We start from the raw sequence: 125361 nt of genomic DNA, 5'->3' as shown, positions 1-125361 counted from the left end.
GAAAATGGTCAAATTCCCGACGGACAAGCACGCAAAACCAAATTTCTTACGTGATTTATGCGATTACGCAACTTTTGGGCAGTGTGACCGAGCCCGCATGGAATCGCGTAAAGCGCCGATCTGGTGCACATCGGCGGAAAATACGATCGAAGGTTCCACGTCAGAAAAATTCATGAAATGCGCAAGTCGCGCATGTTTCACGCAAGGCTCGATTTTCTTACGTGATTCATGCGTTTACGTGACTTTTGGGCAATACCGAGTCCTCAATAGCGGGGAATTGCTAGTCAAGCGAAATAATTTATGGTCACATTACCGTACTGGAAATGGTACAAGTCATGGTCAACTCTCAAGCAAAATCTGGCTCAATGCCGGCCAAAATTCCCGCCCCAAATCCCTGCCATTTGGTTGGAGCGAATTTCCCCCGACAAGCCCCGGTTTATTCCCCACCCACCGGGGCAAAATAAGTGAATCTCCCTCGACAAAGCCCGGTCCATTCCCGACCCACCGGGGCAAAATAATTGAATTTCCCCCGACAACACCCCGGTACATCCCCAGCCCACCGGGGCAAATTAAGTGAATTTCCCCTTACAAAGCCCGGTCTATTCCCGACCCACCCGGGCGAAAAAAATGCTGAAATCCCCGGGTACCCATGGGCCGGGACTACAATTGACAAGTGCATTATTTTGTTGACTTTCTCCAGTCCTGGAGCTGGAGAACTGCGTTAGATTCGCAGTTGCAGGTAAAAGTGAACAGCGCTAACAGTTAGACCTTTGAACTTTGATATCTATATCACTGAATCAGGGTCATTATCCCCCGAGTGCAATTACCCCCAGGGGTTAAGGGCCAGGGGAAGGGTCTGGGGTAGTTTCTAAGGCAATTGTGCCCTTTACGGCCCCATATTATTGGTACCTCATTTGCCGTGTGCAAAGGTAATAGGGAGCTTTAGATTTTAGACGCGCGGACGTTCAAAGGAAAAAAACATGTTCTGAGCGTGCGCAGTAGCGCGCGTAAAGTCAATCTATTTTTAGCTTGCGTCTCCTGAGTTGTTTACTACGCGTACTGAGCTATTTTCACGTCCACACAGTTTGCAACGTAGAGAGCTTCTTCATGCACTGATCATATGGGGACGCGATTTTATTTTTTTATACGTTGCGTCCCAGCGTAATCTAAAGCTACTTTTCCACACGACGCAGGGAGAGGAGAACGTCCAGTGCAAGCGTCGGCTCAAACGTCCGCGCATCAAAATCTAAAGCTCCCTAATATCCCATAAACCATCCCGCACTGAGCAGCTGGCGAGCTTCTCTTGCTGTATGGAACGCCGTTTCACAAGTGATGAGGTCACTAAAAGCCCGTCTCACTCACGGCGCTTCTGCGGAGTGCTAGCTGACACATCGAACAATGTGCGATCGCGATTTCACGTGCCTTTGCTCTCCGCTGCAGGATTATCGAGCTTTACATATACAATGTTGCATTGCAGAAAATTGCCATGATCATGGCGCAAAGTGTGAGAAAGTTTGCAGTAGTCTGTGATACAATAGATTCCATTTTTGAACTTCCTAGCTTGTGCCAGCTCGCCACAACAGTTACGTGAATACATGTATTTTCATGCCTCTTCATCCATCCTGATCTGAACCCATCACAAATCGCGCAAACCAACCACGCGGGCGAGGCTTGTGTGTGTGTGTGTGTGTGTGTGTGTCCATATAGTGGCTGCCCGTAAATCGGTAGCTATACACACTTCACACAGCGTCTGGTCGGGCTCGTTAAATGGTAATGGTGCAGACGAAATAAACACTAACGGACTGACGAATCGAGATAAGATTTTGGGTTTTTTTTTTATTATTTTACAGAATAATTCCGCCAAGGCCGCGAGCGGACATATGCCCTCCGCGAAAGGTCAATTAGTGAATCCCTGCTTGATATATAACACAAAATTCATTCATTTAAAATCATGATTGAACCACGGAAGTTTACCACTCATTTCGTTCCAATTGAGTGCCAATGCACAGCTCGCGCTCAATCACGCGCCGCACAGGCAGGGAAGGGCGTTAGAGCAAGGAGGTTCGAGAAATGGAGTCACAACAGTCTTATTCGCTTTGATCCCATGCTGCCACTCAAAAATATTTGAAGTATGTGTCAAACTGGATTACCCCCCCCCCCCCCGATAGGAAGAAAATGAATTCATGTCTCATTGCATAATGACCAGCCACTAGCTGTCCAAGGAAGATAAGATATTTCTTTATGATGTTACTTTTCGCTATCCCTACTTATAACCGATGGGCGGTAGACAATAGTAAAGGCACGGGGGTGTGCGAATAGAAATTGCTCAAATATTGCTGAAATAGATATCAAAATTACTTGACTGTACGTGTCTGTAGGCTAATCTGACATATTAATTTATAAAGAACTATACTTGAACAGGCCTCGAAATAGGATTTTGGAGGGGCAAGGCCATTTAGAAAAGGGCACTTTCTCCAAGAGGCCAGGGCATCTATCGGTCAGTCAGAGGGGCACCAAGGCCACATTGGAAAGGGCATGTTGGGTGTTAATATGTGATGTGAATGCCCCATAGAGCTGTATGCTTTCGACCGTGCTGCTACACTCCACAGCAGCGCACGCACGCATAAGATCTCTCCCCAGCAGTCGACGTTAGGCAGTAGGCCATACGCAATACGATGTAGATTCTGTAATACAGTACGTTCTCAACGCGTACGCCGCACTCGATTTGGAGCACTTCCGGCGCCATTTTGCTTTGAGCATGCGGGCATGAATGCAGAGCGATAGAGATGGCAATGCTCGCAGCCGTCCAACAGGCCTGGCATTTTTTAGCATGGCTTGCGACCACTTGCTCCGGCCCGCCGCTGCCTAGCTAGTAACTCTATGGCCGCTGCGCTGCGGAGGCAGTCGGGACGGTAAAAGTTGGTCGGGCGTACATGTACGTAGACTTCAACAAATCGTCTCGTACTCGGAAAGATACTTTGAGTTTGAATCAGATATTGGGACACGAGTGAACTGAAGGTATGATATTTGAGATCAGGAAAGTTGTTTAAGCTTATTAAAGTGTAGACTTTGAGAAAGGGCATATTATACGTCATAAATAATAACTTTCATTCTAAAAGGGCACCACAGCCACAAGAAAAAGGGCACATTTTTTTTGGCCGTAACTTTGATCAAGGAAAAAAAGGCATTGCGGCCAACGAGAGGGGCACCGACGGCCATGGCCGTCGATGACCGTCGGTTAATTTGAGGCCTGCTTGAAGATCATACCATATTAGTTTCATTTGTCGGAAATAAACAGAAAAGTGATAAAACCGGCTTTCCATGAGGGTAAAATTTAAAACACTTTCATAAAATACAGCTCAGATTTACACTTTTTGCACATATTTTTGAATGGAATTGACTTTTGTTTTATATGCTTTATCATTAGGTGAAATTTCATTGCATTTGATATAAACGAGCAGCATGTAATACATTGTACCCGATATTATGTTACGTTAAAAATGAATCTTCAGATTGCTCAGAAAGAAGGCGGCTTCAAGCATCGAACATCAAAGGCACAAATGCACCTGTGGAATTCCCTTATCCATCCATAGAAAACTGACAGCTGATTGAATAATTATAGTCAGTTGTAACTCAATCTCTCGAACCTCCTTGGCTAGAGCAACCATGTGGCGTACCGTACGAGCTTTCATCACGCACACGCACGTTGACACATTCACACACACTGCATGCATCCCAACACAAAATCTCACACACATGTACACAGTACAGTGCTGGAAGACCCGCTGTCGACCTGCGATGCCTGATAGGAACTCGAATTCGCACGCACGCATGCGATTTGGGTAAAATCTCGCACTGATAATATAGGGCCGTAAAGTGCACAATTGCCGATTCTAACTGCCTAGGGCATGGGGTAATTGCCCTAGACCCACCTGCTCATCAGTGCTTGTGTTTGTGTGTGTGTGTGTGTGTGTGTGTGTGTGTGTTGGGGGGGGGGGGGGGGGGGGCTCGGCTCCTGCTCATGTGATTCCCCTCATGAGCACCCCAGCCCAGGGCAGGGGTACTCATGAGGCCCTCACCCAGGGTGCTCACGAGGCTGAGGCCTCCTCTTCATTTCTCATCCATGTCACATCTGACAAAAGTGACATAGAAAGTCGGTACATGTAAATTATCTTAAATTTTGTTACACACAGTACACACAGGTCCACTCTCCGCGATGAGAAGAAGAAAAAAATTATGTCAGTTTGTTTTGACAGATATCAAGTTTTTTAATCGACCAATGTGCAGTGACCCACCAAAGAATGGGCAGCAGTGGGTTCGCTCAATGCAGGGCTGCCACACCTATCGGCCTGATCCAACTCAAAATTTTCTGTGCTTTTTTTGCGGCTCTCACCACCTCTCTACACCTGAATCAGCCCCATGAAACTGAAGTCTGACATCATTTTACCAATACTACATGTATTTGCAAAGAGAAAAAATAACTTCAGAACTTACTTGATCTTGTGCATACAGTTCGAACTCTCCTATCCGCCCTCCTTTACTTGTTACTGGATACTTGTTACTTGTTGAAATAATCCCAAACTGCAGCTCCGTTGAAGCTATGCCAGGATGAACAATCCTTTGTGTGTTAACAAGGGTGCAGAGGTGCCATAATCGTAACCCACATACAGCTGTATTTACAATAAAAGTGGTTGAACCTGTGCAAGTAAAAATAAGGTTGGCTTCTTACAGAACATTGGAACCAGAAGAAGACTGCATTGTGTTGATATGTCGGAGTGCAGCCTCTCTGAATTCTGTTGGGTTGGTGAGTTGAACAGCTGCACCTGGCAGGCTGTTCCACAGTCTTGTTGCTTTGGGAATACCAGTAGTGATAACTTGTAGGAGTCAATGGTTGCTTTGGGTCCTGTGTACTTGAGTTGGTGGTCGTGTCTTCCAATGTACAGTTGCAGGTGTGATGATTTGTGGGTATGGGATGCAAACCAGTTGATGATGAATTTCATGGAATAAGACACACTGCGCTAGAAGTCGACAGTTGTGAAGGATGTGCCAGCCTCTAGCAGAAACTAGAACCGAGGAAGGTGTTGTTTTACTATAGTCCCCATGCACGAACGTGGCTGCTGGTTTCTGGACTAGTTCAAGGGAATTTATGGCCATAACAGTGTGTGGGTTCCATTTATTCAGATCTCTTTAATATCCGGATACGATTTTGGCATTTCTTTTCCCCCCAATTTAATAATTACGGGGAAAAGGAGATGTCAAACACAAACAAAATTCCTACACAAACTCACATGAATTACATATTATTCCCAACAGGATGAACATACATTCACATCTAATTTTCATCTAAATAACATGCATTTCAGACATTTGCTTCTCTCAAGTCACTGCAAGAACATTGACAGAAAACTTTTCATTAAATCAGGGCACAGTACAGGTGATCATTTTTGGCAGTCTGCATTTATTAAACATTGACCCCGTTTACAGTGCGGGGCTGGCCCGCACCCAACCTCAATTGCAAGGCCGAGCCCCGCAATTTTGTCCGTTTACACTGCCGGGCTCGGCCGCGCTTTTGATGCAAACCTTTCAATATTTTGTCATAGTGGCGCTCTGCTTGTAAACAAAACGCAATTTGGTATTGTCTAGTTTTCAGACCCTTTGCCATCTGAATTCCGTGGCGATGAAGTCGCCGTTCAGGCAAAGGCCTTTGCCGAAGAAAAAAATCCTTTGCAGGACAAAACCACTTTAAATTATACTAGTTTTCGACGTTGAATGGGTTAATTCCTGAATGGTGAAATAGTACAGGCAGAGGGTTTGGAAGCCAGACTAAAACTGGTTGTGCATTTGGCCCAGTTTGCGTTTACACTGAGAAAAGGCCGGGCTCGGCCGAGACTACCTCCAGAGCGAGGCCAAATGCGCGGCCAATTTTGACCTTGCATTTGGCCTGTTTACACTGAAATGAAGGCAGCCTCGGCCGCGGCCGAACCTTGCACTGTAAACGGGGTCCTAGAGTCTCCCACATCCGGCCAAATCCCTTGTCCGGATGAGCACCAGTCACGACATGTCCAGATAAGAAAGGTCGGACTGTATATATAGTTGGACCTTCTACTCATCGACCACTTTTTGATTGTATACCTTGTATTATAGAAAATACCCCTCAGTTCCACCTTCACTTCATTTCACTCGAGGCAAAAAATACTGCAAATAATTCATATCCCGGGCTCAGATTGTTTACTCGTACCATAATGGCATAATATGCACAGAATTCTCGGTGACAAATGCAAGTGACACTTTTTTGTAAACAGGTGCATGCTTGTCATTTTAATCAACTGCCCATTCTCCCATTGATAAAGCACATAAACTTAGGGAATGGCAGAGACGTCCTAACGATAATTATGTGTTTTTTTACAAATTGGGATTTTCTTCAGTTCCTTTTCCTCCTGTTTCCTTGGGTTGTTTACCCGTATCCCCCTAATTTCTCTTGATTTGTATTCATATTCAAATGTTCTAGCAAATTGCGCCCTATCCCACCTGTACTTTTGATTTTACATGCGAGATAGCCATTTTGCGAGGTTGGTGAATGTAAAAATAGGTGGTCGATGAGTGCGTAGTAGACTTACTATACAGTGCTACAGTATTCCAGATTACTATTCCTCACTTATAGAGTAGATGGGTACTCAAATTTGTAAGCGAACTAATAATTTTATAGGTATGTACAGTTTCACAATACGGAAATATGAAAAAAAAAACTGCACATTTTATAACATAAGAATATCATCAAAATATCAGTCGGAGATCAATGATAATAATAATAATAATAATAATAATAATAATAATAATGATAGATGAATAAATAAGTAACACTTGTATAGCGCTTAATTAGTACTGACATTTCTAAAGCACATTGATATGGAAAAAATATTCACATTGATCTGATCATGTTTCACATAGGATATGATTAGACACCTTGTACTTTGTCCACAATACAGATAGTAAAAGATTTCTGTTTGCGCAGTTTCTCACCAGACACATCCCATGGCTTGGATTTATTGTCAAAATATATCTCAATCACACATTTTTAGTAATTTGCTTTCATAAGGATTCATATCGGGTATGACTACATTGTCCACAACGCAAATGTGAAAGACTTTTGTCAGTGCATTTTCTTAGCCAGACACATTTCATGATTATGATGTCTTATTGAGTGTATGTATACATACATGTCAACTGAACATTTCTAGCATATTGTTGGATAAGATCTTACATGGGGTACATGAATACATTGTCCACAGCGCAAAATGTGAAAGATGTCCATCTGCGCATTTTGTTGCAAACCTCTCTTTCTTTTCCTCATATAATATTAGCATCAATGTCGGAACTGTATGACATTCCATCATGAACGTACTAAGGGGAAATTTTCACAAGGTCTATACTAAGGCTGCACGTAAGTAATGTACAGTTTTTGTGATTTCTTGCCAGCGTTATTGAGTTTTATTTACAGTTCGTCATGTATTTGTGGATGCTACAGGTTTTCATGTTGTATTCTCTATTGCCATGTATTCATAATACTCTTGAAGAGAAAGTGTTATGTTTTCAATCAATGGAATAATTTTTAAATGATTTCTGTAGTTCTCTACAGGTCTGGCTATCAAGTGAGACTTCATGAATGAACCATGAGTTCCAGATGAAAAATGCCTCCGAAGTTTAAGAAATACCTGAGAAATAGTGACCTTGCTGGGTCCAAAGAAAATGAAAGAGTAAGTGTATAATTTGATGTTGAAACATTTTGCTATTAATACTCAAGATTACATTGCATGCTTGTGTGTTGCGTATTCTCACCAGCAATAGAATGGGATGGAAGTATACTGTAAAACCAGAAATGTTTATGTGCATTTTAATTTTGCAAATTTGTAAGAGCCTACATTCACAAAAATTAAAATGCACACATGCATTCTTGTCTACACTATGTGCATTGAATGCAAGTGGCAATTTGCAAAGTTTTCATGCAGAGAAGAGACCATTAGCTCCAATTCATAAAAAGTTCATGCTGTGAGAATATTTTGCGTTACAGTAGGTGGTTCAAGAACTTGAATTCCAACTGGCAATGATCATTCAAATAGCTGCCAATTTTCTGTGGATGGGGAAAAAAAAAGTCCACTGGTGCATTTTTACCTTTGATGATCCAGGTTTCAAGCCACCATCTTTGTCAGTAATCAGAAGAGTCATTTTAAACCTGAATATAATGTCAAGGGTATATTTTGCTTATTTATTCATTGAATTGAATGAAATGTCACTTAATGATAACACAATATCAAACAAAAATCAGTCCCATCCAGAAATATTTACATGCCAAAGTGTATCAGAGCTGTATGTTGTGAAAATGTTTGAAATTGTACCCTCCTTGAAAACCGATTTTATTTGTTTTCTGTTTATAGTAGACGGCGAGTTGTAATGTTCTTAAAATTTTCTGTAGATTTTGATTTTTTGTGCTATTTCCCCTATTTTGGGGGTGCTGAACACGAATCCACTTGTTGCCATTTTTCTAACCGACGTCTTCACCCGTTGCCATGGCAACGCATTATTTTCCTTAAAAGAACATGCATTCTTCATTAAAAGTCATAAAAACATGATGTAAACATCAAAATATGTCATTATAAATCCTTTTTAATTACACTTGAGAAAGAATACAATTTTCAGAATGTCATGGTTACCTTATAGCAATGACGGTTACCATGGCAACAACTATTTATAGAGAAAAATCATATTTTTCATGAAAGAGCAAGGAAACATGACAAGATTGAGTGGAATGTTTATCATAAATTACTATCTAGATTATCAGCTTTTTTTCCACTGTTAATTTCACATCTTTTTCGTTGCTATAGCAACAGCATGACAAAAGCTGCCTTTTAAAGAAAAATAAGCATTGCGATTGAAAGAAAAGCAAGAATACGTCCATAGATGATAAATTTCTGTATAGTGAGATATTTGAGCTATTTCCTTTATTTTGTCGGTGCCAAACACGAATCGACCTATTGCCACATTTCTAAATGACATCTTTAGCCGTTGCCATGGCAACAAATTATTTTCTTAGAAATAACATGTGTTCTTCATTAAACATCACAAACGCATGCTAAAAACACCAAAATAAGTCAATATAAACGTATCACGCTTCAATCAAATTAAAAGTCACAATTTCCGACTGTCACAGCAACCTCATAGCAATAACGGTTGCCATGGTAACAGCTAATTTTTAAAAGAAAATGATTTTTTTTCATCAAAAAGCATGAAAAGATGAAAAGTTTGAGTAGCATACTCATTACAAATTGCTATGATAATTATCAGCTTTTTTTCACTATGTTCATGCCACATTATTATCGTTGCTATGGCAACAACTTTTTTTTCCCTAGAAAGGAGAAGTACTCCAGTAACAGAAAAACTAGATAAATAAAAATAATCAATTTTTGTAGAGTTTAATTTTTCGGCCCTTTTTTTTTACTCTTTTGGGAATGCTGAAAAGGAATCCACCTATGGCAACTTTTCTAAATGATATGTTCAGCCGTTGCCATGGCAACAAATTATTTTCTTTAAAAGAACATGTGTTTTTCATTAACATAAAACATGTTGTTAAGGCGAAAATATGTCATTATATACATTTTCCTCAATTAATAAAAACAATCCTTTTTTACAATTACATTGATACCTCATAGCAATGACAGTTGCCATAGTAACAATTCTTAAAAAGAAAATACTGAAATTTTAATGAAAAACAATTGAAAAAATGACGAGATTGAGTACCATATTCATTACAAATTACTATCAGCTTTTGTTTTCACAACGTTCATTCCACATCATTTCTGTTTCCATAGCAATAATATGAGAAAAATGTTTTTTTAAGGATTAAAGTTCTATAGCAATCTGTTGGAAATTACTATAGAGGAGGTATCATAGTCATTTAAGGTTATCAAATGTCTTGGAGACATTAATGATGAAACAGAGTACATCATGACGAGAAAATTGGAACTTTTGGGGAGGTTTTTAGACATTTGTATTGCTTATTATTTGAATTTTATGTTTCCTGGGTATATCTATAGTTTTAAAAAAATCTATTCCTCATGTTGTTGTGATATAGGAACAGAAATGATGTGAACAGATGGCTTATAGTCTTGCTCATTCGTAATACTTCAAAGGTTAGGCCATAATTTCACATTTTTTTCTTGAAGTTTTTTTTTCTACAAAAATTGATGCATTTCCATGGTAACCATGTTAAATATTAACTTTTGTCACGGATATTTTAAGGTTTTAAAGGTGCAATGTGATCAGAAATTCAGGAAGCTGACTAAGCTTTTGTGTTTTTACTCATTTGTTTTTTGTTTAGTGTATTCTTTCCTTCCTTATCTAATGACTAACGTTAATTTTTTTTATTTAAAAGGCAGTTTTCTCATGTTAGTTCTATAGCAACAAGAACGAAGTGGGATGACTACAGTGAAAAAAAAAGAACTGACAGTAATTTGTTATATGTTACTCAATCTTGTCATTTTTATGTTTTTCATAATAAATTGTTATTACAATGACAACTGTCATTGCTATGAGGTAACCATGAAATTGAAAAATCGTGATGTTTCACTAAACTAAAGAGACATGTTTATCTTCAGTTCAGTTCAGTTCAGTTCAGTTTTTATTTCTGCATTTCAAAATCAATACAAATCAACAAATCAACAAAATACTTACATAGTCATTTACACAGCTAATATTCGTAACGTTTGGATCTTACATACATTTTCTTTTTTTTTTCAAGAACGAATATCATATATGAAAGGAAGCAATAGGAAATGATAAAAATGAAATGCAGGGGACCATCATCATAAGCTAAGCTTGACGAGGATGATGGCCCCAGGTAAAGAGATACATAAAGAAAATCTTGCCACTCACTGAGTGGGGGGTAATTGTGCAATGGGCTCAACGAAGAGATACATAAAGAAAATCTTGCCACTCACTGAGTGGGAAGTAATTGTGCGAAGGGCGTGCGGTGCAGTGCGGTGTGCATTGTGTTGGGATGAATCTTGGTTTGTACGTTGAGTGTTATTTTGTGTATCAGTGTGATGAGGTGAATGTTACTTCAGTTATGGCCGTGAACTCATTGTTTAGGGTGTTTGTTGACCAGGTGGTATGAATATTTATGTGTCAGAAGTATACTGGATTATGAGGGTGTTTTTTAGTTCTCGTTTGAAAATGTTCAACGACGTACGTTGTTTTAAATTAGGGGGTAAAGAATTCCAAATATCTGGTCCATTGTGCTTTAATGATTTTTGAGCTAAAATGATTCTGGGGTTTTCGAGATGGTAATCGGACGACTGACGTGTTGGACGACTTGACACATTTTGGTGTTAACAGCACGTTTTCATAATGTTTAAAGAAGAACACATGTTCTTTTAAAGAAAATAATTTGTTGCCATGGCAATGTCTGAAGACATCATTTTAAAAAATGACCACGCACAGGTGCATTCCTGTTCACCATCCCCAAAAGAGATGAAAAGCACAAAAGATTTAAACTTTTCAGAAATTGATCACTTGTTTATTTTATTCGTTCTTTCCTTTTTAATGAAACAGTTCTTCTTTCTATGAAAGAAAGTTTTCCTCATGTTTTTGCTATAGCAACGATAATAATGTGAGATTAGCACAGTAAAAAAAAAAGCTGACAATCATAGTTAGACCCTAACTGGTAATGGAATAACTTTTTCAATCAATCTTTTCATGATTTCATGCTTTTTGATTTAAAAAAAATCATTATTTTCTTTTAAAAATAGCTGTTACCATGGTGACCGTCATCACTAAGAGGTAGCTGTGATATTTGGAAATTGTGATATTTAATTTAATCAGAGAAATATGTTCATATTGACATCTGTTGGAAATTACAGTAAGTTTTTATAATGTTTAATGAGGAATACATGTTCTTTTTAAAAAAATTTGTTGCCATGGCAACGGCTAGAGATGTCAATTAGAAATATGGCAACAGGTGGATTCGTGTACGGCACTCCCAAAATAAGGGAGAGAACACAAAAAATCTAACTCTTACAGAAATGTATTATGGATTTACTTCATTCTTACTTTCCTGTTAATTGAAATACCTATTTTTTTCTTTAAAAGGCAGTTTTTGTTATGTTGTTGCTATAGCAACGAAAAAGGAAGTGAAATGAACATAATGGGAAAGAGGTGATAGTCATGATAGTAGTTAGTAATCAATATTCCACCCGATCTTGTCACATTTTCTTGCTTTTTCATGAAAGTATCAATACTTTCTTTAAAATAGTTGTTACCATGGCAACCATCTTTGCTATGAGGTTACCATGGCGTTATAAGAATTGTGATTTTTAATTTGATTAAAGAGATGTTTAGATTGACTTATTTCGTTGTTTACTGCATGTTTTTATGATTGTTTTAATAAAGAATACACATTCTTTTAAAGGTAATAATAAAGAATTGTAATATAATTATAATAAACAAAAGTTGATCATTTATCTATCTAGTTTTTCTTTCAATGGGATACTTCTCCTTTCTAGGGAAAAAATGTTGTTGCCATAGCAACGATAATAATGTGGCATGAACGTGAAAAAAGCTGATGATTATTATAGCAATTTGTAATGAGTATGCTACTCAAACTTTCCATCTTTTCATGCTTTTTGACGAAAAAAATCATTTCTTTTAAAAAATAGCTGTTACCATGGCAACCGTTATTGCTATGAGGTTGCTGTGGCAGTCGGATATTGTGATTTTTAATTTAATTGAAGCGTGATACATTTATATTGACTTATTTTGGTGTTTTTAGCATCCGTTTGTGATGTTTAATGAAGAATACATGTTATTTCAAAGAAAATAATTTGTTGCCATGGCAACGGCTAAAGATGTCATTTAGAAATATGGCAATAGATTGATTCGTGTTTGACACCGGCAAAATAAAGGAAATAGCTCAAAAAATCTCACTAAAAATCTCACAGAAATTTATCATCTATGGACGTATTCTTGATTTTCTTTCAATCACAATGCTTATTTTTCTTTAAAAGGCAGCTTTAGTCATGTTGTTGCTATAGCAACGAAAATGATGTGAAATTAACATAGTGGAAAAATAAGCTTATAATGTAGATAGTAATTTATGATAAATATTCCACTCAATCTTGTCATGTTTTCTTGCTTTTTCATAAAAAATATGGTTTTTCTTTATAAATAGTTGTTGCCATGGTAACCGTCAGTGCTATAAGGTAGCCATGACATTCTGAAAATTGTAGTCTTTCTCAAGTCTAGTTAAAAATGATGTATAATGACATATTTTGGTGTTTACATCATGTTTTTATGATTTTTAATGAAGAATGCATGTTCTTTTAAGGAAAATAATGCGTATGGCAACGGGTGAAGACGTCGGTTAGAAAAATGGCAACAAGTGGATTCGTGTTCAGCACCCTCAAAATAGGGGAAATAGCACAAAAAATCAAAATCTACAGAAAATTTTAAGAACACCCCAATATTGTGACAACTCGCCGTCTACTATTAGGCCTGATTCGGAGACGTGAAACTTACACCTTGTATAATCTAGATATAAAAGTACCCGGTACATGTATAGTTTTTTATAAATCAGCAGATTAGTGTGTGACATGCCCAGTCAAGTAATTTTCATTTTAACATCCTCAATCTTTGCATGATTTCTATTTGCGCATCTCTGTGTCTTTATCATTGTGTATTGTTCATCTTTTATTAGTAGGGATGGCAGAAAGTAAAATGCATTATAAAGACCTTTCTTCCTCAGAGAGTGGCTGGTCATTATCTAGTGAGACATGAATCCCCATTCTCTTCCTACGTGTTGTATCTGTGTGGCAGATCCAGTTTGGCACATAATTCATATATTTTTGAGTGGCGACCTCAAACATGGGTCCAAAGGGAATAAAACCTTGACTTTCTTGATAAATGGCATCTAGGTATTTGTAATGAGGTGTAGATTTGCAGAGTAGATTTGTAGGGCATATACCTGGCGGTCAAAGGTCATTGAACCTATTTTTTAAAAAAAAGAATGATACTTTAGCTGTAATTTAGCCAGGAATGTTGATAAAGAAGTAGAATGGAATGAATTAAGCTTGGTGTAATGGGCAAAGCTCTGTATCTCTTTATCTCTCGATAAACTGGAAAATATTTCCCATATGAAGGGATGGTCTGAAGACATTCCTTGAGATTAGTGGTCTAGGTCAATTAACCTTACAGTATAAATGAAGTGTTAAAGTGCTTATATTCATGAGGAAGCACAAACATCTGAGGGTGCGTTTGAGGGCTCTGTAAAGCAAACCAAAGCAAATTGAACTAAAGTGTGCCAGATTTGGAGCATTTGAGCACTGTTGAGAAAACGTACCTCAGAGTTATTTTTGGAGGGGATCACGCATTTTGGAGCAAAAGGGTCATTCACCTTGTTACAGATGTCCCGAACAAACTCTTTGCATTATGATGAATATCTGTGTATGTGCATGATACATGGATTCTTCACATTCAAAATTTTGGTATGCTTTTGTTACCCTTTTGGAGCACATCAGAAAGTGGTCCACTTTTGGCTTGGTTCAGTACAGTACGATACACGTTAGGAGCGTACGAGCACTCCTCTGGTGTGGACACAATACGGTACATTTCGCTTTAGGAATGGGATGGAAGTATACTGTAAAACCAGAAATGTTTTTGTGCATTTTAATTTTGCAAATTTGTGAGAGCCTACATTCACAAAAATTGAAATGCACACATGCATTCTTGTCTACACTATGTGCATTGAATGCAAGTGGCAATTTGCAAAGTTTTCATGCAGAGAAGAGACCATTAGCTCCAATTCATGAAAATTTCATGCTGTGAGAATATTTTGCGTTACAGTAGGTGGTTCAAGAGCTTGAATTCCAACTGGCAATTATTATTCAAATAGCTGCCAGTTTTCTGTGGACGGAAAAAAAAACAAAGTCCACTGGTGCATTTTTACCTACATCAGAAAGTGGTCCACTTTTGGCTTGGTTCAGTACAGTACGATACACGTTAGGAGCGTTCGAGCACTCCTCTGGTATGGACACAATATGGTACATTTCGCTTTAGGAGAGCGCTCGAACACACTCATGTACTGTCTGTACCTTGTAGCAGTCACATTGCTCTGGTCTGAATATGAATCTGCTATATTTTGTGTTCAACCTACAGTATATGAAATCTGTGCTCCTTTACATGTTTCATGTCAGATAAATCTCCTTGGTGAATACCATGATGATGAGGAAGATGATGACTTCTTTTACAACCGCAGTCCAGCTCCCAGAGGAGGTGAGAGGGGTCAGCAGAGGAGCACAGATCCTAAGATTCAGAGGTTGGTTGTAATTCATTTGAGACCTGTGTGGATGTATCGTGATTTACAGTACATGTATACACAGAACCTGCCCATTGCCTGATTTTCAGTGTCCATCAAGTTAGATTCAGTATGTAGTGGGATCCCCGTTGCAACTAGATACAACCGCAGGTAGTGTTACACTGTATGTACTAGAGTTGATGAAGCATATACTGTACATATTAAACTTTTAAAAAAATACAATATTAGAATTCAATCACACTGTAGACAATACATTAGTTGCTGATATTTCCATAAACCCACATTTTGTATGAATGATGTATGTAATAGGCTTGTTTGTGACCGGGCAAAGATGGTGTCATGAAATATTAAGCAAATTTACAGAAAAAGGAATTTATGTCCATTATGTTATAAATATTTTTAGTCTTATGCCTTTATACAATTAGCAGTGCTACTTGCCCAGTCAAAACTAGCAAATCATTCAAATTGTGCTTTCTGACAGCAGAATTAGGGCGTTGGTGCATGTGTGTATATTTGTTTCAAATGCTTGAGATACCCTGACTTAAAATTACTATTTTGTTTCAGCCTTGATGACTTATCAAGGCACATTTACATTTCATCAGCTTTCAAAATAAAACATTAAAGGGGGGGGGGGGGAGGGAGACGGGTCATTGGACATTCTAATGAGCTCCTCTTTCATTTGGTGTACAGCACAAAGTTTATAATCCATGCATGACTGAGTTAGAACAATAGACAGTAGTGCTACTCAATTTTCATTTGCATGCGGAAATGGTGATTTTAAGTTAATTTTTCAGACTTTTACAATTATTTTTTCGAAAAACAAAGTTCATGACCCGAACATCCACAATTTCTTCTTTTATGTGAGACCTTATTCTTCAAATATGAACAACGCATGGTCGGAAAACATTTGCATGAAAATATGATTCATTTCTACCGATTCCACGGATAGTCGAAAAACAAGCATTCAGCTCTCCCGACTTCGCATTAGACAATGGGCTCGTCTGCGCGATTGAATTCACACAAAACAATCGCAGTATCTTTCCATTCATGTACATTTCATAAAGCAAATGTATGATTTTGATACTAAAAAATTAAGAGGAAACTCGGTTTCATTTTTTCTGGGACACGCTGTATAGTGAACAAGCTGCATGCATATACATGTATAAGCATGCGGATGCACATGTGTCTTTTGTTTTTATGCCTCCACCACGAAGTGTCGCTGGAGGCATTATGTTTTTGGGGTGTCTGCCCGTCCGTCCTTCCATCCATCCTTCCGTCCGTAATTAATTTGGTGGACAGCGTAACTTAAAAACCATATGAGATATCCTAATGAAACTTGGCATGTGTATAATATGTATGAGTAGGCAAAGTTGTGCTTGAAGGTATTTTCTTGAAACTTAATGTATACGTACTGTGAGGCCAAAGGTCAAGTGGAAAAGCTAATATAAAATTTCACTCGTTTCTCTACCTCGGCAATGGTTCAAGGTATCTTAATGGAAATTAGTACAAATGTACATGCATTTATTACCTGACAGTGATTATCTTGGGAATTTTTAGGGCATGGGGTCAAAGATCAAGGTCAACTCTGCAAAATTTCAATATTTCCCTCCTATCTATGCAAAAGGTATTTTCTTGACACTTAGTGTATACATGTATTACTCAATAGAGATTCTCTGGAATAGTTTTTGGCCAAAAGGTCAAAGGTCAAGTGAAAATTCTAAATTTCACTTCTTCCTCCATATCTTGGAAGTTGCTCAAGGTATCATCCAGAAACTTAGCACATATTTATGCATGTACTGCCTGACAGTGATTCTCTTTGGAATTCTAAAGTCATGGGGTCAAGGGTCAAAGGCCTGGTTAAAATCTTGAAATTTTACTTTGTAATTTTAGAATTACACTTTTTAGCTCACCTGAGCTGAAGGCTCAAGTGAGCTATTGCGTTCTTTGTCCGGCGTCCGTCGTGCGTTGTCCGTCGTGCGTCGTGCGTAAACTTTTTACATTTTCATCTTCTTGAAAACCGCAAGACCGATTTTCACCAAACTTGGCAGGTAGCATCCCTAGGAAGTTAGGATCTCAGTTTGTTAAAATGGGCACCATGCCCCACCCAGGGGGCCCCAGGGGGGCCCAAACCCCCAAAATTGATGAATCTTTAAAAATCTTCTTCTCTAGAACCAGAAGTGATAGAGCTAAGTTAATACTATGAGTTAGTACATTGATGACTGTAGTTTGAAGTTTGTTCATGGCAGAATCAGTGGTGGCCCCCCCCCCCCCCCCTTGGGACCCAGGGGAGGGGTGGGGGTGGGGAGGGGTCCTAATGGCCTAAATTGTACATTTTCATCTTCTTCTTGAGAACCCCATGACCCATTTTCACCAAACTTGGCAGATAGTATTCCTAGGGGGTTTGGATCTCAATTTGTTAAAATGGGCACCCTGCCCCACACAGGGGGACCCCATAGGGCCCAAACCCCCCAAAATTAAGGAATCTCTAAAAATCATCTTCTCTAGAACCAGAAGTAATAGAGCTAAGATAATACTATGAGTTATTACATTGATGACTGTAGTTTCAAGTTTGTTCATGGCGGAATTAGGGGTGGCCCCCTTGGGACCCAGTGAGGGTAGTGGGGAGGGGTCCTAATGGGGCCTAAATTGTGCATTTTCATCTTCTTCTTGAGAATCCTATGACCGATTTAAACCAAACTTGGCAGGTAGTATCCCTAGGGGCATAGGATCTCAATTTGTTCAAATGGGCACCGAGTCCCACCTGGAGGGCCCCAAGGGGCCCAAACCTCCCAAAATTAAGGAATCTTCTCTAAAATCAGAAGTGATAGAGCTAAGATAATACTATGAGTTAGTACATTAATTACTGTTTCAAGTTTGTTCATAGGAGATCCAGTGGTGCCCCTCTTGGAGGTAGGGGGAGGGGTGGGGAGGTCCAAATGGGGGCCTAATTGTACATTTTCATCTTCTTCTTGAAAACCTCAAGATGGATTTTCACCAAACTTGGCAGGTAGCATCCCCAAGGGGTTAGGATCTCAATATATTTAAATGGGCACCATACCCCACCCCGGGGGCCCCTGGGGGGCCCTTATTGTACATTTTCATTTTCTACTTGAGAATGCCTGGTCAAATTTTGGTAGAGCTGTAAATAATTAAGATAATAGACTGCGTGAAAGGTGAACTTTCGATACTCAGGTGAGTGCGAGACCCCCAGGTCTCTTGTTCTCAATACCTTGAAAATACTGAATGCATTTAAACTTATAAAAGGGCCAGAGGTCAAGTAAAAATCCTCAAATCCCCAAATACCTGCTCTTTTAAACAATATAGCCACTAGTTCAAGGAAAGCAAACACTCAACACATTTGGGACAAATATGTCATTTTAATATTTTGCCAGTTATTTAAAACTGTCATCACATGTTGTCAAGACATACTGAAGACCTATTTTGGAGAACCATTCATAATGGCGGAGGCATACCAATTGCCATCGCGACATTTCTAGTTGTTTGGGTTTTTTTTGCAAGTGCTCAAAATAGCCTGAAATATGTGCAAAAAGAATCCTAGCTTGTTTGTAGCAATTAAAAAAAAAGGGAAATTATTGGTACAAAAGCAGGTGATCTGTGATCACATATAGATCAGCTGAATATAAAACTCAGCATTATATAATGAATGAAGTGCTAAAATAACTGAGATGGTAGGTACAACTGTGAAGTCCCACTATTTGACAAATGCAAGAATACATCAGTTATGCATACTGCAATTTTCCACTAGCATCGCTTTCTTATATTCACACCAAGAGTTCAAGGCCAGGTGGATGAGGTGATGGATGTAATGAAGGACAACATGGAAAAGGTGATAGACCGAGGAGAGAGGCTGGACAATCTTGAAGAGAAGACAGGTGAGAGCAGTCAATATATAGTATAGCTGTGCATGTGCTCCTTTGCCCACTCATGGGAATAGTGACTGGACATGTTTGAAATAGGTTTCATGAGGAGTTGCTCAGCATTTATGAGGAGCTGTTCAGCAGTGTTGTTCAATTTAGGCTGAAATAGCATTCAGTCAATCATACATTCAGCCAGTATTTGCACTCTGAAATATGAATATCAAATGTAGCAATTCTCATTGGATCTGAAAAGCTATTAGCTCAGTTAAACTGAACATGACATAAATGTGTGAACAAACCACAAGCCATTGTCATGATTTTTAATGACCATGTAGAATCTCAATTTCCCTGCTATTCCGAGAGACCCTGAGCATTCAAGAGGGCTTGATGTCATGGTGGGTCTAGAGCAATTACCCCCTGGACAATTACCCCTGACCCTGACCCTTATCCTCAACCTAATCCTAACCCTAACCCAAACTCTAATGCTAAACCTAACCCTAATTTTTCCTCTAACCTTATCACTAACCAGCAAGGGGTAATTACCCTGATACGATCATTGCTAGACCAGATAGTAGATTGAAAGAAAATATGACACTCTATCTCACATATTGAAAACAATCGGGAGCTAAACTCTTGATAGCCTTGTACAGACTTGGAGAACAGAGTTGCTTTTGGAGATTCTTAAAATGAAAATACAATGATATCAAAAGAAAGAGGTATGTGTTATTTGCAAATTTGTTACCTAGACAACAAAGTAGAACTCGCATATTTTTTTTCAATGTTTCATATGAAATGAGCAGATGAGCTGATGTACAGTGCTTCAATCTTCAAGGTCAGTGCAAAGGGACTGAGATCTCATTTTTGGTGGCAGCAATGCAAGGTAAGACATGAAGAGTACATTTTGAGCCAACTGCTGGGAAGCAGGTTGTTCAGCTTTATTTTTATGCCTCCGCCCGAAGGTGCCGGAGGCATTATTTATATTATGAAATATTTAGCTGAGCACTTAGAGACATACTAAAATGGTTTCAAAACCATGGAGTATGTACATGAAATGTCTCTTATCGCAGTTGTGCGTTTTGATTTTCCACTCAAGAAAGTTGTCGATGCTCGCCAAACTGTATGTCATGTAGAAAAACAAATAATTTGTCAAATATTTCAAGGAGCTAGATACAAGTTTTGCAAAGAGTCGCATCACGTGACCAACCCCACAAATGCATGTGATGATGTATCAACGTGAAGTCGAAATCAGGCTCAGCATCTTCTACAATGAAGTGCAAGCAGCGATGCATGCAGCCCTGCTGCCCAGCCGCAACCAGCCTCAAACATGGCAATAAGTGTGGCCTGCCGTTGAAAACTGCACTTACTATACTTACAACCCAATAATCACAGTCACACTACAATTTTACTTAAATCAGCTTTCAAGTCTAATATACAGTTATAGAACTACCTAAGGGCTTCTGGGGTGTCTCCCAAGAGAAATAGATATTTGTATACCTTTCAACCTTTCCGCCTATTAATTGCTGTAGGGGCTGTGTAGCAAACTCATATTCTGAGTAAAGTGAACCCATTTACAACAGTGTACTGCAGTGCATCGAAAGCGAAATTAGAGCGCATTGAAGCGAACTCCCAAAATCATTTTTTTTAAAAATAGTTTTCTCAAAACTCATTATATCCAGTGCGAATGGGTTTGCTTCGCCATGACTGTCGAGACAGCCTCCTTGAAAAGAGAGTGGAGTCAGGTTAGTAAAGACAGTGTTAAGCTGTTACCGTCAAACCATTCCCACTTCACACTGCTTTCACACTACTTACTATAGTTACAGCTAGCATCTGTAACTTTGTTCAGCTAGTTGTATGTTTGTTGACTTTACCAAGCAATAATTCGAGTAAAAATTCTGTTACATCATTTGGGCTTGTCCAGTAAAGTGCAGTTTTCTCTTGCCACACATGTTGGCACACGCAAGGCTGGTTGCAGCCGGACAGCAAGGCTACTTGTGCAGCAGCTGCTGTCTCTTAAACCATTCCTTTCGCAGTTCTCTGAGAGCCTTCAATACCCCCAAACAAATTCTTTTTGCAAGTTGAGGGAGAACTGCCAGGTTGGTAATCCGCCTGTGCGAAAGCAGTCAAGCGCTACATGTATGCCCTTTCCACAGTCATCTACATGTGCCATCGAACAATGCAAAATATCGATTGGGCGCGTGGTATGAATTGTGCTGATGGGCTCACAAACTCTTTTGTTCTACACAAAATAGGCACCTGAATGGGGCCAGCAAAAGCAAATATCTTCTGAGCTCATTCTTGATTGCTATGTACATCTTCATATGATTTTTATAGCAAAATAAGCACACACTACATTGGAAAAAAGGCAATGATACCGTGATGCACGCATTTTCATACAGAAAGAAAACTGATCTCGACTCCATGTTAGATTCCACACATTGTTTGTGAAAATGCACCACAGGCGTTGAGAGTGAAATCATAAACATGCTTCCAAAATCAAGGAAATTATATATAAGGTAATCAACAAAGTAGTACAAAAGTCTGAAAAGCTAAGAAGTTTGCTCAAAATCATTGAGCAAAATGATTACTTGACATGATCAGAGTAGTAAAAAAAAAAAAATTGAAACTATTTTAGCAGGTCTATAAATAATGCGTAATTTCACAATACAGGAATTTGAAAAGATGTGAAAAGACCCCCCCAAAAAAGAAAATGTATATATATATATATATATATATATATATACACTCAACCAAAAAAGTAAGTTCCCCCCAAGCATTTTTGGATATATCTCAAAAAGTATTTTACCGATTTTCATAATTCAAACGGGAATGGATAGGGAATTTTATTACTCATAACATGAATGGCATATCATTGCCAGCAGGTTTCATTATTGGAGTGGGAAAAAAAATGCATTTTATGTCAAAATGCATGGGGGAAAAAAAGTTGTGCTTAAGGTTATATGAAGCATATTGTGTGTACATTTCCTATGCAATTAGCAAATGACCTTTTTACATTTAAATGTAATTCTCAGGAATTTCTTCAGGTACAATGTGCTTCCCTATTAAACAGATGTTATGCATACTTTTTAAACAATAGGCCTCTTACATATGAAAATGTTGGTCGAAGCCATGTGCTTTTTAATTCCAATTTGGGTTGATCGCATTAATGTGCTTATGGCCATTTTGCATCATTCCGCGTCTGCAAATTTTTGAAAGAAGGAGAGCTACAGCTTTCCTTGAAGCTGGGGTTTCGGTTAAAGGACAAGTTCACCTTCATAGACATATGGGTTGAGTGAATGCAGCAATATTAGTAGAACACATCAATGAGAGTTTGAGGAAAATCGGTCAATCCGTTCAAAAGATATGAATTTTTGAAGCTTCTGCTCAGTCACGGCTGGATGAGAAGACTACTATAGCTTGTGATGTCATATGAGTACAACTATATAAAGAAAGTATAAAGAAATTTCAAGATATTCTCACTTTTCTCACTTAATAAAAGAACACTCGACTTCTCTCTTTCAGAAGTCAGGGGGAATAATATTACCCCTAACATAAGTCAGTAACAAGTCGAAGAAATTTGTACTTTATTCAAAAAGTCAAGTTTTGTGAAATTCTTTTTTTATTTTCCTTATATTGTTGTACGCATGTGACATCATACATTGTAGTAGTCTTCTCCTCCAGCAGTGATTGCACAGATATTTTAAAAATTCATAACTTTTGAACGGATTGTGTCTGTGAAGGTGAACTTGTCCTTTCAGGAGTTGGCCAGGAGACTAGGGGTTTCACCCAATGCCATAACCCTAATCAAGCCGGGCTTTCTTGACTATGCTAAGACCAGAGGGGGGCGGATTCTGCCCCCCGAGATCTCGGCCATCAGAGGTACAATCAGGACGAAATTTGGCATGCATGACACCTACGCCATAATCTACAAGATTGTGCCATGATATTTTTTGAAACAATCAATTTTTAATTTTAATTAATTGATTATGAAAATTAAGCTCAAGATCATATTTTAGCCTAATTAAAAGCATTGAGAGTCTACTTTTTGGTCTGTAAATCTGTTGCGGCATATTCAACAATTGTACATCACAAAAACTTCCAGAAGTCATTTCAATTTCCTTTATGTATTTTTTATTGTTTTTCAGAAATTTTCTTATGTATTTTCTATGTTTTTTTTAAAACTTTTTGTTTTTTTTCTTTGTTTTTTTTATTGGAAAATTGTCCCACCGACCCACTTTTTCTACCATATTTTAGCTTAAAAATTAATCAATGAAAAGTGATTCAATTGTAAAAAATAATCAGGTTTTTATGACTTTTCATGACAGAGCACTGTTTTTTCCATAGGAAAATGTACACAAAAAAATCACAAAAATTGTGGCCCGTTTTTGGGCGGACATGGCATTACAAAAAAATGGGGTTGTGGCTTCGTAAAAAGTATGCGTGGGACGTTGCAAAATTTTGGTCTCAAAAAGTTTTGCGCGAGAAAAGTTTGCGCAACAAAAGAAAAGTCAAGAAGCCTCGTGACGAGGTCCTTCTCCCGTTTACAGAAATTATAGCACGAAAACGCCGAGGCACTGGAGAGGTCAAAAGATCTGCCAAGAAGTGGGCCGACCAAGGGTGACATCTGTCAGGCAAGATTATGTCCATAATCAAATCACTAAAGTGCAAACTTTTTTGGTCCATGCATTTTTGACTTATGATGCATTTTTTTCACACAAAAATAATGAATATCTGGTGGGCAATGATGTTGCCATTTCTTGTTATGAGTAAAAAAAAATTCCCTATCCATTCCCATTTCTAATTATGAAAAATTGGTAAAAATGCTTTTTTTTAGATATATCCAAAAAATGCTAGGGGGAAACTTACTTTTTTTTGGTTGAGTGTATATGTGTGTGTGTGTGTGTGTGTGTGTGTACCACTGTATATGTTACATGAATGTTTTCTAAATGTATGCAGCAAGCTCATGTGCTTAGCTTTCTGCTGTACACCATGGTTTGCTTTTTCAAATCATTTTTTTTCCACATTAGCAAATAGTAAGGCATGGTTTTTCAAAAGGTGCATTTTACTCGAAGAAGAAAGTATTGCAATATTGTTTTTTACAAATAGGAGAAATTATTTTTTGGGACTCATAAACATGTTTTCATTTTCTACGGCCCCTATTACACAAAAATGGGCAGTATGTTTGACATGATTATTGTTTATATTAGAGAAAGTTTGAAACATCAATTGTTTTCAAAAAGATTATCAAACTATTTCAGTCAAGTTTCAAAATGCTGACCCCTCACATTTACAATAGTGGAGACTCGGTATAGGGGGACTGCCACCAAAATGCTTTGTCAGCATGGGATGATGCAATCTTCATATTTTTAAAGAAAAAATGATTGTTTGTTACATGTAACCAAAAACTTGGCTGTTGTGTTTTTACAATGGATGCATTTTATCTTGGTCCCTTGTTTGCATGTAGGAATGTTTGTTTATTACACTTTTATAGAAAAGGTGTTTACTGAAACACACCAAGCATTCCACTTGTTGTTTTTACCATAATTGAATTTTCAGATATTGCTAGTGAAACTGCGGCAGAATTTTTGCTCATAAAAAAAACATGGTAGTACATTGTAGATATTGAAAATTTTGATAAAAACACCTATGGTGTTTTGGATTTTTATCTGTCTTCTTGCCTTGTTTGTTGATGTCCATTTTACAGATGAGGGGTCCCTTCTCTTAGCTGTTTTGTGCTGGTCATTCTTATCATCGTTTTTTCAGTAAGTCCTGCCAGGGATTTTAAATAATTTTCAGGGGGAATGAAAACCCCAAAAATACAAGTAAAATTGAGAAAAATGCAGCAAATATTAGTAGAAACACTTAGCAAAGTTTTAAGGAAAAATCAGACAAATCTATTGAAAAAGTTACAAAATTTTTAAAGTTTTTCTGTGCAGCCATTTTTGAATCAGGAGGACTACTTACAGTTTTTGTTATATCACATATTTTGTAGCGGTATAAAGGAAATATATAAAGAGCTGACACATTAAAAAAAAAAAAATGTACACATATCCATATATATATGTATATATATATATATATATACACACACATATTTCATATGTGTATTATATTATATATATATTTTTACAGTTTGCATAGTTTATCCAATATTTCATTGCTCCAAACTTTTCACCAAAAAAAAAATGAAGAAAATAAAATAATGCAAGGTTTTCCACAAGTTTACTTTATGATTTTTCAATAGAAAAATGCTAGTTTCATGTACCATATTTATCTTTCTCTTTTGTAAAAAAAACGAAAACCACACAAAAAGCTATTGAATTTTCCTTCCGATACCATGAGCAAACACTGCACTGCAAAAACAGCTAGAAAACTTGTGGAAACCATACGAAGGACATGTACACAGGAAATAGAGTAATGTGAGCTACACTTGCTTTGCAATACTCGTAGAATTAAAAAAAACAAACACACAGTTTTTTGCACACATGCTTGTGAATATAATACAGATTTCTCATTTACTACATCACTCATTACACCACTAAACCGAGTCAAAGTGAATTGAGCTTGGTGGAGGGCAAAAATTGAGAAGAGCAGTTTTCATGTGTGCACTTTTGTGTGCACCATATTTTTTGCTGATTAGTGGGATGCCTTTACACTTTCTGCAGGGGTGGTAGGGACTCTAGAAAAGCTTGGTCTCTGGAAAATGAGTACACAGTACTTGAGTATGTTTGTAGAACATTTCTCTCCTCCCCAGCCCCATCTCTCTCTCAAACAAGATATAAAAACACTTGAAGGACCCCTCAAATAAAACTGAATATATTAGAATAAACTACTTGTATGGTTTTTACTGTGTCTTTTTAATTCAATTTTTGCATTTCCAAAACTACTTTTGTATTTGATGTGAAACATATGGTGAAAATGGCAAACTCTGAAAAGTAGGGGCTTATTGTGGTTGTTTACTCTTTGAAGTCCCAATAAAACATCTGGGTAATCTGTTTTGCATGTTATTTTCATCCGTCTTTTATTCCGTTAATCCATCAATTCCCTGTCTCTTTTTCCCAATTGATTATTTTTTCCCCCTTTTTCCCTATCTTTCCCATTCTGTGCAGTTTTCCCATCATTTTTGAAGACAAGGGGGACACTAGATGCTCATGGTGGACTGGGGAAGAGTTTGGCTGGTCCTTGACCTGTAAAAGGAAAATGGTGTAGCCTGATAAATTCCTCTCTTGTGAAGGAAAACATGGGACAGGAAATCCAAAAGTAAACATACATTTAATTATTTACAATGCTTTTACATAATGTCAAGCTGTTATGGAAGATGTGGACATCACTTGTGGAGATGTGCTTGAATTGCTAGAAAATAATCATATGTTTCCCAAAAATCACAAGTAATCATTTTGATACAAACATAACTTTTATATGCTAGTGGGTGAAAATTCTGTGAGTGTAGTCCCTCTGTAGTCATTTTTTGAGCTCAGCTATGAGAGATAAAACAGGTTTTCTGAAAAATTATAACTTTCCAGTTTAGCAGTGCGGAAATAGTGCTAGTCATTTTTCACGTTTACTGACTATATAGGTTTGTCCATCACTTTTATATAGGGGAGTGCACACACCAAATGTCAGCAAGCCACAGAATTTTTTATATGAAAATGCACAAAAAGAAAATAGAGAAACATTACTCATAGAATGGGACAGAGGAATAATTTTGGTAAAAAACAGTTTCAAAAAAACAGAATTGATGCTTTAAACCTGTGATTCTCTGGTGTCCTAAAAAAGATGGCAGGAGTGGAAAATCTGGACATGTGCAAAAGAGTCATTTTCTTACATGTCCTTTTTTCGAGAATCTCACCTTGAAAAGGGACTGCTGTCTGTATACCAAAAGGCTGTTTTCACATAGTTTTTACAAAAGTAACTACTACCATTTTGCCTTTATTAAATACTCACCAAACTATACCCAATATCATATCAAAACTCTGGTGTACAATGTAATGCATTTTCTGTATTTTCAGGTTTTAGTTTACGTGGAGAAAATTGATGGAAAACAGTAAAAAGAATAGTCCTCTGTGTCCATTATGGCATTTTTTGTTTTTAATGTTTTCTGCTCAAAAACTGAAAACTTCTTTTCAAAGTCCCATACACATGAAAAGTTTTTATAATCAGTGTGTGAATCTGCAAGTGTTTCATGCTTCTGTGTTAATAGGGGAGCAATTTTCCAAGAGAAACAGTAAATGCTATGTTTTATACCATGTTTCCCTGTTTGTCCGAAAATGTACTGCGCCGTGGGGTAGAAATGAGATGGTGTTCCCTCACTCCCCCCCCCCCCCCCCCCCCCGTATTTCTGGTCTTGTTTCGTTTCCAGTCCTAAAATCCGGTGAACAATTTTATTTTATCAGATTGCCATTCTTATGCCATCTGTTTTAGGTTAGACTACACCAAATATTTTTTCCATCGCATTTCCATTGCGGGACACCCTCCAAGTTTCTGTTATGGGCCTATTTACAGCCTACAAGGTTTTTCTCATTAGCAACTGGGGGACTGCTGTGGGCAATATCTTTTGACAGTTTTAAAAAAATCCAAACATGGCAATCCACAGACATCACAGCCTGTTCACGCTTTGCCCATCCTGTCCCCTCCACATTGTCCTCACATCCATCCCCCGTTTTGTCCCAGGGTGGGACTGAAAACATGACTGCCGTGGTGTAAAGGACAGCAAAAATGGCAAAGTGGGACAGTAAAGCAGACCTCAAAAATCAATGTTTTGTAGTTAAAGGGAAATACATAGATTTTCAAAACCTCAATTTGGAATTCTGACTCTGACCTTTTGTTTCACCTCTGTAATCAGATCACATGGTTTATGTTACTGCTAAAATGTTCCCCATGATGCAATTGTACAGTGGTATTTTTGTGTCTGCTTAAACGTAAACAAACCCCAATTTGCTCAAATCATTATCAATTTTCAGTGATTTAAACATGGTCCTATCAAAAAACTGTTACACCTGTCCTTCAATATATTTTCTATGAGTATTTTTGCAAAAAAACTGGAGTGGAAAAGCAGGACAGGCCAAGTATACAAAAAACAAATTTTGTCCAGCATTTTCCTGCTGCTGTCCATTGATTACAAAAAGCACCTCAGAGGACAAGAGGTTTGTAACAGCACAGTCCAGTACACTTTTTGATTCTGATGCACTTTGTTTTGAAGTGAAAAGCTCTCTGATGCCTTCCCTTGTGAGGTTTTGCCACCTTTAACAGGATTTTTTTTTTTTTTTTCACAGAACCATTTTGCAAAGCATTGCTTTTAATGTGGACCAAGATAATAGTAAAAACAGTGGTCAATCAAACAAAAATGTGTGATGAAACAGTCCGCTGTTTCTCGTAAAATATTCTCTATCATAAAAGTATTGTGAAGTTTCTGTGTGTTACAGTGCACTCATGTTTTGTATAAGATGTAGGAGTTTGGGGGAAAAAAACGCTAATAAAAAACTTACCACCAAGCCTTGAATGTTTTTGCACAACAAAGATATGAGTATTCCAAACTGCACACGTGGCCCACACCTTGTGTATTTTTCCTAATTTTTGCTCCCTCTCCTTTTTCGGACGTTCATCCCTGAGAAGTGGATTTACTCCTCATCGCTGAAAAAGTTAGAGGGGTAAAGATGTAGGTATTGCCCCACTTCATGCATGCCCACGACAGATGTCCATTTATATTGAAGCAGGAAAAGTAAAAAGGACCCACCACTACCAAATCCTTTTCTGCCACAATTTGCTCAATAGCTTTACACACTACTTAATTGTGGAAATTACATTATTTTTCTTCATACAGTGATGTTACCTGAGAAAGTGACTCAATGTATGCACTCCATTCAAATACACATGCATTTACTGCACAAACGATTTCCTGTAGGGTAAAGATGTGGGGCCCATTGCAATCAAAAGGTCAAGAGAAAATGTTTCAGAAAAATACCTTAAGTATTTTTCGTGAAAAATTGATGTGTACATACAGTTGTATTATCAGATAATGATTATTTTGCTAATCATTGGCAAAATGCTGTTTTAGATTTTATTTTGGAGAATGGTATGATGTAGTGGAGGGCATAAAACAGTTTGCCATTGCAATGTTTCTAGTTTTTTCTTTTTTATAGAGGCAAATCTTAATGTAAACTAATAATAAAGCTGTCTAGGAGAATCACAGTCGACCGAATGTCAAGCCTGTGGGGCTGTACTTGATTTTATTTTGTTTCCACTAATTATTGTGTATGACACTGATACCTTGTTCCTCTTAACATGCTCTCAATGGCTCTCTTTCAGCCCTGCAATGGAAAGTGATGGGTTCGTCTGATTTTCCGATAAATCAATCCATTGGTAAATGTATCTCAGCATCTGGAAGGTTGGTTGCTTTGTTTTCTGAATGTAATGCTCTAGAGTGCAGGGGAATATGTGTACATGCATATGGATTTATGGGTGCTGTTCGGTTATTCAGAAGGTTCACTATTCCGAAGGTTCATTATTCCGAAGGTTCGTTAATCCGAAACACACAAAATCCCTATACCTAGAGGTTTGTTAATCTGAACATTTGTGGCGTTATTCCGAAGATTTGTTAATCCGAAAATGAAATTCAGAATAACGAACCTTCGGAATAACGAATCTTCGGACTGAAGAGCCTTCGGAATAACGAACCTTCGGAATAACGAGCTGTAACCGGATTTATTATACATTAGCTACTTATTACGTTTTGATATTTGGAGGATTGTTTTATTGGCCATGTATTAATCCCAAAATGGATGCACTAACAAGTTGTAGGGCTTTGTTTCTCCTGTTATAACCTGTTTACTGTATGCAACCCTCTGCACAAACTGCTTAATTTAGTTCAAGGGAAATGCTGTCAAGACTGATGAAGTGCATGAAAGACAGTATATGTACAGTATGTGATTTTCCTGGAATGCCCTGTCTCAAGTAATTACAAACTGGCGTGGCTGCCATCTAGCATCTACAATACATGTGTCCATCTTTTTTCCTTATTATTATTTCAAGTGTACTGGGTGAACAGCAACAAATGTCAGTATGTAAATTTCTTCATTTAGTGACAAGTAAAACGTTGGTATTTTGTAACAGAGAGACTGTAGTATTTTGTCATTAGATCTGTTCAAAAACTCATTATTCAGGAAGATTAAATCAATATTCTTTGTACAATCTCTGTGTCCATTTTCTCTTTTGTAAGGTGCTGTTGAGTATTCTGCAGAAATTGAATTGGGCTGAAAAGGAGGAGAGAGAGGTGCATAATGATTAGATGAAGTGAAAGACAGGGAGACAAGCTAAAGTGAAATTATTAGTGTCATGAGTTTTAGAGTCTGACCCAATATCTAGAGGCCCGTGAGCATTAATGACTATAGCTCTTTATGCCCCTTAATTTGATGGGATGAATCCAGATCAGGTAATGTAGCTTCTGCATTGGCAGTAGTATCAAAATGGTCACCATGCATGCCACAGTCACTTGTTTTTACGATACACAAAATCACCAGTCCAGAGGACTTCATTATAATGGGAGTACACTGTGCTGAACACATGTTGATCTGAATTCATGCATCATGTCATCAAACAAACAAAACAAAAAAGAAAAAAGGAGGAAAACGGGAAAAATGCAAGCCGTGTAGTACTATATACCGTGTATACAGTAACTGCTAAATTTCAGAATGCTGTACCATATATTGGAGTATTGCAGTTTGAGACTGGTTGCTTATGACTACAGGCTGATGCTTGTTACTTGTATTCCAGAGGTTTGTTATTCCAGGGAGGTTGAGGAGCTGGAGTCCTAACCAGCTATAATTATATTGTCATTTTTCTAGGGATGCACACAAGAATTCCATAGTTGCATTGTGTCTTTGATGTTTGGGGTTTGATGCTGCCATCTTTCTGAACTGTAACAAAATGTGGGGTATATTTTGCTTGCTTATTAGGTGATACGCCATCAGCGTATCACCTATTGTGTTTGCTAAAATCTTCCTTTATTTTTTTTTACTCTCCTTTCTTTCTGGACAATTTTGTGTCGTCTATATCTCAACAATGACAATGCAGAATGACATGAAATTTTCAGTCAACATATCTCATGACAATATCTAGCCACAATAACATTTTCATGACAATAACATTATCTCTGACGTCACCTAGGCGCCATTTTGTGATTTGGACCATGTCACATGATCGATCATAAATTCATAACTAAATGTCATATCTGAAACATTTTCAGTGGATATAAAGTTCAGGACACGCTTAATCTTAGTTTTCTATGCTAATTACCCAGGTCACCATGGCACGCGTAAAAACTTTAAAATGCTCAAAACGACTTCCCAATGGGAAATCTCGAAGTTTCTGACAATTTCAAGCGTTTCAAAAAATTCTGCTAGTGCGTGTCCGTCCGCGCGTTTTCACACATCAGCAACATGAAAGATCACTTTTTCTGACTGATTTGGATTCCTTATACATCCAGGAACAATATCCATTGATTTCTGATCGATTTTGACCACTAACAAAGCAATGCACTTGCGTCAAAGTTCAAACTTCACGTGCGCGTCTATGTGCAAATATAGTGAAAAAACATGTCTTTGTTTATTTCGCCATAGCTCTTTAAAATGTCCATTGACCCTATTTTTTTATTGCATATTACAAAAGCATATGAATTGTAAACATTTCAAGTATCAACATTTCCATATATGCTCTATGACGTCATCATATTGTCATCTGAAATAAAAAAAGTCTAATTAAATTTTTTTAGGTACTGTTTCTGACATTCATTTGCTGGTATCTCTGTTGTTTTAGCTCAATATTATCCCAAATTCAGATATGTTGTACTTTGAACATTTCTCTTTCAAGTCCATGTCATTGTTTTGAAATTTGATGATGTCATCATACTGGAAATTGTGATTTAGAGGTAAGGTATCAAAATCAGACAAGTTTACGTGGTATGTCTGTGGGAAGTGATTTTTTTTAAAAAACATGCGTTGACTTGATAACGTCCAATCACCTTTACCTCAGCTGATTTTGCTCCAACCTTGCCAAAGTCAAACCTATCAGGACTGGAGAAATAGCTTCGACTTGAGAGAAAATTAAACTTATGAGGGGTCAAAATCAAGAGAATATCAAAAGAAGAGGACTTGAAAAGACCTTCGACTTTAATGCAATTATTTGACTTATGCAAGGTCGACTTAAGCAAGGTTGGCTGTATTATACTTGGTATCATTTTACAGTTAAGAATATGATCTTGTATTGATTTTTGTATGTCTGTCCTGTTCTGTGTGCACTGAGTTATTGCTGCTGAAAATAATAAGCAGTAAATTGCTGCTTGCTGGGTTTGTTTAGATCAAGGAATATTATTTTATAATGCTTGTACTGGTAGGGAGTTTGGTCAACTACCTACATGTACCTAGGACGATATACCAGGACAACTAGCCCCTGGACAACAACCCTCCCTCCCCCCCCCCAACAATTACCACGAAAGTATAGATATGCCATAGTATACGTACAGCCTATTAATTACTGAGCCACAAATTATTCTCCCCTTTTCTGGATGAGAAAACATGTAAGAAACAATACGTGTATACACACACATACAGTGTATTTCATAATTGCTTGATTATATTTACATCCAGTGACCCTGGACCACGACCACGCCACCGCTATAATGTCCGATTGGGAAAATATATACAATACATCCATGAACAATAGATAAAAACAGTAATACAGTAAAAGAGGCAGCTCAATATACTTTAACCAATTCCAATCACTCAATTACAAAAGAATACAAAATAAGAAAATTATATAATATAATATAGATAATGTTTATATAGGTAAAGATATATATGCATAATTCATTCTGATGATCTCACCTATACTTTATTAATATCTTATTTATTATCAAGTAATGATATTGATTGAAGTAGAATATTGATATTATATATATATATATATATATATATATATATATATATGTGTGTGTGTGTGTGTGTGTGTGTGTGTATAAATACATCCTTGTGCATATATGTACATTAATTATACATTGTATAGTGAACACACATAATTACGTGACAGTCTTTGTTTCAATTTCTTTCTTTTTGATGAAATTTGCTGATTCCCTTGGTATAATCATAACATTTTATGTCACTTCCCGGTAGACCCCGCCACAATTGTTTAATTTGTATATTTTTCCCCATATGGAATGTAGTAGATTTTATATTAGTATGCATGACATGTAGAGTGGGATGTAAATAACAATGACCAAAATTGAACGCCAATAATCAACAACAGCAACAGCGTCATTGCAGCAACAGCTTAAACGTGCAGTAACTGTATGGGGCACCAAGTGTCGCATGGCCTATTTCGTTACGAAATAGGTCTTCTTTTTTTTTAACGAAATGGCGCATGCGCACATGCAGGCGCGTTCCTGGAGGTCATAAAGAGTCTCAGGCCTCGGGAATGAAGAGGAAAAGAAAGCTACATGTTGACGGTAGTTGATCGTATTCTTTTGTGGAACCAGTATTTTTTCCTCATGCAGTATGGGCTCTACTCCTGTTCTTCCACTTTTCTTCCATCTGATCTCCCTTGCTCTTCGTCTTTCTGTCTGCCTTTCTTTTTTCTCCCCCTCCTCTCTTTGCATGGGTCAGCACTGTCACGACTAGTCCTATTTTACCAACAGTCTTGAAAGCAACCTTGTTTGATAAACAATTTTTATTGGTCTTATTGCACCATTCTCTTTTCTCCCTCCCTTTCTTTTTCTACCACTTTCTCTCCTGTGCCACGTATTTTTTATACTCAAATATCCTCATGTATATCAAGGTGCTAATTTTTAATGCAATTTTAATGTGTTTTTGACGTGATTTTAATCATATGTATATTTGTCTCATATGCTTTGCAATTATTTTTGCAATGCTGTTATGAATATCACTTTTTCATTTCATTTCTATGTCAGTCTTACGTAAGCTCACAGTGTTAGTCTTCGGACTTTCTGATGAGTGACAATAAAGACAGGTGAAATGAAATGAAAGGAAAAGAAAAGAAAAGAAATGAATGAAATGAAATGAAGTGAAATGAAAATGTTTCGAAGCTCGCTCAAATCGAAGACCCCGGGCAATGCACTGGCAGGATTTCACACAAACGGCATGAATCTACATTTGTTTCATTTAAAATGTCTCAAATACGGCTTTTTCTCCTCTAGTCTATATCATGTCTTGTTTGAAATAAACCCACTGGTGACTGCTCGATAAAAACAAAGAAAACATGTTACTGTTTGCTATAAATTGAAGGTACGTTATTCCGAAGGTTAGTTAATCAAAATGAAAGAAAAAAAAAAGAACTTTCGGTTTTCGAAGAGTTGTTATTCTAACAGTAAAAGAGAAAAATAAACAAAAGTTTCGATATTTCGGAGATTCGTTGATTCGAAAACGGAATAAAGTTCGGCATTTTAAACAGCGGAGAATAATTCAAAAAAGTAATGTAAATGGCAGGGGAAAATCTTTAAGGCAAGAATTAGGTTAAATTCATAGTTTTGCTATCGTTAACTTAAGAAAAAAAAAAATATATATATATATATACCGGGCAGCGAGGGATGCTTCAGAAGGAGTTATAGAAGAACGATGGGAAAATATTTAATGCAAAAAAAAAGTGTACTTCTTAGTTTGACGTCGCTAATTTCCCTGCGATGCGTGGTGTTCATCATTCTGATATGCCGAATCCGAAAAACGTAAATTTCCTTCGACTTTGAAAGTAACCACGGTTCATATAATCCAAACATAATATGTGGCATGATTCTTAAGTTCCGCTAATCTGATAATAGACTAGGGTTCGTTAATCTGAAAAAGAATGTTGTGGTTCGAAATTTACATCGTTTTCAGATTAACGAACCCTTAAAATACCGAATCTTATTTTGTTTTGGTATCAAAGAACCTCTAAAATAAGGACAATTTTGTTTTTCTTGTTCATTTATGGATTAGGGAACTTTCAGAAAAGTGAACTTTTTTCCCTTTGTTTCAGTTTTGGATTAACGAACCTTCGGAATAATGATCATTCAGAATAGCAAACAGTAACAATTTCTTTTTTTTTTTAATCAAGCATATCGCGATAATTCAGAAAATAAGTTGGACGAGAAAGAGAAAATTTAAGGCAAGAAATATGTTTGCTACTTAGTTGGACGTCGTTCATTTATTCTTTAATCCGGCACTGAGCTATACTTCCAATGTAAGTATTGACGGAAGGGGAAATTTGCAAGAAATATGTTTATTTCTCACTTTGACATCGTTGATTTCTTTCCACGGTATTCATTACTATAAAAAAAAGAAAAAAAAGTAGGCTTACAGGGATCGTTACTCCGAATCCCACATACGCAAAAAATCTCTGTGCTCAGATGCTTGTTACTCCGAAGATGAAATAGACTTCGTTGATCTGAACATCTGTGACATTATTCCGAAGGTTTATTAATCTGAAAACAACAACAACAACAACAACAACAACAACAACAAACAAACAAGAAACCCGGGGGTCTCGATCGCGCTCACATGAGTATCGCAAGTTCACTTTCCATGCATTCTTGCAGACTCTTTACCTGAGAACATGGGAAACTTGGGGCTGGGGCAGCTTTGAGAGCTGGGGGCATGGTGCCATATTCTATCACACTGGCAAGTATGTTAGTACTATATATTATAAAGAAAGTTGGACTATACAGTTTGGGAAAAATGACTTAAAGCTTTATCATTTCTGATTCTAGAGAAGAATAATTACAGTCCTGTATTTAGGGTTGGGGCCCCTGGGACCCCCAAGAAAGCATGGTGTTTATTCAAATACTTTGAGATCCTATCCCCCTAGGAATGCTACTTGTCAAGTTTAATGAAAATCCATTGTTATTTTCAGCAAGAAGATGAAAATGTACAACTTAGGTCCGGATTTTGATCCCTCCCTCCCCCCCCCCCCCCTTTCCCGACTCCGGGGGGGGGGGGGGGGATATGAACATTGGACCCATCGCACCCCACTCCCTTGGGTCCCAAGGGGTGGGGCACCACTGATTCTACACCATGAACAAACTTGAAACAACAGTCATCAAGATACTGACTCATTGTATTAACTAGGGATGCTACCTGGCAAGTTTGGTGAAAATCGGTCATGCATGGGGTTCTCAAGAAGAAGATGAAAATGTCAAAAGTTTACGCACGACGCACGATCTGAAGCACGACGGACGAAGAGCGATCGCAATTTTAGCTCACTTGAGCCTACGACGAAACTGATCTTGTTTTCGGATAAACGAACCTTCAGAATGCCGAAGTGTGTTTAGCTTTCGAGTCAACGAACTTTCGAAATAACGAAACTTATTTTTTTTTTCTCTTTCATTTTGGAGAAACAAACCTTCGGAATGACGAACTTTCAGAGTGACGAACAATAAAATAGCCTTATTTGAGGTCAGGTAAATGAAACAAATATAGAATCATGCCGTTTGTTGGAAGTCTGTCAGTGTTCCTGCCCGGGGTCCTAGACTTGAGATAGCTTCGAAACCTCTTTCCCTTTTCATTCCCCAGGCAAATGCGCCTGCATGTGCGCGCGGTTTAATCTAGTTTCTCCCCTCCCCCCCCCCCCCCCCCCCCCCTTCACAAGTCTGGCACCTTGCCATCGTGGATTTTTTTTTCTTTTGTTTGTTTGTTGTTGCTCTCTTTTTTTTATTGGTCAAGATGATGTTCCCACGCAGGGGATCCCCCTGCGTGTGTTTTGTGTAATTTAAAAAAAAAAAAAAAAAAAAAAAGATCGTATGGTTGGAAAAAAAAATATGTATATTATGATAGAATTTGAAATTGTTAATAAATACTGATAATTAAATTAAAGGGAAAATAGATATTATATAGTCTGGCAAAATAGTCAAAATTATGACTGATCGCCATTAAACCCAAAACAGCAACAACAACAACCCACGCAGTCACTACCTTCTCTAGCCTTTAACCAAGGCGCTCTGGACTTATATCCCCGTTGTGTCTGAATTGATACTAATCGCGATACAACAAGGATCACATCATTAATTTTCGTCGACGAAATGTTAATAAAATGATCATATCCTTCAACGGAATGACAGATTTCGTAATGAAAAATGCCATGCGACACTTGGCGCCCCATAGAGAGTCTATGGCACTTCACTCAGCTCACGGATTAGGAACACGCGTTCCGCCGGCGCCCGGCGGCGTGTTTTTTTTAGACGGCACAGATTGGGGAAACTAAAAATCTATCGGGGACCCTATCCCTAAACCTAACCCTAATCCTAATCCTAACCATCAAACCCTAACCCTAACCCTAACCCTAACCCCAACCCTAACCCTAACCATAACCATAACCATAACCAAAAACCCTAACCCAACGTTTTTCCCATAGGTTTAACACGCGCCATGCCCCAATCTGTGCCGTCTTAAAAAAAAACGCCGCCCCACCACCACATCATCACTGGGTCACCGCGCGCGTAGTAGGTAAGACTACACCTTTGGTACCACCCCCATACCAACCACTGATCGATGCCGGATAGCGAAACACTGTGCTGAATTTCCAGAATGGCATCTTCGGCGGAACGCGAGCAGGTAATGATGAACATGATGCCTGACGTTACAAGCCATGACAGCATTGTATTTTACAGTGAAATAATTGTTGCAGTCCACATACACGGGCTTATCAATTCTTAAAACTTATTACCTACGAAAACACTAGACAATGGTCGAGCTTTTGCGAGTGGCCTGGTAAATTACACGATGTCATCGCAGCGCAGGCTCGTCGGGCCGCGGCAGGACGGTTTGGTAGGACCAACCGTCATGAAAGGGCAACGAAACGAGTAGCTAGCTGTAGGTTAGATGTTCGGTACTTAAAGGACAAGTTCACCTTCATAAACATAAGGATTGAGAGAATGCAGCAATATTAGTAGAACACATCAGTGAAAGTTTGAGGAAAATTGGACAATCGATGCAAAAGTTATGAATTTGTAAAATTTTTGTGTTGGAACCGCTGGATGAGGAGACTACTACAGCTTGTGAGTCATATGCGTACAACAGTATAGGTCTAAAGAAAATGTAAAGAAAATTCAACATATTTTCATTTTTTTCGCATAATAAAAGAGCACTTGACTTGCCTCTTTCTAAAGGCAGGGGGAGTAATATTACCCATAACATTTGTCGGTAACGAGTCGGGGGAATGTGTACTTTTTTCAAAAGATGAAATTTTGTGAAATTCTCTTTATATTTTCCTTACATTGTTGTACGCATGTGACATCTAAGTTATTCACACACTGCAGTAGTCTTCTCATCCAGCGGTTACTGCACAAAAACTTCAAAAATTCATAACTTTTGAACGGATTGTCCGATTTTCGTCAAACTTTCAATGGTGTGTTCTACTAATGTTGCTACATTCTCTCAATCCTTATGTTAATGAAGGTGAACTTGTCCTTTAAGACCGATGCGATGGTATATGTCTCTTCATGATGGGCTCCTTATCTGACGTTTGGACATGTAATAGTATGGCTGCCGGCTGACCATACATGTCCCGGCAAACGTCAGAGAAGAAGCCCACCGTGAAAGAGACAGGATACCATTATTACCATCGGTCTCGATCTGTCTAGTCGGTACTGTTGTTTAGTGTTGACTGTATAGTCATACCGCTATTACCGGTACCCATGATGAGGCCTACTAAGTGTACCAGTACACCTGAGTAGGCCTACGCTGCCGCTACCAGGCGCTAGGCGCAGGCCAATCGTCACATTTTCATCATCTTGAAATTGCATTGTCAGATTTTCACCACATTTTGGCAGAGATTTAATGCCTTAAAATATTGGCAGGGTGATAAATTATGTATCTGTGTTATGTATACAAGTTGAGTGAGCATGATCGCGACCCCTAGATCTATAATTATCTCAGTGTCAAGGTTGTTACCCACGCCGATGGAAATCGGCAGGGTTTAAGGGCTCCGTATGCTTGTTTGTTTGTGTACAGAGCTACCAAGTCTCACGCATTCTGCGTGAGACTCAAGCATTTAGGTTCCGTCTCACGATCTCACGCATGGCACCCATTTTTCTCACGCATTGTCGGTGGATGAAATCTGCAACTTGGGCATATAGCGGCATATCATTAATGAGTATAGCTCAAAGGATCAAAGTGATAGTTGCAATTGAAGATATATTTCCCTTTTTTTCTTTCAAAATAAGTAAAAAATAGTCACTTAAGTATGTACCTGATGGCACCATTAAGAGCTAAAAATTGAATAAGCTCCTTACTAACCCCTCCCACACCCTCGCTAGCGCGCCGAGATGTTGAGTCATGAAAATCTCACTCATAAAAGTTTTTTGAACTTGGCATCCCTGACAAGATGACGAGAACGGGTGAACGGATTTGCACCAAATGTTCAGGGAATGTTTGGATAGTGACAGGAAAGAATCAATTAAATTTTGGTGATAATCAGTTGACCCCTGCAAATTTTGTGTGACCTTGTATTTTTGACCCCATCTCATCTGGGGTGACCACTCGGAACATTTTCCAGTTTCTTACTTTGCACATTTTCCGCTACTATACGAAAACAGAGCTCCCAGATGACGGACTTCGCTGCTCAAATGTTTCCAAGAATTCCAAAATTGATGTTTATTTGAGGGACTAGTCCTTCTGAATTTTTGAAATTTTTCGAAAGTTTGCTTTCCGTCATCACAAAATGGCCCGTATTTGGTGATTTTTCATATTAATATTGATTCTTTTTTTCGTTGGAGGAACATTCCTCAATCACAGAAAAATTTTGCTCCGTCCCAGTCACACTGCAGTGGGTATGCTTCTATTTCGTAGTGCACTATCTCACTGGGCGAAATTTGAAGTCTTGGGCGAAATTTGGACACAGCACCATATATGTCAAGATCACCGCTTCACATTCTTTTTCATTGTAGAGTGTTTTGGTGGACGTAAGTTCAAACTTCGGCAATTTTATTCCGAGAAACTAGAACAGAATTTTCAGGAAATGTTCGGATAGTGACAGGGAAGAATCGATTAGATTTTGGTGATGATTCTATGTGACCTTGTAGTTTTGACCCTATATTATAGAATTGCAACTACTCTGTAGTGCCTCTAAGGCGTGGGTCTGCCACCTTTGACGGCCCCTCTAGTTTTTATTGTTTTCTTATGGCATTTTATTTCAGAACTGTGTCACACATTCTATTTATTTAAGTTGTACTGTGAAGGTACATATTATACTCTTATACGTGTATGTTCATCAGAGAGGTACACCAAACAAAGTGCCCAAAACAAGGTAGGGCCTGCAGACCTAGACAAACATGTGATATCAGAAATAGAGCCTGCTGAGGGCAGATGCCAGGCAAGGTGAAATGGAAGATGAGGGAGAATGTGGAAAGAATATCAGGAGAGAGCTGTACCACTACTGGTAGTGGTATGATGCATTCATGAGTCTGTCAAAGTTTTGGTAGTCACTTTAACCTACATGTGCAGGTAGCAAACTCCTGCATAGACTACTTTATAACCAACTGACTGGAAGGATAAACAAAGTTATTAATTTCAATTCAATTCAATTCATTTCAATAGTTTATTTATTATTTCCATGATTCAGGTCTGACAAAACTGAGAGTTAACTGAAAGAGAGTGGGAATGTTAAATGAGGGCCTCCGAGGCCCCCCCCCCCCCTCGACGTTTCGCGCAATGTATCGCTATTGCGAAAAGCTATCGCCGCGACATTTCATGACTTTTTTCTTTCGAGTCTCCCACATCTTTTGACACCAAATTTGTGATGCCCGGGCGCGCGGTTCCAAAGTTGCGCATAAATAATATGTACATGCATATCAGACCAAAAATTGCTCAAAACATGAATTTGTGTACAATTTCAATGCAAATTGTGTTTACAGGCAGATTTCATAAAAGCATGATTATTTTTGGGTTTTATTGTTCAAAACAATAACATATTTTCTTGTTCAGAACAATGTCGCGGACAAATTTCATTGAAAAAACAATGAAAAATATAAAGTTGAAAAAACAATGAAAAATATTTAAAGTCGAAAAAACAAAGAAATACAAAAACAAAATACTTGAGAAAATTGTTTCTGATTGCACAATTTTTTTCTCTTACATATGCTAAGGACAGTTAAAAATATTTACCCCCTAAATTTGCCTGTTTTGAGCTTTATTTTGTGATTTATTCCAAATTGTTTGATTTCATGCATCATTGTGCATGAATTAGCATAATTTAGCATATTTGATAATTTTTTTGAGAAATTAACTTCATGTTACTTTAGATTATGTCATAGGTGATGTGTGTGCCAATTTTCGTCGCGATCACGCGGTTGACGGCCGAGATCTGGAGGGGGGGCCTGGGAGGCCCCCCCAGCTCTATAATCTACCTAAATAGCCCGGCCTAGTTTTATAATTATCATGTCTCTGTATCATTATTCTGTAGTTTGAGAAAGATGGCTTTCTGGTTGTGGACAATTTCCTCACCAAAGAGGAGGTTGCTGCCCTACGAGCAGAGTGTCACGATGTGGTTGAGAAGATGAACCCGAAGGAACACACAAAGTGCACCTTTGACACCACCGCTAATGCTCAGGTAAGGGTGATTTACACATTTGTATACGTATACCATGACACAAAGCAAGAATGCTTCAGGTAACCCTTTGCCAAACCCAGTATTTGCAGGATTTGTTTTTTTTTTTTCTAATTGGTTGTGGGGGTTGATATTTCGTGTAAGAAAACACTAAACAAAACACAATCTCTTTTCTTTTTGAGCCTAGGGTTTTGTTTTGTTTTTGTTTTGTTTTTAAATGAGAATCATGTGAATTCTGGTAAATTGTCATTAAGCTAGGTAGTGCTACCTGTGCATGTTCCAGTCTTTTCTAGTCTTGGTGCCCAACATTTGGTATCTGATTTACCTTGCTGTCAGCAGAATTTTTCCATATCCAGCCTCATTCTCTGGGTAATTGTGGTCGATTTGATCAAGAGCAATCGTAAAAAGATAGAATTATGAACTGTAATACATGTACTTCTGCACGAACTGAAATTTAATGAAATTTTCAGTGTATAAGTGTATCAGTACCCTGAAAATTAACTGTGACATGGAAAAGCATTGTTCTAATGATGTTCTCTGAAAATGTGAGGATGAGATGCTTTTACAAGAAGATATAATGTTAAGAAGAATATTCCAAATTAAACAAAAAGTGTATTTATCTTGAGTAAAGACTAGTTGACAAGCACTCTTGTAGGCATTGATCACACAGAGTGAATCACTTGTACGTATGTGCGCTATGGCTTGGCCAGCTGTAGCTGCATACCATGCACCTACCCTATAGGTTAAGGGCTGGTTCAGGGGAACATTTCATGAAGCGATTTGTCTGATGTTTTTATCTGACACATTTGCTCTCAGCCAATCAGATGCAAGGATTTCAGTAGCTTATAACAGTTTGTCCAAAAAAAAAAAAAAAAATCTGGCAAACCGTTTCATGAAATGCACGCCAGGTGCGCGCAATACATTACAGGCTGCTGGGCATTTTCCTATGCATTTGCTACACAACTTAGAAACTGAGGAGCATCGCAGAGGCACTGTTCGATGTTCATCAAATACACTAGAATAATATGCTATTTTAAGCTTTATTGTACTGTTTCTTACTTGGGCATAAGTATTCAGAGGGCAAAATCTGTATGAATTCCATAAGGGCCAAGTATAATTTGTGTGTGTGTGTGTGTTATTTTTGTAAATTATAGGAAACAGTGATGAGCATATTTGGGTTACCTTTTAGGTGCTCTTCCAAGTCGCAACATCACTTTTCAGGTATTGATACATTTTTAATATGAGGTCATAGCTTTTAACATTCTGTAAAGATGGGGAATAGAACTATTGAATTACTTATATCTGAGAATTATTACCCTTTCAGGTTATTACCTTTTCAGTGTTAACTTTTAATGTATTTGTATATTAGACCAAATGTAATGTACAATCTCCATATTTTGGTATGTATCACTGGTTTTTTTTTTTTTCTTTGTGGTAAAAATAGTATTTTCTTCCATTTCATTATTTTTGTAGGCAAGGAACAACTACTTTCTCACCAGTGGGGATAAAATCCGGTTCTTCTTTGAAAAAGAGGCTCTTGATGAAGAAGGTAATGCTGTGAAATGCTGTTTCAAGAAAGTGTTACAGTTCAACTTTCTGTGCATAAATTCATTTCAGATGCTTTAAACTAAAAGTAACACTGTTAGTGTTATAACCTAAAATGAATACCTAATTTACTTTTTTTTAAAAGAGAATGATATCCAAATATATATGTGGGATTGAATGAATGTTGCAATATTAGTGGAACATATCATTGAGTTTGAGGAAAATCAGATAATTTATTCAAAAGTTGTGAATTTTTGAAGTTTTGCTGCTGCATAGCTGGATGAGAAGACTACGACAGTTCTTAATGTTACTGCAGAACAATGATACAGAAAATACACAGAGAATTATACAAAATTTAATTTATTATGAAATGCACACATTGCCTCAACTTGTTACTGACATATAGGGTGATATTATTTCCCTCTGCTTCTGGAAGAGGTCAGTAAAGTCCTCTTTCATAATGCTCAAAAAGTTAAAGTATGTTTGAATTCTCTTTGTATTTTGTTTATATTGTTTTGCAGTTACGTCACAAACTGTTGTGATTTGTGGCACCAAAAAGATTTGTTTGTTTCATTTTTCATCAAAAAAGATGGCTGGATAGCCCATAATCAGCAGCTATTAAACTACCTGTAGCTGGTCTTTTATGGAGTCCAGTTGGATAAGGCAGACCACTTCACCGGTTTATGCACCCTACTCTTTGCGATGATAAATGAAGCCAGATCTATTGTGTGCATGAGTTATGACTCTTTACTCGGGACCTCCATTTTATGTCGTATCTAAGGTACAGAGTGCTTTTCCTCTTACTAAAAACTAGAGGGGACGGTATGATTACACACAGCAACATTGCTCAGCTAGACTAAGAAATCGAACACAGGTCATTTGGTTTGGGGGCAGATGCGATACTGACTGAGCCAAACCACCACTAAATTCACAACTTTTGAATTGTCCCGATTTTCATCAACCTTCACTGCTGTGTTCTACTAATACAACGTTGCTGCATTAGCTCAATCCGTATATGGGTTTTATTCTCTAAACTTTATATAATGCCAGGGAAGTTGTAAAATGGAGCATATCCTAGTATCAATAACTAACTACAATGTACCTGTACATCAATTGCAGCAAAAGAGTAAGGGAACAACACACAAATGTATACGCTACATTTCTAAAACTGCATTCTTTGTAAAAATGTTAGTCAGTGTATTTAGGCATCTGTCACTCTCTGCCAAACATTGCCTAAAAGCCAAGTTGTTTGGAAATATAAAATTAAAGCCTGTTAAAGGAAGTTGAGGAAATTGTGACAGTGGTATGCAATATTATATGATTTTACTATTCAAACAGCTACGGTTTCCTTAGCATGTAACTCCCAATGCCAGGAAGAGCCGTATCATATGGATAACTCCCTATTTATGGTTAAGTCATTCATACTTTTCTTAATGAAAGTATAAGAAAATGTGCTATTCTTGTGTGTGTACAAATGCTGTCATGAATATGAAGACTGTCTCAACAGTTGATTATTTGAAAAGGGACCAGATTTACTGGCAAATGTTAAAGTTATACTTTCAGTGGATATACATGTACCACTGTTTTTGCTTGTCTTTGAAATGTAATTACTAGGCATGACTGTTTATCTAAATTAGGAGAATTATGAACAACGGATGTTTTCAGTTTCATTCTGCGTTTAACATTTTGATGAAATGTATGTGTGTTTATTAATTCTTATCGAGACAGACAAGAACATGAAAAATTGCTGACAATATGTATGAATCAACAGTTAGGGCTCCTCAAAGATTAACAAATTCACTCAAAAGTATTACAATCGCAATGAAGCAATGCGAGGTAAATTACATTCACTCTTCCAGGAAACCTTACTGTTAACAAGCATAACAGTCTGAATAAGATTGGACATGCCCTTCATGAACTGTGCCCAACATTTAAGAAGATTACGCATGCAAAGAAGGTCCAGGTAAGATTAAAACTAACATTTTCCAGATATAATTAGAATAATGATACATGGTTAAGCTGACAGCGAAATAAGTTGGAAGTATTCCTGGTAGTATTCTTAGTTTTTTGTCATATATGCATAGTGGATGACAAACACATCCATGTGCTCATAACTTCTATAGAAGGGAGTCAACCTTTCCCTCTCTGCCCCCTTACTTGTCTCTCCCTCCTCCTTTTTTTTGCAAGGACAATATTTAGAATTAAATGAATGGAGATCACATAACATAGCTAGTTTTGGAAGAGTTTAATAGTCAAACAGAAACCAAACAGGAAAACTGTAATTGTTGATGCTTTTAGAACTTGCCTGTCATGTTGTATGCTCTTACCATATGCATGGCTCGACACCAACTTTTTTGTTTGGTGGCCCGATGGGGCCACCAAAATCCTAAATTTCATATTTTTGGTGGCCCGAGAGAAAAATTTGGTGTCCCGAAAAAAAACCAATAAAAAACATTAAAAGTCCTTTTTTTTAAATGAGTCAAATATTTAAGATTTATGATAGTAAGAATTAGAAGTTGGACATATCTACTCATAAATAAACTTCAACAAACTTGCAACACTCACTCTCAGGCATTCAATCAGTCCTTTTCATCCATCCTTTGAACAAATTTAACTGCTAATTTCCGGCGCAAAAAGTTACGAATTTATTCACATACTTTTCAAAAAATTTTGGTGGCCCGAGGTGGGCCACCAAATTTGTCCTTTTTTGAAATTTGGTGGCCCGACTTTCATTTTTAGTGGCCCCGGGCCACCGTTAGTGTCGAGCCCTGCCATATGTAACGAATATTAAATAGATTTAGCAGTCTTATGTTGAAGAAATGTGATGTATGATGGTGAAAAGAAATAATATAGTAGTGAAAAGAGTAGAATAATAGAGTAGACTCAGAAATTCAAACTCCCAGTATAAGTATAAGTGCATGATTCTAGTATCAATGGCTATAAACAGAAGAAAATGTTGAAGAAATAAACAGAAGAAAAATGGCAACGTTCATAGAAATAAGAATTAGGAAAACAAAGGAACCCTGTCAGAACAAGGTTGTTAGGTTCGGCTAATTTTGCCATGGTATATCTGAACCCTGGTGACATCTGTACATTTGGAACACACCCATAAATGTACAATGTATAAACATACACATGTTTAGCAGGGATGAGATTGCATGTATACACTTGTACATAAAACAACACAGAAGTAATGACCATGAAAACAGGAAATGCACAGGAAAATGTTGTAAGTGTTCTAGTGAATTATTATCAATGCTTGTCACATGGTTTAGATTTTACAATAATCATGTCGCAGACTGAACCTGCCTTTTGTTATCCCCTCACATCTCTCATGCATGCTAGCTATGGTGTACATGTATTTGATTGAATGGTCTCTGTTTGACTGTACAATACTATTTCCTTGATTTTTCATTAGACAGTTCCTCAAAATTTGACAAGCTTTAATTACAGTTTTTGTTTGAGATTCCTCTAATATTGTATAAAATGTCACTTATAAGTTGCAAGTCACGTACATGACAAGTGAAGAGTACATGTATTCGCATTGGAGACACAGTAATCAAGTCACTGTTACTTTACCACATGAAAAGACATAACTATTTGCCTCCATAAGACTCAATTTGGAAAAAAAGAAATGTGGCTGCAGGGACTTGGTTTGTAATGTTAAAAAGTTTAAAGTGACCATTCAAAGAAAATCACCATCATTTGGCACAAATTTATATGCTGTGCTTATGCTAGAATCTTGTAAAGGACAAAACGTAAGACTTTTGCTCAATTCGACAAAGGGGGATGCAACAAGAACAAAGAGAAAATGCATGCAATGTCTGCAGTAATGCAAGCACTTCGGATAAATTCAGGAAAATTCGGTTAAGGTTTTACAGACATCATAAAATGAACCAATCTAATAGCAGCAGACAATGTGTCACAGCTAAAACACAAATCATAATAAGTGCATTCATTTCTACTGAAGAAGAGGTTAAATTACTGTGAATTATGCTAATTGTGATATTTTTTATACAAAAGGTGGCACAGAATGCTACTTTACCAGTGCCCAGCTTAGAAACTATCACTGGAAAGGCATATTTAAGATGTTGGAATGCAAGGGCCATTGCATTTTCGAGTTTGAAAAGCCTGTTTAACAATGGTGAATGCAAATGAACAGCGAACTACCCGGCATGACAGTGCGGCTGAATGCATAGCTCAAACAGTAGCAGGGCCAAGCGTATGCTGACAATGACTTTTGCCAAAGTGTTCAGGGCGGACAAGTGCAATAGAGACATAGAATTTTACTTTCTATTTGGAAGATTGTCATTACTGTTGATGTTTTTAAAGCGGATCATTCAAACGACACGGAAAAGTATTAGATCCACTTTGCATTGGCATAGCATTTATCTTGGCTAAATATCAATAAAACGCTCACCAAGGAAATTAGTTACACCTTTGAACCTGTGCATTGTCTATAGGACGTAGTCTGCTGTTGAGTTTCGGTAGGTTTTCGAAATGGAAAGGAGAATGGTATTCTCCTCGCTTTATGTTGCACAAATCTTTTCCGCAAGGTCAGGAATTGTAATAACTGGGGCTGGCTTAGGGTGGGATTTCATGGAGCACTGCGAACGATTTGCGAAGGACGCGAATGGCAAAATCCAGCATTCGTATTTTAGTCGGCAAAAGATCGCCAAACGAACGTGAGGGTTCGGAAGCATTGTCAATTGTTCGCGAATGTCGTTTTTACTTCGGCGAAATAAATTTTTTGCGAACCTTTTCCGCACACTTCGTCGTGATTTGCTCGTGAATTGTTCTCGAAAGTGTCTTTAAAGCCTCGTCATAATTATGCGCAAGACCTTCGCAAGACACGCGCGATGTTCGCAAAATGTTCGTTAAACCCCAAACAGATTCCGAAACTTTGGAGAATGTCTCGCGTATGTTTCGCGAAATCTGCGAAGTTTTTCCGATCATTTTACGACGTAATCGCAAACAGTTCGCATACCTTTTGAGACATTCTCGCGAACGTTTAGCGCACGTTTGGGGATGTATGACCTATCACGTTTTCTACAAATAAAAATCGTAGCATACATCTAAACATCAAAGAATTATCAACAACTATGGTAACAAAAGAAATGTAAGACTAGCAAAGAGAAAGAAATGTCTGATATACAAAAAAAAAGAATCACAGAATACACAAAAAATTAGTCTAAAGTATCTAAAATTTCATTTGAACTATAGAGATTATGTGTTGGAGGAACTGCAAAAAAAAAATCAAATGCTTTACTAGTGGAGATAGGTATTAAGAAAAAAAATGTAGGCAAGCACACGATAGAGAAATGAGAACAAAAGAAAGGAGAAATAGAAGGAAAGAAAAAAAATCAACTCAAGACAGCTTCCATCTCTCCTTGGGTACATTTTCTACCATGATTATTGGAAATTTTTCGTTGTTTGCATTTCCGTCGCGTGTTCTTCGTGTACGTAACATGCTGTACTTTAGCAATGATACACACGACATTCGCACATACGTCATGAAAACTTCGCACAAATTGCGCAAGAATAGTTTTCGGCTTCATTGTCGGAACACATTCGGAAAAAAACTTTTCCGAATGTTGGATTTTGTCATTCGCGTTCTTCGCAAATCGTTCGCGTCCTCCGTGAAATCCCACCCTTAAACTCTAGTTGCATTTCATGAAATATTGTTCATGCTTAATATCTTTGTATGGCCAGTTTAAGCTTTGGCATTAATTGTACAAGGAGAGATAAACTGTGATAAGTCAGTCACATCGCATTATGGGGTGGGAATGTAAGAGTAAGTTGACAGACTAAATATAAAGTAGTCATGGCATTCACAAAGTACCACAACCTATAGTTTTTATTAGGTTGTAGATGTCTATTATAATTAATGTCAGCATGTTGGTGGTGTATTCAAGTGGTTTTATATCTCAATGATTTAATTCCTCTCTTATATTGCATATCACTTTTCCAGGAAATTGCCAAAAATTTGTCCTTCAAGAAACCTCTCATTGTACAGAGTATGTACATCTTCAAGCCTCCCCACTTTGGAGGAGAAGGTAACACATCAGTTTTGCTAGTTTCATTTTGTTAGTAACTTATTGTACCAGCAGCTGGTTGACTTTATTGATATATACTTTGTCACATTCTAAATTGTGAATGGATATTGAAGGGCTTGTCTTCTACATAGAAAACAGAAATTGCATATCTCTTGCTGATGCATGTGTTCATTAAACTCTTCAATGTGATCAAACTTTACTCTCAAGAAAATTGATATAATCACATGATGTGTTTTATATAAATTGTAATACTTTACATGATATATTTTTGATGTGTAATCATAAATATCTGAGCAGTCGTGAAAATTGACAAAATTGCATTGTCTGTGTAAGACATGATCACACTTTTTACAAGAGGTACAATTTGTAGTGTATTGCTGTAGCTTGTTTCTCTTGAGTTGTGTTATGCCCTATTTCATTAATGCCTCCAGGGCAAAGAGCTTTGTGAGGAGAAAGTCTTCGTGGCGGAGGCTTAAAAATCTGTGACAGATAAAGTTGGGTAAAGTTGCTGGTGGTTTGTAATTAATACACTGTATATTTTGAGAGAAACAAGCACATCTGAAGTTATGTGAGCCTGTAATGCAGCATTGTGGTAGATGCACTAATTCTATGTCTTTCTAAACTTACAGTAACACCTCATCAGGATGGCATATTTCTGTTCACCACTCCCCTTAAACTGATCGGCTATTGGATTGCCCTTGAGGATGCAGAAATAGACAATGGTTGTCTGCACTTCATTCCAGGTTCAAATTCAAGTGAGTTCATTTGTACAAAGGCAAAACCAGGGTAATAGTATCTCAGTTTCATACTTTGATGAGCTAAAGTGATTGCTGATAAACATGTATACTTTATTCTGAATGTTCAGGTCTATGAGTAAATACTGTTCTACGATGTATGCAGGAACGTGAGAAGAGTACATATAGTTTTCAAGCTTTTATCCCGATATCATGACAATGTAAACGAAAATATATCAAAGTCTTGTATCACTTTTACGTGTATTGTATGTGTGACATACTGTTGTGGAATACCTATCAAAGGACATAACTTTATGGACTTCAAAATATGTATGTACATGTAAATAGATTCCTGATCTCTTTATGCTATGGTAATGATATATTCACTTAACCCTAACTGCACTGGGGGGGGGGGGGGGGGGGGGGGGGGGGGGGCCTTGGAGGTGACGCCTGGGGTACGGTTCTGAAGTTACATGACTTTTTGTACGTGCACGTGAGGCCAAAAATGGCTAAAAAATGTGATTTTGTGTACAAAGTCAATGCAAATTGAGTTTTTTCACATGGTTCATATAAATATGCTTATTTTTACTCTCTATGGCTAGAAATAAGTTTGTTTTAGGAGTATTATGCTTCAAATAGTGTCTGTGACAAAATTTTGTTACAAAAAAACAACAAAAACAAAAGGTCCGCCCCCCCCCCCAGTCTTTCGAGCTACCAAAATAGACCAGTCTTTTTAGGGTTAAAGGGATGGTACAGTATTGGTGGAGATGAGAATTGGACTTTTAACTCTTTGCGAGATACCAAGAAAACACTTACATGATGTAGTACAGAGCATATCAGTTTAAGAGGAATTCAAAGTTTATTTGATGAAAATCGGGTTTGGAATGACTGAAACGTCCAAAAACAAAGTAAAACAAAGCGATCTTAATAAAGTGTGGGTCCCACACTTTATCAGAATCGCTCTTTTTTTTGGATATCTCAGCCATTTCGAAACCAATTTTCATCAAATAAACGTTGAATTCCTCATAGAATTACATGCTCTTTCATATTTCATAAGAGGATTCTCATTATCTCACCAAAAAATGTTAGAAACCTGAAATTAGGTCTCAACCAAAACTATACGATCCCTTTTAATTTGTCTTGTTCTGGAGTCAATTCAGGTTGTATTGTTCAATAACAAATTTCACTGTTTAAGCAGCAGCTTAATTGCAAGGGAAATGACTGAATGGAAGCATGAAGGAAACGGATGAGACTTTTTGCATGGCTCAAAGACACTGCATCCACATTTGTTCTTTTCCCATAAAACAGAAGACATTACCACAAGGATGGTACGTAATGCAGATGGAACCTGCACAGAGTTCACAGGGGATCCTTATCCATTGGAGGTACCAGAGAACAAATTTGTTCCCGTTCCAGTGAAAGCAGGTAAAATGTTTTCCCTTTATATGGGGATATGATCTTCATTGTTCAAATGGGCACCATGCCCCAGTGGTCCTCTAGAGGGGCCCGAAAACCCCCAAATTAAGGAATCTTCAAAAATCTACTCTAGAACCAGAAGTAATAGGGATGGACCAAATTGGGCAAAGCCAACAAATAATCTTTCGAGATCTTCTGTATAACTCCCCTCACAAATCGCCACCATATCCCCTAGAGGCCCTCAAAACAAGCTTTGCCTTGTTCCTGTAGGTAAAAGTCTGTAAGAATGCATGAACTTGCGATACTCGGGAGAGCACTAGACCCCCTGAGCCTCTTTTTTTTTCTTATGCAAGACAGCTTTCACCATGTTTATTCACCTACATTTAGACCACAGAATTCTATTTGAAGAGTACAGTAGGGGGAAAAACCCAGAGTGATCTTAAATCATCTTTTTGGTAATGAGGAGGATAGTGTTGTATCAATGCATTTTAGAACAATTTTGATCATAGTATGTACTGGTTATCTTTTTTGGTAGGATCACTGATTCTCATTGATGCAAGGGTTGTCCACAAGAGTGCCAAGAACACTTCAGACAGGTCCAGACACATCTACACATTCCATGTTGCAGAGTCCGAGAGCACTGAATGGAGTTCACAGAACTGGTGAGTTCCTGCTCATTGTGATTGATGTATGTTATGCTGTGGATGAATTGTATTTTTTTTTTCTATCCAGATCGATAACTCTTTGAAGGGATTTAGAATAGCCTGTAAATAGAGGCAGATATGACCGTGCACGTATTAGCAATTAAAAAAGAAATGTGCAAACCTCAAAGAGAAACTCCACCAAAATAAGTTTACAGAGAAGTCGGCAGTTCTGCTGTCTAAATAGTAGTTATGTCAGTCTGTGCTTTTTAAAGATGTAGAGTGTGTTAAGACCTTTGCATGTATTACCACTGCATCTTCTACACAAATACTTTTGGCATTTTGGCTCCATTTGGTGCAGAGGTTCAATGAAAGTCATAGTGCACACCACTACAAGTTTAGAATATTTCCTACTGTTTCCACACCATTGCCAAATTTACCCTGTGAATTTGTTCTTAGAAGACAGAACAGATGTGGTAGTTATGTAACTACGGGGGAATCGCGTTATAACGAGATAGATCGTCTGGTCCCAAATAAATTTGCTTGTTAGCCTGTGGGGATTCGGAGTTCCGGTTAATGTTGCAAGATAATTTTCGGGCCTAAAAACAAAGAAAAAGAAAGACGAATTTGTGCGGATGTAACGACAAATTTTTTTTTTTTAAACCGAACGAAACGGGGGAAAAAAATCACGCACAATTTTAAAACCAGAAAAGGTCAATTCTTCGTGAATTGTCTGAATTATCCTTGCGTGCAAGCAGAGACTAAGATCTGCCAGTGCCAAAGAGAACGCGACGAAGGTGACGCGCCGCAAGTTCTTAAAGTTCTCTTTCCGAGGGCCATGATGGAAAGGCATCGGAATATTTAGAAGCTGTAGCTTTCGCTAAAGAATATGCCTAAATGTTATCACAAACGCTACAATTCGAATTAGCGTTCTTAAATGGTGCACATGTATTTTTGTATCTGAAATGTTAAGTAAACCTTTCCGAAGATGCGTAAAGGGAGTATCCAATTGTGAGCGGGAAATGTTTACGAACGTAGCAAATTGTAGTAAAGTTGCGGGAGAAATTTTGAACGTGTTCAAAATTTCTTTGCGATAAGAAAAACTGGTTGCAAAAATGAAAACTGCTTTTGAGTTTGATTGCAACTGTTGCCGAACCCTGAAGGAATTCAAAGTCTGCTATTATTCGCTACTTTCGCAAACATTAGCCACGCAGTTAGATACCCCATTTACGTAACTTTGATTATGAGAGAAATTGAATTAGATGTCAAAATCAAAGTATGATGAGGTCGTAAGCTAAAATATGAATTAACTCAACTTTAGCTAATAGAAATACTATTTCAGTTCACCAGTTACCGGGTACTGGTTTTTGTTTTCGTATACAGCATGCACCCGACAACCTCGTTGGGTAAAGCATTCACGCAAAGCACGCATTCAACCTAGTGCTTTGCAACAAGCTGGCAGCACATGGCGCTCTGGCAGTAAAAGTCATCACGCATTTCGCGCATCACACTTTACAGTAATAGTGAGAGAAAATAGAATGTTGGGCATGGAGTCCTTGAAAGAAATTAAAAATGAGAGTATAAATTGTGATGTAAGCTTTCACCATATTACACGTGATTTATATCAATAATTTGTCATAGAATGAACGATAAATTCGGAATTAAGTCACAGCTTTCATCCACGTGAGTTACGCTAAACGCAGCGTTGATAGCACGATGACCTTACATATAGTGTTATAACCAAAATCACTCAGAATGATCGCACAAAAGAAACAATCAACTAATAGGCGGTTTATTAACAGTGATATTTTGGGTACAGACTTGTAATCGGTTTTCACATCAGTACAATAATGATCAATAAAAACAATTATAAATCAGTAATAGAATCACTTACACGCATTACATGCAATATCCCTGGAAAAGTCCAAATACGATGCTTGATGCACAAATGAATGATCCGCGATGCACCGATGAATGATACCTCCGACATAAATCCAGAGGCGCAGGTTACAATACTCCACGGTATAGCTCCAGGGTGTATGTCCACGTTATAGGTCCACGGTATAATGTTCACGTTATAACTCCACAGTATATGTCCACAGCGAAATGTGCAGAATCCAATATTATGACGACCACGTCCAGTCGATGCGGTGAATGATGATTCAAGTCCTAGTTCCCGGAAACCTGGATGACTCACTGCCTAACTATGTGCAAAACGTCATTGCCAAAATTAACTACCAATCACATTGGGACAGTGCATGACTCAGCCAAATATGTAAGCACTTCCTAGAACATTCTGGATTGAGTGAAATACCTTTCTAAACTGAATGAGCTATAATGTATTTCCTGTTACATACATGTACAGAGACTCCAACCCTAAGCACCTTCTGATCGGGAGATTCTCCCGCCTGAAACCCCTATCAAACGGGAGACTCCAATTTGATGTGCGCGAAGCGCACATCACGAGCGCAAAGCGCGAAGTTCCTTGCGGCCGGGGTCTAGGGCCCGCCCTGGAAGCTCGGTTCTAGATGCTCTCTCGTGCTATCTAAGGCTTATTTTTTCAACAAACAATGATATCAAAGTAAGAAATCATTTCAAGCGGGAGACACAGTGCCAGGGCAGGAGAAATGAAATCTCAAGCGGGAGAACGGGAGATTTTGCAAAAATGGGCTTTCGGCGGGAGATCTCCCGTCGAAAACGGGAGAGTTGGAGTCTCTGCATGTACTGTAGCTACATTGTATACCACCTAGAAAATTCTTCACTGATCTAGTCAGCCTGTATGTACATTGTACTATATCTATACCACATTGAATGTTCTCCATTAATCTGGTCAACCTGTGTACATACACACATTAAAACAACCATGCATACAGTACATCATACATGTACATAACTACTACTGTGTATATATGTGACAATAGTTGCGTAAATTTGCCTTCATCTCTCTCTTCTCAGATGTGCAGAATGATTAGCATGCGGATAACAAAAAGCAGGCCTCATTTACAACATGATTATATGATATCAAATCTGAAACATTTGATAACAATTAAGCGTCGAGGAAAAAAAAAGATGATTGTAAATCGCCAGAATGCTCTCGCATTTTCGCATCACATTTCCTGTTTTTCTGTTCATCAAAATGTAGTCGTCATATCATTCAATGCATGTAACTCAATTTTAACAGAGCATGTTTATATAAAGTGTATTTTCCACTAGTGTTCGGATACAACGAGAATCCGGATATAACGAGAAAAATCACCCGGAACCGACGATCTCGTTATAATGGGATTCCCCTGTATCACTATTAGTTCACTATCAACGACTTCCCTGTGTTCAGGACTCTGACTTCGAATAGTTAATTGGACTGAAAGGGGCATTCTGGACGATTTTCATAATTCCACATCATGTAGTATATAAATCGACAGTCCCATGTATAGATTTGTGGAATTTATTTTGATCCTTGAGCAGAGAAACCAATAAATTAAAAATCTTAAACAAATTACACTGAACAGTGTTGATGACATCAGAGCCTCATATATTTCAGAAATGTAGCAGTGTAATTCCATTACAATACCACTTGCTCAACAAGTTCACCTGTGAAAAATCCATGCATGCCTTCTTCTTTTGTTCTGCTTCCTTGAGCTCCAACTCATACATTCTTATGGTGAGGCTGCCATGTCACCATCCTTGTTCATTGCAATTTGTTATAGATTTTGAAAAATTCTCATGCCTCATCCCAATCACTAAAAATTCTGAAACTCTGTACTCAGTTTAACTAATTTATAGTTGTTCAAATGTGAAAGTCTGAAAATCATCTGGAGGTCCCCTTTAAAAGGGGGAAATAAAGAAAGGATATAGAAACCTGAGGATAGCCCATGATATAATTCAGTTTCTACTCTGTACTTACAATGCACTATTTGTGTTCCTTTCCATACCTCCACATCTTTCCAGGTTGCTACCTACCCCAGAGATGCCATTCCCAGAATTATACTCCAGTGATTAGGAGGCAGGTGTTGCAGGCCGTGTGCAGAGTTATTTATGCATGATTTGATGCCTGGGAGTGTACCAAAGTCAGGAACACATTGACAGCTGTAAAGGTAGTTTGATAGTAAATGCTTGATATGTAATTTTCCAACTCAACCAAATATTTGTACTTTTATTAATGGGCCATTCCATCAACACCTATGGTGTGAGGGACATTTTCACTCCTCATTACTTATTAAAGACCTATCCTTGTGTTTTGCTACCTCATCAAACTTAAGCCCTCAAATTGTTGTTCAGGGTGCTCAACAACTTTAAATCTGAGCATGTTGCAAGCTGTGAATGTGAAAATATTGTGGAAATTGTATGTGCACGGAGCGCACATCATGAGCACGTAGTGCACAATATTTTACAGCTTATCTCTCCTTGTGCGCTTTTCATTTAATGTTCTCATGTTTTGGGCACAAGTTTTTAAGTTCCAGGCAGTTTTATGTTTCTCAAGATGTGCACATGTTTTTCACATGTTTGAATACTTTTTATTTTGAGCATAAAAGTTGCAAATTCTTGAGGATGTTGCATAGCATGTTGCTGGCTTTTGAGGATGTTGCACCAGAATTTGAACAGATTGCAGCACTTGCTCAAACCCCTCGTGGACCACCCTGGTGTCTGTTGCTTTGGTTTTTGCTATCTTTAGTGTCATTACCTTAGTAGTGAGGCAGTTCGATGACAAGGTCCCCAACAGTGGCAATATGTACATATCCTTGGCAAATCGTGAAAATGAAGAAGTTGTAATTACTAGATTTACTTTTGAAAATATCAGTGCTTTTTTAATGAGAATATAAAATGAGGAAATAATCTTGGAGTAGATCCATGAAACATGAAAATGAAATCAGTGAAACGAGCAAGCATAATATCAAAAACTTTTAGAAGTATGGCCATCAGCACATTCTGAATATGCTTACTTGAGTTATCAACAGTGGCATGCCACTTGTTTGTTTGCCAGCCTATAATATTACTCATCTTTTTAGAGGAGTATTTCATCAGGCCTCTTTCAAGAATGCAGTTTTAAAACAGGGAAAGCCTAGTCTTGCTTAGATTGTATCATAATATATTTGTTTATTTGATCATGTGTTGAAGAAGAAAAAACACTATTTAAAAAGTAATGTGGCAGCCGTGTCATTACAACACGTTTTTTAAGAATGGGGAAACCAATCTTAAGATGATTGACATACATGTTGTGATGTCACACACATGAGAAAAAACTCTGCTGGAATCATTTAATTCAGATTCTGCAAGAGTTCTCAAAACTTTAGTCAAATTCATACGTAGGTGTTTGTAAGAATGTTATTATCATATTACTGACACTTCCGTATATACAGTGTATGTTGCAGTATTTTGTATCCAGTGCATAATTCATAGTGATGGCATGTATATGATTATGTTCAAGAAATATGTTGATGCTATCTGCAACTTGTGAAAATTTTCTTCTTCATGATTTAATGATGTCTGAAATCATGAGATATGTATAGAATAATTGCTATTTTCAGGTAGTTAGTGTAGGTGTTCATTGAATGAATCCACTGTTAAAGTGCATATATCTACAGACAGACTACGACAGCTACTAGTATCACATCACAACATCAGCGAAAATTTGCTGTACAGAGTTAATCCAGAATGAAATTCTGAGTGAAACTTGAATGTGGCTATGGTTTCAGAAATCAAGTGATAAAACTTGCTTTCAGAATTTACCATGGTGTAAACCATTTTTAGACTAGAGTGCAGGTCTGTCAGTTACATTGTATGTAGAATTTGCTCAGTTCAACCTGAATTCAGAAATTGCTCTAGATAGGTATCTTCATTAAACTTCTTACACATACATGTACTGCATGAACATAATTTTCTTGGGAGGTTTTTAGGTCATTAGGATGGAGGTCAAAGGTCAGGTAAATTATGCTACTTAATGGTGAGATTACACTATTTTCCCCCATTCAGAGATGTGCCTTGAAAATGACCTAATGTATACACTTAATTATTAACTTGTGTACATGTATGTATCCATATAGTGAATAAGTAGGGAAAGATTTGAGCCATGGGGTCAAAGGTCAAAAGAAAATGCTGAAATTTTCCTTTTTTTATCTATATTGTGAAAATGGCTCAAAGTGTTGTCATGAAAATTGGTGGATGTATACAGATAGTGATTATTTCCAATCATATGAAGCCATTGTCTCACATTGGCAAGATGTTCTGTACACCTCTTGGGAGAAAATGTGAAATAGTGGAGGCATACTAATCACCATAGCAACATTTCTGTTTTTTTGTTGGTTTGTTGGGTTTTTTTTACTATTATAAAATAGATGTTTGGACTTTAAACATGATATGACATCAATCTTATGATATGACTGTGCAGCTGATAACTATTAAGTCATGCCTTTTTTGGACAGGTCTAGGTTGATTTCAAGACTCGTGCCTGATTACATGACAAGGGGTAATCTTATGGATCAGTGTTCTTATAAGTTGTTATGTGTGCTTATCCTTGTATGTGCAGAGTGAATAAAGTTGAAAGGGTATGATTATACAATAATTCATACATCTTTTAAAAGTCTTCACTCCTTTAGAAGTGTGTAGGCAGAGCCTTCATCAAGTAATGCATTGTCATGGTACATAAATGACCTAAATGTTGTAAATTGAACTACTCCAAGCTTTAAAGCAATTCACTTGAAATTCCACTTGTGAATAATGAAATTTGTAGGCGTGCAAGACATCTACATTTTTTAAATACATGTACATGTAAATGTGTTCCTGTTATAGCAACATTAATTTTTTTTTTTCAGACAAATCATACAAAATCTTTTGATCAAACTACTCTTCCAGACTCTTGAGCATTTTTAGTTGGAATTTGGCATGTTTTATGTTGTCATGCAAGATAATTTTTGTGGGTATATCAAGAAATGTGTTGACATGGCAACAGTAGTTTGAATAACAATAGTGTATCTGTAATACCCCTTACTACTGTCAGTACTCAAAGGGCACAAAAATCCTCATAAAGAGAAAAATAAAGAAAAGGAGAAAAAGTTGTTGATTAATCATAATATGAATTATGTATGTGTGTTTTTAGTGCCTACAACAGAATCATCTGAAAGAGGAAGCACAGATATGTAAAGGTAGCTTGTTCCAAGGCGAGGATCCAAATTGAACAAATTACCTCTCACCGCACACGTTTTATTTGGGGAACAATGAGAAGACAAGTATGCAAGATTGAAATGATCTTACTGGAGTAAGCTGTTGAAATACAGAATCATACAAACCATTAAAAAAAAAAAATGTGTAGGTCGAACTACTCTCTATATACTTCTCCAGCTTTTGAACAATTCAAACAAATTTGGCATACATTTTGAGCTCAGTACATTTCAAAGACCCTGTAGCATGGGGATACCATATAGTTGAACGACTTATAGTGGGAAGACTGGCCCGGGTCAGATATATTTATACCCCCGCCAAACGAAGTTTGAAGGGGGTATATAGGAATCAGCGGACGGTCGGGCGGTCGGTCCGTTGCAAATCTTGCGTCGCGAACTACTTCCTCAGTTTTCAACCGATTCCCATAAAACTTGGCACAGATGTGTGCCTTGGGTTGTAGATGTGCAAGACGTATTTTTTGACAGTACCCAAAAGTGCGTTGCCATGGTAACGGCATATTATGGGCAAAAATGGGTACAAATCTTGCGTCGCGAACTCCTCCCACAGTTTTTCATCAATTTTTATGAAATTAGGTACAGATGTTCATCTGAATATGTTAATGTGCAAGACACATATTTCCGCAGTGGCAAAAAGTGTGTTGCCATGGTAACGGCATGTTATTGGTAAAATATAGGGCAAAATGCTTCATGGCAAAACTGCTTCATCAGTGTTCTTCCAATTCTCATGGAATTCATATTGAATGTTTGTCTTAGGATATAGGTCAGCATGACACATTTCTTGACAGTGACAAAAAGTATGTTGCCATGGTAACAGCTCACATATTATGAGCCAAAATGATGGAAAATTTTGTGTTGCAAACTACTTCCTCAGTTTTTGCCCAATTTCCATGAAACTTGGTACAGATGTGTGCCTTTGGTTGTAGATGTGCAAGACGCATTTTTCGACAGTACCCGAAAGTACGTTGCCATGGTAACGGCATATTAATGGCAGAAGATCAAGGAAAGATCTTGCGGATTTAACTACTTACTCAGTTTTTTGACCAAAGCTTATGAAATGTTGTTTTGACCAAAGCTTATGAAATGTTGTTTGGCGGGGGTATAACCAGTCGCTGTAGCGACATTTCTAGTCAAGAATTCACTTAAACGAATTTTCCCTGATCTCTGTGTAAGTACACACACAGCCGAAGGATCTTGACTGGAGATGATTGCTACAGCTGAGCATACACTTCCAACGCACATACATATTCACTTACTGATGCTTTTCATGGTTTACAAATGTACCCTGGTGGGCAGTGAATGAATCGGGCCACCCATGCATGAATCCCTTTGCTGCGGTATTCAAACAGCAGAAAATGCACTGCCATTTATTGCCTCAAAATCAAGTAAAAGGCTCGCAGATTGAACAACAGTTTTCAAGTAATTGAAACAAAACTTGGCAAACATGTTGAGCTCAGTGTGTAGTTGTGCAAGACAAATTTTCAACAGTCACAGAAAGTGTGCCACCATGGTAAAAGCACATTGTAGCAAAAAATATCTTTTAAAAAAGGTTAAAAGGCTTAAAGTGCACTGAATTACTCAAGTTTTCCAGTGATTCAAACAAAGTGTGGCACACATGCTGAGTTTAATATAAATTTTGCAAGACACATCTTTCAACAGTAGCAGAAAGTGCATTGGCATGGTAACAACTCATTATGGCCTCAAAATCAGTTAAAGGGCTTGCAGATCAACAATTTTCTCCAGTCTTTGAGCAATTGAAATGAACTTAGACACACATGTTAAGCTAAATTCAAAATGGGTGAGACACTTTGACAGTAGCAGACAGTGCATTGCCATGGTAATGTCGCTTTATGGCCCTCAAAATCAGGTTTCAAAAGGCTTGTGAAGTGAACGGAGCTACAGTTTTTCAACAATATCCAAGAAAGTAACTGGCACATACAAAAAACATGGATGTTGTGCAGGACACAAGTTTTGAGAGTCCAGGAAAAGGTATTGCCATGGTAAGAGCACATTATTGCCCCTAAATGAAGGGGGGGGGGGGGGGGGCGGGCAACATATTTTCTCCTTGAAAACATCAAATTTATCACCAAGCCCAATGCATTATCACAAGGGTAACAATTTATATGTATTTTTTAAATATACAATTGTATATTTTTTACATGGACCAGATACCCCCTACTTCCAAAAAAAAAAAAAAGTTCAAAACTGGAAATTCTCTGAGTATGTACTTAGTAAATACATTATATTAGTGAGTGCATTCACTTTCAAGCTAATTTACAGTAGATCCAGGGGATGGAAGGGGGAGGGGCAATTTTTACGTGTCATTTTTAAAAATCTAAACAGCATACGTGTAAATGAAAGAAAGATATTATTCAGAGGGGTGAAGGTTCAGGTGTGTGTTTCTTCACTTTGACAAAGTGAAGAAACACACACAGCATACATGTAGTTTCATTTTCCAAAGACGAGGTATTTGGCAGTTATTTTCACCAGTGTGATGGAATACGCATATGGATGCCACATCCCCATAGACGCTCTCAAAGCTGCCCCACTCAAAGTTTGCAATGTTAGTAGTCTTGTTCTGTCATAGGCCTATGGGTAGTACTTGCCTGCACCTGTTGGATGTGTCAGTTGTGTCATGTTCTTGTTACTCCCTCGCATGGTAAGAGCACATTATTGCCCCTAAATGAAGGGGGGGGGGGGGCGGGCAACATATTTTCTCCTTGAAAACATCAAATTTATCACCAAGCCCAATGCATTATCACAAGGGTAACAATTTATATGTATTTTTTAAATATACAATTGTATATTTTTTACATGGACCAGATACCCCCTACTTCCAAAAAAAAAAAAAAGTTCAAAACTGGAAATTCTCTGAGTATGTACTTAGTAAATACATTATATTAGTGAGTGCATTCACTTTCAAGCTAATTTACAGTAGATCCAGGGGATGGAAGGGGGAGGGGCAATTTTTACGTGTCATTTTTAAAAATCTAAACAGCATACGTGTAAATGAAAGAAAGATATTATTCAGAGGGGTGAAGGTTCAGGTGTGTGTTTCTTCACTTTGACAAAGTGAAGAAACACACACAGCATACATGTAGTTTCATTTTCCAAAGACGAGGTATTTGGCAGTTATTTTCACCAGTGTGATGGAATACGCATATGGATGCCACATCCCCATAGACGCTCTCAAAGCTGCCCCACTCAAAGTTTGCAATGTTAGTAGTCTTGTTCTGTCATAGGCCTATGGGTAGTACTTGCCTGCACCTGTTGGATGTGTCAGTTGTGTCATGTTCTTGTTACTCCCTCGCTAGGTTGGAGGAGTGAACGTACCGTCGGGATAATGGTCCATGTGCAGCTTCCTAGTAACCTCTGTGCAGGACTGCTGTCCACTTCTTGTGTTGCGCCATGTTCTTGATCTGTATAGCCAGGTTTCTACTATCACCTGTGGAACCACACCTCTTGAGCAGCTTCTTTTGCCATCTTGGTGGGGGATTCAACCTTCCCGTTTAAATTGCCTTGCTGTTGTATGGGGAAATGGTATTGTGTGTAATTCCCCATTCTCTTAATGAATGCTGGAGACTCACTGGAAGATATAAGCGCAGTCCCTTGTCACTTACCAGAGTGTCCAGAATACCATACATAGCATCCAAAGTGGCATTTTAGCTTGTTGATCACTGCCATGGCATGGGTTTTGTGTACCGGTAGCTTGTCTATCTCCCACATGTTGGAGTGGTAGCAGAAGTTGATGAGGTAGGTATGACCTTTCCCGTGGTCTTTCAGAGATTTCATGAGAAATCAGTGGCTGCGATGTTTGTGACATAGAAATTCCTGGCATGTCTCACAGGACTGAATCCAGTCTGCCAGTTCCTGATTCATCTTTTGCCAACAACACCAATTCTCTTGCTCAACACCATTGTGACCAAGATGCAGGTCTTTGATGGCATTCCTCGTCTTCCTTGGAATTACTAGTACCGGTACTGTACAAGGCATTCCCCCCAGAGCACACGACCAGTGAGTTCAGCTCTGATATGGAAGTATGGAGTGTAGTGACAAAGGGAGTTGAGCCTTGTGGTCTGGCCGGCCTTGAAGTATATGGCATATTTCACCTGTGTGAATGTCGCATCTTGAGCAGTTTGTCTCTTAATCATGTGGGTCTTGTTTTCTGGGATCATAATGAAGCAAGTTCACCACTTCAAACTCTTTTTGTCCTCCTTCAGATGGTAGGCAGAGTGATTATGAGGACCGGCCAGTACAGATTGTCATTTCCTTTGAAGTGCTTGACAGTGATGTTGTAGGTCATGGCATGCAGCAGCATGTCCTTGCAGTCTCTTTGGTGTTTTGTCCAGAGACTTCTTCACAATGCATAATAGTGGCTTATGGTCATCACCTCAGGACCGAAGGTTGATTGGCTCCATTTCTTGAGAGCAAAGATGATTGCTACTTCATCTCTTTCTCTATGATATTATATCTTGTTTCCACATCATTCAAAGAACGACTGGCATATGCCATATAGGTCTTCCATCTTGGAGCATCACAGCTCCAGTACCATGATCGCTGGCATTTTCAGTGCATATGGCCAAGGGTCTAGTATGGTCATAGTACACCAAGATACGAGCTTGCGTCAAGAGCTCTTTCAATGTCTTGAAGGAGCGGTTCTGATTTGTATCCCAGGTCCACGACACATCGCTGTGTACGTGTTCAGTGATAGGTTGCATCACATCAGAGAGATGAAGCAGATGTCTCGCCAGGTAATTTACCATGTCTCTGCTCTTGGGGGGAGCCACATTGAGTATGGCCTCACCCTTGGAGGAGTCTACCTTCAATCCTGAGTCAGATGCAGTGTGGACAAGGATGATTATTTCTTTCACATTGAACTGGAGCTTTTCCTAGTTCCGGAGTGTTAAGTTCCTGGCACCTCTCATCATGCTCGGAATCACTGGATCTCCGATGATATCGTATCAGCTATACATCCGACCCCGTCAATGTCCTAGTTTAGAGCTTGGTGAAGTTTGGTCTTAAAGATTTTGCTGCTTACATTCAGTCCAAATGGCTGTTGTTTCACTGATACATGTACCTCCCCATCAGCAAGGAGTTATAAAGGTAGTCCGTCTGCTTGACTCTTGTCCAGTGGACAGTGCGGGTATCCATCGTGGATACTTCAAAGATTATGTGATTTCCTGGCAGGTCGAACAGTTGGTTCCCCATCTCCGTTCACAGAGAGATGGATCATCTTTACTAGGTAGGATGTCAGCTGTTGATGAGGAGAAGACTTCAGGATACTTTCTAGTAGCATCAGCCAAGGTGGTTGAATGTACTTGTTCAGAGGCGTCTACCAAAAGCGATCAAATTCATTTTCACTGCCGCCTTCTTACTGTTCTTATAGGAGGAGCCATATTGAAGTGCTCCTAGAACTAGAACGCGTTGGTGGACTTCCTGCGGAAGTAACAGTCCAACCTTGCTTGTTCTAAGGGAGAATGGCAGTATTCCTGTTGTCAAAGTAAACTCCAGGTCTTATGCTGTGGCTTCAACTGTTAAGCTAAGACAGCGAAAATTGCTGTTGACACTTAAAACGGGAATGTAAACGATGAAGGATACAGGGAATGTCAGCCACACGGCGGAGTTCGGGATGCACTGCATTCCGATTCTTTCAATGTGTTTACGTTCACAGCACAAGTGTAACAGCAGCACAGCAAAACAAGTGTAAGTCGGAACTAAAAATGGAAAGGATATACAATTTGTAATGATGAATTACTCACGCATTTCAATATTGTCCTTTCTTGGCCACGAGTGTCGTTAGCTACATGAAAAGTTTTTGAATGCGTTATTTTTTTTTCTCTCGTTGCGGTGTGGTCAGACCTTCTATCACGCACGTGGGCGTATCTCGCGAAAAAGAAAATCAAATGATTAGGCCTATATTCAATTAGTAGGAACATCGGAAGGTATTCCTGTGTCTTATCGCGTGGGTTAGAAGAAAACATGGAAGGACAGGAACTATGCAAAACGGGAAAGAGACATGGATAGCGTGAATTCGGTTTTCGATGTTTCGCATGTTTGAAAGCGGCAAGTCAAGAAATGGAACCTCGTTATATCCGATCAAATTGCTAAATGTTTTTCTTTATCATGTTGCACCGAAATTGTCCTCGTTATAACCGATATCTCGTTATAACCGAACTCGTCATAACAGTCGTTCTGCCATATATAGGTTTAGGGCTATACGCAAAGGATAACGGGACCGACGCGATCACCTCATTATAAGTGGTTCCACGTTATAACCGAACTGGTTGTAACGGAGTTTCACTGTAACACTAAATATTTTTTTTTGTTGTTACATGAAATGTTAAGGATAAATTAGATATAGATTGAATTAATTGAGATTGGTTAAGTGGGTAGTTATGTGCATTTGAGTATTCTGTTGGTATTGGGGATGCGTTAAACGGAAAGAGTATTTTTTTTTTTAAGAAAGAGGTTTGGTTATGTCAGAACAGTATGAAAATAAAGGGCAGTTGTTTTTTAGGTCAGCTGTGTATACAGGGCGTCGACTCTGGAGAGTCAACGATGGCCATCCAGCAATGCAGAAGGACCCGGCCACCCACTGCATTTTCTTGGCCACGATAGTTCATATGACAGTTCGTAAACATTGTGGAAAACCGGCATCTGATGGTGGGACCCGCAGGCCAGATGATGCGTCAATGGCTACTGGGGAAGAGGAGCGTGTTGCACCGACTATAGGCACAGCTGTAAGGACGCAGAATAAACTCTCGATAATCCTGTGCATGAAAGGAGCAGCACAAACCTGAGAAAACCTAGAATCATAGGGACATGGAATGTTCAAGGAATGAATGCTGGCAAGATGGAGATCATCACAACCCAAATGGGAGAACAAAGTATCAGTGTGCTTGGTATTTCAGAGACTTGGTGGCTCAACCAAGGCCGTTTCACAACCGAAGATGGCTACACAGTTGTGTATTCAGGCAAAGACGGCGGAAAGAGGGAACACGTGGCTTCATCCTGGACAAAAACTCGGCTAAGTCTTTTTTTGGTTTCAACCCAATAAGCAACAGAATTATTACTCTCAGACTGAAAGGTCACCAATTTAACATCTCAGTCATCCAGGTCTATGCACCAACATCTACTGCATCTGATGAAACCATGGAAGACTTTTATGGTCAGCTCCAAGATACTCTTGACAAGATTCCAAACAAAGATGTTCTTGTGATAATGGGAGACTGGAATGCAAAAATTGGCAAATCAGAGACCAAGTCTAAGGTCGTCGGAAAATATGGATTGGGAGAAAGAAATGAACATGGAGATAGTTTGGAAGATTTCTGCCGAGCTAATGATCTGATTGTTGGAAACACTTTCTTCCAGCAGCACCCCCAAAGACTCTGGACGTGGAAGAGCCCCGGGGACAATGTAAGAAACCAGATTGACTATATCATCGTTAAAAGAAGATGGCGCTCTTCACTGCTCAGTGTTTGGACAAGACCAGGTGCAGACTGTGGGAGTGACCACCAGCTTCTGGTTGCACAGCTGAAACTAAAGCTCATAGCAAAGAAGAAAGAGACACCACCATTAAGGTTTGATGTAGACAACATACCGGAACAGTATGATTGTTAGTGTGAGCAATAGATTTCAGGCACTTCTTCAGATTGATGACGAAGAGCTGTCTCCCAATGAACTATGGGAAGGAATGAAAGAAGCAGTGCTAAGCACAGCTAAGGAGATCATCCCTAAGTAGAAGAAGAAGAAGAAGAAGAAGAAGCAACCATGGTTATCTAGAACAAAATTAGAACTTGCTGACAAGAGACAGGATGCTAGGAAGAGAGGGAATATGGCTGAGTGGCGAAGACAACACAAAGAAGTGTCAAAAGCAGTTAGAGCTGATCTGCGTGCTTTCGTTGAGAGAAAATGTGAGGAGATGGAGAGAGCAGGGAGTGATTCTAAGAGGGTGTATGCTCTGGTCAAAGAAGTTACTCAAAAATCATCAGGAAGGTCAGATGTCATCAATGATAGAAATGGTACCACCCTAACAGAGAGCACAGACATAAAGAACAGATGGGCCGAGTACTGCAATGAGCTATACGAGCAGAAGACCCAGGTGGACTCCACCAACAGCAACCTAGGGGAGCAAGAGTTAGAACCACCCCCGTTATTGGAGGAAGTGCGCCAAGCAATGAGAGAAATTAGGAAGGGAAATCACCAGGCTGGGATGATATCCCAGGCGAGTTATGGAAAGCCTCTGGTGAGGAAGGCATAAACATCATGTGGAAACTCTGTGACAGAATCTGGAGGAATGTGGAATGGCCCGAGGACTGGGGGAGAGCAGTTTTTATCCCGATACCTAAAAAAAGAAATGTAAAGTAGTGCTCAAACCACCGCACCATTAGCTTGATAAGCCATGCCAGCAAAATACTACTCAAGATCATCAACAACAGAATGAAACAGCAGATGGAAAATGAGATAGCTGAAGAGCAGGCTGGTTTTGGAGCAGGAAGAGGCACGGGAGACCATATCATCAACATCAGAAACATCATTGAGAATTGCCGAGGACACTCTGTACCACTCTACCTGTGCTTTATAGATTACAGCAAAGCCTTTGATTGTGTCAGTCATGCAAAAATATGGAACACTATGAGAGAAATGGGTTTTCGTAGCCATATAGTGAAGCTCATCAGCAAGCTGTTAAATGAAGATCAAGAGTCTACAGTACGAACAAGCAGAGGTGACACAGAATGGTTCAAGAGTGGTAGAGGTGTCAGACAGGGATGCATACTATCGCCCCAGCTTTTCAACATCTATGCTGAACGGATTATGAGAGATGCCTTGGGAGATTTCCTTGGTGGAGTAACAATAGGTGGCCAACGGGTAACAAATCTCAGGTATGCAGATGACACCACCCTGGTTTGCAACAACAGAAGAGAATTGATGGATCTACTCAGAGCAGTGAAAATAGCAAGTGAAGAGAGGGGGCTAATGCTGAATACCAGAAAAACTAAGATCATGGTTGTAGATGGAGAACGGAGTTTTGCAGATGGTGTCTTTTCTCTAGATGGTGATGTCATTGAAGAGGTGGAAAGCCTCGAGTTCCTGGGTTCCATCATAAACACCAAAGGGGACTGCTCACCAGAGATTAAACGAAGACTAGCAATGGCCCGGAATGTGGTACAAAGTATGACAAAGCTTTGGAAAAGTAAACACCTTCCTCCCTCAAGGTCCGGCTACTATGATCTACAGCCTTTGCCGTGGCAATGACTCAGAATCCTGGACAATGAAGTCAGCAGCCAAGAAGAGACTGGATTCGTTTGAGAAGTGGTGCTATCGTAGGATACTGAGGATACCATGGAAAGAAAGAAGAACAAATACATGGGTGCTAGAGGAGCTTGGAGTGGAAAAGAAACTACGGGCTGATATTGTGGCCAGAAAATTGACATATTTTGGCCATGCTACCAGACATCACTGCCTTCAGAAAGCAATCATCCAGGGAATGGTTGAGGGAAAACGTAAAAGAGGAAGACCTGCAGCAAGCTGGCTTGATGACATCAAACAGGTGACTGGAGCAAGCATTACAGAGGCTACCAGAGCTGCCGCTGACCGCAGACAATGGCGTTCTCTCCTCCGAACCACCCCTGCATATTAATTTTGTATGCTACGTGACTATAGAGAGAGTGTGTGTGTATACAATGTATGTCCTTTGTGTGTGTGTGTGTGTCAATTAGTTGAAATTTTAAATGGGCAGCCATTTTAAGTATTAAAAGTTTGTTCTGATGAGTTAATGTTGTACACGCCTTTAGAGGAACTGAGGAAAGTATAGATACAGTGTAGGCAGTAGTTCGGAATTTTCTTTTCTGTGTTAAAACTGTGAAGTCAGTTTGTCTAAGTTTCGGATATTAGTCTGGTACGTTAAACAGGATGAATGATAGGTGAGTTGGAAAGTTATAAAACGAATGTGTATATAAATATGAGTGAAAGTACAGGTATACCACATAGAAGAGAATCATTATCATTGATATAAATAAATTTTGCAGCCGTCATGTTGGGTTTGCAACCTGTCAGGACCCACCACATACCCAATACTGAATCCAGAAGTATGTCCTACAGGATAGACACTCCTTTGGTTGAGGGCCACGAGAGGAACGTCCGGCCGACTCACGCCAGTGGTTGTCGTCAGTGTCGCCTGGAGACTCGAGCTGTGACGAACCAGTGTCGCTCGCGACCGCGCTCAGTTTTAGATTTTTTTTCCTCTATAGATTGTGAATCTTCGCAAATTGTTTTTTTTCCCTTTGAGTTTGATACTAAAAATAAATGATCTATTGTTTTGTTGACACAATGATTGCCCGGTTATAATTCTGTCCCGACGTGTCATACAGCTTTACAGACATATCGGGTAATTAAGCTGCAATTCTGTGACACCTGTCTTTTTTCCCAAAAAGATCGAATGATGAAGGTGTGATCCTTAAATAACCCCAGTTGGGCATCTCAATGTACAATGCGGCTGTGACGAGGGATTTTGAGCCTGCAGCTTCCCCTGGTGAAATCGGATATATTGGACCACTATACCATTATGTTTTTCTCAACCAATGACCAGGATTTCGGCTTCACGGACTATTAAAGTGATGCAGGCATTGTATTTGCATTGTCTTTTCGAGAGAATTGATCGGCATTGGCACTTGTCACCTACATGTCATGCAGGCAGTGCGGGGTAATGTCCAAGACTTGGTCCAGAAGGGAGTGATTGCAGTGTGAGCCAGGGTCCTTACCCATCACATCCCTGTGGTGGTCGTAACAAGAGAGACTCAAGCACTAGGTTGTGTGTAGTTTACCACGGCTTGAACAGCCTGTCTCGATGTTATTCTTTTCAGCTTAGGATTGAATGTTGCAGGTCATAGGTGTGCTAATAGGCCTATATACTGCACTGACCTGGACTTGAAAAGTGGGTGCTATCCAGGTAGCCATGCACCCAAGTGATTTTTAGAAAACAATGTTTTGTTTGTTTGTTTTTTACCCGTTATAAGGTCGTCTGAATACACTCACCCCCTGGTCTCAGCAGTACGTGCTCTATATAGCGACTTTCAAAAGTTGATGCAGAGGTGCCTTTGGGACTTCCGCATTTCAATCAGTTTGATCTATCTCTCTGTCATGATAGTGTTCTTGGAGGATTTTGCCATTCAGCTGAATCTCCAGAAGCTAGATTTGATATTCTCAAGATACAAAAGAGTATAACCTGAAGCTGAAGCCAACATATTGTCACCTCCTGTAAATGTCACTTGTTTGTACATGTAGGCTACCTACTTTGGTTTCCTGCGAGTAAATAATTTGATTCTGTTAATTAAGAATGATGATCAAAGAAGAATACATTTGCAACAATTGACATGATTGACATTTAACGTACAATTGCTTTAATAAACTTATTAATGTAGATGTATGACGAATTGTATTAAATAAACACTATAGTATTTTCCAACATAATTAAAAAACCTAGGCCCGGGTAATACCAATACAGTACTGTAAAACGAAGAATTTTCGCGTGCACTTTAATTTCGCAAATTTCGCGAGCGCCAAGATTCGCGAAATTAAAATGCACGCGAAAGTTCTTGTTTACACTATATGCATTGAACGCTATGGGCAGTGGCACTTTGCGAAAATTTCATGCCACGAAAAAGGCTGTCAGCTCCAATTCGCGAAAATTTCATGCCGCGAATATATCATGTTTTACAGGGTATAGTAGTTAGGTTTTATGCGCACGTGTGAGTGAGAGTCTTAATTGATGCAATGGGGTTCCCATGCTGAGGAGTTTCCCTATTCAATTCGGTCAATATGGCCTGCAATGATTCCGGGGTCGAGACTCAAGCGGCGTACCATCCACAGAATATTCCGTCCATAATAGGTACGTACCAGCGAGAATGAGCACGTCGTCGAGCCCAGCTCGTCGATGTCAATCTATGTAAGAGTATTCACACTGAACTTTCATGTGCCATTAACAATGGCCATATTATGCACATTATGACCCATTGTTCAATATTTTCCTAATACTAGACTTTCTGTTATGTTCCTACGTTACTCAATAGTTAACAATATTGCAGGCACTACATTACTGTAGTGAAACCATCCTTGTAAATAATGTGGAAATAAAACACAAATTATATTCATTATAAAGAATATTACATGATGGACCTATGACATCTAATGACTATCTACAGTCATACATAGTCATACATAAAATTGAATTATAATTAGCCCTTTCATTAAGCAGGCTTCGATCCTATATGCAGTCTAAAGATATTCCTATCAGTATACCATGGTACGATTAAAGCTTTATCCTTACTGCCCATGCTTTTCCTGAACCTCCAATACAATTTTCGGGTATAATAGTATAGTACGATAAAAAGAGGAGAAATGAGATACGAGCATATAATATTGCCAATATGCCTATACAATGTATTTGTCTCCTGGCTTGGTCTACCTTCTTACAAAACTGCATGCAACCAGGCTTTATTTTGGTATAATCTATATCATGAATATTTCATAATTATATATATATATATATTATATATATATACATGTATATGTATATATATATATGATTATTATTATTAGCATTATAGAATTATCATTATTATAACTTAACAAAACACATACATTTGGCCTAAATGTTATGGTTACTAAATGTCTGAATTTGGTGTTCAGACCCAAAAGTATACTGATGAGGAGACTTCAGATGTTTTCAGTGCCTGCAGCATGTCTTGATTGCCAGTACCCAGCCTGTATTCAGGGGTGGCATTCCCCTTTACCATGCACATGCAGCCACTCCGCCCACACTATCACAAAAAGCACATTTCTTGCATCACTGACCTCCTTTCACTACCTTGGCATAGGATATTATCACATTCAGTCACATCATGATACTAAAGTAGGAGATTCAGTGTTTGGTTTAGATTAAAAATCTCCACCGTCTAGAATTCCGAGCCTCCCGGAGGTTCACTGTTGCCTTTTCAGCTTTGTTGAAGGTATAATACCTATAACATCACGGCATCGCTATTCCAGTTCTTCCAAGCTGACCCAGATGAAAACGAGAGAGGCTAGAAGGGAAGCGTTCCAGGATCTTAAAGAGCGCTAAAAGGTATGGAAGCAAAGGTTGCCGTGAGGAGGTTGATGGAATGTCTCACAAAATGAGCCCTGGCCTTTGTAGATTTCCAAGGGCTTAGAGTTGCGAGAAGGACGGCAAATGATCGACTGTGCAACAGGTTTACATCATGCAATAGTGAATATGGACAAGGTGGCAACCAATATCGCATGCATTACGATCGAAAAGCGTGCATCCTGCAGGGGAGGCCTACATACATGTAATAGGCCATACATAAGCCTCTATCTTAAGGTTCTCGCGGATCCGCTGTCACCTTTTCGGGTGCTGTTTGTTGATCCGAAGGTTCGCTATTCCGAAGGTTCGTTATTCTGAAGGTTCGTTAATCCGAAAAACACAAATTCCCTATACCTATATGGAGGTTCATTAATCCGAAAATGAAAAAGCGTTCGTTAATCCGAACATTTGTGGCGTTATTCCGAAGGTTTGTTAATCCGAAAATGAAATTCGGAATAACAAACCTTCGGAATAACGAATCTTTGGACTGAAGAGCCTTCGGAATAACGAACTTTCGGAATAACGAGCTGTAACCCCTTTTGGTCCGTGGCTGCAAGGTTGTCAAAAGTTGCCGTGCAGCCGCAACCTTCCGGCGATCCATGGTTACCGCAGAAACGGGTACGTTGCTGCGGATCCGCGGTACAGAATTAAGGGCTCAGTATCAGAAGTAGTAGGTTTTGGCAAGGTTCTCGCAGAGGGGAAGGTTAACATGCAACAGCGCACGTCGCTTCGGCGAACTTTCCAGATCATTTCAGTATGACGTCATGATATCAAGTCATCGGTTGACACAGATTACTTATGGGCAATTCCGCAGTTAGGTGGACATGACATGGATAAAAGAAATGTGCCTCTTTATCTTACTCTTTAATTTAGGTATCAACTAATGCCATGGATGTTCACCAATCACTAAGGTCTTTCAAATTCAGTAGATTTTATTTTTCGTATTTATTGATTTTGCGAGATCTATAACCATCATTTAAAATGTACATGTGGGACTGGGGACGCTGAAATTTACTTAAATGCAAATTACAGTGGGTTGCCTTGAAAATTTTTCCTCAAAATTTTGCTAAAAGGTAGAAGATGAATACATTTAACTACTCCAGAAGTCATGTGACATTTTGTCAATTACAAAAGGGTGAAATGACCTGCGGAATTAGGACCTACTCCTGACAAATGTAACGTTACTAACCGTAACGTTACTAACCATGCATTTGGGGGTCTAGCTAATAAATTATCAGTCGAACTGCTAAAAATATTTGCGTGAACATTTGTCATGATGCAATAATTGAAATTAATGCAACACTTTGTTTGAAGTAACTTGAATTTTTGCACACTTTTTGTTACAAGACATTGATTTTTTTTGTCATGTCCTTTTTTCGTAACGTTACTATAAACCAGCCCTTTTAGTTGCCATAGCAATTCTAATATTTATTGGATTGTATTCATTCTTTTCTATATCATAAACCTGGGAAGGATAAACATGTTTTTAACATGATTTTGACTTGAAATGAATAAATGGTGATTTAGTAGTAAAAATGAATATCTAAATTTCTTTAAATGTAACGTTACTAACCGCGGAATTGCCCTTATACATAACATGCATAAAAGCTGCTTAAAGGTTACTACTGGGTTCCATTTCATTACATAAATAAATAAATAAATAAATAGAAATTGGATTGAAACTCCTGCTGGAATGGCAACTTCCAATAGCAACAGCCATTCAGGAAGCTGGATTCATGTCTTAACCTTGACAATTGCCATTCCAGCAAGAGTTGCTGTCATATTAACTTTTTGTGAAATTGGGCCCAGAACACCATGGTGCTGATTCATTTGCATAAATGTTTAAAACTCTAGTGTCATTTTTAAAAAAAAAATGAAAAAAAAACCCCGTAAAATAATCTTACAGTAACTGTTATACATTTATAGCTGTACGTGATTTCATTCATATAACAATACATTTTAAAAACAATTTTAGCAAGCTGAACGTGCAGTGGAGCAGCACAGGGAGTCATCCTTTCATTTTCTCACTGTTTACTAAGAATTGTTTTTCGTCCATTCTCTGACCATATCCGCACGATTTTGGTCACTCGATCGCATTTAGACAAGGTGAGGTAGAGTCCACTAATATTCTACACTGAAAGTAACTTTCAACAGGATGATAGGTCTCCTTATTGCAGTTTTTTATCATGTCCCCAACCAACATCAACCATTAACAACTATAACAAAATATCACTCAAAGTTCTAGCTATTACTACACTGTAAAAACATCGGTGTTAGATTTAACACCACGGGTGTTAAATCTAACACCGATCAAACTTCAATAAAGGACCACACCCACAGGTGTTGAAAATGCACTGTGATGGTGTTGAAAAGTGTTCACCTGACACTTCGTGGTGTTAATTTGACACTGTACCTGGTGTTATTTTGACACTGTACTGGTGTTAATTCAAAAATGACACTACATGGTGTTGATTTGATATTTGTTGGTGTTAATACCGATGGTTTAACACCCGTCCAGCTTCAATAAGAGACCACACCAGCTGGTGTTACTTTGGTGTAAATTTATTTTCATATTTTTTCAAAAATCTAGTATTTTAATGTAAACTTCTTGATCGTCTTGTTTAAATTAAAAATCAACAAGAAGTGCAGTTACTAAGAAACTCTTCAAAAAACAGTTTAAAATTTGGAAATGACACCCGGAGGTGTTAATTTAACACCATAAATGAGCACCGGAAATTTAACACCAGCTCGGTGTTTTGCAGTGTATATCTATTATATAGTAGTTTTTAAATGTATGGAAAAATAGCAATTGATATGATACCGCTCTTTCTCTATTGTTCTCATTAAACTTAAGGTCTAACATTGTGCAAAACAAACTGAAGTACTGAAACAAATGTATTTTGTTGTCTTTGCAATTTATGTATCTCTGTTTTGAAAACATAAAAGCGACAACAACAATAAAAAATTTAATGTATACAATATACTGTAATCCCTGACCAGCTGACCTTGACCTAGCGACCTAATATGAAAGCTTAGACACATATTCAGGCACAAGAAATGCATTAAATATGAAATATAAAATGGAATCTAAAAACTGACAAACATGAAAAAAAAAAGAATGATGACAGCTAGATTAATCATAGTTCCTCTCACTCCATGCCAATTGATGAGAAACTTCATGTTTGGCGAGCACACGACTGTGAAATGTCCCGTATAATGATAATGATAATAGTAATGATGATAATAATAATAGTAATAGTAATAATAATAATAATAATAATAATAATAATAATAATAATAATAATAATAATGACAGTTCTTATGAAGCGCATAACACAAAGTGATAACGTCTATGCGCTCAAAAATGAAAAGATTATACAAAAACATACAATTCCAATTTCAGTGATGGTACCGACCTTCATGTTTGCTTACATTGTAAACAAATGCGTTTTCAAAGCAGATTTGAATCTATTCATGTCAGTGATTTGTCTTGATTTCTGAGGTAGATTATTCCATAAGGAATGGGCATTGAAAGCAAATGTTCTTCGTAAAATTTGATTCTTCTGTTCGGAATAACAAAGTTCAAATACATCTTTACTTTTTGAACGAAGGTTCCTCTCTGTTATGTAGAGTTGAATTCGCTCCCTTAAATAATGTGGACCAAACATATGAAAACATTCAAATGCTAATAACTATATCTTAAACTGAATCCGATTTTCACTGGAAGCCAGTGCAAGCTTCTTAAAACTGGTGAAATTTGTTCATATTTCTTGATTTTGGATACTACTCGTGCAGCAGAGTTTGGGATTGATTGTAATTTCTGTATCTGTTTGACCGGCAGTCCATAAAGCAATTCATTACAAAAACATAAGCCAAAACTCTTAAATTTTGATATTAGAAGATGGGCAAGACTCTGACAGGCTCTTGATGGCAATCATAAAAGGAGAAACGCAAATTTTCTCGGTTTAACATAAAAGTACTATAGTATGCACCCATGCACAGATGAGAGCCTTGCTCCATGATGCAATCTATTCATAACAAACTGCGCGTGACGCATGCCCGAGAATCCTGGACAATTCGACCCCGGAATTACTCGACCCCTGACAATATACGACACGATCCTGAACGGCTCGACCGGGTCGAGTTGTCCAGGGTCGGAATTGTTATCGGAGAACTCAATAGTAGTATATATACACAATAGTAAATGAAACACATTTTACAGCATACTGTAGATTAGATGTACAAAAATTAATTTTTCATCGAGTTTCTACAAAATTCCTTTTTTTATAAAATGTAGAATATATTATATATATTGTCATTATGAAGTGATAATTCACACAATTTTCTTATATATCCTACCCTGATCAAAATCTCAATATTTTCTTTCGAGGGCAGCCGGTATGGTAAAGGTGCAGCGTGTATGAACATTTCTGTCAAATGGAAGGCCTGTAGATGATTAGGGGTTGGGGTTTGAACCCCTACCTCTCCCTGGCTAAGATAGCAGGGTCCGTTTGCACAGCAAATTTCCTCTCAAAAGTTCCAAATGCAACAGGAGAGTGAAAGTTCAGATTTCAAAATTTAAAAGAAAAAATCCGAATCCATACAAATAACATTGAAAGACTGAGCCCGTCTCGCTTGAGATAGAGTCTAATTTAACGTTATCGTGACACTCATCCACCACCCCTGTCACTGTAGGGCGCGATACGCCGTTGGCGTTGAACTTGGTAAAGGTTTGTACATACAGTGAAGACACATGTCACGCGGAACAAGACAATGGTAACAGTGTGATGTACAATTTTTTTTTTAATTCTATTATAGAACACAAAGTTCCCTCTTGTGTGAGTGTGTGTGTGTGTGTGGGGGGGGGGGAGATCGGCCCCTCCCACACTACCCTCCCCTCTCCGCTATTTATAGGTCGCCGCGCTTCGTTGTCATAGCTATTCCAAATTGATCAGTAAAACAACAACAACAACAACAACAACAACCACAACCACAAAATGACGAGACTCATGCATGGAGCAAGCAGGGTTTATTAATTTGCGGGGGGTTGATCAATTATGACTTACAACTTAAACACGGACTAAATTAGGAAATGGTGCCCATTTGTACAAATATAATACACTCAGCAAACAAAAAAAGAAAAAGGAAAGTAACGACTTTTTTCAAGTTCGTATTTCTCATAGAATATTTGGCTTAATATCAAGGTTTTACTTTTAGTATTATACCATGTTAAAGGTTAAAGGATAAAAGTTTGCAAAACTCAACCTATGATCTCTATATTATCTGTGTATAGCCCCCAAAGATAAAGAAAGGCAACTTTATGGAGAAAAAAAAATAATCTGTCGAATTCAAATTCAAATGACAGAAGAAGCAAATTAAAAAAAAAATGGTAGAAATTTGAAGTCTTCAATTTGTCTCATTAAATTTCTAAATTAAAAGAATTGAATAAAGAAATTCTGTCCATTTTGTCAGCGATTTGTGGCTCATTCCCTATGCTATTTATTAAGTTTAAATTGACAGAAAATCCTTATTTTCCTCCTTTAGTTTCCCACTTTGGTTTTGTTTGAGGATATATAGAGAGACAAGGGAACGAAAACTTATTTTTGCTAATCTTCTATATGCTAAATTCAAGTCGGTATACATTGTTGCATTATCAATTTGCTAACCTCCAATGATAATTAAATTAAATAAACTGTATCGTAATGTATATAACACTCGAATGGACGTGAATTACGGTGAACACACACCGCCACGTCGGCAGGAATCTTCCACTACTAGATTGAAGAACGTAGACTTAACCTGAAGAAGAAGAAGAAAAAAAAAAAAAAGAAGACAAACAAGCAAGCAAACAAACGCCGAGCGCCGGCGGTGTTATAACCTCTTTAAGAAGGTAAATACAATGTAAACCCCTAGCGTGAAAAGTGTCTGAAATTTCAAATCCATCTCGAGCTGTCCAGGGTTCGGGTCTCAATATCCAGGGTTAGATTGTTTTAAGGTCGAGTTGCCCAGCCCCATGCTCTCATACCGTCTGCTCGTACGTGAGAGCAGGGAGGTGGAAAGAGAAGTCTCTTCCCACCCCCTGATCTCCCCTCTAGAGGGGAGATCAGTGTTCCCACCACAGAATGTAAGAGTTCTGTGGTTCCCACCCACAGAACTCGAGTTCTGTGTTCCCACCTCCCTGGTGAGAGAGTACGTACGGCGGGCAGCTAGCCAGCCAGCTCAGCGCTGTACGTACCCACCCGTAGAGGGCGCTAGGGGATTAGATACCAACACTGGTGAAGTGACAACGACTTCGACGTGATGGCCTCAAGAATTGGGCGCAGAATAGCTCGAAAATACCTCAGTTGTCACGATTCGAGACTCATTTGGAAGAGGTACGTACTTTGCTAGCTGGGTACATATTTTCAAGAGGAACGATTGATTTAGCACCCAAATAACTATCAAAGGATAATGTAGTTTAGTCATGCTCGTGTAGACAATTGTCTACTGTACCTCGCTCGCTCGCTCTTGCTTGATCAATTCAATTTCAAGTTACAATGCATGACTACCATTGACTACAGTGTATACGACGCCTGCAGTGAAAATACTCGGCCAGAAATCAGTAGGCCTAGATTCTATGTAGCAGAGGTAAATGTTTTAGAGTACATGCCCAAGTTTGGTACGCTTAAAGATAATATAAAGTTTTGGTACCTCAAAAGTTTCCCTGAGTTTCCTTGTCTTCTTAGTTTGTGTTTCAGGTTAAAGTACCTTTCATATTTTTAACTAACACTGTGACCGTGAGTGTGAGACTTTACTTGCCCCAAAGTGCTCTCATGTCACTCTTACGAGTCTTAGTCTTAAGTTAATCATGCAGTAATGGTTTTGTACAAAAACTACAATATGTGTATATTGATTGTCGCGATACCGCGTCAAGTCAAACTAACGGCTCGTTCGAAATTTTCAGAGCCCGCTCTGCTCTGGTACGAAACCCTTATTGCATGATTACTATTAGATCTATAGACCATCTAAGTATTAAAGACATGAGAGCACTTTGGGGCGAGTAATTCTCACAGTGTTAGTTATTTGAAAGGTACTTTAACCTGAAACACAAACTAAGATAAGAAAACTCAGGGAAACTTTTATCTTTAACAAGTTAAAGCCCAAACAAAGTTCTGGTACGCCTGCAAAAGTTGTCAAATTTCGCTCCCAGATGTGCACGTACCGTAGTTATGGGTAAACTCGGCCTAGCGGGTAAAGTTGGCCCCCAGCGCGCGCCGTACAAGTAGTTTACTGCAGGCGCTGGGGGCCGACTTTACCCACTAGGCCGGGTTTACCCACAACTACAGTATGCCTAGGAAATGTGCGGAATAATGCTGTAATATTATTCGATGGGTAACAACGAAAATATGAAATATTAACCAAAAAGGTTCAGTTTCAGAACTTATCCGAATGGGGCAGGCTAAATTCGGACTCTGGCTACTCGCAGTAATGGTCCGAGTTGTTACAATGCGCGTATCAAAAACCTCTTTGGCGCGCATGCAAAATTAGTGTGCGCCTATCAAGCACCTCTAAAACAATCAAAGACGTTTGATAAACAACAAAAACTTCAAAGACCGCGCATCTCAGCAACTGAGGTGATGTGCGTATAGTCTTGAGGACCGCCCGCCGTCCACTTGTTTTGTACAGGATTAGCACGCACTTTCCTGTCTGTTCAGTTAGGCCTCATTTGGTATTATACAGTAGAATATGGCAATCACGAACTGCATGTAAATTGTCTGAAATAGGGTCGAGTTTTCCCTAAGACCGAGTTAGTCTGGAGCCTTCTGGAATAAAAGTCGGTTTTCGGACTGTTATTATTTTTCTCAAAATACTCCAAAACGACTCATCATTCCGGCAAACCGCGTCAGCCAGATAAGTTTCTTTGTAGACTCTTTCGATATATTGCAAGCTAATATGAAATGGTGCCAGATGGGTTCTCAATCCCTTACCACAACTTTGTTTTCACTTTAAGGGTTTTCATGCTATAGATCTAGTTCTAAATAGATGAAGTCTTGAGTGTATCTTTTGGAACATTTTGTGTCAGTAATAATACAATATAGGGTGCCTAATGACATTCTAGACAGAAAGATCCGTCCGTCCGGAGGAGTCTTTTATATTTTTGACGTTATCGCTCTCCTCCGTAGACAGATGGAAGGTATTAGTACCCATCGCTGTTTGGATGTTTAAAACCACTGTCTCTATGGAAAATTGGGTGGGGTACCTCACCCTTCTCCATTGCGTCTAATTCACGGCCCTAGGTCAGCAAATTTAAGCTTGTATAGCAAAATCAACATTTCAAGAATGCACTACACTCACCAGATTAATGAATAATCCATCATTTTGGTAGAATTTTCAATGTAAAACACACATCAACCAGCCTGTCGCGTCATCACGTTCAAACTGCAGAAACATACAGTATGAATCCCTTAGCCAATCACATGCGAGGTAGTTTCTACGTGTTTTTTTACTAAAACACGTACCTCGCATGTGATTGACTTACAAATTCAAAATGGCGACTTACAGCTAGCGAACGGCGATGTTGCGATATGGATAAAATTTCTGCATTATTTATAACCTAGTTACTGTGAGTATTTCAATTGCACAATGTGAGAAATTTAGCCCAAATATTGCTGCATAATGTGTCATGTCATGTCAAACTTGTTTGAATGTTAAAAAAGCTGTCTGAAATTTGGTTTATCGTAACGTTTGATCTGTGCGCGAATGCTCCACACAGGAGCCGGAATCATTGACTTCGGTCTGTATAAGGAGGGGATCCGTGAAGCCAGACGCAGTCTCCGCAGAACATTCCCCGACAACCAGATACAGACCGATCTTTCGGTCAAATGACATTCTAAATGCATGTAATTTATTGATATGGTCTAGATACAAGAGCAGAGGGGTCTAGGAAATTTTGAAAAAAAATTGGTTTTTATGTTTACCTTCTCTGGTGCAATGTTTGGCTTTGGTACAGCACATCCTTGATTGGTACACACACATGATTTGGATAAATTACAGAATAAAGCAAGTTACCCAATGTTCGACATCCTAAATTGCAGAAGCAAAATCTAGCGTGCATGATCTGAACGCCTGCGCTGCAATCATCGTTCGAACGCCTGTACTCATTGTTTGGCCCAGGTGTCCGTGCTTCGACATTTGTGACGTACTGCGCCTTGCGCTCGCCCTGCCTATGAGTGTATTTAAGTGTGTGCGCCACGCATGGTCGAAACTGTATACGTAGAGTATATCGCACTACGAGAGAGCGCGCGGTACTCTATGTACTCCATGCTGTGCGAGAGATTCAACGCATACACAACACGTTGCGATTGAGCCATGGCGATACCGCAAATTCTGGCCCGGGTGGCATGCAAAATATAAATATCGCGTTAATGCTCAAGTTATTTCAGAAATGGCTGCCATCGTGGCTGTAGGTGTACACGCTGTACAGATTCAATGCAGATAAACGGACTAGTAGGTTCGAAACTTGGAATGAAACAAGTCTATATGTGTTGCTATGCAACTTTACTTACCCGTTACTTACCTGTTGATCTGCTTATGCGAGCTGACCTGGGAGGGTCGCGACAATGATATCAGGGGTCCGGCGACGTGGCCCACTGTTGTGCTCTTCGGAACATGTGTGGAGGTGGTTGCATAGTTTGAATTTTGCACTTGATATGCGCCATTTTTTATTCATGAATTTCAGGGAATTTTTATTTTTAAGAGTAGTCTATTCATGGAAGCTGTCGAATCGAGGGCCACTTGCTTTACCGGCAGCCAATCATGGAGAGCGCAAATCGCTCTAAAAAGAGCGTTATTATGCATGCCGATAGCAACCATCAAAAATATTAATCCGATCTGCGATACGGTCCGTGATTCGGCTGTTGACGATTGCATTTGTTTATGTGTGTTGTCTTTGTTCTGTGCATTGAGAGTGTGGTTATTCGTAGGTAGTTTTCGGGGGTTTCGGGGATGTCCCCCGATAGCGATAATAATGTAGTTCTAGATCCTGACGATGCTTGTCTAGACTAACCGTTGAAATTGACCCGATTTTACGATGTATACTCACGTTTTTAGGAGTTGAGGATAGTCCGTATCCGTGTAGACAACTGGAAAACGATAGAAATTTAGGTGAGACTAAAAAGCAATCACTTATCTAATTGCTAGTGCTAGCTTACAGTAGAGCTTTACGCACTGTGTGGGTGCGCTTGACAGTCCACCATGTTGACTCTATGCAGTACACAACAGCTAGCTTAGCTTATGCGTATGTGTGGCAGTGGTAGTTTGTATTGAGACTGCAAAACATGCGCATGTTTACTAGCGTCAGTGTACAGTGCGTATAGCAGTATAGCACGCAATTGTCTCTTGACAATACGCGTATACGAGCTGCCTTGCCAAACTAGTGCAGTGAATGACTTGTGTCGAAAAGAGTGAAAGGAAGAAGGGCTGCCAGCTATGATGACGTCATCACGATTAAAACAGTTCTGTCAAAATCGGCTTGATTTTCTTAATCGTCGATTTACTCGAGTTATCTTGAATTAGAGCAGTTTTCCTTCGAAACCACTCAATTTTCATAAAAATTGTGTGGTCAACCTACTTTTCGACGGCCGTTCCGTTCTCGTGCTTTTTTGGGGCCCCAGACAACGGGAAAAACAAATTCATCTCTATGGGAGAGCCGCCTCTGGCGGCTCTTATACGCACCAATATGCTAATTTAGCCGGTGTTCTGTAATTTCCCCCATGATTTGTATGCGCTGTAGATCGTTAATACAACTTCATTCATTTGCAAGCTTCAACATTTAAATCACCCATGACATATTAGAATCATGTAGCTAGGCTATACCAATCACAGCACAGCACTGTCTTGAGGCAAGGCTGACAGTATCATGTACACGAGCTCACTAGAGACACTAGTCATTTGTAATCTGGCTACTGTTGACTGAACATCACGACCAACTTCACTTGCACAAATGATCTGGATCTGGATGAATATGCTGAAAAACCCTGAATAGAGTACTGAGTATCACTCAGCACTGTGGTGTGATGTGCCGCTAATCACAACGGAGGTGACGCTGGAGCGCTTCTTTAAATGTATCAAATCTATGAATCTGTTTAATATTGCTCGACAGGTCATTCCAATCCTTCGCTGTTCTATGAAAGAAGGAGTTGGCGAGAGCAGTTGAAGAGCCATGTGAAATAGAATAATTATCAGGGTGATAGCTTCGGGTTGCCATACCTCTCAGTGCTTGAATAGGGCTGATATAATCCACTAGCTTTGAATCAATGTTGCCGTGCTTTATTCTATGAAATGTTGATAGCCTTAAGAGCTTAATACGTCGTTCTGGAAGTGGATGAAGTTTCAGATCCTTTATCATACCAGAGGTGGAAGACTGCCATTTGTAGTCATTACAGATGAATCTGGCTGCTTTATTTTGTACTGCTTGAACCTTCTTGATGTTTACGTTGAGTGAAAGGGTCCCACAATGGGACCAGATGACTATTCACTATTCAGTGTGCAACAACTGGTAGATAACGGTCCATGATGAGGACCGCGTCTTAACTCGCCTGCTAAATCTAGCTAGAAATCTAGTTTATCTATCTAGGTCATGAAGATCAAAAACTTTTTGTGAAACTTTACTGGTCTCTGCTACCCTGTTTACTGTTTATTTTGAGAGGTAACAGGCTGCATCTTTCAAACACGATATACATACAAGGCTATGAATTAGTTATTAGCTTCAGTGTGTCAAACAATACTAGGCTGCCAGCTGTACCACTCATGGCGCTGTACCAATAATGGCCTCATTGCTTTACAGCGCCATTGCACTGTGTATGGTTGGGCTAACTGCTCATGGGTGGGTAGTCTAGTTTAAATATTAGGCCTATAACGATCCTGTTTAGCATTAGATCTAGACATTGGAAATGACACAAATAAGACACTAGCCTTAGTTTAACTCTGGTAAAGTAAATGAAGAGTTGTACACAAACAAGTCACAACTCATCTCACCGCTGTTTCCAGCAGCCTTGCAAAAGCAGCTGTCCGCCCTTAAGGTTAAACCGAGACTCACTCCCTACGCTCATCCTACCTCCGACTTGGCTAAAAAGTAACTGCCTCCCTGTACCGTACCACAAACCTCTGGTCTACCTGGTATACATAACGTGCACGACTAACTGCACGCCCTGTTAGTATCCATACTTGAACTTGCATAGCGTACCTGCACTATCATGACTACTAGTATCACTTTTGTTACACTACCCCTCCAAGACAAGTCGGTCTCTTGACGGTGTAACAGCAACAACAGGAAAAAAAAAATGATTGAAAACTAATTTACAACTAGTTGAACAACTTCTATCAAGACCTTCACAAAGATCGCTTCTTTCTATAGCTATATCTATACATACATTGTAACTTCCTCTAGATGAGATCGTTAATGTTTTCTCAATATATTACAACTTCAGATTTAATGGAAGGCAGCACTGCAAACTCAGCATTTCCATATAAGGGAAAACACACTGAATGTGCCTATGTATATGCATCACTTATCTTTAAACACCTAGTGTAGCAAACATAAACATAGAAAAAAAATTAGTAATTTTTTATATGGTTTCTAAACACCTGACAAAATTTAGTGAAGACTTGGTATAAAACCACATATTGTTAAAGGTAAAGTCAGTCTTCAAAGCTAAAAAACAAGATGGAGTACTGCTACGCTTTAGTTTGCTTATAGACAAATCCAATAACAATTTCGTCTCATGTAATGTACTGGTATAATGCTATACAAAGGAAGTGCTTGTTCCCCTAGGAGTCATACATGTATGCTCATTAGCCAATTAGCATCCTAACTTAAAAGCGAACAAAACACTATTCAGTTATGACTCTTATCCTTTTGAATAGTGTTATGTGATATATCTTAAAACATAACACTTTCACTTTCAATCCCTAACCAGCATTTAACATTTGCTTAAATAACTAAAAGTTGTAAAATCTTGAGAATGCTAACTCATAAATTAAACTATCCTCATCATGTTATGATGTCATTATAAAACGTATTATATCTTCTCATTTTGACGAAGAAGATTCACGAATCAAAACACTATTTTAGTGTATTTCACTACTTCGAAAATGTCCTTGTTTTCTCTGAACACAAATAATATGGTTTAATTAAAATAAATATGCCTTTGGCTTTTTTAGTTACCAGCCTTGTCCTTGGCTAGGAATCTCGCTTCTAGGTCAACTTCAAAGTTTGTGGCAGTCTCGTCCTGACAAACAAGAAGTCCATCCCGAAACGTCTCCCTCTTCATAGTCTGTTTGATGCGCTTTACTCTCTATGCAAGCTCCTTCCAAGTCCTTTGCTGTAAGTGTAACTGGCGTGTCTACTCCTTCCTGCTTGATTCTGTGCAATTTGGTGTTGACTCTGGTTTGCAAATTTTGGTCAGTTGAGTGTTGGATCACCATGCGATACTCTGTGTCCTCTCCTCTTGGAAAACCTTCATTCCTTGTTCACTGTACCACATAGCTTTGATGTGCTCGCTAATGTTGATAGGCACTCCCACTAATGTACAGTGTGCATCCAGGTTTCCTATTTATATCTTTTCCTATCTGGATGCATCTAATATCAGTTGGAGGCACATCGCCAGGTACACTGCCAGGACCATCTGATTCAGTCACATCCTCAGATGTACTGTCTGCTGCCCGATGTTCTGCTTCCTGTAATGCCCACATACCCCTTGCATTGCCTGACAGTAGTGTCTTGCTTCCTTCCTCAACGCATTGAGGTGTGACGAGTGACACGCCAATTACAAACTCATCTCCGCATTCACTCGCTTTGCCTTCATTTCCAGTTGGGGTGACATTCAAAAGATCCTTATGAACTTCTGCCTCCTGCCGTTTTGCCTTCAGAGCAGTTACCAATCAGCCCATTCTTCCTGGTTCCCCAGCTTCACGACTCATACGTGATGGGCTTGTCCTCCACTGTGGATTTCTGCTTCTGGGATTCCTCCTATGACTCATGAGGACTTCTTCTTTGGGACACCTCGCTGTTCTTGTAGGACTCCCGCCTACATGTCCCGGTGTTTCTTCCCATGGACCTGAAGGTTATCAATTCTGCCATAAGTGCAGTCACACTCATGGCACTCAAAATGCTGAGGATGCCTGTGCCTGTCCTGGTTGTCTTTGTGCCTCTGCAGACTCTGGTAGTGGCTGAAATGGTTCTGACGTGTGTAGCACTTAAAGTTCCTGCCCATATTAAATTTGTGGAAACCTGTATCATAGAAGCAGAAAGAAAGGAATAACACAAGTTCCTCCACAATTGAGATTCCTAACTCAAGTATTATACTCCTAGATGAACAAGAACACAAATCTCTCATTCTCGAATCAACCTTTTTGGGGCAATTCTCTGCCTCGGAGGATTTGGACATGGTGCAGAAATAGGCATTCAGCTTGGTGCCAGGATGGGAACATTTGGTTCAGATTCTTGGTCTTTGTGAGTTCCATAGGCCACAGTATCAGGAGGTGCTGCTTCCGATTCGATGTCTGATGACGCTGGAATCTCCTCTAAGATCTCTTAATCCATATCATTCTCACTGAGATGGTAGCTTGATTCTACCTCTGGCTCTTTTATCCAAGAATTCAACTTTTCCCCTTGATAAGACTTTAAATGGTCTGAATGAACAATCACCAATATGCTGTTAGCTTTCTTTTGAAACCTGTAGATAACATCAGAGAGCTTGTGTGTAATGAGATATGGTCCTTTCCATCTTTGCTGTAGTTTCAGAGATCACATCTCCACAAACACTTGGATTCAAAATTTCATCCTTGATCCCAGTGAAATACCTGAGTCACTCCATGTTAGACCAGTCCAGCCGAACACCATCCTTCTCTTTACATTCTACTATCCATCTGATGGTGTCATCCCCAAGTTGTGCCTTTCTGAAATCAGAAATGGTGATGGAAGGTTCCACATGGACGGCCTTAACCTGTGGGCAGACATCTGAGTTTGATACCGGGATTGCGTCAATCTTTGTGTTTGGCTTGATATTATCACACTAAGTACAAATGGTACATGGTCATCTGGAAAGACTCAGCGTTTGCATGGGACCTTCCTGCATGATGCACGTTGTCAATGTCATACTCTAAATTTACTTGGAGCCATCTAGCCATCTGACTTTGAACGTCTCTGAAGTTCAGAAGCTAGAGGAGAGCTCCATGATCTGTTCTGATTGTTGTCCATTGACTGGCATGCAAGAATGTGCGGAACTGTTTCAGAAGCACGGCAACAGCCAGTAATTCCTTACGGGTTGTACTGTAGTTTCTCTCGGCTTTGTTGAGGACCTTGCAAGCGTAAAAGAAATGACTTTTCCTTTCCATCAGTCATCTATGCTGGCACAGTTCCTATGCCCTCATTACTGGCATTGGATATAGGATGTATTCAAGGTCAGGAATAGGATACACCAAAATTGGTGCCTCCTGTAGTCATTCTTTCACTTGAACTATGGAAGCAGTGTCCCAAGCTTCAGACCATGCAAATAGTTGACCCTTCTCAGTCAATCAATGTAGAGGAGAATCCTGCGATAAACTGGCACTGATATGAGGCAAGTCCCCCAAATCTTTGTACTTCCTTCACAGAAGTTGAAGTTGGCCATTCCTTGACTGCTGTGACTTTCTCTGGATCAGTGGATATTCCGTTTAAGACTGGATTCTCTCAAGCGTTGGAAGACCATTGCTAAACAAAGCAGTTTCTCTCCAACAGTCTTGGTATAAACAATGATATTATCCAAATAGACAAAGAGAAGCTGCCCTTGCAGCTGGGACAGAACTCATGCCATCAACCTTTCAAAAGTCTATGGAATGGGATCTCTAGGCATCTTTGATTGCCACCTTCATCAAATGCTGATAGTCAATGCAAAATATTTTTTTGTGCCATCTTTCTTTCTCACCATTACAATGTTGGAGGCCCATTGACTATCAGATGGTTCGAGCATGCCAGTGTCCAGCAATTTTTTAATGAGACCATCAATTTCCTTTTGTTCCTCGGTAGGAAATCTTCTGGGACACTCTTTGAGAGTTGGGTGATCCCCTGTGTTAATGCCATTTTGCACTTTGTTTGTGTGTGCGATGTGTACTTTAGATTTTGCAAGCACATCCTGATATTCGCATAGAAGTTTAGCAATATCGTAGAGGTGTGTTTCTTTCACTTGTTGTTTGGCCCATTTGTAAAGACCTTTCAGGTGCTGAGGCACCTCTTCCATGATTCCAGTATCCATGGAGTCTGCTTATCTCTCTTCAACATCACCTGCAGTCACAGGAGTTATGAATCCAGCGAGGGTACCCTGCCTTACAATAGATGATGACTGGCGGGGGAGGGAACATACCGAATGTTCCACCCAAAGGGTGTGAAATGCTATTGAGAGAGGTTATAAGTCCCGAGACGAAGTCGGGGGACATATAGCCTTCCAAAATAGCATTTCAAACCCAGGGGGTGGAACATTTGGTACATGTTCCCGACAACAAAAGTCATCATCTGTTATATTATATGGGTTAGTCAAATACGTCAACGTCAACCACCAAAGATCATAGAGATTCAACCGATCTTTGCAACCACCAGCATGCAGCACATCGCACTCGATCGCTCCCTCGTGCAGAGCCAAATTCACTGTGCGCGCGCGGTCCTAGGCCTTCTGTCATTTGTTACGTGAAAATGTTTTCCCAGGGAGAACAATACCAAGAATGTTCGCCCATGGGCGAACATAGCGAATGTACCTCCATCACGTGACTCTGTTTAGCCAGTCACTAACCGGTATTTGACTAACCCATTTAATATTGCATTCTATGTGATTTGGGTTGTTTACAGAGTGTGGTTCACCAAGTTTTCTCTCATGTTTACATCAGAAACCTGCCCACCACCTACTATTAAGACATTACCAAGAGAATGGTGTGTCACAGAAGTAATTCTTACATACTTCTGTTGACCTTTGATCTCTTTGAAATGACATGATTATGATTTCTAAGTGAAAACATAAACATGATAAAGCATAAAATTATTTAAACATGAAACAGATGGGCAGTTTTGGGCATTATAGGGAGTAATAAGATGGGCAGTTTAGGGCTGTGCAGTTGCTTATGGGTTAAGATATTAATTGTCTCATTTCTAAGACAGTAATGCACAGTCATAGAGCTGTATTATTCGTACTAGAGTGCGGACTCGTCATATGCGCGTTAAGGCTCTGTGATCGCATGGAGCACGATCCCCCATTACTAAGAGTGGCAAAACTTCAGTACAGTGCGAATCGCTTGTGTATTAGCAATGTACCGTTGCGTTGACAACCGGGGTTGACAACGCGGGATTTGCTCCTTTGCAAGATGTACACGCGATGAAAATCAACGATTTGAGTGATAATTTGATAATCTCATTCACAAAACCACGCGTTACACAATATAATTGTAAATTAAAGCTAAAAATCTCCTCAGTAGTGTATCAATTTTCGTACGCCCTGAACTGCTACTGTGATTATTTTTTATTCAGCTTTTTTTTTTTTCAGGGGGTGGGGGTGAGAGGCACATGGTGGCATAAAATTCTTTTTTTTGAGGGGGGGGGGGCGCAGGTCCCCCATACCTACAGCCCTAGGGACACTACCATTACAAGTGGAACAATATGTGTAAAAGGGGTTGTTTTTCACGGACGGGCGATATACGCGCGTATAGTGAAAAGGGTAGCAAATTCGCTGAAATCAGAGGAAAATGCCATACTTGTACAGAAGTAGCTAGGCTACTTGAAAAAAAGGTAGCTTCAGAGTGAATGTGGTGTATTTTGAGATCAAAGGATCATTACTTGTACAGACACACACACACACACAACACCACAACGCACACACACAAACACACACACACACATACCTAACAAACATAATACACACACATACACACGACATCCACAACACATCAATAACAGACACAAGTAGGCCTACACACACATACACATCATTTTTTTTGATAATCATAAACAGTCCATAACAAACACAAATACACACACACACACACACACACACACACACACACACACACTGACTGAAGGCCCCCACCTCAACCTTAATTAGGAATACAATAATTTGAATGGGACATAGTGAATATGCCTGCACACACAAACAAACACACACACACACACACACACTCTCTCTTTCTCTCTCTCACACACACACACACACACACATACACACACTCACAAAGTCCTGAACATATCAGACAAATGAATAATGTACTTCAGAGCATATATTCTATGCATTTAATCTTGTCATGGGATATTAATTCTCAAATTATTCGACATACATCATACATGGCTGTTAGAAAATCTGTAATACAAAATACAGAATTATTTAAAGCTCAAGTACACACGGGCAATATCGTCTGCATGCACAATTTTGGCAGATTGCAATGCGCGTGCATAATGCACTTGCCACTCTCACTTGCCACTCTTAGTAATGGCGGCGAGCTCTCCATGCGATCACAGCGATTTAAAACGAGTATGCCCTCTAGCGATATGTAAATACAGCTCTGTGTGCACAGTATATTTGGAGTTTGCACACAGAACATAACGTATTCACAATTTGCTGTGTGACCAACAAATCATACCTACATGAATGTGTTTCAGTTCATGTCATGACACTAATGTATTCTAAAAGCCTATACATGCTTGTTCTTGTGTAAAACAGGGTCCCCAGAGCCATGCAGTCAGAGAGGGTTTTTGCAGTGCAAATGGGGCATCAGACAGTGGTGTTCCCTTGACTCAGCCACTTCCTGGTATAGCATCGCCTGTCTATGCAGTGGTGACAAATGATGTCAGTGATACGCACATCACAACCCTTGCCAATGGTTTTGCGAGTTGCCTCCATGAACAAGTTCGGCCAGTTTCTGCACTGTTGGAGGTACAGTGTGTTGCACATAAAAATAAATATCTTGCAGAGGAGAAGTAAACTATTAAATGAAATAGGAAGGTATTTTCATCAATATACAAGAGTTGTTGCCTCGTATCTTTTTGTATTTCTTATTCTTTTACCCTATAAAGATACAATCATGTCAACCATTTGTTAGACATTGATAAACCAGAAGTAGATCACTTCAGGGGTAATGACAGGACAGACCAGGAGCCATAGTGATGCTTTTATGCCTGTAATTTAATTTCTCATCTTGTGATTCAAGAATTTCCTAGGCTTTTATTTTTTTTTTCCCAAGCAAATGGAAAGGTATTGATAAGGCAATTTACTAAAATGTGATTTCGAATACATAGGAGAAAGCTCAACGTTCTTCTGTAATATGATAACTTCCCGAGATAAAAAACATATCATGACAAAGTTACTGAGTTTTACCTTGATACAGAGTTAGATATTGTCAACATTATTAAACTTTTAGAAAATATTTTTGTGTGCCATTGCATTTCTTTAGAGACTTTGAAAACCCATAATTATGTCTATTTTTTGTCTTTTTCTCCATCTCTCTCTCTCTCTTTCTCTTTCTATTTATCTGTTTATCAATTTCTCTGTGTGTTCTCTCTGCAGTTCTTGTAAACTCTGGGTCAAGACATGAAGTTGGATATCCAAAAAGGAATTGCTCATTTTATGGAGAAGATGGCATTTGGGGTTGGTCATTTATCAAACATTGTATATCTGACTTGTAAAACAATCTGTAAGAAAGAAGCAGTAATTTTTTCTTCTTCTTTTTTTTAATCAATGCTCAGTCATATAAGGATGTTCGGTGCACAGATAGATGTGAATGTTATTTATTCATTGAAATGATCTTTTTGAAAATTCATATTGTAAGATAAACCTGAAGTAATGTCCTGAATAGTTATTGTATGTATTTGAAAGGATTGTTTTGAGAATCTGCGGGCTGGAATGCTGAATTTTGTAATGACACTGCTTGAATATTGGTCCAAATCTGACCTGTCACAATACATTGCAGTGGTCCCTTTTACATAGAAGGTAGAAACTATAAATGTTACTCTAATGTAATTTTGGAGAGTAGTGTCTACCATGCAACACTGTGAAAAACAAAGGTACTCGGTTTACTTACAAGTTATAACAGGTCACAAATACTCTGTTTTTTGAACATAGCAATAGCTTGTATTACAACTCTGGAAACTACTTACACATGTGGTGGTAACTTCAAAACTTCTCGCTATACAAGTCTATACCAAATAAAAAAATTGGGCTTGAAGCGTCAGTGCTGAGATATTGTCATTGAAATCAGCTTGAGAATGGGAGATAATCTCCCAGGTTAGTGAAGTCTTGTGGCCTATTAGTAAAGAAGTTATTATCATTATTATTATTATTATTATTATTATTATTATTATTATTATTATTATTATTATTTATTATTATTAAATGATACATTTTGCCAGTTGCATTTCAAGGACTTGGATGGAGAAATGCCAAGTTTTGAAAACTGGGTAAACATTTAGGAATTCTTATGAAGTGTTATTCATCAATTATCATGTCCCTTTTGTCTTTTCCTATCAGTCCACAGAACAATTTTTCTAGCAGAGACAAAATACTGCTTTCCCTTGAAAAAACATGGAGGAATTTGTGATTGCCAGTCTTCAAGGTACAGTTGTGTTTTTCATGTCTATTTGTGATGCTGAGGAAAGTGATGTGTATTTGTTATGAATGTGTATAGGACTGCTCTCTCAATAGCGTTAGAGTTAGAGTTTTATTTTTTTGCTGTGTTTCCTTGGTCTTAACCCATGTGGCAGAGAAACAGTGGGTAACAAAATTTGCCATATTTCCTTATTTTATTGTCTGTAAGCACCAGTCATAATGAAGCAGCCCATATCTAAAACTTAACCTAACTAGGCCTGGGGGGCCTCCGAGGCCCCCCCCCCCTCGACGTTCCGTGCGATGTAGCGCATTCGAGGGTATTTACAATTGTGAAACATGTATGAGGCGAAGCTGAGTGCATGTTGCACTACATTGTAAATACCTGAGAGTGAGCTGCATCTCCACTAACGCCACGAAATAATCCTGTGCATCATTTGTTTTATAAAATGGGTCGAAAAACTAACAGCATTTTTTACGTACCTTTGTGGGTCAAACCAGTCAGCTACATGTAGCACTCGAGAGAGAGAGTCAAGCACGTCGCATAAATCCCGCACATATAAGTACTGTACTTATAAGAGTACTGTATACATACGCCACATAATATGTTATGCACACAAGAAAGACCGACCGGCAGCACGAACTAGAAGTTGTTTACAGGATTGACAGCGCATATAGTAGCGCGCGACGCACTTGTAACAACTGAATGAGTGCGCACTCTTGAGTGCGCATTCTTGAACCCATTTTATAATAAGAAATTATTAAGAGATCACGAGGGTTAACCCTAATTATAAAATGGGTTCAAGAATGTAGCCAATTGGAAGCGCTGAAATGAGTCACGTGGGCATTGTTTACTTTAGTACCATTGCACTGCAGTACCAGTGCGCACTCAATCAGTTGTTACAAGTGCGTCGCGCGCTACTATACGCGCTGTCAATCCTGTAAACAAATTCTAGTTTGGGCTGCCGGCTGGCCTTTCTTGTGTGCATAACATGTGTGGCGTACGTATACTCTTATACGTACAGTACTTATATGTGCGGGATTTCCGAGTGTGATGTGCGTAAAAGTTTGGGACGAACATCTTCGGACATCTTGACTCTTTGACTGGTATTGACCCACAAAGGTACATAAAATATGCTGTTAGTTTTCGACCCATTTTATAAAACAAATGATGCACAGGATTATTTCATGGCATTAGTGGAGATGCACTAACGCACTCTATCCTGTGCATCATTTGTATAGTATACTATAGTACTGTAAGTGATATTGTCTCATTGAATGATAATCAAAGAAAGTGCTAGGGGTTTATATTCATTGCTAACTTTGTGTGAGTTGGTCTTTGGTATTGTAACCCGAATGTTACACTCCCGAGTTCATAGATAAAGAATATCACACCTGGGATTAAGTTTTGACAAAATAATCCAATGACAAACTTTATTAGCTTGTTTGTCGTTCAACAAATTACATGTACATCATTCAATTCAATTTGTTCACAGACTCAATTGTAACCTTTGTTACATTAGCATAATTAAATATTTGCCGGTGTATGACGATAATTCGGCTCGTTGCTGTCTCTTTGTCTCTCTCGCCGGTTATCCTGTCGACGAGCCCAGAGCAGTCACAAACCAGTCGTACACGGTAGCTGATGCAATGCTCAGTAGCCGTCAGTCACGCTGAACCAAGCAAAGGCTGGCCAAAGCTCTCATCGATCCAAATATGTATCTAATCAAAAGAGTTTACAAGACACTGGACTTTCCTAATGTTGTGTCTTTCTGATCAATAATATTTCTTGAGGAGTATGGAAGTCCACTCCAAAATCTGATCTGGTACATTGCCTTTACTTATACTTGCCTCATAAACCTATATGAGCGCATTAGACAATACAGATACAAACTCCGATCATCAAATGTTTGTCAATTCATTTTGACACACAAGTGCTTACGGTCAGTGTAGCCTCTCGAACTTCAGTTTAACATTTCAACATTCTGAATTATATGCAACACTGCTCCCCAAATAAATCTTTGATCTATCTGATCGACCTGGCAGTATAATTGCTTGATTTGGGTCTCCAAATATTTATGACTCCCATTCAAGTGTCTCCCAGTTTGAGTGGAAATAATGCTCCATGCATACAATAATTACACTGAGCAGTTGTACACTATACCACGCATGTACAGTTAACATGTATACATTATAAAGAGCATGAATATATAACCTTTTAATATTCCCAATCGCACTATTCCCCACATAATTCTTTGCAAGGTTTTTCACTTCTAGTGACTAGTCCTCCCCCTCTAGAGTTAAACATTCCACAATTCAATAGTGCAGTGACCTCTGCCACTCACAGCCGAACGGTCAGTGGACATAAATCTGTCAGTTCAGATGAGGGGGGGGGGGGGGGGTGCTGCACATTGTAGACCTGAATATTTACGAGCATAGCCTCACTTTCTTTGAGTGTGAGGGTCTACAGGGCATTTCAATATGTATGCAATCAAACATCTGACTTCAAATTCCAAGTTAGTTTCCCAATTTCATCTGTCTAATAATGAACTTAAGTGTATGCCTAATCATGTCCATTCATAAAACATTCAAAGCGCAAATACCTTGAAGTGCATTGCAATATATCTTCAAATAATATACTAGCAACAATCATCAATCATCAATACTTTTGGCATAACATATAATAACTTCGGAATTTATATACATGATATCAGAGTCTTCTTCTTAACAAGCAACCTCCATGTCAATTGATTGGGGTTCATAATTACAAACACTCTCCAATGCAATACATAACATGAGAAATACAATGACTTACCTAGTCAAAGGAGCCAACACTCGTTTTCACTACAAGTTGCTCCACACGGCAGTCAGTGGATGTACGTGCCACAACCAGTTGTATCACAGGCACATAAAACTTGTATATAACAATACAGCTGATGCTTGTGAGGGTCTACTAGTGTTTTGTGGTAACCTCTCAGCAGATAAATGTGTGAAAAAACTTTCTGGATCACACAGTCGATGTAACAAGCAAAGTGGGTGCAGGCCTCAAAGCGCTGGCAGGAAGCAGATATACCTATTTGTTCCAAAGCTATGAGCTTTTATACTTTTCTGTCTCTATGTAAAATGTTAATATTACAAACTTTCTCGAGAAAATCAGAAACTTCCAGGAAGTTAACTGACCAGCAGAAATTTCATTGGTTCATGTTTCTGTGACATCATTCAAAGTCTGCCTCATTGGCTTGAGGTCACTCATTCCCCTTGACTTCCAGGAACATTACTGACGTACTGACCATCCACTTGGCCAGACAAAGTCTTAACATTGACCAAGGGCAGTAACGACAGGCTTTCCAGTCACTCTCGAGCATTCTGGCTACAGGGATTTAAAGTTGCACTCCTGTGACCTTGGTCACTAGAGCTGCTGCCTAACCAGCATAGCTATATAACACATTGTTTATACTCATGCAAACACTGATCTAGTTAACATACTAGACAAATCATATAGCATAAGTCATAAAAAGCACTCAATTAGGGTATAGAGACATTAACTATACCTCATTTGCATAAATGATGTATTAAACATAACCACTGCACATACATATCTCTTATGCTGAAGTGCGTGGATCACACTTTGTTCTGAACATATGACGTATCAAATAATCTTGCAAACAGTCATATCCTTTCAGCCATTGATAACATAATTATATCAAAGCAGTATCTGTAATACACAATGTAACACAGGTAGAGTATTTAAATCTATTAATGTATGGAGCTACTCTACTTTAAGGCACACGCAGAGCTAGCCTAAACAGTTCATTGGAAATGGGGGGGGGGGGGCAGAGAAATGGGAAGGGAAAGGAATAAGAGAGGACAGAATTTGGGCTAGACGTGCACTCTACGTCATTGTCACCGAAAATGTTGGTCTACAGTTAGAACCAGTCCACTCTGTATAGGCTTTGCCCATGGTAGGACACTGTCCCTAAATCCCAAAGCAGCTACTACTTTGTCCCAGAGAGAATGACCTTCCTCTTCTTAGACATGGTCCTTTCATTTCTCTTGATGTGCCTACACACCAACAAAAGGGAGGGGTGCTTAAAACAATATCCCTAGACTGGCTAGCTTGCTCCCTCCTTAAGTTTTATTACACCTACATAGTCTAACACCAGCAGGGGCGTTTCACAGGGCTTGACCAGTCTCAATACACACAGGCTTACAATTGGACATTGGCTACTGGGGTCAAAGGCTGAAGGGGAAATCTTAAGACTAATCAAGAGGGTCACTAGTGCACTGATCGAGGGGTTGTTGGAAAACAGGTGGGGTACGAACGTCAGAGGAGGGATGAATGGAGGGGGTGGTAATAACAGTGACCATGGGTCTTCCAAGGAAGTAGGAATCTAGTCTGACGACATTTCTGGAGAAATCTTAGTAACCCAAATTTTGGTGGGGTTACAGTGTAATGTTTACTATTGCTTGACAAGACATTGATAATGCCTCAGAATACCTTTAGTGGCTCATGCAGTCACAAGCCACATTGACAAGTTGCTACCTAGTAATGCTTGGGTGTATCTATGTGCTAAAGTAAACTTAAGTAATTTCTCAGAACTGCTTGTGATACTAGCACTCATTTTCATCCATGTAAGAAGGAAAAAAATAACATGATGACATAGATAAAGTACTCATTTTTTAATATCTGAAAATTTTCAGGGATACTTTGGTGTATGGTGTATCAGCAGATAGGAATGGATTGGAGGATGTAATCCAAATTCTCTCTGATGTAGTATTCAAGCCACAGCTGCCAGATGCTGAGGTAAGCTAGTGCATACTCTATGAAGATATTTTTTGTGTGATAGTTCTCTTCAAAAAGGTAATGCAAGCAAGTGACAGGCTGCATTCATATTGCTTCCTAAAGATGTTTGAACATAAACCCCCGACAATTCTGAGTATTAGATATTGTGTAAAGTTCCAGGCAGATTGTTCATTTCCCATTATTAATCCATATCATTTTGGAAGTAGTATGCAAGCCACAGCTGCCGGATGCTGAAGAAGTCAAGTAGAACATGTTGTGTGGAGTTATTAGTGGAGACCAATAATGCAAACAAGTGATAAGCTGTGTTCAGATTGCTGCTTAAACAGTACACATAAAAGACAGGAGGAGGAGGGAAGAAAGACATTAAGTAGCAGATAGTTTTTCTTGCTCTTAACTATAAGCACGGACTAAATTGAGTGTCAATGTTCATTTACTGTGTGAAATTAAATATTGGGATAATTATTATATGATTATACTGAGCAAATTCTGTACAAATCCTCTGTATATTTACTTCATCATTTTATTGCCAAAGGTGTCAGCAACCTGACACATTTAAGAAGTGATGCATGATGCTTAAATCCCAATGAAAGTAAGTTATATTTGATTTGGTGATGTTGCTGAATGCATGATGATTGTCATATTCAGAGCTTTCCTCGTGTAAAATCATAGTATCATAAGATGCGTGATGTGGAGGAAAAGTAAATATGAATGTACGTTGACATTGGTATCATTGCAATGCATGCAGGGGAAATGCTCATCTGATTTGCTGTAAAGTTTACTCAAACTCGTGCTCAAGACAATACATAATGCTATGAATATGCATTGAGTAATTGAGGTGACACCATCAAAAGGAAATATGTAGGGCAAATAGATTCAATTCCTTGGTTATATTGTTCCATGTCATAATTGCCCTATCCTAATCTGTTCTTGTTAAGATTGAAGACACCAGACAAGCAATATCTTTTGAGCTGGAAGCATTGAATATGGCACCAGATCCTGAGGTCTTAATGACTGAACTGATACATGGGGTAAGTGACATACCTGTAATCGTTACTTTCTACAGGTTGGAGTAACATGGACAAATTATTTTGAGGTTCTTACGAGAAAAAGTGACAGTGGGTAAACGCTATTGTTTTGCTGAAAGTCATTGCATATAAAAAGTAGACATCACTTAGATGCTCCAATACCATTACCCTGCATCATCTAGCATGGGATAAAAGTTTGTAAAATGCTATCTGTGATATTACAAGGTATTTGGTCTTTGTAAATTCCTCACAGCATAACATCCACTTTTTATACCCCCGCCAAACGAAGTTTGAAGGGGGTATATAGGAATCAGCGGATCGTCGGGCGGTCGGTCGGGCGGTCGGTCGGGCAGTCGGGCGGTCGGTCCATTGCAAATCTTGCGTCGCGAACTACTTCCTCAGTTTTCAACCGATTCCCATAAAACTTGGCACAGATGTGTGCCTTTGGTTGTAGATGTGCAAGACATATTTTTTGACAGTACCCAAAAGTACGTTGCCATGGTAACGGCATATTATGGGCAAAAATGGGTACAAATCTTGCGTCGCGAACTCCTCCCACAGTTTTTGATCAATTTTTATGACATTAGGTACAGATGTTCATCTGAATATGTTAATGTGCAAGACACATATTTCCGCAATGGCAAAAAGTGCGTTGCCATGGTAACGGCATGTTATTGGTAAAATATAGGGCAAAATGCTTCATGGCAAAACTGCTTCATCAGTGTTCTTCCAATTCTCATGGAATTCATATTGAATGTTTGTCTTAGGATATAGGTCAGCATGACACATTTCTTGACAGTGACAAAAAGTATGTTGCCATGGTAACAGCTCACATATTATGAGCCAAAATGATGGAAAATTTTGTGTTGCAAACTACTTCCTCAGTTTTTGCCCAATTTCCATGAAACTTGGTACAGATGTGTGCCTTTGGTTGTAGATGTGCAAGACGCATTTTTTGACAGTACCCGAAAGTACGTTGCCATGGTAGCGGCATATAAATGGCAGAAGATCAAGGAAAGATCTTGCGGATTGAACTACTTCCTCTGTATTCGACTGAAGCTCATGAAATGTGGCACACACATTGGTCTTGATGGGAAGATGTGCAAGACATATTTTTTGGACGTGTCGGAAGCTGCGTTGCCATGGTAACGGCATATTAATGGCGGAAGATCAAGGAAAGATCTTGTGGATTGAACTACTTCCTCAGTTTTTGACAAAAGCTTATGAAATGTGGCACACACAATAGTCTTGGTGGGAAGATGTGCAAGACATATTTTTCGGACGTGTCGGAAGCTGTGTTGCCATGGTAACGGCATTTAAATGGCAGAAGATCAAGGAAAGATCATTCCTTGGGTAAGACTGTCGTCACGGGGCGGGGGTATTAATCACCTTAAGTGATATTTCTAGTTATTTATGCCTCCGCCAACGAAGTGGCTGGAGGCATTATGTTTTCGGGTCGTCCGTCCATCCGTCCGTACGTATGTACGTCCGTCCGCCATCCGTCCGTCCGTCCGTCCGTCTGTCTGTACATGGGCATTTCCACGGTAACTCACGTTACATTTTGAACTCAAAATTAGGTCGTTGAGATCAATATCCTTAAAACCTAATTAGTGATATGAGTTACTATATGTGAATGAGTATCATGCACCTCCATCCTACCTCACAGCAACATTACATCCACAGACTCTTATGAGAACTATGAGAAAAAACACTACAAATGTCGGTAACTCACGTTACATAATTTGGACATGCAAAAATTTGGCATGTCTTATATTCAAAAGTTTCCTCAAACAAGAAACAGAGAGACTTTAAAGTCTATTGTGTCAAAGTCATGGACTAACAACATACATCACCGAGTATGGTAAAAATTCATATTGTCTTACATTCTCTAGGTATCGTCATGTGAAGCGGTAACTCACGTTACGGTAACTCACGTTACAGTTTGTCCACATGATCACAAGACAATTTTTTGTCTTAATAATCCAAAGAAAACTTACCAAGACAACTTTTTTTCACAAACAAACTCCATGAATAAAGAATCTAAATTGATTTGAACATTGATCTGACAGTAATTAATCCCATTTTATCCATGAGATTACCAAAGGGCAGGAAACTTTACATTTAGAATACCAACTTGAAGATAAAGTTCATTTTTAATAGAGTCGTTTTCCAAGCTTTCATTTGGACTGAGACAAAAATAGTATTCAACAAAATGATATGAAACAGAGTCTATTTCATTAAATTACACTCTTTTCTAGTTAACAAATGCATCAGAAATTGAGGATTTAATTGAGAATTTGATTTGATTGTTTTTTTATTTCACTAGATTTAAATGGATTTCAGGCTATCTAGATAAAACAAGTCATCCATAAACTATTCCATTTAATACACTGAGTCACAAAACTAGAGACCTGTACATGTAGTCTGTGGAGAGTTTAAAGGTTCAGAAATGAATATTTCAATAAATCTTTTAATTTTTAAACAATGCAATTTATATTCAAATTATTTGATAATTGTTTGAATTACTCAATAATCAACTGTTTGTATGTTTGATTTGTTTACAAATTCTTATACTAATAAACTGGTACAGAAATTAGACTTGAATTACAGAAACTGCAGATAAATTTTAGTTATCTGCTACCAGTATTGATCAGTTTAATAAAACATGTTCATAAATGTTTAAGCCTTAAAAAACAATGGCTTTGGTCTATGAAATGTCAAGTAGCCATTATTTAAATTGTACATACATGTAAAAAGTATACCAGTATTTTCTAGAGTAATCAAGCAGACTGAAGCAGTAAATCCCAATGAAAGACATGAATAGTAAATATTTTGTGATCAGGAGGCTAACTATTAATATCACAAAATGTTGATAGTTTGCTTTAAGGTACATGACTGTCCAGCTCTTAAAGAAAATGTCTGATAATGAGGTTCACATTCAACAGGTTTTTGGTAATAGATCAGCATGTAAAGTAAATTATAGTAAACATGGAAAAGTTTCATTGTAGGATTTTGCAACGATATAGCTAAAACCTCAGAGTAGAATAGTATAAAACACATAGGCGTGTCAAATTCACAATGTTCAGTTCTCAAAAATCTCAGAAAAAACAGCAGGAAGCGAGCTCCAATCTTAAAATTCTGTTCATACATGTAAATGTTTCAGCCTCATAAACAATGGCTTTGGTCTATACAGGTAGGTATAAACTATGAAATGCCAAATAGTAATCACTTGAATTACAAAAACAAGAACTTTTCAAGAGTAATCATTTAGTGATTATCCCAATCAGGAGGCTATTAATAGTTATCACAAAATTTTGATAATCTGCTGGAACAAGGTCCATGCAGCTTTAGAAGAAATGTCTTTTAACAACTTTCGTAACAGATCAGTATACATGCACTGTAATATTAAATAGTAAATATGGAACAGTTTCTTTCAGAAGTTAACATGTGATGAACATGTGTAATTAATACATTGTACATGTAGACCAGTTGGTTTGGTGATAGAGAGAGACCAAGAGAATAACAATCTACTGGAAATAGAATCTTGATACAAGAGTTGAGTAATCATGTACTCATTGGTTACTTACAATCACAACCTTCACATCATTTCTTGGTGTTAAAGAAAAAACATGTCGGTAACTCACGTTACATTGTGGTAACTCACGTTACATGGTAACTCACGTTACAATTTTAAGACCTCTGTTATGAGAATTTGAAGCAAAGACTATAAGTCCCATCATATTTCTTGGATGTGTGCTGCATAGTTATTTGATAATCCAAAATACCATGTCTCAGTTGGGCATAGTAAAATTGCTAGGTTAAAAAGTTCATGTTTTGGTAACTCACGTTACAGCAGCTTCTCGAGCTATGTAAGAGCACGCTGGTGTCCGAAGTACATATCTTATATCGAGGTCTCCACTTTATTTACTGCTAGATTAATATATTTTTGACTTGTAAAACAAACAAAGTTTGATTTGAGCCTCAAATATAAAAAATAATCACAAAGAGGAACAAAAATGCATTTTTAGGGATTTTTAGGTCAAAAAATGCTTTCTGGTTTCAAAAGGTATAAAAATGCACAAAAGGGAACTTTTCTTAAAGGTAAAGTTGGTTTCACACACTTCAAACTATGGCGAACAAAGTAAGATTATCAGTTGTCCTGAAATATGCGGGTAAAATTTTGGTGGTCATGTCGCACAACTCACGGAAATGCCCACATACATCCGTACGTCCGTCCCGTTTTGTTTTTGTCGATATCTCAAGAACCTTGTGGTGGTTTTACGTCAAACTTGGTATGAGGGTATATCCTGGGGGGATGATACTTTGTTTGGATTTTAGGGTCACGGGGTCAAAGGTCAAAGGTCACAGGTTATTTTGTGAAAAAAAAAGGTTGAAATTTCATGTTTTTCTCCATATCTCGCAAATGGTTCAAGATATCTTCATGGAGCTTAGTTTATGCATGTACCGATGGGCAGTGATTATCTAGGGAAGTTGGGGGTCATGGGTCAAAGGTCATGGGTCAAAGGTCAAGGTCAACTTAATAATAAAAATTATCAAAATATCACTACTTTCCTTATATTTATGCAATGCCTGAAGGATTTTTTAAAAACTTGATGTATGCATGTATTACCCAATATATATTCTGTGGGAAGTTTCTTGCCAAAAGGTCAAAGGTCAAAGGTCAATTGAAAGTGCTAAATTGCACTTTTTCCTCCATATCTCGAAAGCAACTCAAGGTATCATCATGAAACTTACATATTTATGCATGTTCTACCTAACAGTGATTTTCTTTGGAACTGTGAGGTCAAAGGTCAAAGGCCAGGTTTAGATAATACTATTTTACCATTTGATACTGAAATTATACTTTTTCCCAATACCTTCAAAATTACTTGATGCATTAACTTATAAAAGGGTCAAAAGTCAAGTAAAAATCATCAGTTCCCAAAATACCTGCACTCTGATGTTTTAATCATTCATCCAATTGAACCTAGTTCTAGGAAAGTGAACATTCAGCACATTTGTGGCAAACCTGTCATTTTAATATTTTGCCAATTGTGTGAAACTGTCATCACACATTGTCAAGACATTGTACTATAGACCTATTAGGAGAACCATGCATCATGGCGGAGGCATACCAGTCGCCGTAGCGACATTTCTAGTTTCAGTATGTTTTGAAAATTGCAAAAATTATTAAAATCCACAGAGAATAGTGAAAGTTTCAATCAAATCGTATGTAGAATGAGAGTTGGAATTTTATTCTAACATCTTTTTTTGGTAACATCAGATGCATTTACACAAATGATGTGATGATATTGTTGCTTCTTGGCTCTGAATTGATAAAACTAACGCTTATAGTCTATAATGTTTCAGCAATAAACCCCTCCCTTTGTGGTCAACTTTGCTACTAGAGTTATTGCAATTCTGCAATCTTTGTATGCAGTGGTATGATATACTTGTCATTTTTATTTTCAGTAAAGAGAAATTAGGCATATTAAGATTTGTGTTGAAGATTTGTGTTGAAGACTGTGGAACAATGATGAAGTCATAACATTATGCCCCATATAACTTGCATCTGGACTGCTGTCAAGAGTAACTGTTTCATGAAAACATGTGCAATTTCCAACTTTTCTATTGTCAAGTTGTAATAAAAACATATAAAAACATATACTGTCCTGTGTGTTTGATTTGATTTGATTTGATTTGTTGCATTCAGGGTTTTGCCTTGAAATCACAGAATGGTTAGTGACGCTTTCACTCCATGTTGTTTTGAAACAGGTAGCCTATCGCAACAATACTCTTGGCCTGCCCAGAGTGTGCCCAGAGGAGAACATTCCTGTCATAGATCGGCAAACCCTATTCCAATACATGAACAACTACCTGGTGCCAGAGCGCATGGTGCTTGCTGGAGTGGGAATGGAGCATGGTGAGCTGGTGGAGTTGGCCAATCGATACCTGGTGGACATCAAGCCAACCTGGGATACTCATGAGATCAGGCAGATGGGTGGCCGTGTTGATAACTCCATATCCCAGTACACTGGTGGACTTAAGAAGGTTAGTCAGTAGAAAATTGTCTCAGCATGATTTCGTTGGTTAGTTTCATATTTTTATTTTTTTATTTTTTTTTTTTTGCCAGGTGGATGAATGTATAAAAACATTGGTAGTCAATGTAGTTGATTCAGTGACTAAGACATTGTTGGCCTTCATATTTTCCAAATCGTATTCTACCTATCTCTGTGGACATTTAACACTGTGTGTGCAAACGGAAGTGACTTTCATCTGCAGAACATCTTCAAGATCTCAATGACAAGTTCATTTGTGTGATGTGAGGCAAAAAACAAAAGCAAACACAAAAACAAAACAAAACAAAGCAAAAAAAAAAAAAACCTGATTAGTTATGATGCTCATCTGAGCCAAAGCCTCAAGTGAGCTACCATCATTGGTCATTGGAAGTCAGTTTATTTGTGTATATATGATGAACATTTCTGATTGGAAACTGGAGAGCATTTTCGTTGCAAATTGCTTTGCCTAACAAACTTCATATGCAGATAATGTCACCTGTTACTAATTCATATTTTCCATACATAGATGAAAGGCTACTTACTGCCAGTGAGGGTTGCTGCATTGACAATTGTCTTTTAATGATTAATCATTGCTCTCAGTCAAAACTATCATATTGTTCTGGAGTGATACTAGGCGATATTTCCATTGGTTCCCAAAATGCAGAAAAATTGTTCACCCACTGTTTGTTTGGAGTAAGAGGAGGGAAACCAGATTACAGTGTATCTCTTTGATATCTTTGATCCATATTTAGTGAGATGGGGAAACTGAAAATGACCATCTGTCTTGTAAAATCAGTTTTAAGTGCAACTTGGGAATTATCTGACCAAGGACTGATACTTTGAAGACATTTACTGTCTATTTCCATGTCATGAATTAAAGGCAGCTTGATGCAAACTTTGATGAGGTAAGTTGTAAGACATCTCCAAGGGAAATTACAAGCAAGAGATTTACATCATTGTGAAACACAACAAGAAAAATTTGTATTGCCTGTAGCTTGTACTCTTCCCCCACAGCTGGAGAAAGACATGGCCAACATTGCCCCAGGCACACCAATACCAGAGCTTGCCCATGTCATTCTAGCTCTGGAGAGCTGTGGGCACCAGGACCCTGACTTCATCCCATTTGCAGTCCTCAACATGCTCATGGGAGGTGGTGGCTCCTTCTCGGCTGGTGGCCCAGGCAAGGGCATGTACACCCGCCTATACCTGAATGTGCTGAACAGGTATCATTGGATGTACTCTGCAGCAGCTGTCCACTACAGCTATGAGGATAGTGGAATATTCTGCATCCAGGCCAGTGCTAGCCCAAGTATGGTGAGTTAAGGGTGTATGTGAAAGTTATCTATGGATGTAGCTTTGAATAGTATTATTATATTATGCTGAACTACTCAGATATTTACAGATGAATCTTGAATGGCATCAGAAATGTCTAGTCATGCATTGACATAATGAAGGAGTGAAATTATGTCCTTACAAAGGTGTAATTTTGGTGTCTAGTTTTGTGACATCTATTTAATTTTCTATATGTTAACCAAGTGCATGAGTGAGTAATCATTTACCTGCTGCTTTAAACATTAGGGAAAGTCACACATGTTAGTTCCTTACACTCTTGAAAGTGAATTTTGCATGTTTTCATTTATCAGGTGAGAGAACTCCTAGAGGTGATCATCAGAGAATTTGTCCACATGGCAGGCAGAGTAGATGAAGTGAGTATTTCACAACTAACATGATGAATTCATAATTCAGAATTTGCTACTGAATGGAGCTCATGACCAAATGTCCACATTGGGGTGCAGTTATACAGTGCTATTCTGTTACAGGGCCCCAAAAATAACAATTTATAAATTACAGATGGAGCTACCCTGGGTGAATGATAACTGAATAAATAAATAAATGATATCTGTGATGTGTTGTGTGTGCAGCTATGAGGAAAATGGTGCCCAATTGAGGATTTAATTCAATACCTGCTAGATTCAACATTGTTGACTTTGAGTTTCATGTGGCTTTCATTAGACAGTGTTAGCTCTATGTGATTTGGAAATTGATGGGCTTTCTCTCATACCACAAAGTTATGATACTGTTCACCAAGTCATGTAGCAACTAAATAATGAAAGCACATTTTGTAGTCAAGAGCACGTTAGGCATTCATCCATCACTTGATAACAAGATTAGATAACCGGTGTTTGCGTGTATGCACACATACACTAAGAAACTCATCATAGGTTTGTGTTGTCAGCATGTCATGTTACTGTGATACTTTGTTCCATGTGTTGTGGCCCATCAGTGGTAATATGTAGAGTTGTGAAAGAAGAGATATCGTGCAAAATGTTGATATACTCTGGTTTCTACCATTTCAAGTCAGAATTTAGAAATGTTCTGCTGTGCCTGGTTTAATTCAAACAAAACTGATATTACTTTTTACCGTATCTGAGCCTATTGCTATCACTTTCATTTATTCATCCATTTCTGTTGTTTGTGGCCTGTCATCTTTTGTCTGCCAAATTGGCTGGAATCATTCTTGTGGAGCTGGGAGATAAACAGTTGGATTTCCAAAATTCAAACATTCTGTGAATTCTTGTATAGTAACAGTCCAAGAAATTCAGTATTTTCTAGCCTATCCTGAATCTTTTCTGGTTTGGTCATACTTAAAGGTTGAACTTAGCCGAGCAAAGCGACAACTGCAGTCAATGCTGATGATGAATCTGGAGTCAAGGCCAGTGGTCTTTGAGGATATTGGGAGGCAAGTCCTTGCCACAGGGGTCAGAAAACATCCCAGAGAGTTTGTTACTCTCATAGGTAAGTTTCACTGCGCTACATTTTTTCTTTTTTCTTTTTTTTTAGCCATTGCAGACTTATGTAGTAGCATAAACATCAGAGTGATGCCTCAGGAGTATATGTAGCCAAAGATTTCTTTGTGAAGCATCACTTTGGCATTTATGTAACTAGTGACAATCTTCCCCTAGATTGGAAACCATATCAGAATACTTTTCTTTACAGAGATAGTTTGAAATTATGAATAAATGTGTCACTGTAGATAAGATTCCTTGTGTTCTTTGATATCTTTGAGATAGGGAATACCCATAGTCCTGAATAATCCTGGAATACACTTGCCTATCCTGTGTTAGATATGTAGTGCATTTTTGGCCCACAGATAAGGTGACAGCAGATGATATCCGGCGGGTTGCCCATCGTATGCTTCAGTCACAGCCATCTGTGGCAGCTCTTGGGGATCTCTCTAAGTTACCGGACTACTCAGATATCCAGTCAGGTCTTCTTCACAAGGAGGGACGCCTGCCAAGAAAGTATGCCTTCTTTAGGAGATGATTGATGTGAAGAGTGTGAATGACACATCAAATAATCAACAAAATCATGTTCACCCAGTCCCTTTTCATTTTGCCCTTGTCATCTTCAACTTAGTTCAGCTGAAGTGAAGTGGTCAAGCTTGGTCTGTGTCATGCAGGGTTTTGACAAAATCTGGGACTGATGAAAGTCAGTGCTTGTTCCGAGGCACAACAAACGGATATGAACTGTCGTTTAATCAATATCAAAAAGAAAAGCTTGAAAAATGGGTCTAAATGCAGGTCTGTAATGTTGGACATTTTTTATCAACAGAATAATTAAAAATTGTGTACCTCTCACAGGAGAAGTCTTTGTGGCTAGCATAGAGACATCACATGTAGAATGACAGGAAACTAGTTTTACATTCCTTATCAAGATGTCTTCTGCCAAAGTGGAACAACATTTGTAAGGTGTGGTAGATTTATAACCCAATATCTGTTTCCAGATTTTTTCATCCCCAGTTGTGATTAATGCCTGATTATTCAGTGTGCCATTATGACCCTACCTTGCTACCCCAGCCCCTGTGCAATGGCCATCAAGTACTGCAAATGTCTTGGTGTGAATACTTTTGAAGCATGCTTAGAGGCTCATTATGTTATTGCACAAAGTACTCCATTTAAGAAAAGACATGCACCCCATTAGCCACAGAAAAATGTGGAGAAAGATCAGCAAATTGCTTGCCTTGCTACCAGTCGGTTATGTTTGGGTGATGAGGGAGTAATCCATACTCTAGAAATTGAAAGGTTCCTCTATTACAAAGAGCTTGAATTAATATCTGTATCGAAATATACTTGTTGTTTTGTGTCATTTGACTGGAGAATTCTAAAATTCCCATTTCTGAACTTTCCTGTCATTGAAGAAAAAAAAAAAGTGTAATGACTTACAAATCTATCAGTTGTATGATGGATAAAAGCAAACTGCAGCATATTTGCAAGACCTACAAAGTCAAAGTGGGTGTGAGACAGTGTCTTCGGAATCACATTTTTGCGAGAGGTTGGCCTGAACAAAGCATAAAAGATATATGGTAAACCATTTTGCATGAATGCAAAGTGAATCCAAGTGAACTAGGTTTTATCATGATGGATCTTTTCTATATTTGTGTTATGATTTGTTTTCATTTGAATATAGTGCACTCCTGTTACAACAAACCTGGTTATAATGAAATTTTGTGAAAACAAATTGAAATTCAGGTCCAAAAAAAATATCATTATTAAAGTCTATGGTACAAATTTGCTTAGAACGAACACAATTATAGCAAAATTTGCATTACAACAAAGTCATTTCCGAGCGCAATTCATAAAGACTGACAAAAGAAATGCGCTCTGTTATAATGAAATGCAGATCGCTCATGAAATTACGGCCCTACAAAGCAGAGCAAACAGATTATCTCTGCATTTAGTTTTCAAACTAACCATGAAAGTACAAACAACTTTATGCTCTCTCTTACATGAGAAATTGAAATGATGTTAATGAGATAGCATCACATTTAACATTGCTTTTCAGTGTATGATGGGTATTTAATAAATAACATACAATATATGCATGGTTTGTGTGATTCCATCAAATACATGTACTTGGTTATAACAAAATTTCAATATCATTATAGCGAAAGAAAACTGCTGGTCCCGACCACTTTGTTATAACGGGAGTCCACTGTATGTCACTTCAAAAGGCTGGATGTTATTTCCCATCAGTGTTCCCCCCCCCCCCCCCCATATTTGAAATACTGTACTCAGTGATGCGTACCACATGATAGAAGTGGAAGACAAGCTGCCAGGTTCTAATCAAAAAGTCCATTCTTGCTGATAAACTTGATGTCAGTCTAAGAGATGCAATGAAATACATCAGTTGTGTCCTTAACATGAGATATCAACACCAAATACAATCATATGTGGAATTACTTTTTGATGAAATATTTTCATAAAGAAATATTACCAGGTAATAGTCTAGCAATCACTTTGAATATGATTATCTTGATATTGTTTGTTATGTTTCAATGAGCATTTATCAGAGCAAATGTGTTATAAATTGAATGTTTAAGAAAGAAAGTTACGCATGGTTGCTAGTAACCGTGACTATCACATTTTTCTGCTTTTGCATGGACCTAACATGGCTTTGTAATTTGGTTTAGTCAACTTTATCATGGTTAAACAACATTAGAACACAAAGTATGGCCTAGAAGTGACCTCTCAATATGTTTATCCTTTTCTCTGTTCACTGTTAGTTCCTGATAATTGAATTATTATACAACAGTATTGCTCAGATGAATAGAAAACAAGAAATTAAAAGAAGACAAAGCTATCAGTTTTGTGTAGATGTATATGTCATCATAGTGACCATAGATGTTGTGTATTAACATATTTATGCAGCACATTGCTTGATCTATACAATAGTAGTACATTCTACCTGTATATAGATATATTCCCAGTCAGGAAGAGCGCATCCTGACATGATATACACGTTGTACAACACATCACGATAAGGGAAATCTCCAAGAGACGACAGAAATGAGGCAGATTGGGGATGGTAGATGGGAAGTAATCATCTCATGCACATCATGTGACATGTATCTCTATCATCAACATGTTAATTGCAGTGATTACTCTTTCTAATGCATTTGACATGGAAGGCATAAGCTCCTTTTTATTGGCAAATGATTGGTTTCAGACATTACAGCATTTGTCCAATGTGTTGCTTGTATCATCCTTTGTAAAATGTTGACACGTCTGTCATGGTATTCTTCAATAATTTGTTTGTTGCATGCCACACCTATCAATATTCACCCTCACCTAATGTGTTATACTGATTTCCTCTTTTGCATGAATATTTCTTCTCTCTTGCGTGGAAATAATTGATGATGAAATTTGTTAGTAAACAATGCCTTGAAATTCCGTACTGAAGGGATTCCTCAGTCAATGCTAGTACTTGCTTAGTGAATGGCTCCTTTATGTCGGTACTGGCAATCAGTCATGTCATATTTTTCCACATGCTTATTACTTATTCTTTGTAGTTGACAAAACCCCACCCCTTCTACAAATTACAATTGAAATATATATCAAAATTCACTCTTTCCTGCAGCCGAAAATCTAACAGAGTATCCCATATTCCTTTCTACTCCCTAGTGATCGACTACAGGTTTAACTTACTGGAAGACCTCAGGATGTATGGGATATCTCCGACAACTCAAATGTTTTAGCAAAGATTGGTTCTTTCTCTAGGCAGAAAGTTCTATAATGTCTTTTGATTGGGAAGGTGGTTAATCATCTCAAAAAGACTTTTGTGCAAGCAAAGGAGAGCAAGATTTGTCAACAAATGGTCTGATCTGCACCTGTCTCGTATGTCTTCAAATTCTGCTAGAATTATATTGGCCAGCAACATATCTTCAAAAGTTTGTCATGAAATGTATGTGATTGGAATATTGCGAATGTCATCAAAATTCTTTGTTGGTGATACTTCATGGGAGATTGTGCAAAAATAGTTTCCTGAAAGGAGAACACCCATGTCCATATCACATCTGAAATAAACTGAGAAAACTTGTGAGACAAAGCCACCTAGTGTGGTAGTTATATGAGTATATTTTGTCTGAGGTTGATGACACGCTGATTAAAAGTGGATAGATGAAAAGATTCATCTAATAAAGGTGAAGGTGACTGTTTAATCATGCTTCTACATCACTTCATTCTCCCTCTTTCTCACCTATCATGACTGAATACCCTTCCAAATGAATTTCATATAGGAATCTTATAATTTAGACATTTAAGGTAGAAGCTCGCATAATGTTTCCCAATTGAATATGAATCATTGTCTATAAATTTATAGATCTGTGTGATGTTTCTTAATTAATACTCCATAGATCAACAAGCCTGTAATTTCCTCCCGAATAATCCACTTTTTTTTAGCAGCCATGCCAGCTGAACTTATTGTGACGTCGTTTACAAACAGATTCTCTGTTTAGTACCATGCAAAGACAAAAAAGGAAAAGAAAAGAAATAATGATAATAATAATAATGAAATAAAATAAAATGCAATTAAAATAAAATGGCAAATGGATGAAACTTACAAACACTGAGCACCTGTCTTGGCAATAACTGACAAGGTGTTGGCTGTTTGTTTTATGATATTTGCCATTATTTGATATTCTATATTGAGAACTAATTTGAGTGTTTTGCAGCAGGTATAGTCAGGAGCTCTTGTAGCTTAGTGCTGTATTGAATCACTCGCAGATGCTCAAGAAAGGAAAAAAAAAAGATTACTGTCCACTTTGAATTGGCAATGTTTGATGTAACCATTTGATGCTAACCATAGTCACTGATATTGATTTGTTTGCTACAGATACATTGTGTGACAACTTCACGTAGTGCACCGAGTGTGTCACAGCCTAGGTTTAGATTGTCGTGTACAAATCACCCTCTAATCATTAACCTTCATGCTCTGTAAACGTATGCACAGAAAGCAAATCCCCCACAATTTTTTAGACATTGCATTTGTCAAGCAATGACAAATCTAGTGGGGGCACTGTGGCATAGTTGATAAGACTCATGAATTCCAATCGAAGGACCTGAGTTCAATTCCCGCCCACTGCTTACATCCTTGGACAAGATGTTTTTATTCACCATGTCCATCTTGACCCAGGTGTACAAATGGGTATGTTGCAATGCCAGGGAAATGATAATGACAAGGCCCTCTGGTTGAGCAGTGGTAACATTGTTGAGGCTACCCTGGATAAAGAAGACCATATAATCAGAATTATTATTACCTATGAAGATTTATTTGTCAGCCAGTTAATATCAAATTTGTGTAATTGGGAGTAACTTTGATAGTAGCCAGTGTGTTTGCACAACACTCTGATCATTGCTGATGAACAAAAAGTAACGAACTTTTTATTTTCTCAGTAGGACCAGCCTGTCATTAAACTAACATTCTGTATGCATGTGTGTCAGATTGTCAAATTGTTCTGCACTTCCATCTGCCTGTGTAGTCATTTTAATATTTGCATGTACATGTTATAGTTTCACTAGTCAAATCATCATGGGGAGGAGTGCCAACTAACACTTGGAAGTATTTCCCACTCTAACATTCTGTTCTCATGTAGAATGAACTGCTTATAGTTGAAACTTTACCAAAATACTTTGGTATGCACATTGCATTCAAACAGGTAATATGTTACAGGGCCACTCTGTGCTCATATCTAATCAAACCATTTTGTTTGAACTATGGAAATGTTTTCAGACACTTCCCCTGCAAGGCCATCAAGATCCTCATACCTGTACATGTATTTCCCTTCTAGGCTTCCCTGCAAGGTGTTTGCTTCCGTAGCATCACTTATTCATCAAGAAAACATCAAATTCTATTTCATGGTCAGTCTATAATGTGCGACAAAGAAAAAATGAAATTAGTCTCATTGCCACTGCCAACAGGGAAAATACAATTAACTCACTTCATACATTCTACTTTAATGCTTGATGAAAAAGACGGTACTCTGAAGTAAGTCCTTCCAGAGAAAATCTCCTGACAGAATAGCATAATTGTATTGCATTGTGTTCTGTGTGCTTAAGCCATTTATTTAAGAATTGTTTCAGCCTTCATTTCTGTATATGAATATGCAGTGGACTCAAGGGCAAGGTAGAGTCATTAAAGTTATCCTATAAAACTTATTTTGTTATTGGTGCTGTTGTTCATAATGTTGTTAAATGTTATTCCAATGTGCAAGGGAATTAAGGACACAGAGACAGATTTCAGCACAGTCATAAAGTCCTTGCTTTGGTAATGATACAGTTATGTCAGTGACAGTCTATTTGATTTGGACAGCATTCAGAGAGATTGCTACAATTATCACAGCCAAAAGCAATACCAATCTGAGGAAGGATTGCATTTGTTGCATGGAATGATAATTTTTCCAGTGGCTGTTGCCATAAACAAAGCTTTCATTGAAAGTCCAAATTGTACAACAAACCATAGATAACTTGCATCAATTTTTTTTTATAATTTTGATCACTATTGACAATATTTGTCTGTCTTGTAGATGTTGAATGATGTTGCAGGGTCTATTCAGTAGTTTGAACTTGTCATTACATTAAATGTAGCACAGAATTGTGACTTGTGTAATAAATGTATACAGAACTATAGCTTGCTACTTGAAATATTGCAATACATTTGTAAAACTTGCAGTTTATAGCATTTATATGAGTAAGTTTTAATGACTATGGGTTTATGTGAAGAGGCTCACTGAAACGGTTTTTGAGAAGTGACAAATGATGTTAACATGATCTTACAATTTCAAATGCTACCTATGATTGTCTCACCAGATGAAAAGCCGGTTTTATACTCTGTGATGTTTATACACTGTTGATGCTCTTCTGGCTGTCAACTGTCAAGTTATGGTTGTAAATATTTTCAGAATATAAACTGTATCAGACATTTGTAACTTATTGATTTGTATGGTTTTGCTCCTTTGTCACTGACATGTATTTTCCATAGATGAATAAGCTGAAACATTCAAATTAATGAAATTTTTGCATCAAGTTGTTTTCATTGCCACTGATTAACAATTGCAAGTCTCTGAAGTGACTGACCATTGTCAATCAGTTGCAATAAAAAACAATTATGCAAGAATTGTATTAATTTGAATTCAGTACCCGCTGCATGCTAGAAGGATTAGAACCTGCACTGGCTGTCAGGCAGAAGCTTGGTGGCCTAGAGGATGAGATGCCTGTCTGGTGATCAGGAGGTTGTTGGTTCGAATCTAGTCCCTGTATGGTCCTATGTCTGCCCATGATATTCTTAATCATGGCTGCTACTGGAACACTGATTCATTCATTGCTTATTCACGTTGATGCAGGGCAATTTGTATGACTTATGGACTGTATGATTTGTGGGTGTCGAACTCCTGATTTTGAAGTCCTGACATAGAACTTGTGACGTGCACACACTCAAACGCACTGGAGGTTACACACAAATTCACAAACATAAATACACACACACACGCACACACATTTACTTGCAGAGAGTGTAACACCAAAAAAAAAAATCAACAGCAACAATACGACGGGTTTATAAGAAGACCTGCAAGTTCAGAAGGATTCCAGTCTATATCATCCTCTTGTTTTTTGTGCCCCACACCAACACATGTACTACATGTACTGAGGATGATTCATTAAAGATTACAGGCGGTCAGTTCATCCTGACTTTTTGTGTTCATTATACCCCGCATACATGAAGTGTATAGAGGGGTATTATAGGAATTGGCGTGCGGTCGGGCGGCCCGTTGCTAAATCTTGCGTCACAAACTCCTACAGTTTTGAAGCAACTTTGATGAAACTTGGGGTACATGATGACATTGAGGTGTAGATGTGCAAGACATGTTTTTTTGTGTTTGTCAGAGAAAGCATTGCCAAAGTAACCACAATTTTCCCAAAACCTTGTGGAGCGTGAACTACTTCCACAGTATTCAAGCAATTTATTTCAAATTTGGTATCTATAATGATCTACAGATGCAGTTATGCAAAACACACTTTGTGTTTGTACCCGACAAGGTATTGCCATGGTAACAGCATATTTTCTTGGAAATCTTGTAGAGTGAACTATACTTCCACAATTTTGAAGCAATTAAAATCAAATTTGGTGTACATGATGACATTAAGGTGTAGCTGTGCAAGACATGTTTTTGTATTTGTCAGAGAAAGCATTGCCATGGTAACCACAATTTTCCAAAAACCTTGTGGAGTAAAATGCTTTCACAGTACATGTATTTAAAGGGTGTGTACAGTTCTGGTTGAGGTGAGGATTTAGCTTTTAACATTTTGCGAGATATTCAGAAACCACTCTATGAGATGTCAAAGACCATGCAATTCTAAGGGGTATCAAAAGTTTATTTGATGAAAATCGGTTTTGAAATGGCCGAGATATCCAAAAACAAGGTGAAACAAAGAGATCCTAATAAAAGGTGTGGCCTGTCGCCTTTTATTATTATCACTTTTTTGGATATCTCAGCTATTTGAAAAGCAATTTTCATCAAATAAATGTTGAATCCTTCTTAAGATAACATGCTCTTTCATATTCATAAGAGGTTTCTCATTATCTCACTTAGGAATGTTCAAAACATGAATCCCCACCTCAACCAGTACTGTATAGTCCCTTTAAGCAATTTATTTCAAATTTGGTATCTATAATGATCTGTAGGTGTACTTACGCAAGACACTTTGTGTTTGTACCCGACAAGGCATTGCCATGGTAACTGCATATTTTCTTGAGAATTTTGTGGAGTGAACTATTCTTCCACAATTGTGAAGCAATCAAACTCACAAGGTACTCACAAGGTACTACACACATACACACACTCACTCTCACACACTTTTTGTTTTTCAACGATGTTTATTCTGTTCCATTCAAAGTAATAGAAAAAAAATAACAATTTTCATTTGCTACAATTGAAATGACGAAAATATACATTTGTGATCATAATAGCAAATTTGCTATTGCTGTACATAATGACATAACAAAAATTACATTTTCATGAACAATTATCAATTTACATACAGTCACTTCCCCTATGCTCTCAAAAAAATTGCTTAAATTTAACAGTGATAATTCAATTCTTCTAGCATTAATCTTAATAATCATCCAAATGAATTATGCAGCAAAATTATACAGTAATAAATAATGGAACCATATTGTTTATCAACCAATACCCGCCCACCTACTAACTCATATCCCTTCCTGAGTCCCTATGACCACCCCCACCAGTTCCCTCCCTTCCTGTTTCCTCCCCCACCCCTATCTGTACACATGCAACACACAAACACACACAAACACACCCATACACACACACATACACATGCACCTAATTTGGTTAACTGCTCTTGCCTACACATCACAATATAGTTATATAATCAGCCCGCCAACAGGCTGACATGAAAGCATGGGAAAGGAGGGGGAGAAAATACAAAACAACACAAGAGAAAAAAAAAAGAAGAAGAGGAGGAGGAATGAAGGAAAGGAAAAAAAACGAAGAAAAGAAAGAGTGGAATACTATGGAAACATTACTGTTTTCATAAAAGTCACAGACGTTGCACGTAGCTTCAGACTGGTTTATTCAACGAAGTCTTAAAATATTCCCATTTTTGTAAATGTACATATAGCTTCCCAGCCTTGGTCGCAAGAATTTTTTCCTCATTTATTAATTCAACAATAATCTTTTGCATCTTTTCTCCAGTGGGTAACTTATTTCCCGTTCTAGATTTAAAAATGATGTATTTTATTAAGATAATCAAAGTATTTACACATTTTGATCTATTTGAATAACCCGAAATTCCCCCAAATATATCTCTCCAATCCATATTCCTTAACTCATTTATATCAAAATAATTAATTATGAATTCCCATAACGGTTTCACTTTAACACAGTGTAAAAATAAGTGCAGATAAGTTTCAGGCTCATGTTGGCAGAAGGAACAAAGGCTGTCTGTTACAAAACCAAACTTCATTAAACGCTCCTTAGTGTAAACTACGCCATGTAACATCATAAATTGAAATTCTCTATATTTTCTTATCAATGTACACTTACTCGGTTTAATAAAAAGATCTTTTATTTCTTTATTTGTATAATCATAGCTACTGTGGTCATCTTTAATTTGTAAAACATAAGATGACTGTAAATCTTCCACCATAGCCTCATATATTTTTCTCGATTTTAAAACTTGCAAATTTACTCTCTGACCAAAAAAAAAAATCAATATTAAGTCAAAGTTTGTGGAATCAACTTGCTGAAGTGTACCTGCTCTCATAGAGTCCTTCCATTTCTGGGGTATAGCATTAAATATATCATTCAGTTTAAGCAATTCTTCTACCTTAAAACCAAGACCCAAGCTTTGAAAATGTGACTGAGATCTCAAATGACCGTTATCTAATATATCTTGTATTGTAATTATTCCTGCATCAAATAAATCTCTATGAAAAAACATCCTACCTGCTATGCGTACACTCCTATTATTAAATATTATTGGATTTACAACCTCATTTTCCAATTGTCTATATTTATAGATATCGAGCCAAACCAGCAATATTTCCGAATAAAAAGGTGGTACATTATCTGTCATAATAGATGAATCAAAGTCACACTTAAACAGGAATCTACCTCCTACTGTACTAAAACAAAAGTCAAAAAATAATTTCCACCCAACTTCTTTTTCTCCATATAGAAGGCGTTTTAGCCACATAATACGTTGTGCCTTAACAAATAACCGAAAGTTTGTCATTCTTAAACCCCCAAACTCATAATCTTGATACATAATATTTCTCTTTATACGGTCTTTGCCATGCCATAAGAAATCAAAGGTAATTTTTTCGACTTCTGAAAATACCCACTGAGGAACAACAATAAGTGATGCTACATAATTTAATTTTGACAAGGCGAATGTTTTCATAAGATGTATTTTTCCCATAAGTGTTAAATCTCTTTCTTTCCACTATCCTAAAAGACTTTTTATCTTACTTAATATTTCTTTAAAATTTAAATTCTCTTTTGCCTTAACATCTAAGGAATGATAAATTCCTAATATTTTGATTTCTTGGACAAAATTCCCAAACAAATGAATATTTGGCCTATCTTTTTCCTCCCCAAGCCATAAGAAATTAGTCTTCCCTTTATTTATTTTGAGACCACTTATTTTCCCAAATTCATCAAATTTTGATAAAATTGTAACCTTTTAATTGAACCCTCATCTTTCACAAACAAAGAAATATCATCCGCGTATAAAATTTGTTTTATTTCATTTTGACCAAATTTAATTCCATTAATATCCTTATTTTTTCTAATAGCTCCAGCTAAAGTTTCCATAGCTAATAAAAATATATATGGAGACAGAGGATCACCCTGCCTCACACCCCGTTTGATATTAAAGTACCCCGTTGAGTTTCCACCGTTCATAACACAGCTACTGATATCCGTGTACAAGACTTTAACCCAAAATTGAAATGAATTCCCGAAACCAAATAATTGCAGAATTTTAAATAAAAAGATATGCGCTACCGAATCAAATGCTTTCTCAAAGTCCACCGCAACTAGATAACCGCAAGGATGTTCCAATGCACGAAAAAGAATGTCATCTATTATTCTTACAGCTTCTCCGATATTTCTGTTTTTCATATAGCCTACTTGATCATGATGAATAATTTCCGGTAACACCTTTTGAATCCTTTTGGCTAATATTTTTGATAAAATCTTATAGTCAACATTTAACAAAGTAATAGGTCTATGATTTTGAACATACATACCATCTTTACCTTCCTTCTCTATAAGTGTAATTACTCCTTGCTTTTGAGATGTAGACAGTTCCCCCCTATTATATGCCTCATTTAGCGTTTCAACTAAAATATCTCCTAAAACTGGCCAAAAAGTATTATAGAACTCCACAGTAAATCCATCATTTCCCGGAGACTTATTAACTTTGACACACACAGTCACACACACACACACACACACACACAAGACCTTTTATCAAACCCTCCACAGGCTATCAGACACACACCTGCGACCGTACTTTCAGCTGCTTCAAAAATGAAACAAGGTCTTTCATTCCGAAGGTTCGTTAATCTGAAACTGAACCAAGGTTCGTTAGTCCATAAATATTTAATGAAATACTAGTAAGGTTTGTTTATCCAAAATACTGTTATAAAGAACCTTCAGGTAACAAACCTTATTTCATTTTTGGATCAACGAAAACTCAAAATAACAATTTATTTATTCATTTATTTATTTGTTTATTTTTTACAGTCCGTTATTCCGAATGTTTGTTCAGTGCATCTGAATATTAAATAAGGTTCCTTATTTCGAAGATTTGCATTTCCAAATATCAGACAAGGTTCATTATAACAAATACCTAATCTTATATTTTTATGCCTCCGCCACGAAGTGGTGCCGGAGGCATTATGTTTTCGGTTGTCCGTCCGTCCTTCCGTCCGTCCTTCCGTCCGTCCTTCCGTCCGTCCTTCCGTCCTTCTGTCCGTCCGTCCTTTCGTCCGTCCGTAATGATTTTTGTGGACAGCGTAACTAAAAAACCTTTTGAGGTATCCTAATGAAACTTGGCATGTATGTGTAATAGGGAGTGAAGTTGTGCCTATCAACTTTTGGGTGCCCATGCTCAAGGTCAAAGGTCAAAAGGTCAAGGTCAAATGCTTAGAATTCCACTATTTCCCCCATATCTATGCAATGCCTCAAGATATTGTCTTGAAACTTAGTGTATACATGTATTACCCAATTAAGATTCTCTTGTGAAAGTTTGGGGTCATGAGGTCAAACATCAAAGGTCAAAAGGTCAAGTAAAAATGCTAAAATTTCACTTTTTTTTCTGTATCTTGGAAATTGTTCAAGGTATCTTCATGGAACATAATATATATGCATGTACTGACTGGCAGTGGTTATCTAGGGAATTTGGGGTTCATGGGGTCAAAGGTCAGGGGTCAAAGGTCAAGGGCAATCCTTCAAAATTTTACTATTTCCCTTTTGTTTTGTTTTTGTTTTTTTAACGTGGTATACGCATGTATAACCCAATAGAGAGTCTCTGGGATTTTTTTTTTTGGCCAAGAAGGTCAACGGTCAAAAGGTCAAAGATCAAAAGGTCAAAGATCAAGTGAAAGTGCTGAACTTACTTCTTTCTCCATATCTCGGAAGTGGCTTAAATTATCTTGAAACGTAGTATATATATATTTATGCATGTTTTGCCTGACGGTGATTCTCTTATAAATCTTAGGGTCAAAGGCCAGATGAAAATGATAACAATTTACTGTTCAATACAGAAATTGCACTTTTTTTCTCCATGCCTTGAAAATTACTCAATGCATAAACTTATGAAAGGGTCAAAGTCAAGTTAAAGTTCTTAAATCCCCAAATACATGCTCTCCTATTCATCCAATTAAACATAGGTCAAGGAAGGTGAACATTCAACACATTTGTGACAAACATGTCATTTTAAATATTTTGCCAATTTTGTGAAAATGTAATCACACATTGTCCACATGAACTATAGACCTATTAGGAGAATCATGCATTATGGTGGAAGCATACCAGTCACCATAGCGACATTTCTAGTTCCAATTTACTATTATTTCATTTTTGGAAACTTCTTTCATTTTTGTTTATGAACCTTCGGAAAAATGACACCTATTTCGTTTTCAGATTAACGAACCTTCGGAATAACGCCACGTAACGATCGGATTCACGAACCCTTTTTCATCTTCGGATTAACAAACCTCTATATTTAAGGTATAGGGAATTTTTTGAATAATGGATCTTTGGAATAACAAACCTTATTTAATTTCCAGAATGCCGAACGTTCGGACTAACCCGTGGGACTATATAGGTCCGTGGTCCAACAAACATCACCTGTGACCTATATTACATTCTTGTTGATAAAAAAAAAAAAAACCGAACTTTCGAAATAGCGGGCCTTATTTCATTTTCAGATTAGCGAAGCTGCTGAATAATGAACCTTCGGAATGGAGACCCTTATATATCATTTTTGGAATGGCGAATCGTCGAGGTAACGAACTGTGACCCGGGCAAAGAATAAAGTTGTTATAATGAAAGTGCGTGGCAGTGGTGGCCCAAGTGCGCCCCCCCCCCCCCCCCCCCCGCAACTCATGGGATACGTGTGGAAAGAGGACATTCTGGTCAGATTTAGCAGGAATCATCCAAGTACGGAATGCAAAAGTATTCATTGGCAGTGGCGGATCTTAAGGGGGGGGGGGGGTAAGGGTTTTAACCCCCCCCCCCCCTTTGACTGCCAAGTGACATTACAAAGATATATAGAGTAAAACGCCATCATGTGTGCAGACCCAAACATGTTCCTATAGCACTCTATATCTTCGGCTCAGCTAGCTCATCAACGGAAAATCGAGACTTTTTATCTTTTGTTTGTTTCTTTGTTTTGTTTCCTTGTTGTTTTTGTATTTTGTTTTTTGCTTGTCAGCCAATTTTTTGGAAAGAAGTGGCAGCAAAACATTGAAGCCCGTTTTGTTTTTGTTTTGTTTTTCCTTTGTTCCTTCTCGGCGATAGTCATCACGTACAACCGGGGGGGGGGGGGGGAATTTTTTCAGAAGATATAAGGAGTGAATCTTTGTCCTCCTTGCATGTAATATGTAAAGTGGGAGGAAAGTGGCAGCAAGAAATTCGAAGACCTATCTTGTTTTTGTTTTTGTTTATTTGCTTGTCAGCAGATTTTCGGCGGAAAATGGCATGCACCTCAAAAATGGGTAGTTTGTTGGGTTTTTTTTAGCGCCGCACCTGCATAAAATGCACGCCCTCGATGTGTATAGGCCTTTAAGTACAAAGTTTAAATGAAACAAATTAAATGAAATGGTAATATTGATATTCATTTCTGTGTATATGAAAATAACACATTTCCTTATATCTATCGGATTTCTCTATTTTCTTGAATTAAGTCAATTAAAACCTCAGGGGAGTTAATCCCTTTTAATGATAAGGGGGGGGGGGGGAGAGAGGCAAAAATTTGAAAATATGTTCGAGGGATCGGAGCGACCGAGTGGAGGAGGTTATGGAGTGTGTTACCCGGTCCAACATAAGGGAGGATTTGCAATTACAGACCTGTCATTCAGAGATCTACTGCACACGTTTAGTGATATGCAATGTATTCGATTTTGTTTTTGTCAAAAAAAAAAGGAGAAAAAAAATCATATTCAGGGAAATGTCCTGGGAGAGGGTTTGGGATCGAGGAGGATAGGCATCTTCCCACACACAAGGGAGATTGCATTTTTACACCTAAAAATCAGAGTCAAAGGGGACCTGAGCTTTCGATCCTAGCAGAATCTTCGTCAGAGGCAAAATGACAAACAAGCAGGGTAAGCAATCACATATAAGGACTTCACACAACAAGAACAGACAGGGACAGGCTGGGTACACAGAACAAAGAAAACAAAGGAGAGGGTGTGAGGTCACGGGCAAGGAGCCCAACAGGTAAAGGGAGGGGGATTAGAGCAGGAGCGTGGACAGACAAAAGGCAGAGGAGGGCGGACAGACAAAAGGCAGAGGAGGGTCGGTAATGATCATGAGGATCATGGGGGCAACCATTGAAGGAAAGGGATGAATAGGGAGGCAACATCAAAGAAGATAAGGAACACCAGAGGGATAAAGAAAGGGAAAGATTGAAAAAGCAACAGCAAGGGGAAGGGGGGGGGGGGGGCTGAGCAAACATTGATCCCTGAAAGGTGTGGCAGGAGGAGGCAACAAAATGAAAGTAATTAAACATATCAAAGGATATGGTTCAGTCTCCTTCCTTGCCCTGTTTCCCCTCCCACTTCTCGACTTGTAGTATCTTTGTTTCTACAGTGTTGTATTTGTTTGTTTGTATCGTATTTCTTACTTTCTTTTCAGGTGTTTGTCTCCGTCCCTGTTACTTTTCTCTTCAGTTCCGTGCCTTTATATCTGAGCTTGTCTCATTTCCCTGTATCATTTCTCTCCACTCACTTTTCTGCTTAGCACAGGTTGACCTGTACATTGACCGACTGTACTTACCCTTTTCCCTTTGATTTATTCCCCTTACAGGTCAATCTTGTTCCCCCTTTTTTTTGAATTTCCCTCCATTCTAACAGGTTATGTGTTTCTATTTCCCTTGTTTGGCAATCATTGTTCTTCTCTGTCCCCTGCCTACCATGGCTAACCATCTATCTCTTTTTCATCAACTGAGGAAAACCAAGCTCAAGGCCCTCAGATTCTCATTTCACCAGGATAATTACAGATTCTACTCCCTCAACGGCATGATACCCACAGGCCTCCAACTCCACTGCACTCCAGCTCTTGGAACACTCTCGCCTGAACTACGGAAACGCTGGAACCAGACTCTACATGGAGCTTCCATCCGTTTGATTAGCATTTTCTCCGAACAGTGTGCCGCCTCTCTCACTTCCTTTTCAGCTAGCTGACATCGACAGACTGGAGAGTGAACTTCGCTCTTGCTGCACCGACACCCAGTGGCTCAAATACAATGATGAAATTTCCGATAACCTTGTCTCTCAAAACATGTGTCTGACCTTACTCTGCTCGCAGGAACAAGAAAATAGGCAAATTTACGAAGAAACGTCAAAGGTCTAACATATTCAGACGACACACCACATCCACCGATGTATCCTCCACTTCTGTCACTGGCTTTCTTCTCCCCTTTCCCCAGCAGAAACGTCTCTTCTGTCAAAAGGTCTCAAGTTTTGCCCCACCCGCACCCAAGGTCGATCAGATAGCACTCAGCCAAGACTTCTACCGCAGGTTACGCCTCAAAGAGTTTTTTCTCGATGAACCCCCTTCTGCTCCTGAGCCCTTTCGTAATAAAAAAAAGCTCATGGATCCCCCCCCCCCCCCAAGAATAGAGTTCCTTCCCTGGAAACGTACATCGAAGCTGTCTCATCTCAAGTCCACTCCGCAGATACCCTCGACATTGCATCACATGACAATTTCCCAAAGGAAGAACGCCAGGCTCTCTCATCTCTCAAAAACAGGTCTGACATCACCATCAAGCCTGCAGACAAAGGATCAGCTGTTGTAGTAATGGACCGCCAGCAGTACATCGATGAAGCCATGAAACATCTCCACAATCCTTCCCACTACACACTTCTTGACTTTGATCCCACCGATAATTTCTCCCAACAGATCCAGTCGACACTCGATGACATGAAGGAACATGAACACCTCACCAAGAAGGCTCACAAATTTCTCTCCCCCGTTAATGCCAAACCTGCCCGATTCTATCTCCTCCCCAAGAGCCACAAACCTGGCAATCCTGGTCGTACGTCCCATCCTCTCTGGAAATGGTTCCCCAACAGAGAACATCTCCCTCTTTGTTGATCACCATATCAAACCTCTTGTCTCACTCTCACCCTTCTACATCCATGACACACCAGACTTTCTCCGGAAACTCGATGACATCAAGGACCAGATACCCGAGACTGCAATCATCGGTACTTTCGACGTCTCTTCCCCCTACACCAATATTCCCCACGATGAAGGTATTCTAGCCTCCTGTGAG

The 125361-nt window shown here is 38.4% G+C and overlaps 2 protein-coding genes and 1 pseudogene across 2 annotated transcripts; all 3 read left to right on the top strand.

Moving 5' to 3' along the window:
• Window positions 1-7362: 7362 nt before the first annotated feature.
• LOC139742828 (vesicle-associated membrane protein 4-like) lies at window positions 7363-26422 on the top strand. The gene is made up of 7 exons (XM_071653345.1): window positions 7363-7754; window positions 15240-15361; window positions 19154-19254; window positions 20040-20119; window positions 20916-20978; window positions 22977-23115; window positions 26346-26422. The coding sequence occupies exons 1-7, from the start codon at window positions 7689-7691 to the stop codon at window positions 26420-26422; spliced, it is 648 nt and encodes a 215-aa protein (XP_071509446.1). The 5' UTR covers window positions 7363-7688.
• An 11318-nt stretch (window positions 26423-37740) lies between these two features.
• Window positions 37741-59633, top strand: LOC139742818 (phytanoyl-CoA dioxygenase domain-containing protein 1-like). The gene is made up of 9 exons (XM_071653333.1): window positions 37741-37823; window positions 41671-41817; window positions 43288-43363; window positions 45219-45322; window positions 49331-49415; window positions 50045-50170; window positions 51458-51574; window positions 52101-52227; window positions 56155-59633. Exons 1-9 carry the CDS (start codon window positions 37797-37799, stop codon window positions 56204-56206), a joined length of 861 nt encoding a protein of 286 aa, XP_071509434.1. The 5' UTR covers window positions 37741-37796; the 3' UTR covers window positions 56207-59633.
• An 8184-nt stretch (window positions 59634-67817) lies between these two features.
• Window positions 67818-108781, top strand: LOC139742827 (mitochondrial-processing peptidase subunit alpha-like; annotated as a pseudogene).
• Window positions 108782-125361: the final 16580 nt, after the last annotated feature.

The sequence above is a fragment of the Diadema antillarum genome, unplaced genomic scaffold (assembly GCF_040938485.1).
Source record: "Diadema antillarum isolate AM-2024a unplaced genomic scaffold, OU_Dant_1.0 seq00001022_RagTag, whole genome shotgun sequence".
In the NCBI taxonomy this organism is placed as follows: Eukaryota; Metazoa; Echinodermata; class Echinoidea; order Diadematoida; family Diadematidae; genus Diadema; species Diadema antillarum.
Note: the sequence above shows the minus strand (reverse complement) of the source record. Positions and strands in the feature narration are given on the sequence as shown.

What these genes read in the sequence shown, in the direction of transcription:
- LOC139742828 (XM_071653345.1), top strand. Translation starts at nt 7,689, where the DNA reads ATGCCTCCGAAGTTTAAGAAATACCTGAGAAATAGTGACCTTGCTGGG. An exon ending in CAATCTTGAAGAGAAGACAG is followed by an intron (nt 19,255 to 20,039) that starts GTGAGAGCAGTC and finishes TGAAATGAGCAG; the next exon opens with ATGAGCTGATGTACAGTGCT. An exon ending in TGAAAAGAGAGTGGAGTCAG is followed by an intron (nt 20,979 to 22,976) that starts GTTAGTAAAGAC and finishes GTGTCTGTGAAG; the next exon opens with GTGAACTTGTCCTTTCAGGA.
- LOC139742818 (XM_071653333.1), top strand. Translation starts at nt 37,797, where the DNA reads ATGGCATCTTCGGCGGAACGCGAGCAG. An exon ending in AGAGGCTCTTGATGAAGAAG is followed by an intron (nt 43,364 to 45,218) that starts GTAATGCTGTGA and finishes TCACTCTTCCAG; the next exon opens with GAAACCTTACTGTTAACAAG. An exon ending in TCCCCACTTTGGAGGAGAAG is followed by an intron (nt 49,416 to 50,044) that starts GTAACACATCAG and finishes CTAAACTTACAG; the next exon opens with TAACACCTCATCAGGATGGC.